This window comes from Lycium ferocissimum, chromosome 3 (genome assembly GCF_029784015.1).
Source record: "Lycium ferocissimum isolate CSIRO_LF1 chromosome 3, AGI_CSIRO_Lferr_CH_V1, whole genome shotgun sequence".
Classification (NCBI taxonomy): domain Eukaryota; kingdom Viridiplantae; phylum Streptophyta; class Magnoliopsida; order Solanales; family Solanaceae; genus Lycium; species Lycium ferocissimum.
This window is the reverse complement of record NC_081344.1, coordinates 756,151-896,454: the sequence shown is the minus strand read 5'-3', so window position 1 is coordinate 896,454 and position 140,304 is coordinate 756,151. Positions and strand designations below refer to the sequence as shown.

Below are 140,304 nucleotides of genomic sequence, written 5' to 3'. Positions count from 1 at the left end.
TAACGGTATGCAGAAAACCCTATATTAGCTATCTCATATTCTCTATCCCTAATTAGCGTAAAATTGAAGGGCTAAACCAAGGAATGGTAACTTTCCTCCAAACAACTTATGGTCAGACATATCAGTGTCACAAACGCATGCAAATGCAAGTGATGCCACAACAGAACCAACAATGTACTTCAATGCCATATTGTCAAACTCCAACAACTGCAAGATAACAGAAAACACAATGAGACTCCAAATAGAATCCTTCAGGACTGGTTCACCGGACCCTACAAAAATATTGCTGCACCGTGTAGGATCCTCCAAAAATGCATAGCTTTTAGTGGATCTGACATTCACCTAACAGTATTTTTGAAGAGTCTGAGCAACATAGATGATATCTAGTTGATTGCAGCACTAACACAAGAAGCTAAAGATAGCAGACATATTAGACTTAATGTAAAGGCATCAATGGTAATGTCACTATTTTCGCAATAAAAGCTACTCCAGTGCTTAGGAAACAATGGAAACAGGGAACCAAAAAAAAAAAAAAAGGAACCAACTCTGTTTACAATATGAATCAATCAAAACTACCTACTTTTTTTCTGACAAAAGAAACAAGAAGCAGACTATACAAAGTGAATAAACAACAGATTGCTATCAACTGCTTCCTAGTCTTGCAAATATTGCCAACTGAAGTCTGCTGCAATAACATCATTATCAGAACCCAATAGTTCCTCAATTGAGAAGCACACGTCACTGTTCATAGCTAAGGCTGTTATTTGATCAGCAAAATAATGTGATGATTGTATCATATGAGTAAAAGTAATAGGTGCTGTCTCTTCAAGATTCTGCACTTGGTTCACTTGCTCTTCACAAAATGTTGACCACTGATCAGGCATAAAAATTGCTGCATTATTTCCTTAATTAAGTACCATAGCAGCACTTCCTCGAGCCATTAGATACGTGACAATCTGCTCATGAAGGTGATGGTCATATGCAGATTCATCAATGCAGATGGGCAACTGGGATTGTGTTGCAGTATTGTTCATAATCTGATCAGCCAATGTTGATGGAATAGTAGCCCCTATACCACACTCAACATTATAGTCGTGTAATTGCAACTGAAAATCATTATCAGATGATGTGAACAGACTTAAAGGACACGAATCGTGAAAATTTGTTGTCCTTTCCTCTGAAGAACTTATAACATAGTCAATATGATATTGAGTTGAAGGTGCCATTTCTTCAATATTCTGCACTTGACTTATCACTTGTTCACTGTTTTGGTCTTGTTGCAACTCGTGAAACGCGTTACATTCAGATGATATGAATTGATCTGAATTCAGACCCAAATTATGAAAATCTGTCCCTTGATCCTCTGAAGAACTTGTAACATCATGTTTTTGAGCTGTCGAAAGCATGACATTCATAACAGCATGAACGTTGTTTCCACTGGAAAATTCCCTAGGCATATAATTTCCTGATTCCTTATGATCATGAGCATGCACAATTTTACGCTTAATGCAACATAAAACATAGTCCTCGTGCTTAATCAGACGTCGTTGCCTTAACATCTTCAATATTTTCTCATCAAGACTATACTCTTTCATATTCCAAACAATATTATTAACTTGATCACCATCTTCTTCATATCGATAACTTTTCTTGATCCCAACTAACTATGATTCTTTGTAAACTAATTTACCTCTATCAAGCCCTTTCCACCAACTGCCTCCTCCGATCAGCCTTCGATTAAACCTTAAACTGTCTGATTTTTTTCTCTTCAACTTAGTAAAGAAATATTTTACCTTTTTAGTATCCTCATCCCCTCGCGATGAACTATTACTATCTTTGAATATCTCCCATGGCTTCTTATTCCCGTAAAGATCCTCAATTTGAATATGATCACACGTGAAATTCTTGCAAGAAACGAATTTGAGTAGATAGTGTATAAGGTCTTCATCAACGGGTCGAAACGTAATTCCTAGTCCCAGTACTGGATATTGTGATGAATTTTGGATTGTTTAGTTGATATTCATGTTTTGTTTTCAGTAGATGAAATTAGCTGAAAACAAAATATTCTTGCTGGATCTTAAGAACACTCTTTGAAGAAGGAAAACTAACAAACTGTTTATTCTAATACGTAAAATATTTGGCCTAGTTGATACTACTTATATATACGTAGGGTTGGGCTATAGCCTACAACGCGGGAAGTAAATGGAAACCGAGTTTAACAAGAATTAGGAAACTTTTGTTAATTGCTAAAAAAATAAATTAGGAAACTTTCGTTAATTGCCAAAAAATAAAATTAGGAAACTCTTGTTAATTGCCAAAAAATAAAATTAGGAAACTCTTGTTAATTGTCAAAAAAAGAATTAGGAAATTTCAAATGCAGTTTTATTCCTCTAATGTCACTTATTTTTAAATGCAATTTTATGCTACTAAAACCACCCTTATAAAGAAAACTTACGATTACTACCCCTATATTTTAAAACTAAACACGTAAGCCGCTATATAGTGGAAATTCTACACAAAAATACTTTGCATAATTTCCACTATAATAGATCATATAAGTTTTTGTTATTTAAATATCGAATCTATATGTAACAAATAAACTTAAAATAATTTGAAGCGAGACCATCGAATAAGAAATTTGAAATGGGAAACGAGAAATTCCTACATATTAAATCTTATCGTAATTTTTTTCTAAAAAAATTATCATGTACAATATGAAAATATATTACTACTACAATCGACATATTTTATCAAATTTTCTATATAAGAATTTTAAAAGGTGCGCATTCTAGAAAATGTTTATGCCCCAACTCAAAAGTGTAACTAAAAAAATATTTAAATTGGTCAATATGTAATTCTTTTAGTGTTTATTGTATAATTTTTATACAACTCAAAAGTGTAACTAAAAAATATTTAAATTGGTCAGTATGAATTTTCAATTAATTTTTTTTAATTTTAAATATTTCACTTCAATTTATACAATCTACTTAGTTACATATATACCCCTTACATTTCAAAACTTAATACTTAAGCCCCAAGTATGAAAATATTACGTAAGTTAATATTTGTGCATGATTTTTTTTATATAAGGTTTAAGTGTTTGATTTTAGCTACCCATATTCTAAACAATAGACAATTAAGAAACATTTGAAAGTTCAGTTCTATAAATCTCCAAATCCATTTTTACAGGGTGAGTTTGTTTTATCTTTTGGCGTGGAATTCACAAAGTGCTTTGCCCCCCAATATGGGACTTCCTGGCACGAATCCAAATTTAGTGGGTTCCCAATGCGTGTACCGAATATCAGGTGGGAAAAAAAAAAGAAGGAATTCACAAGGTGCTAGAGCACTAACGCGGTGATGAGTTTTCATAACCTAACGAGGGAAGTTTGACTTTTTGGTCATTTGTATTTTTCGAGCAATTCACACATAATTCAGTTACTTTAACGTGACAAAAATAATTTTGTGATCTTACTATTACAGTGGGAAAAATTCAGGGGCCATACCTGATATTAAATCGATTTTGGATAACTATAATTTAGGAATTTAAATGAAAAACAGGACAAATAATGTAGCTCATTTACACTGTCACAAACAGAACTATGTACTTCATATTGTAGTTTTAACATAAGTTATGGACATGTTTCTTTAGCACATTTACATAATCAAGTGAAATATAACACACCACTTAGCAAGTCTTTAGAAATAATAAACATTAAGCCTTTGATTTGGCTATACATAATTCTGTTTGCTTAAGCAGTTGGATAAGAAGCATCCATGGCAATCCCACATAGTCCTTCTTTAGCATCAATGTCCCGTTCCATCCTTATGTATCCATTTTCACCCCAACTAGTACCCCAAGAATTCTTGATCAACCAATATTTAGTCCCATCTTCAGCTTTTCCATATCCAATCGCTGTAACACCGTGATCTAACTCAGTTCCACACGTGCCCGTAAAAACTCCACTCGTGTAGAATTGGAACGAGAAGTCACTAGCATCTATGGACACTGAAACAGGCTGATTTGCCACAGCGTTGAGAAGCGCTTTTTCACTATTTTTAGGTACTTTTTCGTAGCCTTTGATATCGGCTACATGAGAAGATTCTTTTTTAGTGTTGCAACTTCCATCAGCAGCTTTGTATGGATATGTTTTTTCAGTTGTTATGCCTTTGTTTTTCACTATGAATTCGAACGCGTCTTCCATGTAACCACCTTCACATCCTTGATCTTCACTCGTTCTGTCACAGTCCATCAGTTCTTGTTCTGATAGAGAGATTAAGTTTCCTGTTGATAGTTTAGTAATCCCCTCTGTTGCAGCTATTGCAGAAAATGCCCAACAACTACCTGTTTGTAATAGAAGTATTAGAAAAGAACAAGAAAAAACCGCTCAAGAAGAGTTGAAGTTATATGCACTAAATGTCACCCATAAGGTAATTACCGGTAAGTTTCTATGACAAGCACACATTAATTGGTAACTTTATAAAAATAAAAATGGTATGTAACTGACTAACACGTGTCAGATACATTAATAACGTGAAAATATTTGCACTGGCAGTGTATATAACTTAAATCGAGAGTTTTAAGGCAATCATTATATATAGTAAGGCTAGATCACTTACCACATTGTCCTTGATCCTTAATAGGTGTGACTGCACCCTTTGTTCTCCAATCCATAGTTGTTGGAACTGCTGTCAAATTTTCATATTTGAATGAAGTAATTTTTGGTTCACAGAATGGAATCTTCAAACCATTTCGTTTAGCTCTAAATTCCTCATTGCTTAAGTCTGCAAATGCATTGATTCCCAACTTGTAAGGCTGATTTCCTGCATTATTGAAAGCTTCGATACGCTCTGCGTTCTCCTTGAATATCTTGAAACGACTCTCTTTTTCAGCGTTGGTTCTGTATACACGTCCATACTGAATCATCCATTGCTCATATTTTTGCATCATGGATTCTTCAGGAAGCGTACGCGCTGTAATTTGAGACGTCCATAATCCAAGAATAGCCAAAAGAAGAACTAGGAACTTCATACCTAATGAAAGGATTAAAGAGATATACTTCACAATAAGAGAATTGTAAGATGTGGAGAATGGTGTATATATTTCTTTGGAGATACTGGTATATATATATTCTTGAATATGCATTAGTGTTTCTCACTTTGCCGTGCCAAATATTGTGATTTAAACTAGCTAGTTCTTTGCCGTGGATGCTGGTCTGTTTAGTAATTATACTGCAGGATTAAAAGGTTCACAATTTATTCTGCTTAATAGCAAGAAAAATTAATTTAATCTTGTTTTATGCGTTTATCTCTTGGGTAGATGAAAATTTAACAATCAATAGTTTCAGCTTGGATTTCATAATCTCTCTTGAGCAATGTCTAATTCTTTTTTTTTTTTTTTTTTTTTTTTGGGTTAGTTACACATAGGTTAAAAAGATGTGTTGTCTAGAAGACTAGGACAACCACTAAACTTCTTGTCTTTATACTGGTTTTATTTATGTGTGTGTTGAATTGGACCTTAAGGTAATTAACTAGAAGAAAAGAATATTTATATTTGAGGAAGCCTGCCAAAAATAAAAACATTTTGTCGATAAGTATTTGATAAATATTTACCTGCACCCGGTGTTTACACCATACCATATACTGAAGCAGAGTTTAGCAGAGAGCCAAGAACTTTAAATCATTAAAGAAAAGCCAAAACATAAGCAACTAGTATGAGCCCAGTAGATCATATAATCTTCACAATTCATCAATCATATATTTAGAGCAGAAACTGAAGAAACATTTATTAGAATCTAACTATGAAATTCTTTATCTTAGAAGGAAACTGATGGCTTGAAAATCTTGTGAACCCAGCAGCAGATCATATCCTGGCTCAAACTGAAAAAAAAAAAAAAAAAAAAAAAAAAAAAGGTTCTATTCCAAACAAATCTATCAGAACAAAGATGGCGTAGATGTAAATTTTCAATCAAGACTTGACAATATAATTTTGGCGTCTGATTGGGTTCATGACCACTGGACGACCGGCAGTGCGAGGCCATGCCTGGAATTTTTTGTCTGTCTCTTTCCATCATTCATCTGTAGCAACTGTTTTTGGAGTAGTACCAGTTTTAAATACCACAAGTGAATATAAACAGAAAAGAACAACATTCACTATACCAATTTTACTGTTCATGCATGACATGTCGCTCCATTTAAGACCGTCTTGAGTAATTATTATAAGAAATTAGTTTTTCTAGCACTAGAAGTTCTTCACATTTTCTATTGGTATATGAATTTGAAGTTCTCGTAACTCAATCTTAGATGATAATATCATCAAGGATTTAACCTTTTCGAAAATTGCCAGTAACTCACTAGAGGCTCGGGAAATAAAGAGAAAATGTGCATGAACGAGATATATATCCAGCAACAAGAAGAAGTAAAACGATTGAATAGACGAACTACTGATCATTAAACAATTTTTTTTTTCCTTCAAAAGCTTAATTGAGATGCAAAAAACGTATATTCGCTATCTCGTACACTCCATCCCCTAAATTAGCCTAAAATTGAAGGGCTAAACAAAGGAATGGAAACTTGCCTCCAAACAACTTATGGTCAGACAAAGCAGTGTCACAAACGTATGCAAATGCAAATGATGCCCCAACAGAACCAACAATGTACTTCAATGCCATATTGTCAAATTCCAACAACTGCAACATAACAAAAGCACAATAAGAGTCCAATATAATCCTTCAGGACTGGTTCGCGGGACCCTACAAAATTACTGCTGCACCGTGTAGGATCCTCCAAAAATGCATAGCTTTCTAGAGGATCCGACATTGACCTGATAGTATGTTTGAAGAGTCCGAGCAACATAGATGACATCTAGTTGATTACAGTACTAACACAAGAAGCTAAAGACGGCAAACACATTAGACTTAATGTAAAGGCATAAATGGTAATATCACTATTTTCGCAATGAAAACTAGTTCAGTATTTGGAAAGAGGGAAAAAAACATATAAACAGACAAAAGTGCCTTAACAAAAATCATTGTTCAAGTTTAGTTCTACTAATTAGTGTGTTTCTCTGCATTCCCAAAAACCAGCGATACACGTCTTCTAACGTAATCTTGTATATTTAGTAAATGATGGAAATCTCCGTCCAGATCAATATTTCTATATTAAATTTCTGTAAATGGCTCCAAATGGAAATTTCTTTTCCAAAAATGTAATTAAAAAAAATGGCGAACTCAAGGAAATATAAAGTCATTAAAAAATGGCGAATTCAACAAGGTAACATAAGGTTTCTTTTCAATCAATCAATCAATTGCTCTCAATTCCTAGGTACAGTGGAGGAGCCACATACACTGATCCCCTACTTCGGAAAGTTATCTTTGCGTAAATAAATTATAAATAGTTTTTTTTTTATACATGTGTAAAGTTTTGAATCCTCTTAGTATTTTTGGATCTTTTTTGAATCCTCTTATCAAAATCCTGGCTCCGCCATTGGCTAGGTATAATTGAGATAATAGTATACATCCTTTATGTATCTACTTTGCTCTGTTTATTTATGACCAAAGAATGAATTTTCTTTCGATTTTAAGCAACATTAGCAAATTAAACACAGTACTAATAAGATCTAGAAGATCAGGTACAAACAGGCTATGACTAACGTGGTGAAACGAGTTCAACCAAACCCAGTAGTTTATACAAGGAGCCCGTCTGGATGAGCTTCTAGCTTTTGAAGCTATAAGTTAGGAAATCTAGCTTAAAAATATTTTTTTTATTTTAGTCAAACACTACAAAAGTGGTAAAAAGTTATTTTGACTTAAAAACACCTAAAATAAGCTAATCCAAACAGGCTCAAGGAGTGTAGATATATTATGTGAAAAACCAATAAAATTTCAATAACTATTAAATTTGAACACATAACTTCAAAAGTACAACGCGTGTAGTGCTAAGAATCTTAAAAGTCGAGCAATCAAGTTTGAATCTTGAATTCACCCTGGCATAAAGAAGCAAATAACTTCCATGTCCATATTCATATCACTACTAAAAAATCACTATTTTCGCACTGAAAATTTTTTAGTGGCTATTTCCCATTGAATGTCGGTGGGAAAAACCTAAATAGTAGAGTTTTCACACAGAAAATTAAAAAGTTTCCCAGCTTTTCAATGAAACCTGTTTCCCACCATCCATTTTTACAGTAAGATTGTTCGGTGGGAATGGAGTGGGACATGTTTTATAGTACAAATTTCCCACTGAATGTCAGTGGGAAAAATCTCTTTTCCTGGTAGTGTATTTCTCCAAATGTGACACGCACAGACATAGAGCAAATCATCATGTTCTCCCGTTTCCATGCATGTTTATATATATATATATAGTACAACAACTTACTGAGATTAAGTGACGAATGAAGAGCAGAATAGAGGAAAAGTCCCAGCAGTTATTGATCTTCTTCTTTGTCGAAAATTAAAGCTATTGATACCTTTTGAAAAGTAGTTACATTGGTGGAAATTAAACTGGAAAGTTGAAGGTCGTTAAGCTATTTTCTGCACTATTTTCGCCATTGAACGAACAGACCATATGGACTTGAAATTGGGAAGTGGGACTTGGGCCTGGACCCAAAATACATGCAGGCAGCAGCAAGTGCACTGTACATTTTTTTGCACGGATTGCCCTTCGTTTGGGGTGGTCTTTAAATTTTGCCCCTCAAATTTGTGGTCTTTAAATTTTGCCCTTCATATTTGTGGTCTTTAAATTTTACCCTTTGCTTGGAAAGATGAGCGAATACATGAAGTTCTGGGTTCGAACCCCCGCTCAGGCATAAAATAAAAAAATAATTTCGCAAGGAAGGGGGAGTGTATGCGGATCAGATACAATCTTTAAGAAAAAGTTAAAGTTATGCCGGATCGGCATAACTAAATGTTTGCCCTTCAAGGCAAAAGTCGCCCCCTCCGTGACTTTTAGTTAAACATAACTAAAAGTCGCCGGAGGCATATCAAAATTTAAACTTTGCCTTATAAGGCAAGGTAGTTTACTCATGCGTGGTTTTGGACAAAAAAAAAGTTCTGTAGTTTATAAAGATGCTTTAAGGATTAATTGGCTCTGAAATATGGACTTGAAGTGATCTGCTTTGTTTAGATTCTAAAGAGTGTACATATTTGAAGGTATCAGGAAGATATTACGTGGGAATTGAAAAAGAAATTAAGTACATCACTGATTCAATATTTACATAGGTTTGTCTGGATGTTTGTAACTCTGTTCTAACACAGTTGAAGTGGTTACAAAAAAAATGCATATATATGCTTCAAGACAAAGTTTGCCCATAAAAAGGCGTAAGTATGCCCCCGTCGGCGTAAGTTTGGTAATTCTAAACAAGTTTATGCGGGAGTGGGGGCATACTTTTTAATGGACAAACTTTTATGCTTGGGATCGGCATAAACTTGTGAAGGAATTATCAAAGTTATCGGACCGGCATACTTATCTTAAGTACGCCCATAAGGCATAAGTATGCGGGTCCGCATAACTTTGCTAATTCTTCACAAGTGTATCTGCGATGGGGGCATAGCGAAATTTAAACTACTGCCTTGCAATTTTTTTTTTAAAATTTTGGCATGTGTGGGGTTCGAACACGAAACTCATGGGATTTAGCGAAGGGTAAAATTTAAAGATTTCAAATATGAGGGGCAAAATTTAAAGACCACCCCAAAAGAAGGGCAATTCTGCGAATTGCCCTGCACTGTATAACCGTTTTTGGGGCCATTATTTAAGCTATAGCCCTAGTGTATAGAAATTTATAAGGTTAGCCAGATCAAAACCAATTTCAGGTATACGCAATCGAAGTTACAAATATTTGTGTTTGAAGTTTGGTAGGATTCTTCCGACATTTTTTGCTGAAATTTTGCTTGCCAAGGCCTAGCTTTCGACATTTTTGCATGAAGGTTGGCCTTGACAAGACAAACTTAATTCCCACATATTTGCCTGAAGTTTAGGTTGCCAAGGCCAATTTTTAAATATGTATGTCTGAATTTAAGGTGTGTGTATATATATTTGAAATTGAAAGTAGCTTTCTGAAGTTTGAACTATCAATCTTCATCCCTTCCAATGATTTCAAACTTTTTCAGTAACAACCACTTGATTTCAACTTTATTTTCATATTCGAAATTCGATTTTCAAGCCTGTAACAATGACGACTTTAATGTTGAAAACCCCTTAACTGACCACGAATGCAAAGTTGTTAAAAAGTGGCTTCCCATTAAATGGCTCTATGCAATAGGCTATCTCCGCAAATTTCCCCTTTATGTATAATCTTTTTCTTTTTAAATGGTAAGTTAAATTAAATCAATCATAGTTCACGCATTCCATAACAGCTCTCGAATCTCTCTCAACTTTTATCACAATCAAAACTTTTTGAATTCAAAAACCACTTTTTTATCACAATATAAAGCTGTAGTATGCGTATATACAATGGAATACGATCAAATATATTAGAAACTATTTAATAAATTAGAAATACAAAATGCAGAAATACATTGAAATACAGCGAAATACAAAAATCGTGAAAACAAAGTAGAGTAAAAATAGGCTCTACACCAAAAAAAAAGATAAATATATTTAAATATAGCGAAATAATACACTGAAATATACTGAAAAATTAGATATACTGTTTGTTGATACAGAGAAATATACTGAAACATTTTATCAAACACTTGGTGGGTATGAAGCTCCACAACTCTCATCAATGGTGTTTGTACAACACGACCTATTCTCTTGCTCCTAGATGATGCTACAATATCATATGGCTATAATCAATACTATTCCTCATAACTCATAAGATAAACAACACCACATGATTAGCAAACATAAGAAGGATTTTCCTCTTATTTCGGCCTATCCATGGAGATTTAGCAAACGAATTGTTATGGCTGAGCTTCAGCTATTGGCTGGAGATCCTCCACTGCTTTTCTTGTTGCCACTGGTGTATTTTTGCTTAGAGTATCAATATCCGCCATTAAAATGGAGAGTTAGAGCTTGTTGAAGATACTCTAACAATGGCTGAAAATATATAAAAAAAATTAAATGAAAAGTGAAGGTAAAGACGATGAAATTTATGAACAATTGAAGATAAATACAACAAATAACATAATAAAAATTAGTTACCTATAGAGATTGGGTAACTGATAAGAAAGAAGAAGAAATCGTGCTAATTATGGTGAAGAATAATGGGAGTAAAATATGGTTGTGAATTGAATATGTGAGAGAAAAATATTTGAAAAAAAAAAAAGAGATTGTGAGTAAGTGGGAGAGAGGTACCTTATTTTTAGGGAAATACACTGCAGTTACAAAAACAAGTTATAGATGATAATTTGATAAATAATTAAGCTACCAAAAATAATTAAAAAAAAAGTAGCTATTACTAATAAATAAGTCTTAGAGGTAGTTATGGCCTGTAAATTTTCCATCATTTTTTTTGTGCGGATTGCCTTCAAAGACCTTTGGTCTTTAATTTTACCCCTCAAATTGATGGTCTTTAATTTTTGTCCTTCGCCTAATACCATGAGGTTTGGGGTTAGAACACCGACTCAGTCAAAAAAAAATCGCAAGGCATAGTTTGGTAGCAAAATTAGGCCTTAAGGAAAAGTTGTGCAAAATTCCAACTGAGTAATTTTTTTTTTTTTTTTTGCCTTAATGCAAACCTCTATCTTAAGGTAGAGTTTTGTCTTATGCCTGAAGGCAACACTTTGCTTTAAGGTATCAAAACTCTATCTTGCGAATCCAAAATCTACCTTGCAATTTTTTTTTTTTTAATTTTTAACTGAGCGGGAGTTCAAACCCGGAACCAAGAGGGTTTAGCGAAGAGCAAAAATTAAAGCCCACCAATTTGAGGGCCAAAAATTAAAGACCACCCCCGAACAAGGACAAATCGTGCAAATTGTCAAGTTCAGCCCATGAAACAAAAAGTCCAGCCCAGGGTTCATTTGCTCTCGTAGGCTTCTACCCTTCCTCAGTTTTTGCCACTATGCTTTCTATCCCCTACCGCAAAATTCCGTTGACCGGTAGTTCTTGAGTTTCTTCTTCTTTTAATTTTTGTGTGTGTTTCTTTATTTAAGATTTTCATAAAAAAAAGAACCCAACAGCAGATACTGAAACTACCACTTTCTAGCACTAAATTAAGTATAAACAAAGTTGCTAATTCTTGTTTTTACAAAGTTAGTGTCTTTGAGCTCCTATTGATGTTTTTTGTGAAGTGGGTTTCTGCTACTTAGTAGAATAAGCACTTAAACATTAAGGAATTGTTTGATATTGCACAATTTTTTTTTTTTTTTTAAGAATATGGACTACACCTTAGGCTATGCAATGGTAAATTTTGTTTCATAAAGTTTGTGCCTTTAAATTGTTTTTTGAGCTACCATTGATGGTTTTTGGATTTTTCTGTTACTTAGTAAAATAAGCGCTTAAACATTGAGGAATTGTGTGATGTTGTACTGGAAAATTCTTAGGATATGGACTACAGCTTATGCTATGCAACTGTAAATCTTGTTTCATAAAGTTTGTGTCTTTTAATTGGTTTTTGAGCTTCTATTGATGGTTTTGGATTTTTTATGTATTTTTTTTAACTGGGGTTCTGTTTCTTAGTAGTTGGCATTTGAACATTGATGAATTGTGTTATATTATACTAATAATTCTTTGAATATGGACTACAACTTATGCTATGTAACCTTAAATCTTGTTTCATAAATTTTGTGTCTTTTAATTGGTTTTGAGCTTCAATTGATGGTGTTGGATTCGTTCTTGGATTTTTATACGCTGGGTTTCTGTTTCTCAGTAGTTGGCATTTGAAATTGAAAGTGTGAGATTATAGTTGAAGTTTCTTTGTAAATCAATGAACAAACACTATTTCTGATCTATTGGTATCTTAACATGTTTGAAGTGCCAATATATTGGCACTTCAAACATGTTAAGATACCAATAACTCCTATATCGTTAGTATCTGTTCCTCCAAACACTCATGTTGTGGTAATTTTCAGGTTCGTTGCCTACCGGTGAATATACATACGTGTTTTTCAGCCATTGCCATAGGTTCAAGCTCATCAACAAGAAGGATAGGTGCGAAAAGGCGAGGCAGCCAGTATAATATAGTGGCGTCCAAAAGTCCAGGTGACATGTAAAGTGCATTAACCAGCTATCCGTTGAGAGTGTTAGTTTGCCACAAACAGCAAAGACAATTGCTGCTCTCCAGCTTCTTTAAACTGCATATTCTTCTTAGTTTTGGGCTCAGAGCCCGGTCCAACACATAAAGAAGGTGATGGCAATGATCGCCAGGAGAAGCAAGAACTCTGTTTGTCTCTTGCACGAAGTCCTCTTTTCCAACCACTCACTCCCCTACTCATACACACAGACGCAGACCTATGTAGATGTGTACATGAAATGGAAGAAAGACTCTTTTTTTGACTCCATTGATGCCATTCATAGATCAGTTCAACTCAAGCCTTTAATTGCTCTCAAAAACTGCATAATCTCTTCTTCGCCCGACGATTATTCCGTCCCCATTTCTGTTATTTCAAAGAAAGGCTTAGAGTTAGGAATACCCATTAAGGTTGCTCGGTTCTTAAGGTTGTACCCATCTGTTTTCGAGGAATTTACCGGCCCTAAATACAATTTGCCTTGGTTTAAGCTGACCCAGAGGGCTATTGAGCTTGATGGAGAAGAGAGAGAGGTGTATGTAAAATCTAAGGATGATATTCTTTTGAGGCTGAAGAAGTTTATACTAATGAGTGGCAGGGAAAAGATGCTTCCTTTAAAGATAATTCAGGGTATGCAGTGGTATTTGGGGTTACCCGAGGAATTCTTAAGGAATCCCGAATACAATCTTGATAAAAGTTTCAGACTTGTGGAAATGGAAGATGGGTTAAAAGGGCTGGCTGTTAATGTTGATGGAAGTGAAAGGTTTTTATCAGTGTTGCAGAGGAATGCGATGAGGAGGGGAGTTTATAATGGTGTGGAAGGTGAGGCAATAGAATTTCCATTGTTTCCATCAAAGGGATTGAGGCTTAAAAGAAAGATTACGGACTGGTTGGATGAGTTTCAGAGGTTTCCCTATGTTTCACCCTATGAGGATTATTCAGGTTTGGATCCAAATAGTGATATAGCGGAAAAACGAGTGGTGGGTGTGCTTCATGAGTTGCTTAGTTTGTTTGTCGAGCATGCTGCAGAAAGGAAGAAGCTATTGTGTCTTAGGAAATACTTGGGGTTACCGCAAAAAGTTCACAAGGCATTCGAGAGGCATCCTCATATCTTCAATTTGTCATTGATGAACAAGACTTGCACCGCAATCCTAAAAGAAGCTTACTGTGATAAAGGAGCTATAGAGGGACATCCATTAGCAAAAGTTAGAAGAAAGTACATCAACTTGATGAAGGAGTCGGAGAGTATACTGAAACGTAGAAGGTTAAACAACAGGCCAATTGATCAGGCTATTGTAAATGTAAAGGATTTGGACTGTACAGATGATGAGGAAATGAAACTACAACAGGTCAACTCTACTCTTTGAGGTTTGCAACTAAAAGAAGCTTGGGATTCAAAAGAGATGATAGGTGGAAAGAAGAGGGGTAATGAAAGAAAAAAAGAAAGGAGAATGGTTTGGAGACTCGGTCAGACAAAAAATTGTTTAATCTGGAATAGCTTCCCAGGCGGGACAAAGTTTTTCTGGGTGGAAAGGTGGACATAGCTCGTCAATTCTGCATTTCTCTCATCTGTTAATGGTGATTCCAGTATGGATGGCACTGACCACGGAACATGCAAAGGGATCGCGTAGCTTACATATTATCAATGGAGCCTCAAGTCTTAAGCAAGAGTATATGATTTGCTCGCCTGGTACACTGTTGGATGGATGACGCCCTCTATTCCTTCTGTATTTCACAAGCACGATGCTACATGTATGAAATGATGTCGGATTGTTACTGACCTGACTGTATCTTATTGTTTTCCCAGACATCTAATTGCTGTACCATGTGCCACATTTTAAAATTTTCTGTTTCCTTTGTTGAATTCTTTCTTTTATTGTTTTTACTATGGCCTGCTTCCTCCAAGGTTAAGAAAATATTGTGAGAGTAATTTAGTTTTAACTATGTCATCAAGTCTGAGCTACGCATTTGGAACTAATAATAATTTGTTTATGTTATTGTTACCTTTCTCAAAAAAAAAAAAAAAAAAAAAAGTTGTATTTGTTCATGTTTTTTCTTGTTTAATTCAAAGATCCAATGCTTTTTTTTTTGGGGTATATTGAACTGTGGCATGTAAAATCTCAACATTATATGATTTTCGTGATATTCTTTGATACGCCTACTCAAGGAATAAGCTTCAGTGAGGAAGCATAACACACTTGTATAGGGTCACTTCTTATACTGGGTAACGCCTCAATCCCAAGCAAGTGGGGTCGACTATGTGAATCTTCAATGTCCATGTCCTTCCATTTAAGCCAATGAAACAAAATAGTAATCATAGGTTTATAGAGTAAATTAAAGCAGAAATGATCTTTTCTCGACAACTCATCAGCTGGTGAAGCATCAGCTTCATCATAAGAAATCTCATTCAACTGGAGATAGGAGTATATGCTATAGTATGACATCAAAAGAGGCCAAAAGAAGAACTATTGTAGCATGTATGTCTATCTTGTCCTTAAAGAACCAGGAAAACGAAAAGATCTCAAGCTATTTGCAAACATACCACTCCAGTAAGAAACATTGATATGCCAAACCTCCATTTACACATATTGAAGAAAAAGAACTCTATATGATTAAAGGCCTAGTACAAAATAGTACATATCACAACCATATCAAGAACTGCTTCTGGCTTTTACCCTTCCCATCTAACCTCCTGATTCTCTCTAATGTCAAAATCGAAATTACAACCTCGGAGCTGATCATCAGAGAAGAACAGCAACCCCAGCCAATATACATAATTTAACTATTTTGCCCTCTAGTCTAGGCTAAGAACAGTGAACTTCATACAATTTTGCATTTTCACAGTGATTAAGCAGACCTTTGGATGATACGAGTTTGATTCAACTTTGTGTAACCTCTTGAAGCATTTCTACCACCTTCCTCATTCTTGGTCGTTTTGCTGGAGTGATATCGGTGCACATCAATGCGACCTTTAGAGCTGCAAGCATTTCTTTCCTCCAAGCAAAAGAAATGGTGCTAAGTCTCGCATCGAGTATCTGCTCTGGTGTTTCTCCTCTCGCAGATGCACCGTGAACCCACCTGACCAAATCAACTCCTTCACCAAAAGCTTCATCAACGGGTAGTCGGGTGGTAAGTATCTCGAGTAAAACAACCCCATAGCTATAAACATTTCCGGGGGCTGTTACTTGCATTGTATATGCATATTCTGTTAAAGAAACGGAATTAGTCAGACACCAGATGAATAAATAATTTCTACAAAGAAAATAAAATGATTAGCCAAAGTCTTTCAAGCCATAGAATACCTGGGGGAATATATCCAAATGAGCCAGCAACAGCACTAATACTTGCAGTCCCTCTAGATGGATCTAGAAGTCGGGATATTTCAACTTCAGCAACCAAAGGCGTGAATTTAGAATCAAGAAACACATTCCCTGAAGAAACATCGAGATGGATTATGGCCACGTGATGAAGAAATGCTAACCCTTCTGCAACTCCAATGGCAATGGAAAGTCTTGTAGGCCAGTCAGGTTCATATTCAGGTTTCTTGCTAGACTCATGAACAAACTGAGCCAATGTCCCATTGGGATAGTATTGATGTAAGAGTAGAACGACATCCTCATAGATTGCAAAACCGATAGGCCTAGTCAGATTATCATGAAAGAGTTTACTTAGCTTTTCAAGTTCTCTGATCATCTTGCTCTGGTGATGAATTATAGTTTTGTCCATCGACTTTAGACTCTTAACTGACAAAATCATCCCAGAAGGCATGTCGGCTCTATACACATTGCTGAAAGTACCAGTGGTAATCTTATTCGTATCTTTCCTGACTGCATTTACAACTGCATCAAAATCTATTGCTTGTTTGAGATTTTCATCGAAAACATTCCCTGCTATGATCACTGGTTTGCTACAAATTTCATCAGTGGTATAACCAGCTTCCTTGGTGGTTTTCTCTTGTTTCTCTCTCATCATGAATAGTAAAACAACCACCATCACGGATACAAAAACCGCCAAACCAGAACCAACAACAGCCAAAATGAGCCGGTAGGATTCTCGGTGATGGTAACCATTGTGCTCATAACGAAATCCACAATCCCTACTCAAAGGCTCACCACAGAGACCTTTGTTTCCAAGAAAGCTTGAATTGAGGCTCTTCTCGAACGGTGCAAAATCAGGTATTGGTCCCGTGAATCGATTGTTTGAAAAGTTAACCTCTATTAAACTCAGCATGCCCTTTAATTCTGATGGAATATTCCCCGAGAGCTGATTATTAGATACGTCTAAAGAAACCAACTTGTCAAGTTTTCCAAGATCCTTAGGCAACTGGCCATGGAGATGATTATGACTCAAATTCAATGAAATTTGTAAGTTCTTCATATGACTAATCTCAGGAGGAATACTTCCAGTCAGATAATTACTCCCCATTTGCAACTCAAGCAATTTTACGCAGTTCCCAATCTCACGAGGTATTTCACCTTTCAAGGAGTTTTGTCCCAACAACAAGAATTGTAATTTGGTTGTGTTGCATATATCTCCCGGTATGGTTCCATTGAACTTGTTGTTACTTAAATCAAGCTTGTTGAGATTCTTGCACCTTAGAACTGAAGTTGGAATCTCTCCATAGAGATTATTCCCGGGAACCATTAACTCCTGCAGATTATTGAGCTCGCCGAACTCAGGAGGGATAGTTCCGGAAAATCCATTCGAAGCTAAATTAAGAAGAGTGAGATTAGGGCATTTTGCAAATCCTGATACAATTTCCCCAGAAAGAGTGTTGTTATCTGCTTCAAAATAAGTAAGACTACTGATATTTCCAACTGTTCTGGGGATGCCACCTATCAGCTTGTTATTCCCAATTCTAATGTTTGAAAGGCCTTTGCAATTCCCAATTGAATCAGGAATAATGCCAGTCAATTCATTATTAGTCAGAATCAGAAATTCAAGCTTCTCCATAGCAAAAATACTCTCAGGAATTGTTCCTTCAAGCTGGTTTGAATGAAGATTCAACAACAAAAGCTCTGAGTTTAAGCCTAAATTAACCGGAATATCGCCACTAAACTCATTCTCATAGGCTGCAAACACCTTAAGATTGGTCAAATTCCCAACCCACATTGGAATAAAACCATTCAATTTGTTGGTAAATATTTGAAAATATTGCAAATACTTCAACCCTTCAAGCTCATCAGGTATTGAACCAGTGAGCATGTTGTTTGAAAGGTTCAATGCTCTAAGGTTTTTCAGCCTACCTAATTCACCAGGAATAGAGTTTCTAAACATGTTAAAAGACAAATCAAGAAACTGAAGCTCAGACAAATTTCCAAATGCTGGTGGGATTGAACCTTGGAAGTTGTTATTTGAAAGGTCCAAAAACTTCAATGATTTGAGCTCAGATATTAGTGTCACATTACCTTGTAATCGAAAACCAGATAGATTTAGCCTTTCCACCATTGAACTGTTTGTGCTGCAACTAATGCTATGCCAAGAACAGAAATCAGAACTATTCAGATCCCAACCAGGTATTGCTAACTCTTTGCCAATTGCTTCCAAAATGGCTTGTTCATGAAGAGCCTGTAAAGTCCCAAGTTGAGAACTTAACAACAACCCAACAAGCAAAACAGTGAATATCCTTAAAGTTACCATTTTTAGATTGTTTTTTCAAGAAAATCTTTAATTTCTCCCTCTTCTTTCCCTTTTTTCCCAAAAAAGAAAAAACCCCAAATGGAACAATCAAGAAACCATTAAGGAAGAAAATGTTAGGACCCAATCATAAAACCACAAAGGAAAAAAAGGTTTAGAAAAAGATGCAAACTTCAAACACTCAAGAAATTTGACAGCTTGAAGGAAGTGACCCCTTTCAAGAATCTTGAAAATGGAACAGAATAACAAAGATGCAAGCTTTAATATACAAGAAAATGCTAGAACCCAATCATAAAACTTCAAAGTTAAAAAAAACCCAAAAAACAAGAAGTGTTTTAGAGACAATTAGAGGAGAAACAAAAGGGTTTATAAAGAAAAAGATGCAAACTTGAAACACTCAAAAAAAAAAAAATCACAGCTTGAAGGAAGGCGCAATCTTTAACACAAAATGTAGTAACAAAGAAGTCCTAATTAAAACTCAAGAATGAACCACATGTCAAAAGAAGAAGCAAACAGACACAATAAATTTGGTGGATGGGGATAAATCTTAGTACCAAAATAAGAATAAGTTACAGAAACAAACTTAAGTTTAAGGAGTTTAAGGTTGTATAGAAGTGCAAAGGAGAAAAAAATGCAGTTTTATAAGGACAAATAAAGAAAGATGATGAAAAAGGGGAAAATAGGTACAAACTTATTTTGATTTTAGGAAACTGCTTACATGGACCAGGTGTTTTTCCTATGTTCCTAGTTATTACTCCTATAGAAAGAAAAGAGGGAAAGTATGTTTGGGAGTTTCTGAAAAGAGAGAAAGAATCTATGCTACTAATGACTACTTATTTGAGTACTCAACTCAACCTGACAGTGTCACGAGAAATGAGCAGTGTGAGTGAATGAAAACTGTATCAATCTCACACTGCTACTGCTACTTCATAATACTTCCAATGGAATGAATAAATATCACGTGGTGCAGTGAATGGGGTTACTCCTTCCTCAATCAAAGGTTTCGGGTCTGAGTTTTGGGTATGAAATCTCCTTTTTAGGAAGCGCTTCTCTCAAAATGAAACCCTATATGGCGCGAATCAGGACATAATCAGGCTTCAATGCATACGACTGAATACCGGGTGGAAAATCAAAAAAGATAGAATGAATAAATCTAAGTAGGCATTTGGCCATGAAAACCAAATTATTGTCACTTTATTTGGTATTTTGGAATTGAAGTTGAAGATGGAATTGTGTTTGGTAATAGTTTTTTACAAAGAATATTTGGTTGTTTGAATGTATGGAAAGTGAAAACAAATTTTTTGGTATTTTTCAAATTCCAAGTAGTATTTGGAATTTCCATGGCCAAACATTGATTTCCAAATAAAATGAAACGTTTTTCGAAAAAAAGTGAAAAATTTTCGTGGCCAAACGGGCCCTTAAGTATATTTTTTTCTTCAAGATACTTTGAATAAGTGAATCTTGTCTTGTAAAGATAATTATCATAAGATTATTTTCTAAATATTAATCCATCCATCCCGATTTATACTCCTTTCGTATATTGTGAATTATTAATTATGCAGACTTATAATATTCTTTATGTAGTTTTCAAATATGCAAGTTTTATTATAAAATATTTGAAGAATCTATGTTTGAAATTTAGTCAAAAAAAAAAACTATTTGACTTCCCAAATAGGTCAACCCTCATATAAATTGAGACCGAGAGAGTAATATTCCACCAGTTTTATTTTCATCTGGCCCTGATACCTTCTTCCTTAAAATTGATTTACTGAGAATATAACTAAACTGTGCTCTCTCTCTTAAAAAATTGGAGAACTTCTTCCTTAAACTGTGCTCTCTCTAATGTTTTAAGTGTAGATGTATTAAAACAGGAAGAGGTCCTCAGATGATCTCACCGCCTCCCCTTATTAAAAAAAATTAGATACTTGGCCTATGAAAAAAGGAATCAAGTCCGTATGTGGGGCATGTCGAGTGTATAATTAAGTAAATAAACGTGTGTTCACTTTAACAGCTTAAGCTCTTAGATGATATGATCATACACTTCAATAGATCTTATGCAGTGCAAATCTTGATTAGTTCGACCAATAAATTACGAATTTCAGATGTTAATGATCTGGTTTGATCTTATAGTTCAAATAATCCTGTACTATGACGTATTTGAGATAGTAGTAATAAGTAAAATAAAAAGACTTAAACAAATGATCCAAGTAATTCTATCTCGTGCCTACCAAAAGTGAAAGCCTTTGTAAAGAAAGTGAAGGACCTATGATAATGACAAAACGTCCTGAATGATCCATGCGTTTGCCGAGCGGAGTTTCACGAAGTCTTCCATCTTTGCTTTTAATTACGTCCAAAAAATGACTTGCAAAAATTATGACCGTCCTTTATAAGTTGCCCACTGATTTCATTATCAAGAGGTATTGTATTCACGCTTCTTGTACTGTTGGGGGTTCGAATCCCCTGCATCCGTGAAGTCATAAATTCTTTCTTGCCTTATATATAGATAAGTTAGTTTGTGTTATATTTATTTCTCCCAATACACTATTAATTCTCCTGGCGTAGATCCATTTATTGTTAATAGATCATCAATAATATTATTATGATAAATAACTCTTCTATAGAATTCTTCAATATTTGGTCCGATCGTGATTAAGTTTTTTAACTTTTAAGCTTTCGGTTTCTTCTCTTAATGATATGCTCTTTATCATCATAGAAATATTATGATATACTTGAGATCATAAATCTTACCACTCTTAATATGTGTCTAAAATTTGCTACTTCAAATTCATGTTACACATTAATAATAATTGTAAAAGTCCAAGAAGATGACTGTTTGGATTGGAGGACAATTACAGGAAGAACAAAGTAAGCAAGCAAAAGTAGAATATATCATAGAAATGCCTAGGATTCCGTCCCATGTGTGAGATGTCATGTTGGTCTTCTGCCTTGTCATTCTCGATATGACATAACCAGCAGGGGAAATGGGAAGATGTTTTTGTATAAAATATTTTTTATAATTAATATTTCGTAAGTTATGAGTATAATAAACTCTATTATATATTATTTTATTAAAAATTCAACTACTAATATTTTATCATAAAGTTTCTTATAACCATCTTATAATGGACTGGATTATACAAGTTCTTACATATTCTGATGTATGGAAGTTAAACAAAATAAATTAGTAGGAAAAAGAAGCAAAAAATACTTACTTACAATAAGTGAAGGTTAATTTAAGCAAATGTTCTCTTTTTAGGTTACTATTATTAAGATTTTGTCCTACTTTAAATAATTGTGCAAATATGTTAGACTCAGGTCTAATATTTGGTTATATATTGCTCAGCCTTGTAAACAAAATATTAGACTCCATGTGTTTTATGTTACAACAACTTAAAGAATTTTAGATTGTGATCTAATATTTTCCCGAAAAAGATTTCTCGATCATGGTCTAAAATGTTCATAAACTGCAATAGTTGTAACAAAAAGGAACAACAATCTAAAATTTCACTTATTTTTTGGTATGGTCATCTGGTATCTGATATCCATTGACCCGAAATCTAGATTCCCGCCGCATAAGACACATTAAAGAAGAAAACATCCCCTACTATAAATTTCTTTATTTTCGGAGCTCGAACTCCAAATCTCTAATATTAAGAATTAAAAAATTACATTTAGCTTACCACATCTCTGGGTCATCTCGTTATTGTTAAGATAGGAGTTTTGTTTTTTGTCTTAGCTTGATCAAAATGTCATCACCATGGTCGTAACAATTTGCATATTATGCTTTTTTAGGGTTCGATATACCTTAGAGATATCGATCTTTTGGAAGATTCAGCTTGTGTCGGGACATGATTAGACCGACGTATTATCAACTTGACACTGAATTAATTCTTCTGGGATTAAAAAAGATTTGACCTTGGATTAGAATGTTGATTAGATTATGTTGAGAAAACAGATTTCTTAATTAACTTCCAAAGCAGCACTATCAAAGTATTGTTTTTATAAACACTGAAAAATAATTACAAGAAAACTGCTTTACATTCTTCATTTAATTAGTCATTTTCAAGAGTGCATAAATATGTCGCGGGAAATTAACTATTAATCGAAAATAACAAAGAGAAAAAAGAAAAAGAAGCAAACAATAGAAAACGTTTAACCATATTGTGTCTTTCTTTTATTTTTTATTTTTTCTCTTATTATTGTAGGAGCGGGATAGTTTTCTTAATTACAAATGCCATGTGATCATATATTTGTCCTTAATTATTAAGATCCTTAACGATTAGATTTAGCTAAATATTCATGCCAAACATACTATATATAGCTGTTTTAATTATTATAAATTCCAACAGAAATGAAAAGGGAGTAGAGTAAAATATTCAAAAACTAATTCGCAAGAATGTAATTTTTGTTTTGGTTTAGACATTTAGCACAAAAATATCTACTTAATAAAGTTTGAACGGGGGAAATTTTGAAGGCGAATTAATTGAATTATTTCACAACGTGCAGAGACCCACAAGTTATGGGCAAAAGGTTACAAAGTAGGGCCTTTGCATGTCTCTATGATTGTAAGGTAAAATAAATAAATAAATAAATAAATAAAAAGATCACCGCCTATTGAAAGATAAAACATGTATAGATATATGAAAAATATAAACTATTGTTAGAAAAATATTTTTAAGTGTTTGATTGGTGAGTAAAAAATATTTTTTTAAGAATATATAGATGTATAAAGATTAAAAACAATATTAACTAGTAGGATCATAACTTGATGAAAAATTTTTAGTGTTATGATTGATTACGACAAAATAATGGTTAGAGTACGCAATGTGAAATTAAATATTAAAATTATTAGAAGGAAAAACACTTTTGTTGATGAGTGTGAGAAGTGAATTTTTTTCCTTTTATTTTTCATGATAAATATTTTCTTGAAATAAATTCTAGTAATCGAACACTAGAAAATAAATCCCATAAAAATTATTTTCTTGAAAAACAATTTCGCATTTAAATTCCTCTTCTAAGATATCTTCATGTGTGCGTCGAAGAATTCCATAATGAATAAAGAATAAAAGAAGATTACTTTAACTTTGGGTGTAATTATCAATATATACTTGAATACTCTATATTCGAATTTGGGGGACTAAAATAATTAGGATTAGGAATAAAATCTTCACTTATTATGCATTTATCCATAATATCTTCATAGGAAAAATTGAACTACCGGCAACATAATTTCAAAAAAAAAAAAAAAAAGTATTTGGCTAGACAAGAATAAAATAAAAGTTGAGATTCTTTTGAATAAAGTTAAATTTAAATCTTCTCCTTTTCTGTACAAGTGCTACAGTAAATCCATGCAAATTTTGTAGTAATGATGAGCTTATACAAATAAAAAATATAAAACCGTTATTACTACATCCATTAAGGCGAATTTTTTCGCAGGATTTAATCATAAATGCAACTTTTGTACATTGGCAATTATGAGCTCGACACCACCTTTACCATAACCAAAATACTTAATCATTTAATTAAGCTTTTTGCTGCTTACTTTTGGAATTTATTAATTAATTGCCATATAATTGCTTTTCATACATTGCATTAATTAAGAAAACTGACCACTACTGAACTGCATCATTCACCACGCCGTAGCTTTTGACTATTTTGTTCTGCTGTTAAGTTAAAGACGCACACTAATTAAGTTAAATTGGACATTTAATTTATGATTAAGTGCTTAAAATTATGATTATTATGTTTTAAATTGTGTGCAATAAGCTTGTCTTTCGTGCATTAAGTGAACTAAGAGTATATTTACAGTCATTACGTTACCTAGTTTTTCATTTTATTACTTTAAGGGTACCAAAATCATGTGTACTTTAGTATGATTCTTGTTTAGTTTTTTTTTTTCCAATTTTTTTTGACATTTTTTTGGGTAATTTCATCATTGCGAATAATTAAACACGTTAGATATGTACTAAACCATCAGTGGAATTTTGGCAGACGACATTAGCAGAAGGCTAAATTACCCTCCATTATCTATTTCTTCAAAGAAAGAAAATAGCAGAGGATCTTCTTAGATTATAAGAACCAATAATTTCTAGTGTAAACCTTCAGAAAATTTCAGCAATAAAGCCGAGAACTGTTAATAGAAACTGAAAATGTGTGATTCGCAGATTGGTGATTGGTTGAAAAACAAAATCCAAAAAAATGAGTTTGTTAAAAAAAAAAAAAAATCAGTTTCTTTTATTTCTTCCCCATTCAATATAGAATTTCTAAAGTTAAGGATTTCGATTCTTGTATTTGTGGCTCAGGAGACACCCCAACTTGACAGCCAAATGACTCATATTTTTATTTTTATAGCCGAATAATTCTCGAAGATTAGTGATGTAAGATTCAACGCTCAGTGAATAATGAGTTCATCCCTCTATTATTTGATTCAGAAAACACCTCCACATGACATCCAAATCACTCAGATTTTTTCTTCTATAGCCGAAAAATTCTCGAGGTTAAGTGGCATAAGATTCAAAGATCAATGGATAATAAGTCCATCCCTCTATCCTTCTCCACTTAAATATTAAGTTTCTATCACGACAGAGTCATGAATCACTCATAAATTGGTGAAAAGTTCGTTTAAAACATTGCTTTAAAGAATATTTTTTATATTGCTCTTTAAAAAGTTACTAATACAAGAAAGTCCTAACATGTACTTTGATTTGTCTATTCTTTAGGCAGAATTGATTTGTTTTCTGAGGGACAGGGGAGGCAAGAAAGTAATGTATAGGTGAAAACTTACAATTAAATGTTAAGATAAACAGCAACTAACAAAACATTGCCCTGTCTATGCATAAGAACAACTAAAAGAAAACAAATCCCACCTTCCAATTAGTCATTTTCACTACACTTTTACAAAGACAAAAAGGACTATAGACATGACTCCACTCTTAACCAATAACATGTGCATTAGTCATGGAGACGGTGGCCACTTTTCCTTATTCTCTATCTTTTTCTTTTCAGTTTAACTGTTCAATATTCGAAACTCATTGATACTACAAAATGTTTTCTAAATGTGAGATCTCTGATTAAAAGTGAAAGAATTTTGACTGTCCTATCACACCCTTCAGTGGTTCTTATTATGTGGGGGTATTACTCCCTATGTTTCAATTTATATGAACCTATTTCCTTATTAGTCCGTGTAAAAAGAATATTTTTTTTTTTATATATTTGGAAACAATTGACCTTTATGCAATGATTTATATGCACACAAAATATATGTGACTCATTTAACACAAGTTTAAAAGTCTTCTATTCTTTTTTAAACTCCGTGCCAGTCAAATAGGTTCACATAAATTGTAACGGAGGGAGTATTTTTTATTGATAACCAAGAAATCCTCGACGATTTGTAGTGGACGGTTTGTAACTCGACGGATAATGGACGGACCCCTCTATCTTTCTCCACATGATTAATTCGGATTTACCTCACATAGACCTATTAAAGGATTTTATGGAAAGGTAGGGTTCAAACTCAACCTCTATATTAAATGGGGAAAGGATCTCAAATGTCTCACCAAAACCTTCTACGGTTATTGTTATTATGTTTCTTCGGTGAGTTCTTGTTAGTAGTATTGTTGTTTGACCAACAACTGAGAAATTCTGGAGAGTCCGCATTGCACGACCCAAAACTCGATAATGGGCTCGCTCCTCTATATATCCTTCTCCATGCCAGACTTCTCTTTATTATGAGGTTTGAACCCATGAAGTGCGCCTAATCCCCACATCAAATGTTGCTCTCTCACCACTAGACCAAATCTCAGATGCCTACACTTATTCTTATTCTCATCTAAATATCACTTACATATGAATAGGGAAACGAAAAAACAAAAAAGCATTCAAGGAAGTCTTCTTACCAAGCAAACAGGATTTCTCCATGGAATCTAAATCTGATTGATATTGGGTTCTCACTTTACTAGACATGCATCATGACCCTTGTATTATGCATTGTCTCAATATCAAGGACACCAAACTACCAAAGGTCCCCACCCTGAAGATAAAATGCCATTGCAATATATAGAAATAAGTTACTCCACAAAAGTACCCCACTACTTTAGGTTCTATTGCAAAATGCTATCTTGCTTTATGTTACATCATAGAAGAAGTCTGCAACATATTGCGCTACATTTTTAATCGATTTGTAGCTTATGCGCTTTCTATTGATTGCTCATTACCATAGCTGGTTTTGACCAGCAAAATGAAACCTGAGTGCTTGGATTTTGGCTAAAGCCATCAAATTTAAATGAAACAGCGATCATTGGGAAATACTCTCTTGACCAAATTAATGGGAGATGAATGGTATAATAGTGTATCGGGTGGGCCCCAGCTACGCGGTTTCTATTGTGCCGCCCCTAAGTGGGGCCCACCCGGTCTGACTAGGGTATGAGACTTCCATCTCACAGAATGTTAAGGTCAAGCTACTAGGACAAGTAGACACAAGAGATTTCTTGTCTAAACTTGCAAATTGTAAGTAAATTCCAAGTCCACAGCTAGGATCAAACTTAATCAAATTCAAAGTCCTTCCATTTGCTCCCATAGTTGCTAATTGTTAGAAGTTACGATCATTAAACAGATCAAAAATAAAATAAAAAATTACAATCTTAAAGGGACATTATCAATTTCCAGGATCAGTAGAATTCCATGAGTTCTTTAACATAACAACATTCAGAGAATTGGCGACTTCCCAATAACTGATCATATGATTTCTACATAAAGTTCAACTCCTAATTAATAACTCCTACTGAAAGCTAGATGTCAGCTGAATCTTTTTAGTTGGACTGATGTTTCCCCTTTAAATAGTGTCGTTCCTTTTCTAGACTTATTAGCTCACTTACACTGGCTTGACTTCCTACTTTTGTTATTTTCAGTTAGCTCCCTGTGCTTAGTGTAGAACATGTTGTAAATTGTAACGGAGCTAACACCTCATCTGTTGTACTCGTAGCATCTTCTTGATGCAAGAAATACAACGTCATACTTCATAGTTTTCCACCATATTTGTCTCGTCTTTTTCCACGCCAAGGAAGTTCATGTCAAACTTTGTTGGAAATTTGATCTTTGTGGGATGTGTGATACTTGGCATCATAAGGTAGTTCATATTTGGGAAATTAAGAGAGTCTCTTTGTAAGTGTCCGTTTTCATAATTGGATTGATGCTATGCCTTTGGTTAGTAAGTTGCGAATGGAAAAGCCATCGATTTCGTGGCATAATGCAAATTTAGTCTACCGCCTTTCTTCAAATTTAGTTCACTGCATAATGTAAGGCAGTGAAGTATGTTGATGAGGTTAGAATGACAACACAGGATCTGTTAGCTCTAAACAAATTAAGTAAAGAAGATGCTATGTACATTAAGGCTGAAGCTACTAGGCCAGCACCCTAAACTTCCTTGGAGAAGATTAATATGCAACAACCCTGCCTGGAGCTCCCAAGTGACTGTTTATTGTCAATCTGGTAGCACATGTGAGAATCTACACCAGAAAGAGGTTGGCGAAATGGGGAATAATTGAAGACATGAATTGTCCATTGTGTAATGAGGATGTGGAGACCATTGATCACTTGTTCTCTTCATGTAGATGTACTGCTCCTGTGTGGGACAAGTTATAAACATGGCAGGTATCACAAGAAGAGCTATGAAGTGGTCAGAAGAAATGCAATGGTTTGAAAGATATGGAAAAGGCAAAGGGGCATCAGCTACTATGTTTAGACTGACACTAGCTGCTACAGTTTATCACATTTGGCAAGAGAGGAATACGGTAGTTTTCCAAAAGAGACAAAGGCAAACAGAGTACCTCACAAGATTGATCATTAAGGAGGTGTTTGTGAGAGGATGTATGGAGAAATTAGAAAGGAAGCTGCTAAACTTGAACTTCTACCCTGCGTAGATAGTAGTTTAATGTATTGATGTCTTGAACCACTAAAGCTGGGCCTGTCCAGTTTAGTGGTGTTTTTTTTCTGTGTTGTAAACGTTCACTTGGTAATAATAACGTACGTCAGTTAATTGCCAAACAAAAAAGAAATTATCACTCAAATATCAGCATCCTTTTTCCTCTTACAAAATTGATTAAATCTATCATTTGGAAGCTGTGCATTACGAGATCATTAAGACGCCTTTGCAGCTTGATGTTCTCGACCTCTTTTGTCTAAAGCTGAAGAAAGAAATTTATAGAAAAAAAACATAAGCAGCAAAACATTCACTCTGTCAATTACACATTCACAATAAAAGGGGAAAAAAACTAAAGAGAAACGCAAATTGCGCAAAGAGGATATATTTACTTTCTCAATAGACAGTCAACTAAATTCTAACATTAACAACAAATTCTGGAAAGAAAAGGCTCTGGGCTATTCTAAAACATTCCCAAGAGACAATGTGTGAAAAAGAATCAATCAATTACACCTCAATTCTGAACTAGAACGTGTGTGATTCATCCTATTGCGATCATCACACCAAATACAAATTCCTAATATCCCTAGCACAACAATGTAATCCCCTGAAAGGAGGACTACTAAGAAAACTGGCAGCGGGAGCACAAGCCTCCAACGTCGATAATCCACCATTGTATAGAAAGAACGGATCCTTCAGCAACTCTTCCGCAGACGGCCTATCAGACATGGGAAGCATACACTTTTCGATTATATCCTTCACTCTGGAATCCTTTACCTTTCCGAGTGATGCAGGCTTTATACCGGTGTACACTTTCTTAAATATGTGTATCGGAGTGCTGCATTCCATATACGGATATTCACCCGTAACCATCTCAAGAAGACACATCCCGAATGAATATATATCCACCAGCTCATTGTATTCCCCGTCATAACACTCTGGAGCCATGAATTCAGGACTACCCTTAGCCTCTTTCTCTTTCATGAAATCACCCTCCGTAAGACTAACCGCCAACCCAAAATCTCCAAGCTTGACTTGCTTCCCATCACTATCAACAAACACATTGTCACACTTGATGTCTCTATGAATAATCTTTGGGCTCTGGCTATGTAGAAAGCTCAAACCTTCAAGAATCTGCTTCCCCCAATTCTTGATACTCGCTAAATCAACGCCAACGCCATTATCATACATCGACAGGTACTTCTTCAAGCTGCCTGAGGGGAATAACTCAGTGATAATGTTTAGGGTTTTGGACTTTGAATCAAACCAATACTTAAAACACTTCATAACCCTTTCATGGTTTAAAGACTTCAACATAATAGCTTCAGAAAACAACTTTTCGGGGTTTTTTAACGTTTCATCATCTCCATAATAAACGATTTGGTTCCATGCAACTTCTATTTCCTCAACACGATCATACCCTATATACACTTCTTTGTAAGCACCACCACCTAACAGTTGATCATATCTAATAAACCTACCACATGGAGATTTCTCAACAACTCTGTATAACTCAAAACCCATTATGGAAACAAGTTAGAGTTTAAATTCAAAATTGAAGAAAACTGAAAAAAAGATTATAAGTGGGGTTCAGAGAAAGCTTCAATTGCAGCTGAGAAAGAATCCATCACTAATGAGAAGCTTGGTTGAAAACACGTGAATTGTTTCTTTGATAGCTTCATATTGGACATTGATAGGAAATTTATCTGATGAATTTTCTTTAAATTCTGTGATTTAATGTATTAAACTGAAAGAAGTAAAGAGTGGATGAGAAACCCTAGAAATTTGGTGAAATTATATAGAGATTGAAAATTCTCAAATCTGAGTCCAAGTTAATTAGGGTCAATGAAAATTAGGAATTTTTTTCCCTCTCAATTGTACAAAGATTCGGATTGTGAAATATTTATAAATTAAATAATATTTGTATAAACATATTAATTAGTGAAAATATATATATTTTTTTTTATGTGTGTGTGTTTGGTCAAACAAAGGCTCAAAGGGTAATATAAAATACAGAATTAGTTAACGAAGGTTTTTGTTTATTAAATAAGGTAAAAGACTAAATTTTTTGGTTAATTATATAATATTTGGATAAAATAGCTAAATGTATTCCGTTTCTTTCACAAAAATTAGAAACTTGTGCCTTCACGGTAAAGATTCCCTAGTCGAGTTCAATATGAATTCGGATTAATATACACTAGGATCTTATTCTTTTCCAATTTTGTCCTTATTAAATTCGGATTGAAAAAATGAAAAAGAGATTTGGACTTCCAAATGTTTCTAGATTCTTTATAGAAACAATAATTAGATTAAATTAATTTAAGACTTAGTAAATTTTAGGGATAAGGCACTATTACCCCCTGAACTATCTTTCAAGTTGTCACGACAAACCTTTCCAGTCCTATTACTCCCCTAAACTTATTTAAAACAGAATATTTACCCCCCTAAGCGCTGACGTGGCAAGGAGTGTGTTTCACTCTCTTTGAGAGGGTGAGAAACATACAAAACGGGAAAACTTAACTTTTTTTCTTAAAAATCTGTATTTTTTTAAAATATGAAAAACTGAATTGTTTTTTAAAAAATATGAAAAATTTGTTTTTTTAGAAAATAAATCTGGAAAACTGAGTTTTCTTATTAAAAAATTTGAGACATTTTTTAAATTTGAAAAACTGATTATTTTTTTCTATATATGAAAATAAATCTAGTTTTCCAAATTTAGTTTTAAAAAATGGGTTTTCCATATTTTTAAAAAAAATTAATTTTTCCAAAATTTTATAAAAATTCAGTTTTTTCACATTTTGACAAGAAAAATACTTTTTCCGGATTTTATTTGAAAAATAAAAGTGTCCTAAGAAAATGAAATCATGAAAATCAAGATTTTTTAAGGCATCTTAAGAAAATAATCAAGTTTTCCATATTTTTAACAAATCCATTTTTCCATATTTTAAAAAAAAATCGTGTTTTCAATTTTGTTTTACGGTTTTTAAAAATAATCAAATTTTCAATTTCTTTTTAAAAAGGGTTTTAAAAATCATTTTTTAAAAAAGAAATTCAGTTTTTTTTTTTAAAAAAAAATTGACACTTAAGCTGAAAATATATATATAAAAAAAAAACAACAACAATAAATACACATGTGGCAAGGAGAGTGTATGCCACTCTCCCAGAGAGTGGGCATCAACGTTTATGGGGGTAAATATTCTGTTTTAAATAAGTTTAAATTTCTAATGTCCTGGGAAAGGTAAGGTGTGTCGACAATTTCGGGTATAGTTCAGGGGTAATAGTGTCTTATCCCTAAATTTTAAAATAAAAATGTAGTTATTTCCACTCAAGAAAAAAGAGGGACTTTAATTACGAATTTACTTCAAAAACTAAGTTATTGTTAAATAAGGTAAAAGAATCCAAATTGAATGTGTTTCTCATAAGTAATATACGCATAAATTATTTTATTATGCGGGATAAATTGTGAATAAGAATACGATATTTGTAATGCATGAATAAATGTATCAAACTGATAAATCTAACCTTCATAGTAACAAGATTTTTTTTTTCTTAAAAGTATTTAAATATTTTTAAATTATGGGGTGGAGGAGATTGGGACAGTGCATTATAGAATTGCCAACTTGATGAAGTCTTTCTATCTCTCCTGGATGATACTATCCTTAATTACTCGAATTTACTGCAAGCAGACAATTCCAGTCTAAGCTCTGGATAACAAAAAAATAAAGTACAAATATTAAGATCTTATCTTTGCTCCAACTTGTACTTACTGAAAAATATGTCTCTTTAAAAATGCCTATCGTTACATGTTGGATCCTCCATAAATAATGCAATTTGGAGGTCCCGACATGGGTAAGGTAACATTTTTCATTCTTTGGCATTCTTTATAGGAAAGGGGCAGAAAGGAAGGTTATTTGATCTTGAAATTTTGTTGTACAATCGTTCATTTCAGACATTTAGTGACACGATTAGAGGGTCGGAAAAAATTGTGTGTTCGCTTTCTTCCGATTTCATTTCTATTTTTTTATGTATAAAAAATTTCTCGCAAACTCTATTGGAAGCATTATAGATTTAGCTAAAGATAAAGCACCATGTATGAGACGATATGTTACTGAAATCAATAGGCTATAAACGATTTTCTTTTTATGAACTAACTTATTGTACTTGATTTATTCTTGTAAACCATAGATGATCAGTTCTAATAAGGAGAATTCTGATCACATTATTCTATGGTTTCAGAGACACAAAATATATAAAGGATTTAACTTATACACTTTGATAGTATGGAGGAAATTTTCACTTTCACTGTACAAACGCTAAACTCGTGTTACTGAAAGGAGGCCAAGATTAAGGAATAATGTTGGTGGCATTAGTGTTGTGAAGGACACAGCAAGAGAAGCAATCAATACGAAGTCAAATCCACAATTTGGACAAATACATTCCTGCAGCTTTCTGATTGGTGATCTTGTCCTAATACTCCATGGTGAGTCATTTGATGAGTCACAAAGCTGAATGTAGCAAAATGAAATTAGAATAACAAAGGCAATAACAGATGCTACTTGGATTTTAGCCATGAATAAAATTATATATATGTTAAAGTAGTTAATTTTCTGAAGACTGAATATTAGTTATGAGGATATGTTAGGACATTATATAGGTCCTTTCACCACTTAGTGAGCATTGTGGAGTTTGGATACAATGTACTATGAAAAATGGATCTGTTTTTTTAATCATAATCCAAAGGAGTATAATGCGCATATGCCTTAGCAAGGCGCTATGTAATCTCAAAGTTTCGTTATAATAAACGGCAATGGACGTTAGGGAATCATTTTACTTTTGTAACCAAGATTAACAAAATATTTTGTAAGATAATTAACAGTCTTTACTTTTCCAAGTAAGATTAAAGTATTTTGTAACATGTTTATGCTCCATTAAATATACATTTTCCTACTAATTTCACCCAAATTGCCGCTAAATGCACCTGAATCTAAATGCGGCTAAACCGTCGTTAAATTATTTATTATCTGAATGGGTATTCCAAGCTCCCGCTAAATTTACCTTAACCGTCGCTAAACCTTGTCAGAGCCAACAGAAATGGTGCTCGATTAAAATAGAGAAATTGGCCAATTGAGCAAATGAAGGTTCAGTTACCTTCTTTCATGACAACCTCCTTTTCATATTCCACTCTTTCATGATTTAATTAACTATCATATTTCCTTAACCAACTCTACCAAATAAAATCAGAGTTTATTTATATTTTTCTTCAATCAAATTTTGACGTCTCTATAGTTTATCTATTATAACCGGAAGCCCGGTTATGTTATCAAATTGCTAGCTCAATTAGATCCAAAAAAGGGTGTTGGTTCATTAAGACAGTAAAACAGTGGTCATGGAAGTCAAAACTCGCGCTATTTTCAATTCTCGATTCTAGTATTAAGCTTGGTGGAAGAAGGGGGCTAGAGGCAGAGGAATAAACCAGTAAGGTTATGAAATTTTGCTTGATTTGATTGTTGCTACCCCTACAAGTTTTACCAGTTGTGAAAACTGACAATATATAAAAATGGCATTGCCACAAAATCAGCTGCCTTTTTTTTTTTTTTTTTGTGACAAAAATAACTGGAAGTACTCAATCTATATAGATGCAAGAAATAAGAGTGTTTATTTAGTTATGGATCATCATACACCAGATAGATGTTTTTCACCTTAAACTAAAGCTGGTAAGAACAACACCACAGAGAGATGATTTTCATAAGAAATCCTCCTTTATTCAACAGGAGTAGCATGAAAAAAGAAAGTAGAAACAGAGAACTGAATATATATAGAGCTTAATAGATAAGCTGAATATATAATTAAGTGTAAGTAGTGATTGATTAATTAGCAACTAGAGCAATCACAGAAGCAGGCAGCGCAACGGCAACGCATTAGCCTTCTAATTGTATAATTGCTCTTTTCCCAATTACTATACTTATTTGGGACTGCTTGATCTGCAGAACATTCACACAGCAATGAAAGAACAATAACAAAGGCAAGTATTACAACAACACTCCATTTTGCCATATTGCCTAAATTGAATTAAGGAGAACGCTAAATAATTGACCTAGATATATATCAAACACAAAGATTTGCATAGAGGTTTATATATAACTGCTTGGAAAAAGCACTCTTATTATCTTATGTTTTTGAGTGATCTTTGAGTTATATTATATTAGTATTAGTAGTTGTTTGTTACTATTAACGACCATGCTAATTGGCCGGCTGGTGGTGCTGGTCCCGTTTGACGCTTGAATACAAATACTAGCTGATGTGTATCATATTTCGAATGAACAATTTGATGTATGTGCTTATATATATGCTGTTTCGAATTTTCATTCGGCATGGGGAATGAAAATTATAAGGAGATGTTCATTTATTTAGTACAAGGGAAGTCAGTTTTCTGAGAAATATTATCTTTTTTTATAGTCGAAAGTTATCTTTGTTATAATTATATTAGTAACTTTTAATTTCATATCACTTGTTTCAACCATCAGTAATACATTATCTATCGTAATATTAAATAATTTCAAAAAAAAATAGGTAGTATATAATTGGTAATATCATTATTAATCTTTAACACTATATATATCTTTCGAATATTACTTTTTACTCACCAGCCAAACACTACAAAACATTTTAAAGCAAAGCAAAATAACTTCCAGCATCACACAGATCTATTTACTACTCAGTTGTTCACGACACATGTTATTGTGTGGACAAAAGATATAATGAGAAATTCGAACGTACAATTATTATTTGCAAACTCCAATCAATCACTAGATTACAGTTCGAATTCTTAATAAAGAATTAGTAATTCTGCAACTTAGACTAATTAAATCGCACATTGACTACATTTTGTTTTCTATACAAAATTTGCTATATCTAAACCAATGCTTCATAATCTCCACTTTTCTGCTCCATCGAAATTAAATTTTTTTGTCGAATGAATCAAAATAAGCAACAATAACAGTAATGTCATCAACCTTTCCTCCTTTATGTATTTGACTAAGCCATTCCCTCTTTGCTGCTCTTGCAAATGGTGTGTCAGCAAATCTATCAAATGAATTATACAATGCTATGTTTCCAATTTGACTAGCCAACTCATCTGCCTTCAACTTCTTATCCATCCCTCTTTGAACAATTTCCTCAATCTCACTTTCATTCATATTATCAAGCATCCCATCCGTTCCAACGATCAAAATATCATCTTTTTCGACGTTTAATTCCATCTCCTGAGCAACACTAGGATTATCCTTACTATTCCCCAATTGATACGGATAATTAAACTCATGTTGTTGTATAGGCGACTTGTATATAATTTTCCCCTTCCTAATTAGGAAAAATCCACTGTCGCCAACGTTAGCAGCACATATAGTACTTTTCTCGGAGTTTAAGGTTATAATACAAGCTGTAGACGATCCTTCAGAATTTGTGTTTTTGTAAGCTTCTTGAAGAACTCGTTTAGGGTTCACATGACCCTTTGGTTCCTTATTATCTATGGCAATAATTGAATTTGACATAAGCTCTCTTGCGTAAATTCCAGCATCAGTTCTCTTTTTTGCCCATCCACCAACGCCATCAGCGATACCAATAGTTTGGTATAATTCATGAATAAAGTGTGCATCTTCACCTAGTGGTTTGTTTGGATTTTCTTTGGGTAAGTATAAAGATCCAGCCACCATTTTTAGGCATGGTAATTTGTTACTAGTACTAAATTCCAGTCTCTCGTCACATTCATCTACTTTCTTGAATGAATATTGATCAATATGACCTAATGATGTGTTGATTGAAAAACTCAAGTCTTGATCAGCATCATGACTAAATTTGAGTCTCTTGTTGCTATGAATATTTGCCAGTAGATCATTAATTTCATAAGAAGAAAAGTCGAAGTACCTCTTGTGCTGCAACTTGAAAACTTCATGGAACTGCTTGGAAGAATATTGATCATGAACTAATGATGATATGCATGCAGCCATTGTGTGTTGATTGAAAAATTTTGGTAAGTAAAATATGGGGTGATGAATGTACTGATGGAAGGGTTACTAAAATATATAAAAGTTGTAATCCTAGTTCTAATAGGTTATGGAAGAACAGTTCTTGGAAACTAATTAAATGGAATTTAGAAGATACGCGTAGTAATCATTAATCCTAGTTGAATGGGTTTGGTTAAACAAAAGTATTTGGAAACTAATACGTAAATGGACTTGCAATTTTTGGAAACTATCAGAACGGTAATTCTACCCCTTCACTTATTAAAAAAAAAAAAAAAAAAAAAAAAAAAAAAAAAAAAAAAGAAAGAAAGAAAGAAATTTTTCTGATTGCTTGTAACTTATTTATATAGAATTTCCATTATTAATAGTATACGTGTGTGCATGATAACAGAAAATTATGAGTAATTATGATCAGTGGTATACCTATGGCTAATTGAATCACCTCATCGTAAAGTAGGGTGCATACAAATTCTCTTATTGATATATAAATAGTTGAATTTCCTTGATAACTTAATTATCGTATTTACTCACTATACAAGTCTACTTTTATTTTTTAATTCCTTGCTCTGCCACTATCTATAACTTTTAGTTGTTCAACTCATTTAAAAGAAATTTCTTTTCTTTTTTTTATATGTATATTTTACCTTCCATTCCCAAAATCTAAAGGCAAAATACATCAAAACCCCCCCCGAACTATACCCGAAAAGTCGATATCACACCTAAACTATACGAGCGACTTATTACACACCTTAACATCTAAAAGCGAATTTATTTGCACGTTATAAGCCGACGTGGCAAAAAAAATAATGATAATTAATAAATAGGCGAGTGAAGTAGTAAAAATAATTTTTAATTTAATAAAACCGATTTTCTTTCAACTCTTCTTCTCCATTTTCACCACTACCACCCCCACCACCCAAACCCGCCTCTCCTCCATTTCATCACCACCACCACCACCACATCCCCCTTTTCTTCTTCACCCCCAACCCCCACCCGTCCCTTTCTTCTTCATTTCCCCACCCCTCTCCTCCATTTCATCACCATCAAAAAGGGGTGGTTAATACGACCACGTAAAGCAAGACAAGAGAATCGTTAGGCTGCGAGAAATCAAGAATGTGCATCTTCGAAGCTAGAGCTACAAAAAGAAGCACTATTAAATTCTCCCACCAAGATTTCAATGCGGGAACCAACAAATGAATGAATAAATAAATAATTCCTATTTCGCATTGGTTTTTCCATCAAAGAATGTCAAGGACTACTTGCAATTTAAGGCTCGAGCAAGGTTAGTAATGGGACAAGAGAGGAGAGACCACACAATGGCGGCGAAAAGAACCGGTTGCTCGTGATAGAAAAAACCTCAAATCACATACCATCGAGGTTTACCAAGCCAAGATACGTATTCACTCGTCTCTAAACCCAAACAACCTTTTTTTAAGCTCACATAAGCAAATATCATCTATGCCTCTTTGAGAAAATGGTCGCATATATTTCGAAGAATTTAGGGTGCTTTGATCGAGTAACACACAAAACTAATGAATTCCCAATTCCGAAGAACGTCCTTCCATTGAAGACTAATCCATGATTGGTTGTAGTTCGCTCCTCCCAAAATCCGAATGTTATTGGTGCATTAGTTGCTAATGATGCTATTATCTCTTCTAATTTCTCCAAAACTCGCTTAGTGGAAATGAAGAAGGAGGATTTGGGGTCAGGGGGGGGGGGGCGGGCGGTGGTCTTGGTGGTGTGAAGGATTTGGGGGGGTGGGGGTAGCGTGAAGGTGGAAGGGAAGGGGGGTGGCGGGGGGGGGGGGGGATGGTGTGGTGAAATGAAAAAGAAGAGGGAAAATTAGTTTTTAAAATTTTTAATTTTGTTAATAAAGTAAATAAAGCAAAATTGTGAAAGAATAAATAAAATAAATAAAAATTAGAGGATTTTTTGACGTGGCACTGACATGGATTGACGTGGTACTGACGTGGCATTGACGTGGGGAGAGAGTGTGTACACTCTCCCCTAATGCAACTGGTCATATTATATCAGGGAGCAAAAAATATCACTTTTAAATATATTAGGTGTGTAATAAGTCGCTCGTATAGTTTAGGTGTGATATCGACTTTTCGGGTATAGTTCAGGGGGGTTTTGATGTATTTTGCCAAATCTAAATGACTAGAAGTAGTCCTGCATTAGGACCATGAAAAGAAAATGAAATTTTAACTCCATCTTAACTTCGCTTGAAAAATAGGATGCGTTCCATGCAAATTTATCTCTTATACTTGGTATACTCACAGCTATTGCAAAACAAGCACCACTCTTCCAATAGTTACTTTAATTTCTCAAGAGATTATACAACCCCACAACTACATGAGGTTTAAATACATTACCATTCTAGCAAATAAAAGTATTTCTTTCATGGGAATTTTCCTTATGGACGGAGAAATAAATTTCCTAGCTACAGATCTATAACAAAATGGTTAGCTAACTGCGTTCAGTTAGGATGGCGATGGTCCTAAACTTTCATTGATCATTGTGTACATGCTGTCCACCAAGAATGAAGACGCAGATAAGCTCACGTGTACAATGCTTAGCAAGGCGCGCTTATGCACAATGCACATGTATATATGCCTCGCACCAATGTAGAATTCATAAAACAGCGGGGAACTTTTTAAAAAAGGGAAAAAGAAGCAGAATGCAATTTGCTCAAATGCTGAAAGGTTTAAATGATGTCGTAGTGTAGCAAATTGAAACTTGAAAGGTTGGCAGAGACGAGAAACCTAACACCAAAAATTTTCATCTGGCACAACCGAATCGCCACTTGATTCGAAATGGCTGCACGTTTACATTGATTCTTCACCCCATTGCAGATCCCTGACAATACTGCCAAGATCAAGGCTGTTGTGTGGCTGCTGTTGCTGGCTGAGGTGTCTGCTGATGTGCGGCTTGCTGACCACCAGGTGGCGGGGGTGCTGTAGCTTGATAATGTGGAGGAGGATACTGTTGATAAGGTGGAGGAGGTGGTGGCATATACCCATAGGGTGGATAATAAGATGGGTATATTTGACCTTGAGGTGGTGGCCCTCCAGGTGGATATGCATAACGTTGTCCTTGTTGATTCTCAGAACCGCTCTTATTTTCACCAGGACCAGATCCTGTAGTTGAACTAGAAGCCCCGTCCTGGGATGCTACTACGGCACCCATCCTTTGTGGATCCATTGATGGATAATATGGTCTGTTTTGCTGAGGCATCGGGGGTATGTTGAAGTAAGGCGCGGATGGGGGTTGGTCGTGAGTGCCTGGTGGCTGAAGAGGTGGATTCTGCTGCTGTGATATTACTGCTCTAGGCAACAATCCACTGTGAGTCAAAGCAGCCTGCTGTCTTGCTTCATCAGAAACCTCGGACTCTGGCTTGGGAACTTGAGGTCTCCCCCAGAGTAGCTTCAGTCTCAGGCCTTTTATCACCAGCTTGTTTGAGAGTTCCTCAGCTGCCTTCTCTGCACCTTCTCTAGTCGTGTAAGTTACGAAAGCACAACCACGCTGGACCACCATTTTAATGGACTCAATTTCGCCATGTGCATAAAAATGGTCCCTAAGGTCCTGTTCGGTGATTCTTGCATCCACACCACCCACATAGAGGGTTCTAATGCTCTCATCATCCGGAGGCTCCAATGAAGGCATTTCACCTGCTTTATTAAGTAGCTTTAAAGCCACTGGATCATTGACTCTGCAAGCATTTCAGGTACAGTACAGTGAAAATTTAGTCAGTCGAGAACAGCAAGATAGTAATACAAATCATTTCTTCAACTTTAAGTTGGAGAACAATGTAGGATAAATAGCTCTCTGTAAAAGAGGACAAAATATATATAGCAAACAATTTATGGCCACCAGAGTCCACAAATCACAGTATTACTGGATTACAAATACATGGATTCCTTCTAACGAAGACAACGAGGGTAAGCAAAAGAAAAGTGACCAGCAAATAGATGCCATAATCAGCCTTGCAATCATTTAATCATGGAGATACATGATAAGGTGATATCAAAAGTGCATCAGGTATTTCATTGATAGGTCATGAGGAAAATGGTATCTTTCTAGAGTTATGTATCTAACTTATTTATGTCGATAACCATCGAGTTGACAGGGTTGTAACAAGGACCTTTGCTAGTTCCGGCAATCCTACAGCTTTTATTCGAACCTCAATACATGAAAAAGCATTCACCAAAAATTTTCTTTTTAAACTTCCATTGGGGATTTGAAAAAGCATAGCATCTAAAGATATCTAAATGAGGTAAATTCATATACAAGCGGAGGTGAATAAAAAACCAGAAAGGAATAAGCCACTGATAAAATATAGGAATGAAGATTGCAGTTTCAAAAAAAAAATATAGGAATGAAGATTGCCAGTAGTAGAGAAGTAATTACACCACATCAGCATTTTTTAGCTGTAAAAACTATGAAAAGTTATTATCATATATTGACAGGAGGACTTAAATTTCAGATCTGAGATAAATTTACATGTTCATATATGATTTTATTTATGATTTCAATGAGGGTAGAAGAGCAACTCAAGACAAGCTGTTCACATCCCGAGTCAGTTGACCAAGTCCAACTTACTGCCTTCCCACATTTATACATTTTACTTAAGTAGTTGTACTTCTCCTTTCTTACATGATAAACGAGGATATGTAAGCTCCAGGTCATTTCCCTTTTTTTTCTACCACTTGTTGTGCCAACGTACTATTTTATATAATATCTTTGTGGTCATGCATACTACTCTGGCCTTCATCCTCTATTAGCATAGCAACTAAGAAAAAGAAGATGGCATATTACAGAGACTAGTTAGCCTTCATGGACATATCAACAGAAAAGTGAACCACCCTTCTCTCACCCCAACCGCTAAACTTAAGATCAGAAATCCTATTACAAACATATAAATACAGACATATGAGCATCAATGGAAAGAGAAGAAATTTCACATCAGCAACAAAGAGTCAGAACGACATACCCATAGTAACGGTCTTTAATATTTTGCTGTGACAGCTCCCCTGTCTCAGGCATCTCATGCCTGTAAGGACATTCCAAACCTCTTGTACATTGACCACGTACATAGAAACTGCAAACATGTGCCCGATTTCTCTTGTAGTATGGAGTCGTTCTTTGAAGCTTCAAGATAGTATCATTTGCACGGACTTTCCCATATGAAGATTCATAATCAATACCAGCTCTTGCCTGGTAAAAAGAACTAACTGTTACTTTGGGGAAAACCAAGAAAAAAGAAAACATCATAAACATCAGCTTTTTTTGTTGAGGTGCTTCTTTTAAGTTTTAAATCCTTGGTTTCACCAGGTTTAATTTCTTCTCTTAATCTAAAACTGCAGCTCATCCCTTAGTAGTTCCCAGCAAGATTTGGACAGGGACCTAAAAACAGTCTCGACATTGCCAAAATTTCGGCTTAAAAGAGAGTTTCAGCTCATGATTTGACAACTCATCAATTAAGTTGTTGTAGTTTTGCAGTATGTCCTCTTTAAGAAAGTAATTCAGTTTAGAAAAAACAAAAAGAAGAGGGGCCAAAAGCTTCAGCGAAATATTTCATTGTCCTTATTTATGTATAAGTAAATTAAATAGTCCTGCAAGCAATTAGTTAAAAATCATTTCATTCATAACTAAAAATTGAGCTTCCAGTTAGTAAATCACATACCCTGCGGTCATGCTCCTCTGCAAAATATTCTCTATTTACGTCACTCTTCGGGATGGCATCATTTGAGTTGATACTGAGAGCAGTGTCTCGGACCTGAACTGGCAAACCATATTCAAGATCCAACAGGCAAACTTGACAAACATTCTTCAATTTGCTGCAGGTCTGACAGACTTCAGTCTTTTTGTATCTTGCATCCCGACCAGGCCTCCACCTGAACACTGTGAAGGGTCGCGTGCAGATCTTGCACTCCTTGTCATAATCTGCTTTCGTCTGTACGAAAGCCATAACAAGATCAAACATCAGATTGTGAAATTGGAAAAAGAATTAAAGTAAAGGACGTGCAGCTGAAACCAAAACAAAGTCAGACACCAGACTGATTCTACTGTCAACTGGAGATACTCTTTAAGCAAGAAATTAATTCCTAAAACTGTATGAAGCGAGTCAACATCGCAACAATGTGCCAAAAGTAGCAGTGAATCAGGAGAAGCAGTAGGTAGATAAAGGTCCAAACAAAGAGCTCTTTCAGACAGCCACAACGATTCTGATGAAAGTGGTCCCGCTTAGCTATGCATGAATGGAATTTAAAATACAGTTTCCTGAACTTGCACAAAGCCAAGCAATTAAATAAACGCTACCAGAATTAACAGTCCTTACAAAAAAGGCTAGCAGTCTTTCCTGTAGAACAAATCTAACGCGCATCTTACCTAGGAATTTGAAAGAAACTAAGCTGCTTCCTTCACTAAAGGATCCAACCACATCCTTCACACATTTCACATTCTTAAGGAAAGCTAACAAATATTACATATCACTTAGAACCATACAATTAGGAATCGGACTGTGATATTTCAAGATTGATAAAATGGCAGACTTTACCCTTTTAAACTTCAACAAAAGCACCCATGTTTATTTAATTTGTACAATGAAACACAAATATTTCTACAATTACTAATCATTATTTATTCCTATTGTATTAATAATATTGGGGTATTTGAAATAAATGATTCTCCAGAATTCTTAAAAATCCACCCAAAACTTCTGAGTTTTAGATATATTCAAAAAGTAACATTTCTATGTTCACCTAAAACCATATCAATCAACCAATCATTCAACTACGCCTCAATCACAAACTTTATTGTTGGCTATATCAATCCTCAATATTCATCTGCTCTAGCCTCTTTGCACCTATATTCACCTAAAAGGCTAAAGCTACTCATGTTCTTTGCCAAATACAATTTTCTACAGTTCCACCTAAATAGCAGATAGGATATATCAAACTTGACTGTGGGCCCAAGAATGATAACCAGAACACTGGGCCCACTTTAAAGCCAGCTGTACATCTCTCTCTTCACCTCCTTGGCTCGTCCTTTGCTTCTCTCTCTCAACATTTTCCATTTCATTTGCAGAGAGATAGAGAAAAAGGAGAGAAACTTGTTCCTCTTCTTTAAAAAGAAGCATAAAATAAACGAATCAATCCAACAAAATTCACGACACCTATATTCACCTAATTTTTAACTACAACCAGAAAATTTCTCAAGTTCTTCGTGAGTAAAGTTTTCTAAACTTCCACCTCAATGGCAGATAGGAGCAATGCAAATATGAAAACTTTACTCAAGTAAAATTTCAATTTGCAGCCAGCAACCAAAAGCGCTAGAAATTACAATAACTTCCAATTCTGCTTCAAAGTTACACGAGAAAATAGAAAGGGAAATTTTCAAAAAATATACAGCCCAACATAAAACATTACACCACATAGCCCAATATACAATGGTATTATACAACATTATACCGGGGGGGAAACCATTATACATAATGTATCAACCTTGTATAGAAGTGTATAATACTCAGATGTGGCTAAATAGGGTAACAAACTCAAAATATGGACTATGTGGCGTAAATATTTTCTCCCAGTAAACATAGAGCGTAATTTTCCCCCAATTAACAAACCCTAAGACCATTCAGGAGCTTTACAACAACAAAAATACTTTCCTTAGAAATTTGAGAGAAAACATTTTCTGAATCGATAAAAACACACCAACACATCCGCAAACACACCCCCACATACACCCCCCCCCCCCCTTTTCTCCTCCTCCACCTTACCCCTAGCTACCCCAAAGCCACGCCCCCCACCCCCTCACTCCTTCTACCCCCACCACCAGAAGTTGCACTCCGAATTCAAAAACCTCACCGTATTTCGCTTTGAACATCCAATGCTCTTAAAATGACATTTTCCAACTTACCCTACCAAACACAAAAAAAAAATGACTAGGAAAACCACTTAATTTCCGAGAAATATTTTCTTGAAAAACATCTTTTGTCATATACCAAACACACCCTCAATTCTGCTTCAAAAAATAACAAACCCTAAAAGACCATTCACAAGCTTTACAACAATAAAAAACACATCTTTAAGCTTATTACAAGCTTATTATCTCTTTTCAATTTGCAACCAAAACCACTAGAGATTATTATAACTTCCAATAACAAACCATTTACGAGGTTTACAACAACAAAAAATTGAACGAAAAAATTACCATTCGGACGTATGGACTGTCACCAAGACAGGACTCGCAAATAATAGGGAAATCAGATCTTTCCCATCCATCTGCTTCTGCATCTCTCAACAACCTATGTGCCATCTATTTCAATCTGCAAAATCAAAAGCTCTTTTAGTACATACTATTCTATTTGAAATCTGCAAAAGGTTTGAAATTAATGGTACCTGATTAAGCCAATTTAGGTATACTGAAAGTTAGTTTAATCTCTTTAGCAAAAACAATATATATATATAGAGAGAGAGGTTTAGAGACGGCCGGTGGTCGGCGGCCGAGAGAAGAACCTTCCGGCAAAGAGAGATAACAAGACCTTTTTCAAGTGGATTTCCGCTATCAATATTTATTCGTTGATGAAATTTTTTAGAATAAAATCATGTTGATAAAAACAGATATTTTATTTTAGGAAAACTCAAAAATATTCTTCCCGTCATTAAAATTTTTAAATATATCTTTATCTTAATAGAAATTCTCAAAATAAGTTGATTTTATTTTTAAATCTGCTCCATTTAAACTAGACCTAATTAAATAAAAAAAATCATATGAGTTGCCCGCTTCTATGCCTAATGGCTCCAAATGCAGGACTCAGGAACAAGTTGGTCGCATATGATTTTTTATGTAGTTGGGTAGGGTTTAAATGAAGCGGGTTTGAAAATAAAATTGGGTTATTTTGGGGGATTTGGGAATTTCCGTTAAAATAGGTGTATATTTGAAAAGGGTGGGGTATTTTTTGGCTCTAAATTTATAACGGAGAGGATATTTTTAGCCCTTTTTTCGAGAGAGGAGCATTTTTTACCCTTTTCCCTTTATTTTAATAGGATAAAAATTGAAAAAAATATTAATTGAATTAAGTAAATTTATTTTATTCTCTTTTGTCTCAATTTGTTTGTATTACTTCCTTTTTAGTGAATTAAGTAAATTTATTTTATTCTCTTTGCCTCAATTTGTTTGTATTACTTCCTTTTTAATCAGTTCAAAAAGAATGTTTCTTTTATTTTTGCAACTCTTTAATTCCGGTTTTGCACCTAGTAGATTTACGACTACAAGAGTAAAGTATATTTTTATAATTTTATTTATTTTTAATTTAATATCACAAAATTCAACTCCGTACAAAAATTAAAACGGAAGGAGTATATAGCACCCAAACTTGCTCTACTACAATTATTTAAACTTAAATTACTTCCAGCCATTTTTATCAGTCAGTTACCAAGGTTTTTTTTTTTTTTCCTTCCCCTTCATATCTTTGTGATATCAAGTCTATATTTTTCTTTGAAAATTCAAATGATGTTAATCACTATATTTTTTTCAGATTTTATGTATTTTGAACTATAGATTTGTGATTAGCAACTCCGATTCTGAGAATGTACAATATTTGTTACTGAGTTGGAAGTGCACAACTTGCGTTGACGAAAGTATAATACTCCTAACATATATTTTATGTGTTATATTAAAATTTGTTATTATCTTTCATTACAGATTATACATCCTAATGACAGTATATACGCAGTGGCGAAATTAGGATTTTTACTAAGGGGTGTCAAAATATAAAAAAGTAAATATACAACGAAATTAAGAGAGTTCAACACATAATATATATACATAAAAAAAATTCTTTTTATGTATTTACACAATGTAATTTTTGCAATGATGTTTGAAAAATAAATTACTAAAAATTAATCGAAGAGAAACCAAAATGATTAGAACGGTTTCGAAAAGTCCAACTATTTTATTTTGTACAACACAACAATAAAAATTATTACGATACAATAAAATCTATTTGGAATTCTACCAAAAAAACAAACTATTTGGAAGAGTTTATAGGTGTTGATATTGAAACAGTGTCTAGATTCCTGCTCCTTGCTGGTCAAGAAATCAAAATATGAGTTATTATGCTGATGAAAAAAAAAATAAAAAAAAATTGCTCAACGTGTACTAATGCTATATAAGAACATGCATGAGATCATGAGTTCATGAATAAGTACTGAGGTACATAGTGGGTTAGATTATGAGATAATGGAGCCAAAAATTGTATGAAGAAGAAGAACTTCTTTGAAGTCTAAAACTCCAAATAGATGGAAGTTATTTTTTCGTAATACAAAAATTGTGGGCCTGTATGATCCTCATGGCTCGTACTTGCATTTTAACTCATTTCTGGTAGGGAAGAATGATAAAAAAAAATCCTGATTATTATTACTTATAAGGCTACATATGATGCATTACAAACTTTATTCAAAATGAATTGATTTACCAAATATTTTATTTGAATTTTTAGACTATTTGGAAGGTGTGAATAGACAAAATAACACACATCAATAAGTTGTTGAAAATTTAGAAAGAGCCAGAGCAATGTCATGAGATGGAAACAACAATCCAAAAAGAACGAAGCAAACACTCACGCAAATGATGGTAAGCTTTCTATCAAGCATTTAATTGAGCAAAAAAAATAATAATAAAAAGATCATAAACTAACAAGTTCACATGAAAACTTTTACTTGGTTCTATAAACTCTATAATATTGGAAATCTTATTAGGAAAAAGGGTGTTGATACATATACATAATATTGGTAAATACTTATTCCAACATTTACACCAAACCAACTTAATTTACTATGGTTGAGTGATTTAAAGTAATAGAAGTATACATTAATTAATCATAGTTAAGTGATAAAAATGTATATACACATATATCATGTATCTATTCATTTTGTGTAAGTACCTAGTGCGCATAACTTTTTATTCATAATATATGCTACTCTTTTGGAAATTATGCCACACTAATTAGTTTGGTAACTCTAAATTGGGTCTCAACTATCAAGCTATATTATCTTTACTCAATATTATGTTTTAACGCTTCAAAGAAAGCAAAGGAGTTGTGGAGTTCCAATTGTCCCACACCGGGAGAAGTTAAGAGGTAGACAGCAGAGAGGTGCTATAAAAACAAAGGCCCGTTTCCCAACAAAATCATACCTTTCTCGGCCTTTTGGCTAAGATCAAGTGTAGTATCTGTTCTTATCAGTTTAATATCTGATATGTGGGCCATCGGCTCACACGATATTAACTTAATTTTTTAAGGGGGAAGACTCTTCAAGGTAGCTTGCTGCCTGGGTCTTCACGCGTCGCCTAGGCCTTACACTACAGCCCAGGCCCGGCGCACCCCACCAAATCAAGTCCAATATTTCGATGTTTGCTTAGACTTTCAAGATTGACTCTGTTTGTTCTCTAAAAAAAATTAAGCAGCAGCATAGAAGTTGAGGTATTAAAGCTCAAATGATTCATTAATAATACTGTAAATCTCAGTAGTAATATCACAGAGGATGAAGTACATAATTATTATGCCAGAAAAACAAGTTTCTTCATTTCCTAATAATTAATTATTAAGCTCTTACTAGTACTCTCTCCTTTCATGGCATAATTTCATTAAACTGGACGATACATAATTTGGTTTTGGAAGATAAGAGCAATTGGAGTAGCGCGCTGTGTGCTATAATCAACTATATTTTGATTGTGCTATAATCAACTATTTTCATTGTGCTATGAGCAGACAATTTGATTTTATAAGACAGTCATTTGAGCAGGGGGTCATGCTATAATCAACTATTTTCATTGTGCTATGAGCGGACAATTTGGTTTTGGAAGATAGAGCCATTGGAATAGTGCGTGCTATAATCAACTATTTTCATTGTGCTATTAGCCTAAACAAGTTTTAGAACCCTGCTTTACTTGTCCACAGTTTCCCAAAAGTGTGATCATAGATTTGAATAACTAGGCTACTGGACTGGAAAAGATTTTATTTCTTCTTTACCGTTGAACAAAATGGTTCAAAACTTTAAAGCACAGTTGCTCAGCTGGAAGTTAAACTAGACTTTTACAGAATTCAGCAGAAGAGGTTAGGTTCAAAGAATAACCAATAACAATGTCGAAATCCTTCTCCATCAACAATGAATTATCCCAAACTAGACCTAGTCATCTCATATGCCAAGAAACATGCAGCATTTGCGGGAATGCTACGCCCCATAGCAGGTCCAAAGCCCTTATAAAGGCCTTTGACTCCCTCCGATGCCAAGATCTTCTTGAAAGCATCGAAAAAGCCAGAGAATTTTGGGTTTTTATAGTCATCGATCTGGATTACACTCTTGATGACATCTGTTGGATACACGGAGATCCAGAAGGAACCGCCAGCTAAGCCACCGGCTACAATAAGAGAACCTCTTCCCAACCCTGAAGTGTCTGTGCCTCCTGCAAAGTACTGCTTTAGCAATTCATACATGCCAAACATAGCAGCATTTCCGGGTACTTCACGTGCCAGGGTGGGGCCCAAGCCCTTGAAGAGACCAGCCACACCTCCTTCGGATCGAAGAACATGTCTTGCTACATCCATTGGCCCTGCATATTTCACTGCCACAGAAGCTGAGCCTACACTTGCCAATGCACCCTGGGCTTGCAATCTGCATTCATATAATTCAACCACTAAATTGCCAAGTATAGAAGTTGTTCCCTCGTAGTTTTGATCATTGACCAACCAATGGTAACAGCAAGTAGAAAAGTAAATGTGCTTTCTTTCTATCTACGATGCACATCATAGAGACCCTTTTTCATACTTCTTTGAAATGCTTTACCTAATTCGAGGGTCTATCGGAAACAGTCTTTCTACTCTTCGAGGTAAGGGTAAGGTCTGCGTACACTACCCTCCCCAGACCCCCCCCCCCCCCAATGGTATTACATTGGGTATTATTATTGTATAATGCACATCATAAAAGCGGCAAACAGGCGGGTCATGTTAGAAACGGGTTAAACAAAAACCAGGTTACTTTAACATGGTAAAAAAAGTAAAATAACCGGCAGATAATATGGAGTGAGAACGCAAGGTAAAAGCCAAAATAAGTTTAGACTATTAGAAAGCAAGAACTCATGAACGATAACAAGTAGACAAATGAGTATTTGATAATATGTATATCCATATTACCCATCTGGATATCCATTTTGTAGTGAATAATATGGATAATATCCATATTTGATCTAATTTTAAGAAGTCAATAAATGGGTTGGATTGGATGCTTACTTTTTTGTTTAACCATTTCGCCAGCCCTATCAGCACATGTATTCACCAGTTCAATGGAAGGGAAGGATACAACATGGCAAACATCTAAAGTTCATTGATCATACAGTTTGGCCAAGTGAGCGAAACTTTGTGAAGGCAAGATTATATACTACATTTTAGTTTTAATGCATTAGAAGCAAACCTGCATTTTATCAGCTCAGTTGGGCAAGCAAGAAAAGACACAGCAGTTCCAGCAACAGCCCCGCAAACGACTTGCTGGTTCACAGTAAGACGGACTCCGGGTTCAGACCTCAAGAACGCCTCTGTTTGACCTCTCACTGTGAAGAGCACAGCATTAAAGGCTGCCACAGTGGCAAGCGGGGCCCCCATGCCTTTGAACAGCCCTCTGGTACCTTCCGCGGCTACTGTTTGCCGGACAGCATCTATAGCACCAGAATATCTTGGAAGCTGACCTGGAAGTGGAGTAGGCTGGCTTTGAAGCTTCACCTTTATGGTATCAAAAGGGTGACCAACGATCAGTTGTGCTGCTCCGCCTACAGTCCCAGCGGCTAAATCCTTCGCTATATCACCCATTGGAAAATCTGGAACACAAATACAAAAGGGAAAAAGAATAATCAGTCTAAATGTAATGCTATTGGCTATTGCAATGACAGTTTAAAATTCTAAATAGTAGAAAAAGAACGATTTGGTGGGAAGGAGAGGATTGCAAGAGTAGATTACACCCTCCGTCCCAATTTATGTGACTCTTTGACACCTTTATTTAGTAACAATTTAATTTCAAACTTCCTATTTTACCTTTAATGAGATGATTTATAGTCACAAATATCTATAGCTTATTTTAGACCACAAGTTTCAAAAGGCATCCTTTCTTTCTTAAACTATGTGCTCGCTCATGCACCTTCACATAAAATTCGGATGGAGGGAGTATTACTGTTTAGCTGAAGACTTCTGCTAAAATGTTGTAGTGGAAAAAAGAACATCATTAATCTCTGCAGTCAATAACCATGAACCTACATGGCAAAAACAACTAGATATCCTTGTTTTAATACAAAGTCTAGCTTGGGTATTTGTGGAGCTATCGCACTTTTGGGAGTACATAGCACCAAAAAGAATCCAGGCACAGTTCTTCTAAACGAAATCTTTCACCATTTTACACCTCCAGACGTGAGGCACGCTGATAATCAGAAACTCATATGTCAAATGACAGTAAAAGAACAGATCAAAAGTCTGTATGCCAATTTGACTTCTCACATAATTTTGACATTGGCGTCCTATGACAGTCGGCTACTTTAGAACCAAAGTGATCAAACTGCTTTTGCCTAGAAATTATCTACATACCATGCCTGACAAAACAAAAGGGTGAGACAGCAAGTTAGAACTCCAGTACTATCCCATTATTGTTTTGCTTATTCATAGTAAGGAACAAATTTCTCCCTGTAACACAAAAAAAAAAAAAAAAAACAAAGAATAGACATGACACGAATCTCTTCCTTTGGTTCTCAACTTTTCTTCCCCTTGATAAACATCTTAAAATGTAAGGACTCGAGACATGTACTAGAAGAGGAGAAAAATGGAAAACCAATAGTGGTGATCATACCCTTCTTCAGATAGCAGTAGAAAACTCTAAAATCAAATATAACAGAGCCAGACAGTGTCATAAATTAACTACTATTATGTTATTCACAATTCACAAATGCCTCAGATTTCAAAGCTACTGACAAGTAGCCATGGGGGAGGCAATACCCTCTAGTGAACTGTATATAGTCAAACCTGATAGATATTCAAAACATAAAAGCATTGCCATGAATAAGACCCAATACCACCAAAAGTAAATAGCTATATCAAGAAAACTAAAGCGTAATTATGGAATCTAAACGCAAAATTATACAATACATATTCGAAGAGTGGAAAAGCAATCCTTTTTCCTTTTGTTAACTATAAAGAAATCCACCACCGTACATTACAGCAAACACCTCAAAGTTCAAAAGTAGTCCTAAGCCACAAACGACCAATTTGCACAACCATAACATATTAAAAAAAGAATAATACAAACATTGGGATCGGGGTCTAGATAAAGACTAAAACAAGAACAACAATTCTGATCAAAGAATAAGCCTTAACCTGGCTGATTTCTCTTTATACAAGATAAATATCCAACCAAACAAATTCAAGACTTATATCAAGATCTTTGTGAAATCTGAAATCAACAGATGAGCAATGTAACAGTCAATTACTCAAACAGAAAAAATGTGCACATCAAGATATGACATCGAGAAACAAATCCCAGAAAGGAAAATCAGAAACACATAAGTAAAAGGGTCTGATTCTAATATAAATAAGAAAGTAAAAACACCAAATGTGTATCACTGAATGTCCATTTTCATCAGATCAACTTCTAAAGCTACATACTTTTTGATTTATACCAAAAGTTTTCACTCCAGGACCATTTTTCAGCACAACAATTAAATTCTAGTTTTCTAAAGGTAGAGACTTTCTCCACATTTCAACAAAGTTGTAAGCTTTATGCTAATAAAAGATTCTTCTGGTAAAGAATAACAAGCCTTACCCTTTGCTAGTTCCTCTTTATAGATGAATGAATATCCACCAAGTCAATCAAATGAACATCCAAACTAATATCAAGACCTAAGGGTTGCAATCTGAAATCTACATAAGAGCAATGTATCAGTCAATCACACAGACATAGCAAATATATAGTACATCAAGATTTGGTAATTGGAAAAGAATAAGCAAAAGGTGTTTGATATTACAAAAAAAAAAAAAAAAATACCAAAAGGATATCACTCAATGTCCATTTTCAGGCACATCAACTTTCTAAAGGTGGAGCCTTTCTCAAAGTTTTAACAAAGTTATAATAAGGTTTAAGGTAATAAAAAGATTCCTATGGTATCTAGGTGGACTAATATGTACCTGATAAATCTGATGAGTTAAAAATCTTGAAGTAAATTAGAACCACATAAAGGAAATTCAAGAAAATGACAATAATGGGATTTAGAAATTTGGTGGACAATAGATGTTACACTAGTTAAAAGATCATAGGAATAAATTGGATAGGGCAAATGAGGACACAAATTTTGAGCAAATTTCAGCCTCTTTTTTTCTCCTCTAACAAGAAGATCTTGAGAGAGAGAGAGAGAGATGGAGGCTCCTATAATTTTGGGTGACTCTTTCTCTATAAAGGGAATATACAATCACCAACCCCATTACCTATATGTGCACTGATTTTGACATATTCCCTTCTTTGTTGTTGAAAAAAAGAATTTATATAATACTACCACTTTTAATTTCTTTGATAAATTATAAGTTTAGTCTTTGTAATATTTACTAAGTATATTTAAATTCATAATTATTGAAAGTGTGCACTTTTGATTCATTTTTTTTAATTAATTTTATAAATTTACTGGAACTATTAATTGTTCTATCATTTAATTATTTAATGTGTTATGTAAACTTGTAATATTATTCTATATTTGAGGTGATATAGTGATAAGAATAATCAGAAATATCACATATTTATCCATATAGGAATAAAAAAAATAAACGTTTTAATTAGTTCAAGGTTAAATGTGTTGATTCTTATATTATAAGGATTAAAATCAAAATTTACAAATAATAAAAGAACCCCAAAATGCTATTATTCCTTTTTTTAGGTCATTGGTTGTTTGAATCCCACAAGCCGAATTAATTCGAATTAAATAAAGGTAAATTTAATACTTCTTGTTAAGGATGGAGAATTCAGCCACATTCCTTCCCTGAAGATTTGATATTTTTCATTGATGAAGTTTGTCCATATAGTAGAGGAAAGAAGGGAGGATAAAAAGAAAAGAAGATAAAATTCATCATTTGCTAGAAAATACTACGGATACAATACATAGTACTTAGTTTAGAGAAGTAATAACATTTTTACTTTAAATTGTAATGCTTTTATGTAGTTTCTTTAAATTAAGTAATGTTCCATATATCAAATGCAAACTTGGCACTATATCACCCGAATGCATCATCTCACCAAACTTGGCACCTACTTGGCTACTTCCACTGGTAGAAACAAACCTATAAATGCAAATATTGAATACTAGTATCTAATACACTCTATCTTTAGAGAATCTTTTCCAAGTTGCAAAAATTAAAAAATATATAATATGAGTATTTCTTTAAAGAATCTTTTCAACATTAGTTACGTACACTAGCTTCTTTTTTTAATGAAAAAATTGGCATGTATCTTAAAATTATAAAATCAAATCAAATATTAGGATGTGTAATTTTATGGTAGCTCACCTACCAATTTCATATAGTAGCATCAAGCATGGATTGTCAAAAGGATCTATCACTATTAGGGATAAAAATGGGACGAAGCAGGGCGAGTTTGATCTTATGCAGGGCGGGGCAGGTTTAATCTTATTCAGGACGGGTTGAAGTTTCGTGGGTTAAGGTCAAACTCGGCTCGCATCAATCATGCCTGCCCCAATGTCATCCTTAATTGGATTTAGGGTCCATGAGATGAGCATGTCAATCAATCAGCATTTACCAAAATAACAAAATATTAACAATATATTAATTCAATTCAACCCACCTAATAATGTTTGATTTGAAAGTCGTTATGAGTAATGCAATTCCTTCCTTACCATTGCTAGATTGTACCAAGCTTGTGTAGACTATCTATTGAAGATTAAGTTAAATTGTTGAGCTTATAGTGACCAAATTAAGCTCGTGAAAACCGGCTTAGACCATTAAAAAATGGACAAGTAAACATGCTAGCTAGATCGAATTCTATTTAAGTAGTAAAATCAAGTGGTCTCCATATAAATCTCGTCTGCAACCTCATTATAAATGAAAAAAAGCATATTTTGGAATCAAGTTAATAGGCTTACAAGCATTTTAGAATAACCTTAGATGGATCTCACAAATAGGATCTTTGCAATAGCACAAAGAGTATTAGTCAAAATAGGAATATATATATATATATATATATATATATATATATATATATATATATATATATATGGGGTCTATTTGGAGGTTTTAAACGTAAAGATTGATATACAAAAATGCATTTTTATTATTAATTGATTGTTTAGCTCTAATTGTAAAACCTTAAATCACTTTGCTACTTTTTTAAACTTCTTGTGGTTTTAATCATATTACTAGCAACAAATTAATGCATTATAAATCATTTATAAAGAAATCCACATTAGCCGGATAAAATCTCTTAGTTATAAATTTTAAATGGTTGAAAAAAAAATCTTATTTTGAATTGAAGGAATTCAAAAGTATTGACGGTGGTGCTCAACGTGTAACTTTTGGTTTATTTTGGCTTAAATCACTTAGTTATTAAGAACCAGTCTCATAAGCATCAATTCAATAATAATGTGATGCATGGATCCTTTTAAAAAGAACATACATCGAGTTGTGCTGATTCATTTAATTTTTCACAGAAGAGCCATTGCAAGGGTTTATGGATACGGCATACAAGAAAACCAAAAAGAAAAAAAAATGTTCTTTGACACAAATTCTTGATTGTTGAGAGAAGATTTTCAGACACTTGACTTTCAGGCACTTCACCAGCTGATATATTTTTCAAGAAATATCTTTCATGTTTAATACATCACCAACTATACTTTTGTTGGAAATCTTACGGAAAATACTTCATCACGAACATGTGTAGGGACTTTTCTTCATCACGAACACTTGTAGGAACTTCTTTTACACTTGGGGAAAATGCTTGATCACGAACCCTTGTAGAGAAACTCTTGATAGCTTGAGGTATGTCAATTAAGAACGTCCTTAAGGATATTTCACCCGGTATGGGTGTATCCCCCAGGATTCAACAAGCTCTTCTAGTACAAAACTAGGAGCCAGAATCTAACAAAGATTTATCTCAAAATAAAACCCAGCACACAAAAATATGGGAGTAAGAACTTTTCTTGATGTATCTCTTTTCTACAAGGAAAAATATGTTTATGTCTCTCATAGAAAACCCAAGACTACAAAATGAGGAGTATATTTTTCTCCGTTTTTCCTTCTCAGTCACTTCTGCAAAATGAATACATAGAATATATAGGTTGAGAAGGGGAACAAGATATTATTAACATAATAAAGACCATAGAAGGCCGTTCAAATGGTCAAATACGTTTTCCATCATGAAATCATTATTTTGAATAAATTATAGTAAAGACCAATAATGGCTATTAATGATAATAGAACCGTTAAGATGATTTCACGATTTTTCCTCATAGTCTCTTAGACACAATCGCCAACTTTTAAAACACCATTGAAGAAAATATTAATACCCATTAAATAATGAATCTAGACATTTCTTTTTGAGATATTAAAACAATTTTTATAACAATCCCCCACTTATCTCAAAAAGAATAATAAAATATAAAAAATAAAATAAGAAGTTTTCTTTGGTTTTTTTTTTTTTCATATGAGTACAATGCGTCGAATCCGGTGTCTCGTAGACTATGAATCCGCACCTAGATAAAATAAGATTAAACTCACGGAATAATTGGTGAAGCTTAGAACTTCTATGAACCAAGAATTCTTTTGTAAGCTTAGGTCTTATTCCATCACATTATACTCGCACAATCTTTGTCGTTATCGCGGTTTTGCGCTATGAGGCCGTGCGCGTGTCCTGGTATTCATGAGTGCTCTAGAAATTTGTCACAATTTCATAGAAGCGGCACCACTCCACACTCATATAGGTCCAATCATCAAGTGTATTCTGCAGAGCAATACACCACCTATAAAGGATATGAATTGGATTAAGAGTTTATAACTCAGCCTCACTTTACCTTGCAGAATTGCACTATATTCACACACCATAGGAAGAGATATAATTTTATAGTGCACACTTGATCAACTAATGACTTGTTATTACCCATATGAACCTAATTCATGGGATCTCCAATCACATAGGTTGGGTTACCATCATTGTTGATCTTCTCAAATTGACTTAAAAATCCATTCCCCTCGATGTTTCTTATAGTCTATGAATTGATCAGATTCACCTCCGACTTCACATAATTTGCATAATTAATTTCATTTCATAGCAACTGCTTTAACACATTATGTCTCAAATACATATGTCTATTTTTGCCATCAAAAATTTATATTTCACTACAGTTATTGTCGCTTGACGACCACAATATATAGACACAAAAGATGTTGGCTTTATTCCAATTGGAATACTCACTAAGAGGTCTCTTCAACATTTAGCCTCATCACCAACCAACTTCAAAAATTCACTATATTTAGTACCATAATTATAGTACCTTTCAAAAATATATTTTTTCAAAACCGAGGAGCATAACATTATAAGACACCCCCACACTTTCAAATATTTCAATCTAAACATAAATATATATATGGATGAAAATTTGCGAACATCTTATCATCTCAAAACGTCTGGTAATATTTGAATATAATGAAGACCATAAAAACTCATCAAATGGTGATTTAATTTGTCAAACTAAAATTCAACGGTCACCTTTTTTCTCATGTTTAATAAGAGCCATTAACGCCAATAAAACTAATCATTCAACACAAAAGAGTCAGTATGATGAAAATCAAATTCTTATATTTAAATTCAAATGTAAAACTGTCACAACTATTACATTTACAAACCATTCAAATGATTGCAGACTAATATAATATCCAAATAACGTATACAATTAGGCATATAACAAATAATGATTTCATCATTAACACCACATAAAGATTATTCAAGGCGATTTAATATATTAAATATTCTGTTATAACTTTGCACAATTTGAATAGAGAGACCATTCAACTGGTTTGATAAGCTTTTAAAGCTACGTTTGAATTGTAAAATAATGCTCCATTAATATAATATTAAAGTAATAAATCTAGACAAAAACTCTGCAATATCAACTTTATCTATTTCAACAAGAGAAACTTGAACTTGTATTTTCTTATATAAGAAAAACTAATATATCCAAGTCTAACTTACCATAAACTAAATGAAATAATCATGTAAACACAAGTACTAGCATTTTCACCTTGGAAGATATTAGGCACAAACAAATCATGATTACAAAATTCTATGCCAATAAAAATATTGTTTTTGGTTAACACAATTATCAGGCTCAAAATAAACTTTCACCCCCACTTTTCCTAATAATCTCATAGAAACTAAATTGGTTTAAAAATCTTAGGAACATGCATGTACCACCTCGGTTAATGTCAATGTTTTTCCAAATATGTGTTCAAGAAGAGAATTTTCCATTCCAAGAACTTGAGTAGTTCTAGAATCACCAACATAAATCAATCATTCTTTTTCTTCAACTTGGGTGTAGAACACAAAATTATTTTAGCACAAATATGTTTAGTAGCACCAAAGTCTAACACCCAATCTCTCACACTAGCCACAAGATTCGCTTGAGAAATGACCACAACAATTATATCATCCGCTTAGCCACACTTATTTTACTTAGCGGGATTATCATTTCTCCGAATTTTCTTTTACATTGAGAGATATAATGGCTTAGTTTGCCACACATGCAATTATAGTTATTTTCACAGAAGATTTGCTTATTGACTTTGTGTCAACTAACCACGCTTTCTTTTCTCCAAATATAAACATAAAATATTGTCATACCTTATTAGCCTTTCCAAGACATGCACATATAAAGTTCTCAGCCTCATCTCGGTACTTCCCAAACACGGGTGCATGGTTACTGACATTTCCCTTGCCTTAGGAACTTAGCGCAAAGAAGAGGCCGGAAGCTAACATACTTGACGTCCCCAAACTTGTCGTGGACCAACCGATTCCACCAAGTGCATCCCTATTGTCCCCAAGTAGTTCAAGTAATATTTATCGCTAGATGCATTGTTGGAAATATTATAAACCGTATTCTCCGTAAGAATAGAGTATAAAAATATCCTTAAGATTGTTGGAAATCTTACGGAAAATACTTCATCACGAACATGTGTAGGGACTTTTCTTCATCACGAACATGTGTAGGGACTTTTCTTCATCACGAACACTTGTAGGAACTTCTTTTACACTTGGGGAAAATGCTTGATCACGAACCCTTGTAGAGAAACTCTTGATAGCTTGAAGCATGTCAATTAAGACACTGTCCTTAAGGATATTTCACCCGGTATGGGTGTATCCCCCAGGATTCAACAAGCTCTTCTAGTACAAAACTAGGAGCGTAATCTAACAAAGATTTATCTCAAAATAAAACCCAGCACACAAAAATATGGGAGTAAGAACTTTTCTTGATGTATCTCTTTTCTACAAGGAAAAATATGTTTATGTCTCTCATAGAAAACCCAAGACTACAAAATGAGGAGTATATTTTTCTCCGTTTTTCCTTCTCATCACTTCGCAAAATGAATACATAGAATATATAGGTTGAGAAGGGGAACAAGATATTATTAACATAATAAAGACCATAGAAGGCCGTTCAAATGGTCAAATACGTTTTCCATCATGAAATCATTATTTTGAATAAATTATAGTAAAGACCAATAATGGCTATTAATGATAATAGAACCGTTAAGATGATTTCACGATTTTTCCTCATAGTCTCTTAGACACAATCTGCCAACTTTTAAAACACCATTGAAGAAAATATTAATACCCATTAAATAATGAATCTAGACATTTCTTTTTGAGATATTAAAACAATTTTTATAACAACTTTCTTATATCGATCGATAGGGATTTTGATTCTTGAAAATATTGTTCAATAGGGATTTCATCCACTCTAAGTTTTGCATCTAGCACATATTGTTTCTTGAAGAATGGAGGACTATCTGCCATCTTGAAAGAGGTGCAGTGAGTAAAGAGTAGAGTTGCAGTGTATAAAGAATATTTTTAAAAATAGAATTATAGTAAGTGGTGAAACACAGGAGTTCAATTTATAAGAATAGACGAATATGTATTTTCAGTATTGATGAAGAAAGTTTGAGGTATGACGGCTTGCCTAACCTTAGTATTAGTTTCTAACGCTCGATCTGAATAGGTCCATTACTTCTATTTTTGTTTTTCAAGGTCTAAAGTTAAAAGATACAGAAAGATTAGGACCATAGGTGAGATGATGAGAGAGTGACTCTCATATTCTCGGTTAAACTCAGAAAATACTGAGGTTAGACTCTACACCACATCATTAAAGGTGATATCTTTGAATTTTTTATTCGTAATCCTAAAATTAGGAGTTCCAAACTTGTCCAAGTTTATATGTGTAAAATGTATATACTTATATTATTAATATCTCAAATAAATAATAAGAAACATCTTTGAAATTTATATAATATCTACCATTAATTTTGGTCAAAATAAGAATTGATATATGAGTCTTAATAGTAGCCCTCATAATGGAGCAAAATGTTTTGAATTGTCTTTATGGCCTTCATTACAATTGTCTTTATGACCTTAATTATTCTTATAATTTCATGAAAAATATTTTCAAAAAAAGCAAAATACTTTGCTACATATATGATCTTATGGGATCATATTTGGACATAGCAAAAAAAAAAAAAAAAGATAAAGTAAAATCTTTTCTTCTTCTTCTTCTTCATCTTCTTCTTCTTCTTCTTCTTCCTCCTCCTCCTCCTTTTTATAAGCAATTGTGTTTGTGCAAATTCCAAACTTTCAGCCACTAGTGCAAGTGTTTGGAAGTGCCGTGGAACCTTGGAGGAGAGACCAAACTAAACGATTTGCACCACAGTCAGTCCGAAATCGCTTTCAAGGCAGTGGGCTTGTCACGACGTAGCGTTCATATGATAAATTGATTCTTCGTTTTACTGATTAATATTGTTAATATTTCCAACAATATGACCTTTGATTTGAGTAGGAAGATCTTCGAACTTGGAGAATATTCTGATGCCTCCATGGTTGTGGCTTAATGCAGCTAACAAGCCTGATACCTTATTAGCTTCACGATAGCGGTGTTGGATAAATCAAGTTGCACCCTCCAGAAATCTTGTTATTGATCAGATTTATGAAAGGCTCACAGATTGTGGAGCTCTATATTAATATTTATAGCAGTGCCTTTACATAGACTAATCAAACAAGGACTCTACAAAGGGTACAATTCTTTACAGAGAATACAATCCTAAGTAATCTAGACTTTAGAGTCCTAATACGCCCCCTCAATCTGGACGTGCAGAGATGATGGACAGATTGTCACGCAAATAACCAAATTGAGAAGATGGTAACCCCTTTGTAAAGATATCAGCAAGGTGCAAACGAGTGGGCACATATTGAACAACGAGATCTCCCTGAGTTACTTTGTCACGAACAAAGTGGAAGTCCACATCAATATGTTTGAAGCGGTCATGAAAAATAGGATTGTGAGTCATGTAAGTAGAGCCAACATTATCAAACAATACACGAACTGGATCACCAAGGAAAATTCCAATTTCACAGAGAATATGACGAATCCAAGACAACTCAGCAACAGTGTATGCAATGGCCCTATATTCAGCCTCTGTCGATGATTTAGAAACTGTCGGTTGCTTCTTTGCGCGCCAGGAAACAAGATTTGAACCTAGAAACACGGTAAATCCAGTGGTAGAGCGTCGACTATCAGGACATCCAGCCCAATCAGCGTCAGAATAAGCAACCATCGTGGAAGTAGAGGAGGAAGCACTGAGAAAAAGACCATGGGTGAGAGTTCCCTACAAATACCTAAAAATACCCTTTACAGAATGCAAGTGAGTAGTACGGGGTGTATGCATAAACTGAGAGACAACATTTATGACATATGCAATATCAGGACGTGTCATAGTCAGATATTTAAAGGCACCAACCATGCTTCAATACTCACTAGGATCTGAAAGTAACTCACCATCCATAAGAGAGAGAGAAGTACGAGAAATAATAGGAGTGCAATCAGGTTTACAGGTGTGCATGTGGAACTTGAGTAATAAATCAGAAATATACTTCTCCTGAGACAAGTGAAGACCATTAGAAGTACGAACAGCTTGGACACCAAGGAAATAATGGAGCTCACCTAAATCTTTCATTGCAAATTGACATGAAAGACATCTAATAAAGCGATCAAGAAGAGTTGTATCACTACCAGTGAGAATAATATCATCAACATAGAGTAACAGAATAAGAACACTCGAGTTGAGTCGTAGAATAAACATAGAGGGGTCAGATCTACTGCAAACAAAACCATGAGCAACAAGAAATGTACTAAACCGATGAAACCAAACGCGCGAAGCTTGTTTCAAGCCATAAATAGCTTTGGCGAGTTTGCAAACATGATGGGGATAATCTGGATGAATGAAACCAGGAGGCTGCTTCATAAAAACCTCTTCATTAAGCACACCATGTAAAAATGCATTTTTAACATCTAATTGACGAATAGACCATGAATGTGAAACAGCAAGAGAAAGCACAATGTGAATAGTGGTGGCACGAACAACAGGACTAAAAGTCTCATGATAGTCAATATCGAGTTGCTGATGGAAACCTTGTGCTACAAGACGTGCCTTGTACCGCTCAATAGACCCATCTGAAGTATACTTGATGCGATAAAACCATTTACAACCTACCAAGTTCATGTTTGGATTATATGGGACTAGCACCCAAGTTTTATTTTTCCAACAGTGCATTAAGTTCATCAACCATAGCTTGTTGCCACTTGGGATGTTTCACAGCTTGAGAGAAACAAGAAGATTCAGGGATATGTACATTAGCACTCAATGACATAATCTTTTTAGGCTTAGAAGTGCCAGACTTCAGACGAGTTTGCATAGGATGAGAGACAGTGGTTGATGTAAAGATAGAATTATGAGGTGTAGGCAATGAGGTAGGAGAGGGTAATGCCGGAGTAGTGGACTGAGATGATGAATCCTCAATGAAATTAGATACAGAAGTGCTAGCACTAGAACCAGAACCAGAACCATCAGAGAAATCTGGAGACCCTAAAGAAAGGGGACTAAGGGAAGTAGTTAAATTAGGGGAAGGGTTAGTAGTTGGCGACAAATCTGGAACTGATTGAGAGGAAGAATGTAAGGGCGATATGACGACAAGAGGATCAGTAGAAAGAGACCGAGAAGAGGTAGCATGGACAGGACATAACTCGAGATATGGAAAAACTGACTCATGAAAAATAACGTGACGAGCGGTGTAGACATGACCTGTTTTGGGATCTAAACATCGATAACCCTTGTAATTAGAAGCATAACCTAGGAAAACACAACGGATAGAACGAGGCATAAGCTTATTTGGTACTCCAGTGGATAAATGTGGAAAACATTCACAACCAAATGCTTTGAGAAAATAATAGTCCGAAGGTGTGTGAAAAAGTTTTTCAAAGGGAGAAATTCCTTGTAAGACAGGAGTAGGTAATCTATTGATAGTGTAAATAGCATACAAGGCTGCATCAACCCAAAATTTAGGTGGTATACAAGACTCTAAGAGTACAGTGCGCACTATCTCAAGAATATGACGATGTTTCCGTTCAGCCACCCCATTTTGTTGAGGAGTATTCGGACATGACTTACGAAAAAGAATTCCATAAGTAGAAAAATGCAAAAGCATGTCCTTATTATCAAATTCACCACCTCCGTCACTTTGAAAGGCTTTAATTTTGGTAGTAAAAATGTTTTCCACCAGCTTTTGAAACGCACAAAAATTCTTAAAAACCTCAGATTTATGTTTCATAGGATAGAGCCAAGTGAATCTAGAAAAATCATCAACAAAAATTACATAATATTGAAAACCCAAATTCGAAGGAACTGGAGAATGCCAAACATCGGAATGAATAATTTCTAATGGAGAAGTACTGTAATGTTCAACTAAATCAAAAGGTAAATGTTGCGATTTTCCTAGACGACAAGAGACACAATTATTAGAAAAAGAATTCAGTAAACTAATGACATTTTTGCTCCTAAGACTGGACAGAACTTGAGCTCCACTATGTCCCAAACGTCGATGCCAAACATCGCTCGATTGTCGAACTGCAACAGATGCTTGAGGGTAATATGACTTAGATTGAGGAGATAAGGGATAAACATCACCCTTACTGGAAGCTTGAAGGAGAGTTTGACCCGAGGCTTTGTCCTTAACAAAAACAGAAGCATCGTCAAAATTTACATTGCAATTATTATCTTTACACAACCTTTTGACAGAGATTAAATTATGACGAAGTTGAGGAACATAAAAAATGGTATTCAAGTGAAGGGGACGTTGAGGAAGATGGTAATTTAGAATATCCAATATTAGAAATGTCAAGCAAAGTTCCATCCCCCACCAATACACGATCAAAGCCATTGTAACGAGATTTATGCTATGAGTAGACGCAGCTTAATCAAAATACCAATTAGCATTATTTGTTTCACCGACCGACATTGTGGCAAAAGACTTGGGAAGATCATTTGCAACATAAGCATGGTTGAAGCGATTGTTACACTGTAAAGCAGAGTGACCAGGGGATCCACAAATTTGACATAAAGTAGAGGTAGGTTGCGGACCTAAGATTCCTATAGATGGTGTAGCACTTCCAGATTGTGAAGTATATAAAAGAGGGGAAGTACCACCAGTACCTGGAAGACACCGTCCATTGCCGATATGCATTAAATGGTTGTTTGAAGGTAATTGCTGCCCTTGACTACTCCGACCATAAGAACCACGTCCTTTTCCACCTCTTCCCTGACCTTTTGATGACGAAAATCGTCCTCTACCACGACCACCTTATTGAGCAAATTGAGAACCAGACATATTATGCGGAACAGTATGAGTAGCAAAAGCTTGAGGAGATACAGGTGAATCAAGCTCCTTGAAACGTTGCAAACGTTGTTCATGAAGTAAAAGCTTGGTACGTAACTCCTCGAGAGTCAGTTGTCCAGGAAAGTGGGTGATGATTCCAACTAATGTGTCATACTCTTTACCTAATCCAAGAAGAACATGATCAATAAAATCTTGATTAGAAACCAGACAATTTATTCTTTGTAAGTGAATCCACAATTTGTTTGGCATCTCGAAGATACTACTCAATGCTCATCGAATTTGACTTGCGCAGAGTGGTGAGTTGTCATTTCAGTTCTGTAGATTTGGCTTGACTAGCATCCATGTAGCGACGATTAAGAGAGAGCCATATATATCATGATGTGGGTAGGAGATGAACATCAATCAGAACTTCACGAGATAATGTTGCGAATAACCAGGAACGAACACTTTGGTCAACCCGAAGCCAAGTACGGTATAGAGGGTTAGGGCGCTGTGATCCAGATACATCACATATAATGGGGTTTGGAGGAGGAATGGAGCCATCAACAAACCCAATAAGTTCATGAGACAACAAGAGAGACATGAACTAGGTGCGCCACATGAGGTAGTCCTTGATAGAACTTAGTTTGATCGTCACCAAATTTGTAACATTGGGAACCGCAAGAGCGGCAGTTGAATACAAAGGAGATGAGGATGCCGAATCAAGGCTACTCTGAAAAGAGGATAGTAAAGATTGCCCAGTGGCAAAACCAGCACCTAAACTTGGAAAAGTGGGAGAGGAAAGAGATGGATTAGGAATATTCTTTGAGGGAGAAGGTAATGAAGGGATTGGGAATGGTGGAGGAAGAGATACTGTAGGGATTGTGGAAACAGTGGTGGTCGCAATCTGATGGTGCCACTGGGAGAGTTTCAGATCTTGAAGAATCCATTCTGGAAGAAAATAAGGCGCGAAGCAAAGAAGATGAGTGATTATTATTATTATTGTTGAGAAAAAAAGAAAAGCAGCGGAGAGGATTGCTTTGACTAATCTGATACCATGAACAGATTTATGAAAGTCTCACGGATTGTGAAGCTCTATATTAATATTTATAGCAGTGCCTTTACAGAGACTAATCAAACAAGGACTCTACAAAGGGTACAATTCTTTACAGAGAATACAATCCTAAGTAATCTAGACTTTAGAGTCCTAATAGTTATGTCCTTAATGGTTCCCTCACTCTGCCAAGGAATCTTAAATATCTTTAACCCACGATAGCAGATGTATGGAGTCTGTTTCCTTAACCCTTTCCTATTTGTTAAACTTTATTTTGACAAGGTGTATTATTGAACGTTTTGTTAATAGCGCCTTATAACCTTTCAAAAAGACCCAAGATGTAGGGAGTGTAATGCCATTGCATCGAATTTAGAAGTTTTGCTATATAGAGTAAAGCGTAACTCAAAGTATTTCTTAAAATGACTTATGGTATTTATACAAATATTTTATCTTAGTAATTTGACAATATTGCATATAGAATACATAAATTAGTTATACATTCTCAAGAAACAGAAATGGTGTATTTCAATTAGTTAAGGAGGCAAATATGCTCTTGGTGTCAGGACATAATTGAAGAGGATAATGACGTTGTGTTTTCGGTGCCCTGTTATCGACATGTCATTCACATGAGCTGCTATAAGATGTTGTTTGTAATTACACAAATAACCTGGCCGCAAAAAGCCCCCAAATCCTCTCCATTCAATCCTCATCCTAGGTGTCTGTTTTGTCGTACAGAGATTATTAAGTTGATAGGTTACACTTTCAAACCATTTCCTCAGCAGCCACTCGTCCCGGAAGAGAGGATAACGGTGGGGATGATTGGAATTAAGGGGACTTGTTTAACAGGTCATCGGTGGTCCTGTTGTGCTTATCCACTTGTTAACCTTGATGAAATGGACACCATTGCCATTCTACCATGCAATCATCCTTTTCATGCTATATGCTTATTAGACTGCACACGTCAATCCTTCGTAGAAGAACTTTTACAGTGTCCGCGTTGTCAGCAAACCAGCATTGGACTACCACGTCAATTGCATACTTTTATGGTGGCCTGAAATTCATAGCTTACTGCTGGAAAAAAGGGATTTTAGAATTTAGTAGGAATGGATAGCAATAGAACACTTTAGAATATGAAAAGGGCATTATAGAAATTGATAGGGAAGAGTAGGAACATGGGATTTTAGAATCTGGGAGGGGAAGTGATTTCAAATACAAAGAAATCAATCTTTGGACAAACTGTAAGAAAAGAAATGTTAAAAATGCAAATAACGATTTTACGATTGAGAAAAAAGAACACATAAATTAATATTTGCAGATTGGATTTTGCTCCAAGAATGTTATCATGCTTGAGCTAATCCTGAAATATTCATCATTTCATGTTGCAAAAATATTATTAAAAATATGAAAATTAACCTCGAAAATGAACATAAAGAAGAAGAGCAGAAAAAGATGATACAAGTTTAATTATCCTATTATTATTATTATTTTCAGAAGAAAACGAAAGACATTTTGTTTTAAGGGAAACAAGCACAACAAAATGGCGTTTGTCTCTAAGTTTGCATAAATAATTTTGCAAACTCAATTAGTATATGGAATACTTTTTAGTTTTGTATAAACACAAAAACATTTTTTGGTGGAGCTTGGTTAAAACGCAATTTTGTACGGATACTCTTTTTTTTTTTTTTTAAATAATCTTTTGATCAATTTTTAAACCACGCATCAAGTCTGCAAAACTAGACTCCATTTGACAAATAAAAATGGGAAAAGGATCAAATTTACCCTCCAAATATGATTTATAGTTCAGATTTATCCTCCGTCAAAATTTGGGATCAAATTCACCCTCACCCGTTAGGATACTTAATAAATTTGCTCTTATTACTACTGAAATGGACACATGGAGCAGTGTCGTAACAAGTGTTCAGTTAAATGAAAACACCACATGGCATATGACTCATTTGTTAATTAAAAAGAAACTTTTAGCAAAAAGAAAAATCCTAATTTCTAAACCCACTCAACCTGCCTATCTCCTACTTGTTCCTGCCCTGGTCATGTCAATGGAATACTTAACCCCTCTTCTTCCCCCCGCCCATCCTCCCTTTCTTCTTCAATTTTCAGAGGATTTAACCTCAGAAGAAAAATATAATCTTTTTTTAAAGGTTTCCTTTAGTGTTCAATCACAGGAATACATCTATGGCGAAAAGAAACCAATCCGGCAGCCATGGAAACTTTAGCTATAGTAAACAAATGCACTGACAAAGTGAAAGAAATCTGAAATTTTCTTAAAGATTAAATATTCTTAGCCAAAACTAAATGGAAACCGTATCTTTGACATACAAAATCAAGGGTCAAAATATAAAAGAATATTTAAGACTACGATTCCAATGGAAGATTATGTAATCGTTAATTACTAGGAGCTTCTTTTTTCCCCTTCATCACCGGCAAAAAGCTCTCACTTCGTGTGGACTTTGTTGCTGTGCTTCAATTAGTATCTTTTTAATTACCAAATGAGTTAAATGTCATGTGTTTTCATTTAAGTGGAAACTTGCCAGGTCATTGCTCCATGTGTCCATTCCGTTAGTGATAAGGGCAAATTTATCAAGTATATTAACGGCGAGGGAGAATTTGATTCCAAATTTTGATGGAGGGAAAATTTAAATTATAAACCATATTTGGAGGATAAATTTGACTCTTTTCCCAATAAAAATTGATACAATATAACTTCATCAACCTGAAACTACATGAAGATCTAGCATAATAAGATTACATTAACTAATCAAATTCTATAAATTAAATATAACTAATTTAAACTTTAGTTTTGATTTCATTAGGTAGATTTTAAGATTTTTGATAAAATAATTTGTATTCCTCATTGTTAGTACTATTCTTTCGTCTTTTAAAAAGAAACCCACCATAACCTTTCTACTGTAGTAATAAATTGATTTCTCACTCCTATAACTTCTCTCTCTTTCTTGTCAAAAAAAATACTCCCTCTGTTCACTTTTACTTATTCACTGTATTATAAATAAATTTTTACATTTACTTATCCATTTTAGCATATCAAGGAAATACATTTTTTTCTTCTTGTTTTACTCTTAACATTAATTACCCAATTCCATATCATTCTCCAAGTCCAATAAGACAATACACCAATTATGATAAATACATACTTCATTTATTAATTCTTACGCGGCATGAAAAGTTAAAAGTGAATAAGTAAAATGAATGGAGGGAGTATTAAGTTATGGAACTTACCATACTGATTAATTCAAACTGTAGTGAATTCGATTAAGGTTCTAACCAATTCATATTACTTCCAAGTTCCATTTTAAGCTAAATCACTCCCTATCAAAAATTGACTTTACTCAAATTCGAGATTTCTAGTTAATGATGGGGAGACACTTACCAGATTAATGTAACCTTGGTGGTTGATAGTTTGTTGGGCCAAGTTTATTTTTTGTTCCAAAATTACTTATTTTAAAAAAAGTGAGGTGTTTGGTTAAGTTTTTGTGAGAGAAAATATGTGTTTCTAGGAAGTAACATAAACAGTTTTTCGGAAGAAAAAAATAGCTTTTGTCCAGAAAGCACTATTTTGAAAAGTATTTTTGAGAAAAATACACTTAGAAATACTTTTTAAAAGCTTGACCAAACACTAATTGCTGCTCAAACGTGTTTTTTAAAATTAATTGGCCAAACACGAACTGCTTTTTGCCAAAATTAATTTTTGAAAAAAAAATACTTTTTAAAATAAACTAATTTTAGAAGTTTGGCTAAACATGCTATAAGTCATAAATTTTTGGGGTCATTTTGGTTCGTGAGATAAGATGGGATATTTGAGTTTAAATTTATAATACTTTATTTGATTGAAGAAATAAATTTATATATGTCAATTTATCCAATTAATTTTAGTACTCCCTCCGTTTCAATTTATACGAATCTATTTCCTTTTTAATCCGTACCAAAATGAATGATCTCTTTCCTAATTTGAAAACAAATTCACTTTATGAAATAATTTACAGCCACACAAATATTCAAAACTTATTTTGAATCACAAGTTTAAAAAAGTCCTCACTCTTTCTTAAATATCGTACCCAATTAAATAGGTTCACATAAATTAAAACGGAGAGAGTATTATTTTATCTCACCTCTCAAGTGTAATAAATTAGTCCTAGAATTATAATCCGACTATAATTCTAGAATAACTTAAGTCTGCGAATCAAATCCACTATATAATCCGGAGATAACTCAGAATAATCCTTATCGATTAGCCCAATAACCCATAAAATTACATTAATCCGGAGTTATCAAAGCAAAAAAATGACACCATCAACGGAAAAAACGGCTCCTACAAAGTTCCCAAATAGTACTACACAACTCATAAATCCTTCAGTTTCAACTCTCTCTGCATGAACATATATATCTCTGTATATATATAAAAACACACACAAAACGTATACAACCAAAACAGTTTCTTTTTCTTTTCTTCATCATCATATATACTACTATACTATATATGAATATAAAAATTCACCATTTTCTTTGAATTTTTCACAAATGGCGGGTCTTTTTACAACTCTTAAACCAACCACCACATATTCTTTAACATCTTCTTTGTTATATTTACTTACAATTCTTTCTATATCACTTGCTGCTTTTGCTTTTGTTCTTCAATGGCGTGGCGGGTTACCCGACCCAAATAGCCGATGGGTAGTACCCGAAGATGATCCGAATGATTTTCGGGTCATGGGTCGGTCAAAACCCGTACGTTTATCGTATGGTTGTGAAGATATTCTTGGACAGAGTCGTATGCCATCGTTTCCATACTTCAGGGATTGGAAGTTTAGTTTCGGGTCGTCTTCCGGGTCGGATCTTAGGCCTAAGGTTCGTTTCATGGTTTGTTTAAGTTTTATCCTTTGTGGGTTTTTAATTGAAAATATTTATGCTATGTAGTTTATAGTTTGTTACTCGATTTAGTCCGTATTTGTGTATGAACACCTTTTATACAGTATTATACACTTTGTACGAAGGTTGATACGTCATGCTTTCCCTTCATGTATAATGTTGTATAATACAATAACAACATAACCAGTATAATCTCACGAGTGGATTGCGTTAGAATATTGTATAGTGGGCTACGTGGCGTAATAGTTTATGTTGGGGCCTTGCATATTTTTTGAAAATTTCGCTTTTCTTAATCTTGTTTTTGGGTTGTGCCCTTTTTGCCTTTATTATTGATAACTTCATGTTGAAGTATTAGTATTTAAACTTTATTCATTGGAAAAAGATGGACACGTTTCTGTTTTTATTTGCCAATTGTCATTTTGCTACTGTGGATGAATTGTGAAAAATTTGGTTTGATGATGCTGGGGTCCACCTGTCTGATAAACCAAAGTCATTGCTCATTAGGTCTTGGCATTTTCTGATTGTATAGAATCAGGTTCAATTCATTTTTGTATATTTTACTCTGCTGATATATAACTAGAGACTACATTTTTTTAATGTGTGTCATTAATTTGTGGTCACCTTTTAAGTCTCATAGTCATATTCATTCAAACTACCCCACTTGTGGGACTACACTGCGTATGTTGTTGTTGTTGTATTCATATTCTGAGGTGCTGATATGTTTTAAGAACAAAAGTAATCACACTCTTGAAGTAATGGAAGCAGGGGTGGAGCTAGCTTATAGGTTTTGGTTCACGTGAAACCAGTAGCTTTTGCCTAGATCATGTATACATATTAAGAAATTTACTAAATATCTTTAAATATTTGACGATGAACCTAGTTACTATTATTGTATATTAGCTTGAGAAGTCGCATAGGGAACCCATAAACTTCAAATCCTAACTCTATCTCTGAATATAAGTATCCAAAGTAGACTGAATCTTGGTGAATGTTGAAGCAATATAATACGTGTATTTCTATTTGATTTTAAATGTCATGGAGCAGGATTAGGATGAGCTAATTTTATCATTGTACAAGGTTTCCTTATTTACTTTTGTCTATTTAGATTTTTCTCTCAAGCTTCAAGTTTGATGTTCATGCTTCTGTCTAGGCGTGATTGGGAGTTCTTGAAACATATTTCTCCAAAGAAGATAGAGTGTGGCATACTGGTATCTCAACAGAAGATTAATGAATATTCAAGCAAAGAACTGAAATTAACAGTAAATAGTTAATCTTGAAAAGAGTGTTGAATTGACAGTAACTAAAAAGAAAGTATCAAAGAAAAAAGAGAGCAAGTAAGTTGTAGTAAGTAGTATTCATGGTGAAGATTGATATATGACATGGTGAGGATGTCATACAAATGAGTCTATGACATCATTTGGACATTGTAAGATTTTCATTTTATATAGTTGCAGAACAAACAATTGGCATGATTAGGGAGCATAATTGTCCCTTTTTAATTTTAACTCACTTTTCTAAGATCATGCCCCTTGTTTGCTCATCTCTTTCGAATTTAGCAGTTGCAGAATTTTGTAGATTTGTATTCTAGGCACTGGGTTGTTGTTGTTGTTGTTGTTGTTGTAGTATTCTAGGCACTTGATAAATAAAATAAAGCATTTTGAAAGGATGTGCTAATTCCTTTTAATGCGGTACCTATACCATTCTAGGCTATGTTCATGCTTTCAATGAGTGCAATTGCACTGGAGAATTTTCCCTTCAATTTTTCCTATTTATTCCTCTGAAACCGGAATTGCAATTGTATATTTACTGTAACTGTCTCAGATATTTAAGTTAAGCGCTAGTATTCTCCCCCTCCCCCTCCCCCACCCCGCCTCCCCCAAAACCAACCCCCCGCCCCGACAACTCTCTTCTGTTGGACTTAAAATTATTCTATATCAGTACCCTGAGGGACATGTTACCTTTACGTGATCTTAGATATCAATCACTACAAGTACGTCCGCTGGCTTAGAGCAGATCCTACCCTGGATATTTTATCATAAGGTTATTGGTGTAACAAACTTTTTCCTGTTTGTGGAGGGAAAAGCTGCATCCCCCAATGTATCTAAAGTGCTTGAATCCATTCCAGTAAGTGTTCATATCTCCTTAATATTTCCATTATCGTTATTTTGTCTTGAACATTCTGTTTCATCATGTCTACTGTTTTGCGTATTTGGACTTAACATGTTTCATCTCTTGATTAATATACAAAATGTGTATACTTGACAGGGAGTAAGAGTTGTATATAGAACAAGAGACCTAGAGGATGCACAAGCCAAAAGGTAACTGATCTTTGAATATTTTATTCATATTTTGTGCCTAAACTATGAAGATGAGGTCTCCGTTCAGTAGAGTCTATATTATTTCCTATTGCTTTAGTAAATGTTTCTTATCCCTTCTGAGTCGATATCATTTCCTATTGCTTTGGTAAATGTTTGTTATCCCTTCTGTGGGTTTTATTTTCTGTATTTAGCCTCGTATCATTCAATTGCTTTATGTTGCTAATGGATGCAAGTAATAGTCACACTTCAAAACCCAAGGAGGAGAGACTATTTATCCAAAGCTAGATGAGGAAAATCAAAGCTTGACTATAAAAGTGGAACTTATTATAGCTTTTGTCTTCTTGTCTTCTTTTATTTATAAGTGAGATCAATTTATTCATCAGAGATTGCTAAAGAAGAGACTTTTCTTTTCTACAATCTTGACTTCTCAATTTCAAAAAAGCAACTTTTTCCTGGAAAAGTTGAGGGCATTTAATATCAGGTTGTAATATGCTTTGGTGAAGAAGTGATTATTCAAGTTAGTAACTTAAATCAAATTAAATTTAGAGAGTTAAATTTCCGTTTGGGCTAGTTGACATGTTCTGTTCCCTATATATTTCATTGCACCTCTCTATTAAGTGCACTTATTATTTGATATACTGATCTATAATGTCTTGTGTCCTAGTCGGATCTGGAATGAAACTTGGCTGGCTGGATTCTTCTATCAACCATGCAACTACGAGTTATTTGTTAAGCAGTCTCTTAACATGGAAATGGCCATTGTTATGGCAAGGGTATGATTGCAATAACTTCATCTCTTTCAAGTTATGGTTGCCTTTTGATACACTTCATTGCCTTGTAACTCTATAGGAAGCTGGTGTGGACTGGATCATTCATCTTGATACAGATGAACTATTGCATCCAGCTGGAACTAGTGAGTATTCTTTACGGCGACTTCTGGCAGATTTACCCGAAGATGTTGATATGGCGGTCTTCCCTAATTATGTAAGTAATTGAGCTTGCTTTAGGCTGTTCCCTAACTATGTGTAAGCATATAATTACTTGCGCAAATAGCCAAAAAGCATGCACTTGCTTCCTTTTCATTTTCTGCAGTCTTTTCTTCTTGTTGGTATCTTCTCTGATGATGGCAAATATTTCAGGAGAGCAGTGTTGAGACAGATGATGTAAAGGAACCTTTTAGTGAAGTAAGATTTACTATATCCTTTTTCTTATTTTTCAAGTTTTAGTGTTAAATTCAGTCGTGTTGCTGGAACATCCTCAGTCGCTATACATGAATATCTTTGATTTCTTTTAAAGATAAATATTTGGGGTGTCAAATGGACGGGTGGGCTAGATTTGAGCGGGTTAAAATGGCTGAGTTAACCCACCCAAAAGTTAGTTGGGCTGAAATGGGTTGGGCCAAAATGCTCTAAAAAGCGGGTCATAACCCTACCCGCCCAATTTTTACTAAGTTTTAATTTCTTTGTTTTGTTCTTTTGTAACTTTTTAAGTACCTAATACAACATTTTTTTTTCTTTATTAAGACTATATATAACATATCAAATTTTAAAAATGTCTTTTGAAAATAATTTGACAAGGTTTTTATGGTTCAATTTGGGCAACCTATCGGCCCAACTTTTAGATGGGCTGAGCTGATAAATGGGCGGGTCAGTGACCTGCCCAAACTTGAGCAGGTTGGGTTGGTCATGTTTTCATAGGCTAATGTTGCCATCCCTAATAAATATGTATAACTTGTTGGTCGATACTTCTGAAGCAAGTACTTGGAAATTAAGATTTTAATTATGCAACAAAGTTTTCTACATATCTCCTTTTGAGACTGTTTACCAGTAATGCATCTATATCTTGTGGTAGGTCTCGATGTTCAAGAAGAATTATGACCATCTCCCGAAAGAAACTTACTTTGGCAACTACAAGGAAGCAACTCGTGGTAATCCTAACTACTTTTTGACTTATGGAAATGGCAAATCAGCTGCACGAGTTCAAGATCATCTTCGTCCTAATGGTGCTCACAGATGGCATAACTACATGAAAAGCCCAAAGTATGCTTGTTCGGCATGTAATTTCTAACTTGTTTTCCTTATATCTATATTTCGTTTTTCATTTATTCCCAGTCCCCTAGAAGCAATGTATTATCGAAGTTGGCAACACACAAATAATGTATGTCATGCTTTTTCACTTCTGTGTGTTCTTTAGAATGGTCTATTTTCTTTATCATGTATTTTTAACTATGGAGTTTATTTCATAAATAAATGATACTGGAGCGCGTAATTGTGTTTCCGCACTTGTCTAATAAAATGTATTTTCTTATTATTGTAGAGAGATCAAACTGGATGAGGCTGCTGTTCTGCACTACACATACCCCAAGTTTTCGGATTTAACGTCAAGACGAGATCGCTGTGGATGTAAACCTACAAAAGAAGATGTGAAAAGATGCTTCATGCTAGAATTTGACAGAGCTGTGAGTAATAGGCAGGCTGTTGGGCTTAATCATGTCAATCTAGATTACAATCATAATGTTAATGCAATTAAGCAAGTATTGAATGCTTAGTAAACTATGAATACTCTAACAGTGATATGTTGACATGCTAAGTAAATTAAGAGTTAATAGGGTCTAGTTATCTTGAAAATTAAAAAAAAAAAAAAAAAAACTGATGAATTCAAAAATCTGGAAAGTAAAATATATGCAGAAAGCAGGGATTTTGTCCAAGGTGTGTTATAAACAAATGTTTTTGCGGTCAAAAGATGGATTGTATAGTTTCTTTGTTGATCAATTTTCATCTTTATGGTGTAGGCTTTTATAATAGCTTCAACTGTGACGGAGGAGGAGATGCTTCGCTGGTAATAATTCTTTTAACTTCCCTTCCTCTGAATTCATGCTGATCTGTAGAGTACTTATTTCGTCAAATTCTTCCCTTGTTAGATGGTGAAATCCAATTAATAATGATCTGTAGTTCAAATGGTGCTTGATTTTCTTCTTGGTTTGTATCTTGGAAATGCTGACAGATTCATTCTTGGATCAGGTACCGTCAACATGTTGTTTGGACGGATAAAGCACTCATCCGGAAGCTTATCAAGAAGGGCATATTGACACGAATATATACTCCCATGGTAAGATCAAATGTTACTTGATTGACAAAGTTCATTTGGGTCTTATCTTTGATGGCCGTCAATCCTCAAACCGACATAAGTACAAGAAGCTGAGCTCATAAAACCTTTGTTCTGCCTGCAGGTCATTATACAGGGTTTGAAGCAATCTGGTGTTTTTGCTTCTGTTATTGCCTCGGCACATAGAGATATCATAAAAGAAGAGTCTTTATCTTCTACTGGAAATAGAAATGCCTCCGGATATCCTCATATTACTGATACTTTTCCGAGAAAGATGGGTCGTATATTGGAACCTCAAGCAACAAGAAGGAAATTCCTGGAATTTAGTGATGAAACTGATCGTCTTGCAATTCCACCCGAATCACCTCCTGGCATGGATGCCATTCACCTATACAAAATACCTTCTGAACAATAATTCTTCTTGAAGAAAAGCACACACTGATATACCCTTGGGAGATAGCTGTACATGAGTTGTGTCCATACTGGAAATTGGTTGCCATAGAATTGTTTCGAGTATCTAGCCAAGAATTCAGATTCATATCTTAGAGTCTCTTGGAATCATAGATAACTATTCTTAAAGATTTGGCCAATTCTTTTTTCTCCATCTTTTTATACCCCAGTGAGAGCTCAGAATTTTTTCAATTTTCGATGTGTAGACATGACAGAATGCTTTGGAGAGTGACAATTTCATTCATGGGGTATATTTATCATTTTAGATGTACAAGAACAGATCCCTTCCATGCCTCAAATCTTTCAAAGATTTTCTTACTTTTATTCTTGTTTGTGTGTGTGTGTGTGTCTGTCCTCGATCGAGCTATTTTTTTATTCAGTTGGCAATGATTGAATATATTCTATTCTGACTTATATTTCTAGAACTGAATATGATTCTTAGATTGTTAAGTATTAATTTGTTGCTAAATCCAGTTGATGAATGATGATGACAAATAGGTCTGGTACAAAAATAAGATCAGTACCCTGTGCATAAAGAGACTCTTTAGTCTTTTTTGCTAAAGTTTTACTTGTTGGGGGCCTCCTAGAAAATTCACCATTGTTGACTGTTGCCTTGGCTATTGAGCTCAGACTGCCAAGACGCTTCTCTGTGCAACTCATATGGTTACAAGTTTACGATGTACAACCTACAAAAGGCAACAGAGGAACACTTTATCCTTCCAACATAGTTATGTTATTATTCAGTGTTTAGGATAATAAATTGAAAAGCTTTTGAACCTAGAATGCCAATTGGGTTGTTTAAATGCGATAATAAAAAATTGCATAAAGCGTAAATTTTTAACACTCTACTAGAATGCCAATTGGGTTGACATTTAAATACGATATGCGTGTCAACTCAATTCAAATTTTTAATTGCATTTGTAAACGTGGAGTTTTGACCGCTTTTGGTGCTGGTTGGATGTCAACCGTGCAAAAATCTAAGTGGAATTCATATTTACAATCTACATAAAAAAAAAGTTTTTTTTTTTTTTTTTTTTGCGGTGTCATTCTCCTTTGCTGTTTCTCGATTACTAAATAACTTTTTTGGACAGCTCAAAGTAATGGTTAGAACAATCAAGGCAACGATGAACGATATTTTTGTATTGCTGATTTTATCTATAAACTTATTAATTAACGATATGCTTATAGGTCAATTTATTCTTGCATGTTAGCAATCCAAACAAATGCTTAACACATATCTTACCCTTTCAGAAGGAGAAAATGAGATGCCCCGGGCTTAGAAAGAAAGTGTAAAAGGTTTTGGTCATGTAGTTTTTCTCATCCCCTTCGTTGACCGGGGCTTCTGTAAAATGTGTGCCATCAAAAACCAAACTTGAAGCTCAAGCTAAGAGTTGATGGTAATTAGAGTTTGTTTCGAGGCTAACAGAAGTTCATGCAAAGAAGATCTATAGGAAAGAATAGGCACAATTTAACTTTGCGAGCATCCTTTTGAATGCCTCATCTATCTCGAACTAATAGAGGAGGAGAGGTACAGTTTTATCACTAAACTAACTAAAATATAATACAAAGTTGAATATGATTGTAAACATGTGAATTGCAAAAATCAGTGCCCTTTTTTGAGAATATAAGCCATTGCTAATCATCAAAACCTGATTTATTCATCGATTCTAAATCATCACTTAACAAAATGCTTCGGTTTCAAGATGTATTCTTCTCATGATACCAAAAGAATAAAATCACAATTGTACTGTAACAATTTAAAAATAAAGGGGATATGGATGCTAATAAAATTGACATTTATCTTGTCCTTTCTTTTATTTTTTAAATATATAATAAAAAATTGTAGCCTGGTCTATGAAGCATCCTGGAGAAGGTCGGGGTTGTGATTATGTAGGCAATATATTTTGAGACAAACATCTATAACTGATTTCATCCGTGACCTATAGGTCAAATTGAGACAACTTTATCGAAGCTTCAAGACTCCGCTTTCTTTTCTTTTTATTATATCTCGATAAATTTTTGCCTCTAATTATTTTGCAGGACCACTTAATTATTGTGCGAAGCTAGTGCTTTGCCTGTAACACAGTTTTGTAATATAACTGGACTTCCTCTAAACTATATTGTTAAATGGAAAGGTTGTATGGGGCTTTCTGATTGGTCGAGGAATTTTTTATTAGTTTAAAAAATCAGACCTAGTAAACAAATAGGTAATGTCCTACATCATCCTCTCTTTTCCAAGTATGAAATCAGCCTAAGCTATTGAAAACTCAGGTTTGCTTCATGTGAACATTGTCCATCTTTTTAAATTATCAATACAACATTTCCATATCACAGTTATAAATAATAGAAAAGGACTGCAACTTCATGCTTATATTGCCAAATCAATTAGAAGAATTTGGTCTGAATCAGGTTATACTGTTATTAGAAAAAAAAAAAAAAATTGATGAAAGGAAATCATCTAACTTGGCAACTTTCATGCTTTAAATAATTAAATTACTTCTCATGATAAAGAACTGAGATAGAGACTCCTTATATAAACAAAATTGACTAGAGGAGTGATAAAGGAACATGAGACAGTGACCGACAAGGTCTGTGACGGAGTGGTAAGAACTCTTTCATCCTTAATTAGAAGTTTCGGGTTCGAGCCCTAGGTATGGAGTCACAATGTAGGACTTCCCCGCACAAATCTGAATTTAGTTGGCCCCAATGAGGATACCGGGCACCTGACAGAAGAAAAAAAAAAAAAAAAGAATATTGAGACGGGGACTCCTCATATAAACAATTGATTATAGAAAGTTATAGAGGAACATGAGAGTTGACAAGTGAGCAAACAAAACAAACCCAGATAGATGAAGTGCTGACTTTGACAGCTACTAAATCTTCTTCAATCTTCTTGTGAATTAAAAAACAACTTCATGGCAGGCAACTTTGTAGTTTGACATTCTTTGAGTCCTTAAGACTTTTTCAAGTAAATAGATTATATTGTTATTCAAAACCTTACTCCTAAGTCCATATATATAAAGTTCCATACTCACTTGCAAAACCCCACAAAAGAGAGAGCCAAAGTCTTTTATTACCTCAAAAACCAACAAAAAATGGAAGGACATACAGAACAACAAGGGGAGTTATTTGCAGAAATTGGTCAAAAAATAGATGATCAAACATATAGTGATGGTGAAGCAGCATCATGTACAACAGATGGGAATGAAATAGTGAATATTATTGTCACAACTGATGATCCAATTCTGCAAGCAGAATCTATGCCAAGAGGTCATACATACTCGTGGAGAAGGCGAATACAGAAAGTTGTACCTCTATTGAAGATGGATGAATACAACAGGCACGAGTATGATCCGAAAGTAGTTTCATTAGGACCTTACCATCAAGGTAAACCTGAGCTGCAGCTAGCAGAGGATTTCAAGCATATAGCCCTTGAAATGTTTGTTTCGGGTAGCAGCAAAGATGTAACTTATTTCTATAATAAGATACTAGAAGTTGTTGACAATGCAAGAAGTTGTTATGTTGATGGCTCCACAGACAAGTACAATGATCATGAATTTGCCTTAATGATGCTTCTTGATGCCTGCTTTATTATCAACCACATCGAGCTCAGCACGTCGGATAGGTATAACAAACTCAGAACCACCAGGCATCATCTTGGAATGTTGGCGTTATCAACAACAGTTCGAGACATGTTCTTGCTTGAGAATCAAATTCCACTTTGGATCCTGAAGCTCTTGATTAGCTTACGATATGACAAAGATGAAGGAGAAGAATTGCTCGAGATGTTCTTGAATTTCACGCTCTTTGGTGAATATGATCAAAAAGGAGAAATGAGTTACAACCATGTAGAAGAGCCTCTCCATCTTCTTGAAGCATTTAGAACAAGACTTGTCTCACAACACAGTGAAGTCAGGAAGAATTTGCATCGTACTTGCACACCTCAATGGCTAAAAAGGAAGAAAAGCATCATCAATGATCGCGTTAATATGAAAAGTTACATTCACTCCTTTCGTTCAGTGACCGATCTCAAAGCAAAGGGCATTTACTTCAAGCCCAGCTGCACTCATTCATTGAAGGACATAAAATTCAAATCAAGATACTTCTATGGGCAGCTTGTACTTCCAACTTGGTATGTTTCTATCTATACAAAGGCATTCTTCTTGAACATGATAGCATATGAGATGTGCCCGAATACTGTTACTGATCGTGCTGTGACATCGTACGTGTACTTCATGAAATCACTAATCGAGAGCCCAAGGGACGTCAAAGAACTTCGAGAAAAACAAATACTATTCAACATGCTTGGTAGCGACGAGGAAGTGGCAAGAATGTACAAAGAGATCAATACATATGGAGTGAATAACGCACACATTTTCTACAATGTGAAAGAAAAAATTCAAGAGCACTACCATAACAGGGCAAAAACATGGATAGCTGAGCTGATACACACTTACTTTAGGAGTCCATGGACTGCTCTAGCATTACTTGCAGCTACGTTCTTGCTTTGCTTGACTTTTATTCAATCCTATTTTACAATAAATCCCAATCCCAGATCATGAGCTAATATAATTATTTTCCCTTGTTTGCTGTCACAAGGAAATAAAGATGCTTCTGTAATATAGATTTGGGCTCATGTAAATGTTATTCGGCGCTTTTATGATTTCGAGATTCAAACAAGTCTTTCTTTGACTATAATTTTTTTCCTTATATCTTTTAAATATTTTGACTTGTTAATTTTTGTGACTTATAATACTTCTTACGTAGTTTTCAAATATATAAATTTTATTTTAAAAAATTTAAAATTATATTCCCAAATTCACGGTAAAAAATTAAACTGGTTGACTCTCGAAATCTGAACTATCTTGCACGTAAATTGGGACAAAGGGAGTACTAGAGAAGAGCCAAGATGAGGCCCAATAGGAAATGAGAGTAGGTCCTTTTGGAATGTATTGGGCCCTCATCTCGGCCCTTACTCCGGTAACATTCCATTTTTTTTCACTTGGCTTTTTCATCATTTGTATGGTATGAAATGCGTTTACGAATGAAACAAAATATTAGTAGTACGAGATATTATTTTTTTAATAGAAACATATTTGAATTCAATGAACTTTTAGGGAACCTTTTCAAGTGTAATACCTTTTAAGACAAGTGAGGATGAAGTCAAACTACAAACACATGTTCATGTAAGCGTAAGTTTCATGTCATCTCTGACTCAAGCAAATGGATATTGGAGTTTTACATACTGCATAGAACTTAAAACTCTAAACTAATTTAATTGATAAGGAATGAGCCAAAGCAGGAATCAAGCATGTAAAACTGAACAGCAATTCATTCTTTTTTATTTACTCTTTGAAGGAAGAATTAACATACAAGTAATATTCTAAATTTAAATTATACATAAATAAAATTGCAAAAAGTTTTCAAGTTGAGACTAAGGCTGTCGAATGGGGCGGACGGTTTTAGTGGGATGGGACGGGCTGGGACGATTTCTTAATGGAATAGGAGGGATCGGGACATCAGTGGGATGGGACGGGGACGAACCGCTAGGCCTGTCCCATCCCACTAAGCTAACGGGACGGATTGGGGGCCTTAGGAGGATGTTTTAATTTTTTTAAATTAAATATTTAAGCAATAAAAAATAAAAATAAAAGATGATAGTGTGATAAAAGACTACATAAATTTAGTAAATGGACATAAATTTAAAATAAACTTCAAAGTTAAATTGATAACATTTCAAATTCAAAACACACAAACATGATTTTCTAAATTTAATTAGGGCGGGATGTGAGGGGATGGGACGGGGCACAAACTTAGTGGATGTCGGGGTGGGGGGGGGGGTCGGAACATTAGTGGGACCCCAAGGGGATGAAATACTAGGCCCGTCCCATCCCACTAAGCTTACAGGACGGGACGGGATATCTTGTCCCACTAGACAGCCTTAGAGCCTGATTGGCCAAGCGGTTTTAAGGCCAAAAGCTTTCTTTTTTTTTTTTTTTTGGTAAGAAAAACCACTTCTTTTTTTTTTTTTGGATATTTGAGGTATTTGGCCAATTAGTAAAACTGCTTTTAAGTAGAAGCAAAAGCAGTTTTTTTACGGTTGTTGAAGCTTCTTGAAAAAAGCAGAAGCAGAAAATTATTTTTTTCAAGACAAAAATTATCCCTACGATAAATACATATTTACCAAGTACATCCCTCATTAATCCATTAATTTCTAATTAATAATTCTTTGTGTAGAATTTCAATTTGTGGAATGATTTTGATTTTGATTTTAGTTGTAGTTTTTAGTATATTTGAATCATCGTGTTGATATTATATCAATATTTATTACTCATTTTATTTATCTATGTATTATATTAATTAAAAATTTTGATATGTACTTTTAAATTTTGTTAAATAAAAGTAAAAACTTAATTGAAGTCTTTTCATAAGAGATATTAAAATAATTTTTCTCTGTAAAATAATCTTGACAGTAAACGTTCATTGATAGTTATTCTTTTTTGTGATTTAACACTCAAAGACACTTTTTTTTAAGAAGATTAGCCAAACACAATTTGCTTATTAAAAGCAGTCAAAAGCATTTTTCAGATGAATTAGCCAAACATAAACTGCTTCTCACCAAAAACACTTTTCAAAATAAGCAGTTTTTAGCCTGTAGGCCAAATAGACTCTAGGTTGAGATTAGGTTTTCTCTATTATATTATAACCCTTGGTCGACCATTATATACTATAGCTCCCTCCGAAACTTGATAGAGAATAAAGTCATAACCCCAAACTCTACGACTTTACAATTAGAGAGAAAGAGAACCCGCAGCAACAATGATAGAGGAGATTGTGGTGTATCTCCGCGGTAATGGAGAGGAGGGGGTCTGTGTGGTATTGTGTCGTTTTTTTTGGACATGGGATTTCATCTTATGATTTCATTCATGAGATGGAATCAGCGTTTGGACATGCGATTTCATCTCATGATCTCATCTCATGAGATGAAGTTCCAAATCATCCAAAAAGGCATGATTTGGGATTCCAAATCATGATTTTAGATTTTTTAAATGTAAAAGTCCCAAATCATGATTTTAGATTTTTTAAATGTAAAAGTTGACCTATAAGTTTATATTTTGTGAAAAAAAAGATCCATAAGTTGGTAGATATATTTACCAATCATGTTTACCAACTATTTATATCAAATATCAAAAGATCTACAAGGTGGTAGCATATTTACAACAAATTTACTCTTACCAACCATGTGGTAGGATTATAGTAAAGAGTAGTTACACTATAATTCATGTTCAATTTTCCATTTTATTGAACTAAAGTTTGATCAATTGATGTTGTATTTTTTAAAAATTTCTTCTAGTATTGTATTAATTTTGTTACGAACTATGACTTGCTCATTTGGTAAGATTGTATAAGAATTGAGAAAGTTTTGATGGTTTTTACAACTTGTGTGGTTTTTATGTCTTATAAAAAATATAACTTAAGAAATCAATTAAGTATCCAAAACGTGATTTAAATATCTCGTGATTTCATCTCCTAATTTCAAATCATGTCCAAATGGCTCCTAAGTGTTTGCACATTTGAGAGAGATGTGCTTCATATATACATTTGTGATGTACAATATACTAACTTTTAATAATCTCAAGTTAAATTAATTGTTTTGGATATAAGATGGTCCATGATAGATAATTTAGGGTCCCTCTTTTATTTATAGTGTGTGATATTGTCTCATGGGCGTAAAAGTGGTCAGGCCAAACTTGTTGGGTATTGTGGTGAGTTGTCATAGGGTATGGTATCTAAGAAACAGAACTAAGGATTTTAGGGGAAAGAGATGAGGATAACTTCAAAAATAAATAAAAAATGAGAAAAGGTTATGAGATGAAAATATTTTTCTTTTACTTTTGATTAAATAAAGATACAAAAATAGATACACAAGGCGACTAATTTAAAACCAAAATAAAGATGGAACATTAAATATTTAGAATAAAATATAAAATAAAGAGAAAGTATTAAATACTAATCTGCTACTAAATGAAAAAATGAAACAACATTATAATTACAAATATTAGTTGTTCTTTTAGTATTAAATAGGATGTCAATGTTTTCATCAAAAAAAAAAAAGATCCCTAAGTGAAAAAAGTCGAGTCCGGAGCCAAAATGGCTTGTTTTTTTGAGCTAATAGCTCAAAATAGAATGTCTTTTTTTTTTTATATCAAAATGGGTATTTCGTTGGTTATCCAACGAAATACCCATGATTACTGTTCCGGCCCGGTAGGGAAAGTTACATTTCGCTACACTTGTAGCGAAATGTAACAAATAATATTTTTTTTTTTTTTTGTATTTCGTTGGACTACCAACGAAATAGGATAATTTTTTTTTTTTTTTTGTATTTCGTTGGTAAAAAACGAATTTAAATTTTTTTTTTTTTGATTTCGTTCATACAAAAACGAAATATGAAAATATAATTTATTTATTTATTTATTTTTTGTATTTCGTTGGTAAAAAAACGATTTTTTTTTTTATTTCGTTCATACAAAAACGAAATATGAAAATATAATTTTTTTTTAATTTTTTTTTTTGTATTTCGTTGGACTACCAACGAAATAGGATAAAAAATATATTTTTTTTTGTATTTCGTTGGTAGTTCAACGAAATGGGATAATTTTTTTTTTTTTTTTTTTTTTTTTGTAATTCGTTTATAAGAAAACGAAATAAATATTTTTTTTTATTTCGTTGGTATATGAACGAAATAGGTGAACGAAATAGGATAAAACATTTTTCTCCCCAACGTCTTACAAAATATTTTTCTCCCCAACGTTTTAAAGCATATATTTTGAAATAAATATTTTAACACATGCAATAATTAATAAATCAATAAATATTTTCATTGCAACCAACACTTAGTGTTTTTTTTCATACTTTGACTAACGATTAGTCGTGTGTCAATACTCCGAAACGTCAATATTTTATATAGAACCTGATATTTTTTCTGCGTACTATAATGTAGGCTCAATACATCAAGGATACGTAAACGTTCGGATCGTCGTTTTAGGGGTTGAAAAGGTACCCGAAGTAAGTTTTGTTTGGAAACTTTAGGGTGTTTTATTTTTTAAGATTTTGATTTAAGCGTGTTATTTTTTAATCAAGACATAACTTTATTTTGAATATAAATCTAATTCTAAAAAATATAAGGTGAAAAACTAGTTGTAAAGTGGTCAAACTTTAGCTGGTCATAACTTTGCGCTCGGACGTCCGTTTTAAGCGTTTTTTTTTTTAACTTGCGTATTTTTTCGAGATCTATGCGGGCAAACGGCCGCAAGGCGGTTTGGCCGAGCTGATTTTAAAAAAAATACCTTTTATCCCATTCAATTTCAATTTCCCCCCAAATTGGCCTGAAATTTTCAGTTTTATTTACTTATAAGATGATGATATGCAATAGATTTCAATGTAAAAAACCCGGGGTAATGTAGCTGTGAATGTCAATTTGAAAATGATAATTTTATTATAAATCTATTGGAGTATACATTATATAGGATCGTAATAGACTATTGCAAAGAAATTTGCAAAAATCTTCAAGATGCGTCCAATAAATTCTTGAATGGATTAGATTTAAAAGAAAAAAAAACTAAACAACACCATTCTGGTGAAATCTTTTATTTATAATCCTAATTAAAGCTCCATTCAAAATTCTGCAGTGCCAAAAACTCTTGATTCTTTTACATTTATGGTTTCCCAAATCCCTAAAACATGAAACATCTTGAACTAAGCTGAGAAACCATTATAAATTGAATGAACACTCTCTCTTTCATACATATCAAAGATCAGCGCCAAAAACTCTTGATTCCACTATCAATCTACAGACATTTATGGTTTCCCAACATTTCCCTAAAACATGAAACATCTTGAACTATAGTACTTATATTTTGAGAAACGAGAAGATGCAATGAATCTATAAATTGATTCTGGTAAAAAAAACTTACTCGCTTCTGACATTTACACTAATGCAAGATGCGTGTCTTTCATACATATCAAAGATAAAAGACGTGCTCTTTCTTCTGGAAGATAGAAATGGTTAATGCTCATAATTTTTATTCTTATCAAAATGCATGATACCAAACTTTTGCAAACGGTAAGTCTTTAAAATGTGTAATTCTTAACGTATTCCCAAATCTTAAATTGCAGCTGCGAAGGGCTTTGTCATAATTTCAATGAGGGCAAAATTTTATCTCCAAAAAAATGTTTATGTAATTAAATCTTTACATTCCGTATTCCCAAATCTTAAATTGCAGCTCTTTGTCATCAAAGTATAAAGGTCCTGTTTAGATTTGCTTTTCTTTACTTTATCATTTGGTCTATATTGATGGTTCAATTTCATTCAGCAAACTCAAGAAAATTTTAATCAGAATGTACCTAATTAAAACAGACCAGACTCATAGTACTCTGTATAAAGAGCAAAGAATATTTGCTGCTCTGATCTGGACAGACTCAGATAGGGGACCTATCATAAGTACAAGCATAACTTGTAAGTAATCATAGCTTCTTCTTTTTTCTTTTTTTTTTTAAATAATGTGCAAGCACAAGTCCATAATCCTATATTTTTTTGTTAAAAATAATTCTGTGTTTGTAACTTTCTGCGCTTCAAATCCATGCTTAGATTCTTTTTATCATTACACTTTCCCAAATTGTTTTTGCTTGTTGATCTCAAATGTTGATCGTCTCCAATCAGACATATGAATGGAGCATGTGACTGTGAGCTTGTTCATATTATCGTTCTTAAGTCGATTAAAGAACAAGAGTTGCGGTAGACTGGCTGCCAGTGTAAAACTATATATTTAATTTCATTACACGTAGAAAATATAGAGAATAGCTAATGCTTTTTATTTGTATTTGCATAATGTTGATATAAGCAATGAATTTAAATGAAATAATCTACGCAATTAGTGAAGATTTATATAGTTGATCTCGACTTATTTGAGATTGAGGTGTAATTCTTGTTAGTTTATCTTATAGCCCTTTTGTATATAAAGAAGCATTAAAAATCAATTTAAGGGCTATTGCAATTATGACCCCTCACATTTCTCAAAGATAATAACATGCATGAAGAAATGACTACTGCCACTTCAAGGAACAACAAAACTGATGAAGAAGAATGTTACCTTTTCTCAGTCTTTTCCTATATCTAATCGAAACTTTTTTTTAAAATAAATATAATAACAACATAATTCCCCCAAAAAAAAAAAAGAAAGAACCCAGAAAGTCTACTTTTCCACTTTCTCACAAAAAAAAATAAAAAGAAGCTTTATCTTCTTTAACCCCAAAGTGTCAAATTTGGTTCTCCGACCAAATAAATAATTCTCCAATTTGTTACATTTAAAATTTCCAAAACTTTGTACCTTAGAGGAACAAAGTTATTGATGGTACTTGGATCAAAATCTTGGCCTAATTTATATTGATATGATTTTCAAGAACCCTTGAAAACCAAAGACAGACTAATTATAAGCTTAAACTTAATTTCCACTTTCCAGTTAATTATTATCCTTCATTACCAGATTGAGGCCATTGAACAACTCAAAAAGATAAAATATTTTTGACAACTCAAGAAGATAAAACAATTCTGCTGGGGCTCAAAAGGAAAGAAGTATATAAAATACTTTGACAACTTTGAGAGTCAAAAGGTGGATAGATGTTCACATGGTTATCTATGACCCAAAAGTATATGGGACTCGTCACAGAAAGGTACGTGGCCAAACATGTAAACGTTTAAGGGTGTTTAAAATTTAATATATATGTAAAAGTAACACATTTTGACATATATATGCAGTATAATTTTTAGCGAAGGATATTTAGCTGAACATTTTTGTTGGCGATCTCTTCGCCCCTGACCAAGTGACGAGTAGTACCTGGAAGCTCAAACTATAGTGTTGAATTTGCTAGGTGAAAAGAGAGAATATAGCTTTTCATATAATAACCAAGCGAAGCTATCGGGCTATTTGACTATATTTTAGTTGAACAGTTCAACACATTATGAAAATATTCGAATTTTGGAATCTTTTTTTTTTTTTTTTTTTTTTGAGCTGGTTTATAAAAAGTTATACTCCAATGGCCTATTTTCAAGACTTGCAATGAACTTGATAAAGATGGTGCTAGGCATCTTCAGAACATAATTTGATAAGATGGACTACTAATTAAAACATTACAATAAACAATAACAACAATAATACGTATGTCCAAATTCCAAGTTAGTTAGAATCGACAGATGCGAACAAAATATGAAGGTTGAGCTTATTACCCAACATGTTGCACCAAAATCTGTTACTATTCTCTTCATGTCTTAATTCCTTAGAGGGGTAATTTCTGATATGGGTATCAAAAATATTAAGTTTTGTTGCCATATAAAGATGGATAATCAAATCTTGTGTACCTTTAAATTTATACAAGAGATTAAATAATGATCAGTAACTATTACATAATTAACTGAAATACTAAAATTAACTCTCAAACACATAAGAAGGTATTAACAAAACATGTACTATATAGTTATTCTTCTTTATCCCTAATAAGGCATTAAGAAGGGTTGTGGTGAAAGATTCTTTCGTGGTAAGTACTCCTTTATTCTTAATCAGAGGTGTCGGGTTTGAACTCTGGACATCGGGCCGAGCTTTACCCTCGATATAAATTTCTCGACACGAATCCAGTGAAAACCCAAAAAAAATCCCTACTAAGGCTTACTTCACAAACTCCTAGAGAAAGACCAGTAAAGAAGGAAAAAATACAAAACCACCAAATCCAATTCTCTCTTTGGCTATATATTGAATGCAAAAAGTAATTTCTCAGGTTAAATCAGTAAATTCAAAGCAGAAGGAGACATTTGAAAAGGTCAGTTCTCAGTTAGCTAGGAAAATGACAGTTAGAGAAGAGGGGGATAAGAAGCAGAAGAAGAGGGCCCTTTAGTAAATGATGTCCCACATGTGACTATCAAAAGTACTTAAACATAATTGAAATATCAATTCTTTTTTTCTGAAACTTTTGTCTAAAGGTAGCTTTTTTCACTCTTCCACAGCACATGGTGTGCTTCTCAAAGCATAAGTGAGGTCAGTGTTTCTCATTGGATATAAAGAGACATAACTTAGGGGGAAAAATGAAACCACATGCAAGAATACAACATAAGTATTTTTCAAGAATCACTTGCAAGACTTCTGGTTGGATTACCAATTTTTGCATGTTCTTCAAATTGATCTTTTTTAGTCATCCTTTCTTTCAACTACTCTAGGTATGTGCCTTAAATTTCTGCTTACACAATTATTAATATATGATTACAAGAATTCAAGCTCACCAACGATGTCACATTTAGCTGTCATCACAAGAATGTCCCTTTTCTGAAAATGAACAATTTTGCTGATGAGTTCTTGTTTTCGAAAGGGAGCCTTGGGAGCAACGGTAAAGTTGTCTCCGTGTAACCTATAGAGTCATGGGTTTGGGTTCGAGCCATAGAAGCAGCTACTTGCATTTCCGGACCCTGCATGAACTGCGTTTCCCGGACCCTGCGTGAAAGCGGGATGCTTTGTGCACCGGGCTGCCTTTTTGAGGCAGTTCTTTTTTTCGAAGGGGGGCCTTGGAGCAACCGTAAAGTTGTAGGTCACGAGTTCAAGTCGTGGAATCAGCCACTGATGCTTGCATCAGGGTAGGCTGCGTACATCACACCCCGTTGAGGTGCGGCCCTTCTCTGGACCCTGCGTGAATGGGGATGCTTTGTGCACCGGGCTGCCTTTTTGAGGCATTGCTGTTTTCATATTGTAGCTTTGCAGCATTTTGTTTATATGGAACGGAATATAAATGCCGCTGAAACTCTTCTCTCAATCTTTCAGAAAACAGAAGGTGGCAGGTGTTTGATAAATCTGTTTGTTTGCTGAAGGACTCATGGATTTCTAAAATGGGAAAGAGAAGAAACTGGTTCACCTTTGTCAAAAGATTTTTCATTCCTGAGACAGAACCAACAGCCGATCAAAAGGTTTGAATTTCAAAGATTTTGTTGCTTACTAGTGAGTAATCTTTGGATATCTAAACTGGAATTATGAAAAATCTTTCAGAAACCAAAGAGATGGAAATGTTGCTTTATGAGAAGGTTCAAGTTGAGGAAATGTCCTGCCATAACATCAGCACCTCAGCAAACATCAGCTGATGCGAAAGAAACACCTCAGCAAACTTTAACTGAGGCGAAAGAGCAGCAAATAAAACATGCTTTGGCCGTTGCTATAGCAACAGCAGCAGCTGCTGAGGCTGCTGTAGCTGCTGCCAATGCTGCTGCTGATGTTATCCGTCTAACGAATACTCCAAATGAATTCAGAAGGAAACGAAAACAAGCTGCCATTAGAATCCAAAGTGCTTATCGTGCCCACCTGGTAAGCATCCAGTTTCAAGATTATTTACATATTTTGTTGAGAATTTAAGTAGTATCTTGTAAGTTAAAGTACGAAGTCGCCTAAATAAGTTTAAAGGCCAAAGTGAAATCTTGTAAGGTTACGATGAATCCTAGTTAATAGCAGAGCGTAATGTAGGTTTGGACATAGCAGGACTTGAACTGTGACTGAAGCCCAGTGCTCTATCAACTGAGCTACACGCCCAGAAAAAGATAATGAAGTAAATAAGGATTACAGAAAAAAGGCTGGCCTCTTTCTTCTCATCTTATTAAAGGAGTGCGACTATTTATTATGAGGCTCGTACTATAGAGCAAGCAGAAGAAATCCTAAGGCCACACTTTGTCTTTTTGCCCTTTGGCAGTTAATTATATCGGCCATAAGGTGGTCTATCACCTCGGTTGGGGAAAAAAGCTTTTTTGTTGTCCAAATATCCCTTTCCGCTTTATTAAACTCTTCTCTAACAAGGTAGGCATATTTTTAAGAATTTATGCTGTGTTTATGGCTACTTATTCTTTTCCTTTTAACTTTTCAAAAAAAATTTCTGACCATTGCTGAAATGAACTGGTGCCTGATCTTTGACCTTGCGAAATGTTGTGCAGGCCAAGAAAGCATTAAGTGCTTTAAAGGGTCTTGTGAAGCTCCAAGCAGTGATTAGAGGTGAAATTGTGAGAAAAAGACTCACTGCCAAATTGAAGTGCATGTTGCCACTTCAAAAGTCAAAAACAAGAGTTTATCAAATTAGACTCCCTTACTTTGAAGATTATCATGACAATAATGACAAGAAACTCATCAATAGCCCCAGGGAAAGTATGAAATCTAAAGACCTAGAGGTCAGAAATTCAGCTTTTCTCTAATTTAAGGTTCCAAACATGGTTCAACTATTAAATCTAGAAAGAGACCTATCCAAAATTAATAAGATATATCTATCTAGTCCTTACAAGTTTGAAACTTATTATTTATATGGTTTTGTTAATTGGCAGCTTAAATGCAAGAGCCTAAGGACTTGGAATTTCAACTTGGCTTCAGAACAAGACAGTGAAGCCTTGTGGTCAAGAAGGGAAGAAGCCATTGAGAAAAGAGAGCATTTGATGAAATACTCGTTTTCACATCGGGTAACTTCATTCATGCTTGCATTCTCTCGCACATTTGTTATTAAAAGTAGGAGTTATCACACTATCAATGTATTTTAACATGTTGTACCAGATAACCTGCCTTATTTTCCTAGATTACTAATCTTATGTTTTATGAACGGGTACCTAAAATATCTTTTTAAATGACTTGAAAGTATATTGCTTCTTTTCAGGAGAGAAGAAACGATCAAACTTTACAAGAAGTATTAACCAGACAGCAAAACAGAAGAACCTGCAGGTTTGATCAGTTGGCAGAAATTGAGGCACCAAGAAAAGCAGGCTTATTTGACAAATTGAGATCATTTACACACTCAAATATTCCTCTAGGTGACATGAATGGGATGACGCAACTTCAAGTGAGAAAAACGCATAGAGCAGATTGCATCGAGGACCTACATTCTCCTTCTTCACTCCCAAGAAGATCATTTTCTAATGTAAAACAAAAGTCAAATATTGATGTTAACTCTTTACCAAATTCTCCTATATTTCCTACTTACATGGCTGCCACAGAATCTACAAAGGCAAAAACAAGGTCGATGAGCACACCAAAGCAACACCTAAGGTTTGACGAGACATATTCGGGTCAATGTTCTCCTTATAACCTCAAAATTTCTTCTTGGAGATCTTTTAACGGTGAAACGAGTGACAGTACCAGAAAGAGCAGAACTTCTAGCAGATAGCTCTGAATGTACAAGGTGTTTACCAAGATTGAAGAATTTCTGTTCTTAGATCCCATATATTTTCTATCAAGCTTATTCTAGATTCAGGACTGCTTTGTTACAGCTCAAAAAACCTGGCTCTTGGAAGAACATGAGCGTCGTGCATTATTATTACTACTATTCTTATAACGACAGCATCCACGCCGGCTTGCTCTTATCTCAACTATTTCACCGAGTATTGTTAACTTCAACCAGTACTAGTACCGAGTAACTCTGTCCACAAAAGATGAGTGTTGACTTGTTTATGCAGTACATCCAGCAAGGGAAATCAGAAACTCCTAGATTTACACCATTACTTCTAGACATGAAAACAATCAGAAACTGGAGCTATAATTAGAGAAAGCTCCTTGCTGATAACCAGTGGACATCTTTTGTTACTGGTTTTAACACTTCCAGTAACTTCCCACAGTGAGTATATAGTTCAAAATTTTCTCCCTTTCCCTGCTTGTTTTCCCTTGTTTTATTTATTTGTTGATATATTTGTTTTGGGCGCTTCTGAGTTGAGTATATTGGTGGAAGAATTGTTGTTTGATGTCCTTCAAACCAGCCACTCTATTATTTCATGTAAATTTCTTTGAAGAATAAACTTAGAATTTAAGTCTTACCTTTCTGATTAAACCATTAATTTTGAAACTACGGAAAATGGATTGGACCTATCAAATGTAGAAGGAACAGCATTTTGACAAACAATCAAAATGGAAAAAGAGGGTTCTTCATAATTGACAATTGGTCTCTACATGAGCGTGGTTGTTGCTTTCTATTGATAATATAGAATTCTGAAGGTATTGATCTGGTATTCTGGTTGCCTGTTTGATGAAATAATCTAAAAGTCCTCGGTAAAATGTGATTAGCAACTAGCCATTAGAAAGAAACAAGAAGTAAGCTCCTCATTTCTATTGGCTTAAAAAGTCTATGGTACATTCAATGTAACAAAATAACACTCAGCTAAGCTTGACAGATATCGCATACTACAAATTTGTAAACTTTTGGAACAGAAGGCCATCAGCAAGATAACGACAATTGACAAGAAATACTAATTGTGATGCTCGAGCTGCCACATAAGAGAATGAGATAGTCGGAAATGTCTGATCCTTGATGATGACATCTATACAGAGTAGAAGCAGCCCTCCTGTATGTTTTGCATTAATGATAAAAATTTCCAGGAGCAGCTCTGCTGATCTAACATCTCGAAACCAGATAAAATTTACTTGACCGTTTGCTCGAACCATTCCTTGCAATGGCCCAAGCCGGAAGATTTGTATGTCCACCATCAAGAGGAGTCTGTGTCTTAAGTATAAGCATGCTTTTCCGATAGTCTTGGAGTTGATTTGAACCAGAAAATGATTATCTAATCAGTTTTTTTACCTCCAGTATTTTTCACAAATAGCTGATTTCTTAAAGTTTCGACTATCTTATCTAAAATGTCACCATTGGAAGCTAGATAATCTTCAGCATCCTGTCTACTATTTAAAACCTGTCCATCTATGAAGTAGCTCCCTCCTCCTTTCAGAATGACTTCATGTTCACAAGCCAATTCCAAAACCTCAGACTCGATGCAAAAGCCTCTGCCGTACTGTATCCTCAGTTCAGCTTCTGTTGCTGCAGGAGCTAGCTTATTTTTAACCACTTTTACACAGATCCCAAGACCAGTAATCTGGGGGAAAAAATCCAAGCAAGCACTAATTTAGGGAATAAAATAATTAATAAAGCCAGTGAAAAAACAACAAAATGAACTCATCTCAGACTAGTCCATCTGAAAAAAGGGGAATAAGCAAAACAAAAAAATGCAGGTAAAGAGTTCCCTTTTTAGTTTTTGATGCTGGGGTGAATATAAGGATTAATGATGCAGTTGCATATTTGGCCAATTATGTTGGTGACAAATTTAAAAAATCAGTTGGGAAATATCACATTCTCCTTCCCATGCTCCAAGGAAAGAGAACGGAATGACGGATACAGAATAACTCATACAACCTTCTAAAAGAATCGTGACATCAAGAATCTAGGTTGTCACATCTAAGAAAAAAAATAAACAAATTTTAATATTTGGAAGGCCATATAGGATAATTATCATAACCGGTTAATAAACATATTTCTGAAGGTACGAATGAATGAGTCAGAAACATGCAATATCTACCTTATCCCTGGTCGTAAGCAATTGTTTTCTAATCATTTTAAGCCGTACGGCAGCATAAAAAGGTAAAGCATTTCCACCACAAGTTACTTCGTCCATATGCCCGGAGCCTCGAACTAATCCTTTGTCAGATCTTCTTACCTAAATAGAAGTCAGATCAGTATGCCAACTGTTGCAGAAAGCAGATAGCAACGTATAATGTGTTCTAATAACCAGATCAGACCTGATTAATGAAAATAATTAGTGTGCTAGAGTTGCATAACGAATAATGAATTTTACGTAGTGCTTGTGTCATAATCTTTGATTGCAAGCCTTTAGGAGAGTCACATAAAGTAGCATCAAGCTCAAGTTGGGGAACAAGAGCTGCCACCTGTTAAAAGAAAGAAAAATTAAAAAACCTTCAGAAGCAAAGATGGCTGATAATTTATAAAAGGGAAAGATGATCCGCCTGGAATTATAAAGGGAATCACTTACACTATCGACCACGATTACATCCATGGATCCACTTTTTGTCAGGGTATTGACAATACTCAGTAAATTCTCAGCAGAATCTGGCTGTGAAATAAGGAGATTTTCTACATTAACCCCTATTGCTTCGGCAATAGAGGGGTTCATTCCGTTTTCGACATCCAGATATGCACAATAACCTATCAGTACAAAAGAAATAGGATGAGAGAAAACAAAATTTGAAAATTGTAGAGGAAGGAAATACTAAAATGGCTATAAGATTTCACACTGACAATTCTGGATATCATTATCTCATGCTAAACCTTGAGATGTTTCCTTCCAAAAGGTAAATCATCCTTACCTCCGAGAGCTAGAACCACTTCGTTGTTTACTTTTCATTAATTCTTTAGAGTAGTCTGATTGGAAAGAACAATGGACTGTATAATGTCCATGAGTACATGTACGTCTGCAGATCAACATGTTTAGTATCATGACTATCTAAAGTCTTTTTCTGTTCAAGGCTTAAGTGTGCCTTTGCCAACACTAAGATTAAAAGCAAACTAGATCAAGGAAGAACTCATTGTTTCTAATCAAAATTAAGAACATGATTAGAATAAACTGTTTTGAGAGACACCTAAGGGTGTGACCTAGTGGTCAATGAAGTGGGAGGAAAACCATGAGGTCTCAGGTTCAAATCTCAGCGGAGACAAGAAAACACCAGGTGATTCCTGAGATATAAAACAATCTAGAAGCACTTGATCCATTTCTAAGCCCATCTATATAAACACACAAAATTTACAGCCGTGACATCTATGCAAAAGAAAAAAACTTAGGAGAGTAACCAACTGGGAAGGATAAATTTTCTGTTCATTCTATCATTAAGTGCTATTTAAAATAAAACAAACGCATACAATATGTAAATAAGCTAGAAAAGCAAAGATCAGTATATTTTTCACCTCCAAGCTTTTGAGCCTCTCTAATTACATGAAGGGCAAGTGTTGTCTTCCCAGATGCTTCTTGTCCATAAATTTCAACAATTCTTCCCTTTAGAAGGAAATTCAAATGAACTGCAACTGTTAATACCAGCAATATCCTTAAGACGAGTATAGTATCAGTAATTTGATTCAGAGAAGCAGCGGGCACTAAAATCATTATACAGATTAGTACGAAGTCAAAACACATAAAGAATTACTCTGATTCAGAAAAGTAACAGGCACTAAAATCATAATTTTACAACTAATAATATATCCATTTAGTGAAGCCTCACAGCTGAAAAGAAGGAGAATAGGCATGTAACTATATTCGGCAATTATGCCATTTTAAACCTTTAAAAGAACACTTTTAATTGGATGCAGACCTTAAACAAGTCGGGTGAGAACGGCAGCTGATTTATAAATCAAATACGGGTATAAGCTAAGACAATTATAGACTATACTTTCCTAATCCTCCTCCTTCCCTTCCCCCTCAAAGAAAAAAAAAAGAACCCAACTTCTAACGAAGAAAAATTGCAAACCCTATCAACAACATATTTCAAGAGATATACATCATGGCCCAATGAAACATACACAAAATCAGCCATTACTTGTTTGGGATTACAAATATCTAGACAACACATCAGCACCACATGAAGACCCCACTTTTACAACTGGTGTCGATGACAAATCTATGTTTGGAATAAAAACACTTAACGTAATCACTTTATATAAAATCACCTTGGGTAGTCCTCCAACCCCAAGTGCTAGATCAAGCCTCAATGAGCCAGTAGGTATTGCAGAAGCACGTCTAGCACCAAAGAATCGCTGCAACGACAACATTGATTCTTTGCAAAAATCGCCTTCAAGCTGTGAGAGCGCCGAATGCAGTGCAGTTGCTTTCTCTGCCGTTTTGGTGTCATCTTGGATTTCATCAAATTCACCTTCTGAACGTTTCAATAGATAACAAGATTGGAGTTATCTAGCTAAAGACATTTGAATCCTCCAGGAGTATATTGATATGTTTACCTCAATAAGTATTATGTTTGATACTACGTTGAAAGATAAAGAATAATACCACAAAATTAACAAATGCAAAACATATTTCACCAAGCAAAGTTGTGGATACGTGAGCAAGCAACCTCACTGAGAATGAGTTACCATGCTAAAAAAAGCTATCAACTACTCATCAACATGTTCACAATTCTTGGCAAAACTGAATAATTTCTTCTCCCTAATCCTAATATATCAAGGGTTGATGTCCACGAGTGACCCTCTTTTAATCTTTGACTAATCAGGAAACAAGATACTTAAAAAAACTTAATCCGAGATGCAGGTAGAATGGAGCCTTTCTTCTATGTAAAACTCACTAACCCACATTATTCACTCTCTTTTTTCCCGTTTCTTAGTCAGTGTTATTCGGATCACATCGAATAATAGAAGAAAGCTTCACATAGAGATTAAGCATACAATCCCAAGAAGGGTACTCAAAGAAAAAACCTTCTATTCTCTCTGTCCCAATTTAGGTGACACTCTTTCCTTTTTAATCAGTGTCAAAAAGAATGACACCTTTCTACATTTAATAACAATTTAACTTTAAACTTCCTATTTTACCCTTAATGAGATGATTTATACCCACACAAATATCTATTGCTTATTTTGGACACAAGTTTCAGAAGCCTTCCTTTCATTCTTAAACTCCGTGCCAGTCAAACACCTTCACATAAATTGAGACAGAGGGAGTATAAAATTCTAGCCTGGAATCATGGTACAGCAAAATTCAACCCTCACAGAGTTTGGAAAACTAGATAAAGATGGTACTCCCTCCATCTCAAATTATATGTCGCTTTTTTCCTTTACACGCCCCTTAGAAATATTATTAATGAGGGAGTATTTGACTACTTAACCCTTATTTATGTCTAAGTTACAGTTTCTCTCTATTAAATATTTACTCTATTTATGTGTCTATTTCCATTAATGACAAAATTCTACTAAGGGTTTTATAAGAATAAATAATTAAACAAGAAAAGATAGTTTTTAACCACCTGCTGAAGATGCATAAGCACTCAACATCCTTCTCCAAGCAATTCCATTCTGATAACAAGAAAACATAATAAGCAGAAAACTTTTGACAAAAACAGAAATAAGACTTATGACTGAATTTTAAGTTCAAAATAACAAAAACCCATAACTCCAAAAAAAATCCTTTTTTTTTTTCTTGTGTATATGTAAAGAGAAAAAAGAATTACCTGGGGTTTGCACAAAGGGGAAAAAGAAAGGCTACGAGAGAAAGAGGGAATGAAACGAAGAAATTGAGGCACCATTATTTGTTCTTTAGAACATTTGTGCCACTCTTGGAGCTTTTAGTAGTAGCTGTATTGTCCTGCCATTAATCTACAAGCAGAGCTTGGTTTTTTTTTTTTTTTCTTTTATAGTACAAGAAAGGAGAGGGTGCATTTTTTTTCTTAAAAAAAAAAAATTATATACTCAGATATGCATAGTTGACTGACTAAACATTAAAGAAAGTTAATAGGGAAAATACATAAAAAAAAAAAAAAAAAAAAAAAAAAATCAATGTATAGTCGGATTAATTATGACGCACTCAATCTTTGCGGGCGACTTATAATCCCCCAGTCTTAATTTTTCAATATTTTAGTGACCTTTTAGCGCTGATTTTTAGTGACCCCTAATTTTTTAACTTACGTGTTGTACACGCGCCTTTTAAATTTTCAAAGCAGCATTATTTTTTAACTCCCTTTTCATTTTACCTCCTTAGACATAAACAAAATTCATTTCCACTCCCCTCTCTCTCTCATCAATTTTCACCGCATTTGCACTGTTTACCTTGATAATTTTCAACCGATCTTCCACCACATACATTAATTCGCGTAATACTTAGTGATTTGTAGGGTCATTTTTGCATTCTCAAGTTTGGTGAAGTTTGTTTTGCTGAAGAAGGCTATCATTCGTGATTTTGCAGGTTTAGATTTTTTCGTTTTGTGTATTTTGTAGTGTATTTCTCTACTGATATAGTTTGCTTGTTAGGGTTTTGACACATTTAATTATTTGCTTGCATTCTAGGGTTTTGAATCGGGTGTTTGTTAATGTAGGGTTTTTTTAGTAGAATGAGGTAAATGAACGAGTAACTTTTGCTGCTGATTTTGTTAAAAATCATATGTTTCCCTTTGATGTTGCTTGTTGGTGAGAAGTTTTGTTGCTTTGTAATTTAAGGGTTTTGTTAAGTATTGTTGCTTTGTAACTTTCAGGTATGGCTGATTTTATTTATGTTACGTTGAGATGGTTTTATGGTGGGGTATTTGATTTAAGTAGTGGTGTGCCAATATATGAGGGTCGTAATTGTACAGAATTCTTAGATGTTGATGTTGATAGATTATCATATTTTGAGCTTAAGGACTACATAAAGGAATTAGGATATAGAGCCCGTTTGGATTGGCTTATAGCTTAAGATATAGTTTATAAATTTGAAAAAAATAAGTTGGGGTAGTCCAACTTATTTTTTTTTGATAAATAAGTTAAATGGGTCCAATTATTTTTTTGAGCCACCAAACACTCAAAAAAGCTGAAAACAGCTTATAAGCCAACTTATAAGCCAATCCAAACGGGCTCATAGTCCAAGTTGTGGTTTTAAGGTGAAGTCCCCTAATAATGACATTCTTGTAGATATACTTACTGACAAGGATATTTTTGACCTTTCCCTAAGTTTGAAAGATGGGGACATTGTAGAGATTTATCTGCCACATGGTAGATGAACCAGATGTGCCCCATTGCCTTTGGAATATATTGTTCCCAACAACTAAACAAAAAGTGATGCTTTTAATAAAGTTGGTAAGGGTATCCAATGTGAACCAAATGTTTCTCAAAGCAACCCTAATGAGAACCCAGCCACTGAAAATACACCACTTGAAACTGTAGCAACTATTACTTCACCTCTCAATTTCCCACTAATTCTTCAACCCCACAAACAGAAGCTGCTGAAAACTCACCCAAACAAACCGAACACGAAGATGGTGAAAATGCAAAGCAAGTAAGTAGTGACCCGTTGACTCTCAATCAACAGATTCTGATGTTGAATCAGATGTTGAATCTGATGTTGAATCAGTCTATGTGGCAGTATTTGATGGTCCAGATGGTGATGATGTACATGAGGAAGATAGAACATTTAGGGCTGAAAGGAGGGCTTATAAGAGAAGGACTAGAAGAGAGAAAAAGGGGCAACCTAACATTGATGATGTACCTTTAGGTGAAGTTGAACAAGACATAGGATTTGATGAAATAGAACCTAATAAAAGAGATTTGGAAGGAAGGGTAGGTGGTGATGAACCTTTTTACTTTAGTTCTGATGCATATAGTTGTACATCTGATGAGGATGATGCTGAGGAGGGGGTAACCTTGAAACCTAGAAGGGAAAGTAAATACATAAGGTTTGACCCTACATGTAAGAAGGTAGTATGGCAACTTGGTATGATTTTTCAGAGTGTTAATGAGTTTAGAGATGTTGTGACTAGATATTCACTTCAGAAGCATATTCAGTTAGATAAGTTTGTCAATGAGCCTTCAAGGGTGAGGGTCACATGTAGGGATGATTGTCCTTGGTTAATTTATGTTAAACTGGACAATTCAACCAAGAATTTTCAAATCAAAACATACTATCCTAAACATAGATGTGTTCAGACCACAAGGAACTATATGTGCAATTCTAAGTACCTAGCCAGCCACTACAAAGATAGAATTACTGAACAACCAAACATCATATTTTGCAAACTCAAGAGGCAATTAGGAAGGAAATTGGTGTACATGTTAGCAAGTCCACTGTTAGGAGAGCTAGATCTAAGGTTTTACTAGAGATCATGGGTGATCAAGAAAAAGAGTTTGGAAGAATACTTAATTACAAAGATGAAGTGTTGAAAATAAATCTAGGAAGTACTTGTGTGGTGAAAGTGTCTACTACAGAATTTCTTTGAAAATGATAGGTCTTGCTTCTTAGGTTTCTACATCTATTTTGATGCCTTGAAAAGGTCATTTTTGAGTGGTTGTAGAAGATGCATTGGGTTAGATGGCTGTTTCTTAAAGGGTTGTAGCAAGGGTCAACTGCTAGTTGCTGTGGCTAAGGATGGCAACAACCAGATGTTGCCAATTGCTTGGGCTGTTGTGGAGTATGAGAACAAAACCACATGGACTTGGTTTATGAAAATATTGATTGAAGACTTGAACTTAGGCGATGGGACTGGTTACACAGTCATTTCAGATATGCAGAAGGTACTAAACTGTTGATTTTATATTGTTTATATTGTTACATTTTGCTGATTTTATATGCAGAAGGTACTAAACTGTTCCTTTTTCAGGGGCTTCTTGTCACTATAAAAGAGCTCCTACCAGAAGTGGAGCAAAGGCAATGTGCTAGACAGATCCTTGCAAACTGGTCAAAAAAGTGGGGAGGCCTTGAAAGAGAGGTGATTTTTGGAAATGTGCTAGAAGCACATTTAAGGCAGATTTGAGGAGAAATTTGGACAAATTAGAGCTGCTTGGTGGTGAAAAGATTGTTGAGGACTTACTCTACTACAAGGAACACATTTTTTGTAAGGTATACTTTAATACTGAAACTAAGTGTGACATCATTGACAATAATATGGCTGAGAGCTTTAATGCTTGGATCTTGCCTGCAAGACACAAGACCATCATAACCATGCTAGAAGAGATTAGGATGAAGGTAATGACTAGGATAAGCGTGATGAGGTCTTTTGCAAACACTTGGGTCACAAGAATATCTCCAATGGCATTAAGGACATTAGAAGAAAACATGGGGAAGTCAATGAACGTAATATTGTGTTTAATGGTGAGCATGGGTTTGAGATTCTTGATGGTCCATATCAAAGACACTGTTGATATTGTCAATGAGAAATGTAGTTGTAGGTCATGGCAGCTCAAAGGAATACCATGTCCACATGCCATTTGTGCCATGTTGTACAAGAAGTATGAACCTATTGACTATGTCCATGAATACTATAGCAAGAAGAACTGGTTCAAAACCTATTGTCACTACATTCAACTAATGACAAATATGGCAATGTGGCCTAGGTCTGCTAATCCTGCTATTGCACCACCAATCATCAGAAAAATGCCAGGCAGGCCCTCAAAAGCAAGAAGGAAAGAGGCCAGTGAAACAAAGAAATCTGGAAAAATGCCAAGAACAGGCATGCTGATGACTTGCAGCCAATGTGGAGGTAAAAACCACAATAAAAGAGGCTGTCAGAGGGTATGTCCTTCCTACAATTTTCTTAACTTTGCACTGCACTATTGAATTTTTATGACTTTGCATTTTACTTGTAGAGTGGAACATGGGTCGCTTTCTTTCGCTTCTCAAACATTTGATGCTTCTCAAACCAATGATGCCTCTCAAACTAATGATGCCTCTCAAACCTTTGTTGCTTCTCAAACCAATGCCGCTTCTCAAATAACTGCTGCTTCAAACAATGTCCCAAGGCCAACGGGGAGACCAAGAAAAGCACCTGTGGTACCTGAAACTCCTCCAAGACCAAAGGGTAGGCCAAGAAAAGATCCTAATGTGCCTAGTGCTCCTCCAAGACCAAGGGGAAGGCCAAGAAAAGAACCTGCAGTTGCTACTCCAAAGCCTAGAGGAAGGCCAAGAAAAGAACCTGCAGTTGCTACTCTAAAGCCTAGAGGAAGGCCAAGAAAGGTAACAGAGGTTGTTGCTAGTCCTGCCCCTGCTGTTCTCAAAAGAGTTGATTCTGAGGGTCCCCCTTCTTACCCAAATAAAAGATCTAAAACAGTTGGTATGGGAGTCTTTGTTGCTGAAAGTGGTTATACATCCCTGAATGTAAGTTTAATATTTTCTTTACAATGGCATTGGTATGTGAAGTTGTGAAGTGACTAATTTTCAAATTTGTTTATTGCAGCATGGCATGCCTACTAGTAGAGTGCTGAATTTTGGTGGTAAACATCAAGCAAGTCAGCCTATAAGATCTGCTGAAGTCACAGGAGACCTTGGTCACAAGGCACGGCAAGGGATGAGGTACAAAGGCAAACCATGCTACTCAAGAAGCATGCTTGATGAGATTAGAAGGGACAAACTCAACAAGGCCACTAGCAGCAAAGGAAAGAGGCCATGGAAGTGATGACCATTATTTAGATGACTAGAATTAAGTTGTTTTTGGATATTAAACACTTTGTATGAATTCGGCAGTTTGGAAGACTTGAATTAGCAGTTACAATGACTTAATGTTTTCTGCTTAATTAAGTGTTAGAATGACTTATTAATCATACTTGTTTGTGTCCATTATTTGTGCTTTGTTAGCTGTGGTGCTGTGATTTGGGCAGTGTGTACATTGAGCACTAAAGTTAAATGTGTAGTGTATGTACTGTGCAGTGTGTGTACATATAAATGTGGGCAGATTTCTGTGGCGGCTTGAATTTAGGTACATTGACATTGATCGAAATGAATTGATCGATTGACGATTCAATTCAATCTAATTGAATTCATGTACATTATTGGTAGTTGGGAAGGCTAATGAGAATTGTAACCATTCAATATCATCACCTATAAATAGCCTATTAAGTTTGTCCATTTCAACTCATCCCTACACCATTCCTTCTCATTCAAACAACGAATTTCATAGCAAAATGCCTCTAGGTGAAGATGAACTGATTTACTTCGAGAAGAAACTAACCAAATCATACGTTGACAACGATGACTTTGTAAGTGTTATTTTGCAAAATTATTTCAATTGATGTGTTTAATTATTCATAATGCCTCATGTATTTTGTGCAGATCCTACCTTCTAACATACAAGATTTTCTTCCAAACACAACTACACAAGCTGTTATTTTCTACGAGCAGCGTGAATACAATATGATGTATAAGGTTGGCGCGCATACCCTCTGCCAAGGGTGGAAGGATTTCATTGATGCAAACCTTCTAAGGGAGGGACACGTCTTATGCTTTAATGGTTGTGAACATAATGAGAAAGTAACCTTCTTTGTTAATATCAAGAGGGAAGTTATCGAAATAGATTAGGTTTCTCCCTATTATGTAAAGTTTATGAATTATCAATGAAATCTATATCTATAAACTTTATCTTTATCTATGGTTTTTCTTCTCAAGTTGAATGAAGACAACTTTTAAATTGAATATCCATGACAAGAAACTTCTTCAACTTACATACATAAAGTGAATAACAATCACTTAAACATCCTTCAACATACAAAGATGTAATCCTACTATGGCAATCGACATTGGTAATGGTTGTTCAAAAACACCCAATAAACCAAATAACAACACCAAAGAAACACAAAATCAAAAACTTGTTAATAGTAAAGCATCTACACCTCTTCTCTTGTTCAAGCTTCATCACTTTCATCTCTTCTTCAAGCTTTGACACTTTCATCTCTTCTTCAACCTGTAACACTCTCATCTCTTCATTTGTAGTGATATTCTCATTACCGATGGCCATTTCAATATTGTCATTACCAATATCTCTATCAATGCAAGAAGACTCTCCTTCTTCCATTTCATTTGTCAAACCAACTTCTTCCGCCATTTTCTTCTTCAATTCCACTGCTTGCTCTTCCATTTTCTTCTTCAATTCCACTGCTTGCTCTTCCATTTTCTTAATCAATTTGTGAATAACAAACTTAGACCTTTCATCAATAGGATCATCCCTCCATTCAAAGAACTTACATTTCTTAGCCTATAAAATAAATTCAACTCATGTTAGGCACACTGTAATGTGTGGCAGAAATAAGGCACGCAACATAAAAAAATAAAAAAATAATCGTACCCCATAGAATGGGCATGTCCAAAATCTTCTTCCGGGATTATGAGGAGACCAAGAAATCTGCATTTTTAATAATACTTCGTCTTTGGCATCGCACTTGACGCTTCATCTTTGGATCGTCATTTTGAGTACAAAGATTATTCAACTCCGATTTGAACTCTTTCATTAAGAACCCTAGAAAAAAAATTAAGTGAAAGATATAACATATAAATAAAAGATGAGAATAACAATGAGATTGGAGAAAATAATACTTACCACTAGAATGCATGGCACAGATTTCAAATTTTGTTTTTCTTCAAGCTTTGGCAACAATGGAGTCAAAATTAGAAAATGAAGAGAGAAGGAAGAGAAAATAAAGGGGGAGGGGGGTGGGCCAAGTTTTTTCCCGTTATTTTTTATCCACGTGGCAAAAAAAAATAAGTCAAATGCCCCCTCACGCGCTGCTTGGTCGTGTAGTCACGCATAGTGCCAGCACAATGCTAAAAGGTCACTAAATTACTGAAAAATTAAGACCGGGGGGGGTAATAGGTCGCCTGCAAAGGTTGGGTGCGTCATAATTAATCCGACTATATGTTTGGGGGGGGGGTATGTATTTTCCCAAGTTAATACTACTTCAATAAATTTATAATTGAATGTATAAAGTTTAAAACTGTAAGGCACACATTTTAAATCTACTTAAAACTTAAATTTTTTTAAATTAAATTCTTTCAAGATTGATGGAAGAAATTTATAATTCTAGCTTGTTTCGTAGATCTCTTAGTGATGATGTAACGCTTGAATTGACGAAGATTTACGTCCAAACTTTCAGCAAATGGGTATCTAATTCTATTTTTATAAAAATGGTTAATTATTATATTATAAAAAAAATGGTTATATGAGGGTAATTGTACTGTTCTAAAGTTGGTTGCTGATGTTATAGGTAAAATGTTCTTTATAGAGAAATAAAATATAACATAAAAGATTGCTTCTGAAAAAACTTAGCTGTTATAGAGATATATGTTGTTATACGTGAATCTTTGTATGAATATTGTTATAGAGAGGTCTGACTGTATTAGATTACACATTTGTAATTAGTTTTAGTAAATAATTATTTGGATAACCAGGTTAAACTATCCTATTGGATTTTGCAATTTTATGTGTGTTTATGCATGGTTCAACTTAAATACCACAATATATACAACTTTTATGCTAAAATGTATTTATATGATAATTACAAATTACTATTGTTTAGGATACACATATTTGTGTGAAAAATAAAGTAATTAACCCACTTAAACTCTAAAATGATGTAATTTACTCAGCTTGGTGCTTATACCAAAGATTATATTTTTATTGTGATTAAATGATAAATTAATGTGAAAATAATTATGAAATAATTATTATAATTAAATGATAAAATTATAACTATTATAGAAGAGTGGGTTTGGTCATCAACCCACTCTTCGATAATTAGTAATAAAAAAAATATTAAGGTGGGGTCCACATGAAGATGTAGGAGATAATTGCAAAAAAAAATTAAAAAATAGGACTTTTAAATAATAATAATAAGTTCAGAAAATGGTAAATGTACGCTTAGAGAAAATTTAAAGAAGAGAAATTCAAGAAAAAAGAAATAACGATTTAAATTGAACACAAAAACCGCTAAAGAAGTCATAAAACAAAAAGATTTAAAACTTATACCTTTGGGTAAGGATAAAAATGCACTAATTTTAGACACATACATCTCATACAAATAATAAGGAATAACATCAAAAAAACAAAATATAAACAATCAAGAAATATATACACATATTTTCTTAAAATGATGAAGTTGATCTATACTTAAAAATTTAAGACTGCAACAGATGCTAACACATAAAAGCGCTTATCAGTGTTGTTGAGTAGAAGAAGATGATGCCATGAAACTCGGTAGGAGAAGGTGTATTTCAAATCTTTCAATTGGAGAGCCAAACCAGGAAAGTCATATATGGGAGAAGCGGATTAAGTAAAATAATTTATTGATATTTTTAATTAATTGAATTATAATACTTTCTATAATAAAAATTTCATAATTATTATATTACTAAAAGGTACTCTCTCTATCCTAATTTATGTGATATAGTTAAACTAGACACGAAGTTTAAAAAAAAAAGGAAAGATTTTTTTAAACTTGTGGTATAAAATAAGTCATAGATATTTGTGTAGATTTAAATCATTTCATTAAAGTTAAAAGGTAAAGTTTCAAGTTAAATAATTTCTAAACATAATTTTTTTTTTTTTAAGATAGATTAAAAAAAAATATGGTACTATTTTTTGTGTTGGTCATCATCTAGTTGTATAAAATGTGTCACGATTTCTTGTCTGTAATTTTGTTTTTTTCCTTGCCCTTATTTGTTTACCCTGAACTAATTGAGTAAAATTCAATTTTAGGGGCAAACAGATCTGAAGAATCTGTTTGATTTTACATTAGAATCTACACAGTACAAATCAAAGTTTATTAATTGTATGCACCTAACATCATTGACTTTCTCAAAACTCAAACACAATTGTATTGTTTGTCTAGGCTGAGAAATTTTGGGAAGCAAATCAAGATTCGATATCCAAAAATAAGCAGCTATGTCTTTGGCAATCTCTCAGCTTTCTTGTTTCTCTTCAATAAATCGCAGATTAGTACAGTTTCATAATCGACCATTACACCCATGTTCTACTTTTCCCCTAAAGGTACAATCTTTCCTTTTTTTTCATATCAAGAAATGATTTTTATGAAACCCCATAATTTTATTTATCTATTATACTTACCAAGACATGTAGGTCTGCATACGTTCTACCCTTCCCAGGCTCCACTTGTGGGATTATACTGGGCTAAGTTGCTCGGACTCTCCAAAATGGCTGTGGTACCCGTGTCGGATCCTCAAAAAATGCACTACTTTTGGAGGATCCGACACGTAACCGTCCACATTTTTGAAGAGTCCGAGTAACATAGATGCTGGATATGTTGTTGTTGTTGTTTGTAGTTACCAAGACATGTTTTAGCTCATAATTTCATTTGGGTAATTGAGAAACTAGTGTTTTGTTGTTGAATTTTCCTTTAGTTGAATTTTCTTTGAAGTTTATGTTTATGTTAGTTGGCACCCATAATAGACCATTGCACCTATGTTCTACTTTTCCCCTAAAGGTACAATCTTTTTCCCATCAAGAAATGATTTTTATGAAACCTCAGAATTTTATTTATCCATTATCAGTTACCAAGACCTGATTTTTCCTCATAATTTCATTTGAGGAATTGAGAAACTAGTGTTTTCTGTTGAATTTTCCTTTAGTTGAAATTTCTTTGAGGTATATGTTTATGTTAGTTAGCACCCATAGTCGACCATTGCACCTATGTTCTACTTTTCCCCTAAAGATACAATCTTTTTCCTTTTTTTCCCATCAAGAAATGATTTTTATGAAGCACCAGAATTTTATTTGTCCATTTTCAGTTACCAAGACTTGTTTTTGCCTATCATTACTTTTGGGGAATACATAGTATTTTCTGCTGAGTTTTCCTTTAGTTACTGTTTGCAGGGTCGACTATATATAGTTGAAATTTCTTTGAATTATATGTTTATGTTAATTAGCACCAATCGTATCAAAAGTCTGTTTGCAGGGCCGACTATATATAATTGAAATTTCTCTGAAGTATATGTTTATGTTAATTGATGCCAATCGTATCAAAAGTCTGTTTGCAGGGCCGACTATATATAATTGAAATTTCTCTGAAGTATATGTTTATGTTAATTGATGCCAATCGTATCAAAAGTCTGTTTGCAGGGCCCACTATATATAGTTGAAATTTCTTTGAAGTATATGTTTATGTTAATTGGCACCAATAGTATCAAAAGTGGACTGCGATTATGTTTAAATAAGAACTAGTTTTAAACCTTGAATCTGCCCCTCTTAACTGTTTAGGAGCTAATGCTGGGAAAAAGAAAGAACTTTAAGAAATTTTGTGCTTCTCTGTTTATTGAGTGCTCGTGTACCTTTTTACTCAGCTGAGACTCCAGTGATATATGTTGTAAGGTTTATTATGATTGGCATGTGATCATTTAGTGCTTCTTCATCTTTTTTTGTTTTATCGATAGGAATTTACCTCGAGAGACTATCTCTTAAGTTGTGTCTCTTGATGACCTTATAGGGTATATTCAGCAATTATATGTTTTGACAATAAATCTTGGGCCTGAATAAAGTGGAATTGTCATAAAGGATTCATGTAGTTGACCCCAACTAGTTTGTGATTGAGGCATATGTGATTGATTGGTTTATATGTTTTGACCAATAAAATTACTTACTTTTAAAGTGATTATAATTATTAGGCTGAAAATTGCCGCATACTTGCCATTCTGAATATGATTTTGCTCATAGAACAGATGAAAGATGGAACCTGAAAGGCTGAAACTATTTCTATTTTTCTTAACTTTATAAAAAAGCATATAACATCTAATCTAAGGCCAAAATTTGACTTCTCGGAACTGAGATGTTCAATTATACTCAATCGTTATCTGATTATTCTTCTGATTTTAGTAGTTGCACCTTCTGTATGCTGGTTTCTTTACTTTCCTTCTTGCTTTTTTAATTTCTATGTTTCCTCGAAGCGAACTCAGAGTTGATATTGCTGATAGTAGGTATTTGACTTCAAAATACATAACTCTTTTTTTCCCTATGTGATATATTTGCTTCCTATGGTGGCTGACATTTTGGTCTGTAGAGTAAGTAACTCGCCATGTGGAATATGTATTATCTTCACTTAGACAAACTTCGCTTATCATGGATTTCAGGTAATTGCTATGAATAATGATGGGCGTGGCACGGATGAATCCAGTTTAGAGAGCAGGACCACTTTAAGTTATGCAACAGATTCATCGAAATCACTTAATGGGACTTCATCAAACTCATATTCTGCACCAGAAGAAAATGTTACTGGGAAAGAAATAAATGAGCCAGTGCAAGAGGACTCCAGCAGCCAGCCAACAAAGGCAGCAAAAATTCATGATTTTTGTTTAGGAATTCCCTTCGGTGAGTATCAACTCATACTCTGAGGAGGCTGAGGAACATATAACACTTCTCTATTCAAGGAGTTCCATATTTCATACTTTTCTTCATAATGTGTGTTGTGGTAAAAACACGTGGCATTTTTTCTCTTTGCCACAACATCTCCCAATTCTTGTTAAGTTGATCCCCTATCCACTGCTGCAGTTTAGAGGTTTTGAAAGCTCTTCAAATTTAGCCCATCACATGTCAGTTGCTTTTGTTTCTTTTTTTTTTTTTTTAAAAAAAAAAAAAAAAAAAAAAGACTCACCCCCTTAATCTCACTGATTACTGAATAAGTAGAAGAAGGTGACACAATAAGCTCCCCACCATTCTTTCAAATCCAAGAGTCAGTTGAAAGTAAAACTTTTCAAGATTGATTTACAATCAGAAAAATGGGGAAAACTTGCCTATAGACTAGGATCAAGACTTGTCATGTAGAGTTTTTTTCTTTATTGGAAAATTTAATCCTATTCGTTCACTTCTCATCTGTCAATTTCTGTTATGAACATCAGGATATATGCTTAATACATTTCCTTTAACCTGCAAAACCCCCCAATTCTATGAGGAACTAACCATGCTTAGTGGAGTCTCCTTGCATCCAGTACTAAGCTCATTATTGAGCCCCGTGTCCAGCATAATTGATGCTGTTTAAATATTCCTTCCATTTCTTCTAGTAATAGGGCCTTTTTTGTTTTGAGACGGAAGGAGGAATATTTCACTGATCTATACGAACCTTATGCATAGGACAAAATATGCATTTTTCCCTTTTGTTCTATTATTTCTCGCACTTGTAAGAAGAAAAGCCTCAGTGTACAGTCATAACGACTTCAGAAAGAAAACGCCAATTTGTTCGTTTTGGTGATTGTCCAATTTGTAACCTGTTTTCATGAGTCCTGTGCATAACTAGACCAACAAAAGGTTGGGCAAGTCCTGAAATTCACAACCTACAAAGTCACTTTTTATACCGAAAGTCCCATGCACTATTCATGTGACACCCAAGTTCTTGGATTTCTGGAACATGTACATGTTAGGTTCACATGTAGTAAACTTGGTACATATGATTTTTATGCATTTCCTTGAGTGGATGCTCTAATAAATAGGCACATCTATATATAAGTGTTTCAATGTTCTATTGAACTGTCACTAGACTAATACTAAACTACTGTCTTGTACATAGTATCTATTAAAGCACTAGTCATAAGACACAATGCTTTGACATTTTCGCAATCTCTTATGTTACTTAGAGAAATCGTTAAAGCCGAATATCCTTCGGATCTGACTTATTCTTTGCCGTTACAGAAAGAGAGGTGTGTTTTAATCTCTTGCACTACTCAATTGATTGTAAACAACTCATTGATTATTATCACAGGTGGTCTTGTTTTCACGGGGGGACTCATTGGTTTTATTTTCTCAAGAAATCCTGCCACATTAAGCAGTGGTGTTCTTTTCGGAGGTGCAATATTGTCCCTCAGCGCCATTAGCATGAAGGTGTGGCGGCAAGGGAAAACTAGCTTTCCGTTCATATTGGGTCAAGCAGGTATTTGCCGGTTTCCTGTTAGTTAATTGCTAATTGTTTTTTCTGTCTCATCTCATTGTATTTGCTGGTTTCCTGTCAGTTAATTGCTAATCTCTTCTGTATCTAATCATGGGTTTAACATTGTATGTGATCATAGATATGTTTATTACTCCATGATACAATAACGATGGCAACCATAATATGACGGGCCTATGAACCGATGTAACATCGATCTCATTTGCCAAGGCTAAATTTTTATTTTTAGCTCACTTCGAATTTTAACAACTTCCATCCACAGCTCCCTCCAGATATAAGTAGATTGTGGTCCATAAGGACATTTTTTCATGCTAAAATGAAAAAGGAGAAGCGGGAAAGGAGGAAAGTAAATTTGCCAAACAAACCTGAGATATGTCTCTTTTTTCTCTAGCCCCATTTTGAAGCAAATGGATAATCATTTATTTATCTTTTGGAGTTGGAGAGAGAGAGAGAGAGAGAGAGATAAGGAAGCTGACACTCGGTGTCTGCTTCTCTTGATGAAAGAACTTAAAACTGAAAAATTAACTGATTTAGTGTTACTGTGAACCTTTTAACCTAACGAATGTTAAAATGTTTATTTGCATGTTCCAACCTGGCTTGATTAAAACAAATAGTTTTTTCGATCTAACTCAACTTTAACTGCACATTTTAGTGGCATTTCGCACTGCTGCTAATGAAATTTGGCCCTATGAACGTGGAATGCCTAATTGGGTGACATTACACTTCATAAATATTTAGTCACCATATCACCTGAACAACATAAAAACAAATGAAGTCTTTATCAAGTAACATTTTCAATATGTCAACAGAATATAACATTTTCAATATCTATTACAATTGTGGAATCACAAGCAAAGCTAATTTTCTAACCTTATTAAGTACCCAGTTTCTCATATTTTCTGAAGAGCTCAATATAACACGTAATTCAAGGCACTGCATACAAAGTTCTCTCATTAGTGCTACATGATTCTCTGTGAGCTACCAATCTGCTTTGTGAGGCACTGAAACGACAAGGGCATAAAGTTAAATTTCAACCTCTAGGACTGCAAGGGACATATTCTCCTCAATGAAAAGTTTTAACTGCATTTATCTGTGATTTAGCCTTTCATAAATATGCTGCTACTAGTTGAAAGAAATACAGGGTCTGGTTTCACTTTTATGTATTGTGTCTATACAATCGTATACGTCTCCTAGTTAGAGTTGAAGTTTTTAATGAACTCCATCTTTTCACTAATTCTTCATTTTTCCCCATTTATTTGCCTGCAGCACTTGCTGCGGCCCTTCTGTGGAAAAATATGCAGACCTTCTCAATGGTAGTTCTTCGTGTTGCCAAAATCTTCTGTTAGCTTATTACCGGGCTTGCATTATTAAAGAAGTTCTTTTTTTTGGTCTGTGCAGACAGGAAAACTGTTCCCTACTGGCTTCTTTGCTGCCGTTAGGTATTGCGACGTCTTCTTTTCTTGCTTCTCTTCTCGAGTATTCATTACCAGGTGCAACCAATATTATCTTTAATTTCTTGTTATATTTTTGCAGTGCTGCAATGTTCTGCTTTTACTGTTATGTGATGCTGTCTGGGGGTAATCCACCACCCAAGAAGTTGAAGGCATCTGCTTCAGGGGCATATTAGTGTAAAATCGCGAAAGGTCAGCGATAATTCTTAGAAATTCGCTTAATATTACAATCAATGTTGACAGTTTTACAGTGAGCAAATCCGTTAATTTGCGCAAGTTACATGTTCTCAATGAGGGGAATGAGCAAAGTTTCGATAATATTGGTCTTGGAATGTACAATGATTTAGCTAAAATGTCATACGAGTTTGTTCATTAGCAACTTGCTGGTGGCACATTGAATGTTATGATAGCTTGGATAATATACAAATTATTATGTATGGATCATTTTAAGTCCTTAAGCATAGAATATACAATGTTTTTCTTCATATTTTCTCTTCCTATTGTTGTTCTAGTTTCTTCAAAAAATTTATTCTGGTTTTTCTTTCTTTTCTCGGCAGTTAACGTTTGGATTCTGATATACAACATCAGCAACTACGCCTCAATTCCAACCTAGTTTAACACGGACGTGGCTTTACAAAATTTCCACTTGACCTCGTCTTTACCCAAATGTATCATATACGCATTCTAAACTATACAATTTTGATAATTTTGAGAACATAGTCGAAACTCGATGGACAATGGACCCGTCCCGTTCCTCTGCCTGCCGCTACCTAAATATCGAGCGATTGTTTGCAGCAGAGTTCGACCAATCTTGAGACTATGCCTAACCCACACATCAAACATTGCATTCTTATCGACCAAACTATAAACTAACTGTGAACGCTCTATATGATAAAACAAGTATTTATAATAAAAAGTAAACATGTTGATAAACATATCTGACAAAAAAGGTACATAACTTACTATCACATGTTAAAATTCATTGATAGTGTAAAAAATTACTGTCAGTGTACATAACTTAAATTCATACTTAAAATATATTTAATGTGATTCGATAATTAATTATTATCTACTTATGAATAAATAGTCTTATCCTGATCATATTCCTCAGAAATTGTCTAATCTTGCGACAGCAAGACAAGATTTTCTCTTGATAAAAAAGATACATTTCCACATGCATTTACTAGGAAAACTATAATTCTATAACCTAAATATATATCTTGTCAAAATTTAGAGGTCATCTAATTTCTAACCAAATTCTCCATCACTCCACCCAGCGTTTAACTCGCTGTTTTAATACCTTAACATCCCACATATCCTAAAATAGCGCATCAATCTTCTATATAAAGTTCACTTTTTTTCTTCCATTTTTTTAGTTGCTGGCACCTTTTTGTAAATAAACTCTCAAATTAATAAATAAAAAGGTCCTCCAGCACCACCGTGAACCACCACCATATAACGGTTGAGAAGCTTAGTGCAACCACCTATGATGGCCAAAACAAGTTTCATCACCGTTGTGTTTACATTTCTATTTCTTTCATCATACACCTTTTGCAATGCTCATGATGATAATGAAGTTGGTATATATTTTTTTTTCCATTAATTCCTTTCTCATACAGTATAAATACATTTAAATTTTTACCATTACATAGGGTATCAAGAAAGAAAAAGGGAAATGGGATAAATAGGATGAGTTGATTGACACCCCGTTGTTGAAAAATTACATTACATATATAGGTTAAATAAATTTTTTATGTTTATATATTATATGTTGAATCCTTTTTTTAGGTTTTATACCTTGTTTAATTCTCATATTTTATTTTGGAAAATTCCAACTCGCTGTGTATATTATTAGATAAGTTTTGATGATTCCTTTCTCATATTTTACTTTGGAAAAGGGTCAGTATTATCCTTAAATTATTTGAAATAGAGCACTTTTAAGGACCTATTTGATACCAAAAAAAAAAAAAAAACAAAGGAGGGTAAAAGTGTTCTATTTTTGAAAATTTAAGGGTAATTCGGGCCCTTTTCCGATTTTACCTTTCTTAATCATGTGGTTTTGTCTTTTCATGCTAAGCTTTATTGGTATTATATTTAGTTGCAATTTTTTTTTCTTTCTGAAATTAAATTTGAATATAGCCAATAAGTTTTTCTTTTTGCATGAATTATATACTTTATGGATGTTGAATCATGTTTTTCTAATATTTAAACTTTGTATTAGTATGGAGATGAAAGGCTCCAACATTCACTACAAGAAAGTATAGAAATCGCAACAAATTTTTTTATATTTGGCAACAACTTAGTTTTATTGTTAGCAAATGATTTTTTTATTGCCAAAGACTTTAATTTTGTTGCCATAAAGAATTTAATTTTGTTGCCATAGTATTGATTATTGTTGTAAAAAGTACTTTGGCAACAAAAAAAAAAAGTTGTTGCACGTTGTTGTAATAATGTAATTTTGTTGGGAAAAGTTCATGTAACAAAATATTTTTTTTGTTGCCAAAAGTACTTTTTGCAACAATAATCAATCTATAGCAACAACAGAAAATTTGTTGCCAGATATATTTTTTGTTGTAGTGATTTTTCCTTCTTGTTGATATTCCATTTACTAGTTGACATAGTTTTTCTTTCCCAATACAAAAGCCACAAAAGAGGAGATAGTTAATTAACAATCATTCTCTTTACATAAAAATATGTTTATTTGGATTAACCCTTCTCTCTTATATACTATAGTACTGAAATTAGAAAAAAATTGAAGTAAAATCATATAGTAATGATTTTTTTTGTACGTATTTCTTTTAAATAATGCATCTCATAGAAGACACCAAAACATTGATTAAAACTAATCCAAATTCAATTTTTTGGGTGGATTTCATCAATCATTTTTTTATTATATTTTCATATCAAATAATCTTGTATTATTGTATATAATTTATTTTTGTGTGTGTGTGTGACACACAATATTAACAGATGACGAGTCAAAATTCACTTACTTGCTGGGAACAACACAAGGACCAGAAAATTGGGGTACACTTAAACCAGAATGGAAATTATGTGAAACTGGAATATTTCAGTCTCCCGTTAATTTCCGCAACAAAACTGTGAAGATTACTACTCGTATCCAACATTTGAAACCAAATTACAAAACTGCACCTGCTGTTATCATGAACAGAGGTCATGATATCAAGGTATGTAACTCTATAACAATCATGCTAGATGCCTAGATATAATATTGGCTTAATGCATATGCAGCCCCCTAAATTTGTCATTTTTTTTCATTTTGGCACGTTAACTAAGTGTTGTTCCTATCGAACCCCTGAACTCGTCCTCAAGTGTGTCTATCAAATCCTCTAAATCTGATTTTTATTAGAAATAAAAATTAAATTGTGGTAATGAAGGTGAAGTAATATTTTAGACGTGTGGTAAGCTATTCTTTAGGTCATGGATGTGTCGGTTTCTGCTGGTTCTGCTCTTCCACTGCCAGCTTAATTAAGAGCTTACTCTTTTTTTCCCTCTCAATTGCTGCTAATCTTAGCTAAAAGATGGCATAATTAAATTAGAATATATATTAGCATGTTGCTACATTGAAGATAGAATACTATGTAAGTCAGATTGTATTTGATAGACACACTTGAGGACGAGTTCAGAGGTTTAATAGGAACAACACTTAGTTGAGGTGCCAAAATGAAAAGAAAAAAAAAATGAACAAGTTTAGAGGGCTCCATATGCATTAAGCCTATAATATTTGTAGATTTGAATTATATGCAGCTACATGAGCCTCTAATAGTTCATCGGATAAATTGATACCTAAGGCATTTCTGGCCCACCAAGTAAAATATATCCTGTGAAACTTTCTCCTTTATTAGTGCCCGATAGATAGGTTAATAGATTGAGTTGATTGAAAAAATGAGCATATCTATGTGGAGGAGCATGGGTTCATGTGCTCCTATGCTCCTTTTCCTGTACTATATATAGTGATGCTATATTTCTTAAATACCAAAATGTATATGTATGTGTCCAAGCTCAAAGAGTCTTATAGAGTAATCAATAATGATTATTGGTTGTACCTGTACTAATGAAATTGAAGGTTCAAATCTCATGTATATCTTATTGTTTTTCCCTCTTTCTTTTTCTCTAGAATTGAGCTCGAGGCTTCCTACATGTAAGGTGACACGTTAAAATTTCTATTCTCCTTTTGTTACCGCAAGATTTTATACAATTAAGATCAATATATACATATTAAAACTATTTGCCTTGAAGGATGTAGCATATAGTCAACGATTCAACTGAAATCAATATTTTTAGTTATATATGTTAAGAGATCATGTTGCAAAAAAAAATAAAAAAAATTGAACTTATGATTTCAAAAGTGTAATGGATTCATGGTAAGAACATAAAGGCAGAGAAGAATCCAAGATTTGAAGTTTATGGGGTTCTGAATTCAAAATTTATAGGTTCTAAAGTTTATTACATGTACATATTCAATATACAGAGTTTAGATCAAGGTTATTGGATTCTGTTGAACTCGTACTTTCGTTCTAGTTCTAGCTCCGCTCTGCTTAAAGACTGAACATGTCAAATAGTATAAATTTTGTATTCACAAAATAAAATCCAGCTAATGGTGAGTATTTTGGCAGTTGCAATGGGAAGGAGATGCAGGAGGTATCAACATTGATGGTACTGAATTCAAATTACAACAATGTCACTGGCATACTCCTTCTGAGCATAAAGTTGATGGGAAATGGTTAGTTTGGATTTATGCATATGGTTTTCCCTTTCTCTCATAATAAATGCATAGAGTCTTAACTTATTTAGTAATTACTAGTTTACTAGAGTATAGTAAGTGATTATTTGGTGCTCTTAATTAGTTAATTGGAAAGTAGAGATTTACATTAGAGTATATTAATTGATGTTGTTTGCAGCTATGCTATGGAGGGTCACATGGTTCACCAGAGTGCTGATGGCAGACTAGCTGTCGTTGCTATACCCTTCAAAATTGGAACACCTAACCCTTTCCTTGATATGGTACATAATCCTTTTCTTTAAACTCTTCAGTATTTGAAATGCATTGTAAGAAGATAATTGGTATCACTAAACTGTAACCTTTTGTCGACAAATTTTGTACTTTATTTTAATTTTGAACATTCTTAACGAAATTTCTGATTTTAACACTACTTGTTCCAGTTAATACGTCACGTCGAGACAGTTGATGACAAGGGTTTGAAATTGGGAATGGTTGATCCTCAACAACTTGGGGTCAAAGATGAACCATTCTACAGATATATTGGTTCACTCACAGTTCCTCCATGCACAGAGGGTATCGTTTGGAACGTACTATATCAGGTATCCATCTTTAAATTTTTCATATTCTTCTCAAAACAAGTATATATAGAAACTTTTTTCAAAAAAGAAAAGAAAAAAAGAAAGGGAAGAATAACTTCTAATTTGCAGTTACTGACTATTTATTGGCTAATTTAGGCAAGGACTGTTTCAATGGAACAAATGATGGCACTGAGAAATGCTGTTCATGATGTAAGTATTACAATTCCTCATTTGATTTTAACATCCAACTTCGTAAGTAGTAGTGGTATTTTATTTGAAAAGGTCTCTATATATATATTGAAGCTTTACTTCCTCCTCAAACAAAAAAAAAAAAAAAAAAAAAAAATACATTGAAGCTTTACATATGTTACGGCATTCGGATTATTATAGGGATGAGCTTTTCTCAAATATGAGCCAGTTTGAGTTGGCTGATTAAAAGTAGCTGATATCAAGTGTTGAAAAATACTTATAAGTGTTGAAATTAATTATATAAATATTGTGTTTGTATAGAAGTGTTAAAATAGATGCTAATAAACAGTTATCTTTGTTTAGTAAAAGGTACTGGTAAATATTTTTCTATTACAACGACAAATATCCGTAAAGCTATTTATAGAAATATAAATATAAAAGTATTTTTACATAAGAAATGATTATGAAAATAAAAAGATAATTAAAAGTTATGTTTTAGGTGGGGTATTTTGAAGACTACAAAAGACATTAGGCCATTAGGGAACAGTAGAAGTTTGGTTAAAACCAAAAGTGCTTATAAGATGCAAAACTATAAGTTAAGGTTGACCAACTTATGATTTTTGGCTGATTTTGGCTTATAAGCACTTTTGGTGTTTGTCAAACACATATATAAGTCGAAAAGTGTTTATAAGGTAGTTTGACCAGCTTAATAAGCTTAGCCAAAGCACCCTCTATGTGTTCCGATTGATAACGTATTTCCTATGAGCCTAAGCTCTGACGGTAAAAAGCATATTTTTTATCAAATCAAATCACTGGTAAAGTAATTACAAGTAGTAACTCTATGATAAATGGTATTCTAGTAAGAATGCTAATTAACTTGCTATCATATGTTAAACTACGTGATGCGAAGCACTCATGAGTAGATTTTATTTATATAGCTTTTGATGTTTATGTTTGCCTTTAATTTCTTGTTTTGTTTAACAGGGATTTGAAGCTAATGCAAGACCAGTTCAGGGCTTACATAAAAGACCAGTGTATCTAGCTATGTAAGGCAGACCAAGAATTGATGAAGCTTCAAAGTAGATGGCATGTGAATATGAAAAGAAGCAGTGTTTCTTCATTGCAATATTTTGTACCTTAAAAAACTCTATGGTGGTGAAGTGTTGGAAATTACCTGTTGGATAGATATATTTGGAAACCAAAAAGTCATAGTTGAGGTCCACATGTATCTCTCAAAGGAAATATACAGTAGTCTTGTTTTTTCTTTTCCTCAGAACATGCATATCTTATACTATGCACATCATCTATAAATTAATTACAAGTGAATTTTTATAGTAAAACATTACTCCATTAGTAATCAGATTATAAAAGTACAAAAATGGCAATTATTACGTAAACATATTGAAGTAATTAGTCAGGTGTTGCAAATGTGGAAGTTTCTTCCTTTCATAATTTTCCATTTCTTTTTTCTTTTTTCTTTCCTTACCTTTCTAGGTAAAGATAGTTACATGGTTAGTTTGTGTTACAAAGAAAGAGTCCAACTCAAACTTAAAAGAAAAGATACAGAAAAAACAATCATCTCTTCAGCTTAACGTTTTGTATAACACAATCCAAAAGATAATTGGTCTAATTCTTTATCTTTATAACCGAGAAATCGGAAAGGATCAACGTCACATGGTTTGAAACTCATGGATAATGAATCCGTTTGTTTGTAGCAACGTCTGTAACTATAACGTATGTTTAACTCGCACATTACATGTTACGCTCTTACCATTAGACCAAAGGCCCATGGCGCTAATTGGTCTACATCTTGGACTTGCATTTATATATCTGGGATTAAATGTTTTCAACTTTCAAATACGAAGACAGGCAAGCCAGATAATACCCTTCAGCAGTAAATATTGTACAGATTACAAACTGCAATTAAATCGTGTAAAATCTAAATGTAACATTCATAGCATAAATAATAGACCAATTCTTCCCTTTTCTTTCGTCAGTAGTCAAAGTTGAAATCTATACCCATACAACACGCTGCAATTAGGTAATATCACATTACATTTACATATGCACACGCCAGTGTGACACATGTGCTTATTGGAGGCTATAAATCAAAATATGGAAGAATTTTCTTTTTTGCATGTTTGACGTCTTTCCCCAAAGTCCAAATCAAGCCGAGTCTTAGTTATAAATTAACAATATGAATAATGAATACATGTTACTCGTTCTGTGTCAATGTATGTAACACAGTTATAAATTAATATATATATATATATATATATATATATATATATATATATTATGAGGTGTTTGCACTGAATATAAGTTTATAAAAAATAGAGTTTTTGAAAATTATAATCTTAAATCTAGCATGATATTCTATGGTTATAAAAGTATGTTAAATGTAGTTAAAAAAAATTAAAGTAAATTATTTTCAAATAAAATAAAAAAATTCTTTATATTTGTACTATGCTCTGGTCGTTATCTTTAAAATCATAGATCAGCATCGAAGCGGTCCAAAGATGCACAAAAACTATAATTTTTCTCTTTATTTTTTTCCCTTTATATGGTATTCAATGGCTAAATACTTTCCCTGAGTGTTTGTATTAAATACTACTATAACTTCATTAAATTTAAGTAACTTAATGAGATAATAACGTATGTTAATTAACTATTAATTTGCGACGTTTTTTTGCATTTATTGGCTTGATATAAATACCAAATGCGGGTAAGTTAGGTTTTTTTTTTTTTTTGTCCATATTCCCTTTAATTCGAATCTATCAATAAAAACTCGAAATTCATAAATTAGTTTTCTGTCCGGTGTTCGATACTCGTATTTCTATTTTTTTTTTTTTCCTTTTCTTAATATGGTGTTCGATAAGTAAATCCTTTTCCTAGTGTTTATATTAAATAATTATACTCCTATAACTTTATTATATTTAAGTAAGAAAGCATGTTAGGAGTAACTATTTAACTTGTCAAAGTTACATGTAAATGCATGTTATACATTTATTGACTTGACATAAATATCAAATTGCGGTTAACTTACGTGTTTTTATGTGTTCATATTCCCTTTAATTTAATTTCATGAATAAAACTAGAAATTTAATTATTTGTTCTCTTTCTTCCACCTACACACATCCTTACAAAATTTCCCATAAAAAACACACACACACACATAATACTAAACCAAATCAAGAAACAGAGAAACATTTCCTCAATCTGAGGAAAAACAAAAACACACATTACCTTATTTTCAATGAAAGCTTCACAAATCTAAGATCAAAAACCAAACATGTCATCAGCACAATCAGAAAAACAAACCCTTTTCATTGCTTCACTTATCATTTTTTGGTACTCTTCAAACATTGGAGTACTTCTCCTTAACAAATTATTACTTTCCAATTATGGATTTTCTTTCCCTATTTTCCTAACAATGTGTCACATGTCAGCTTGTGCTATTCTTAGCTATGTGTCAATTGTATTCTTAAAGATTGTGCCTTTTCAAAGAATCAAATCAAGATCTCAGTTTTTAAGAATTGCTACACTTAGTGTTGTGTTTTGTGGGTCTGTTGTTGGTGGGAATATATCTTTAAGGTATCTTCCTGTTTCATTTAATCAAGCTGTTGGTGCAACAACACCTTTTTTCACAGCTTTGTTTGCTTATCTCATCACACAAAAGAGAGAAGCTTGGGTTACTTATGGATGCCTTGTTCCTGTTGTTGCTGGTGTTGTCATTGCTAGTGGGGTATGTTGAAAATTGTTTAAAGATTTTCTTTTTTTATTTTTTGGTCAATTTTAGATTTTGTTATTTACTTTTATTGATCTTGTTGTGATTTGGGTAAGTGAAAAAGATCAATCCTTTTCTTGTTTACTGACCCTTTTTTGGGATCTTTTGCTGGTGTTGTGATTGCTAGTGGGATATGTTGAAAAATGTTCATATTTTGTTATTTACTTTTATTGATCTTGCTGTGATTTGGGTTTGTGAAAAAGATGATTTTTTTCTTGTTTACTGACCTTTTTTGGGATCTTCTGCTGATGTTGTGATTGCTAGTGGGATATGTTTAAAGATTTCTTTCTTGGGTCAATTTCAAATTTTGTTAATTACTTGTGATTTGGGTTTGTGAAAAAAGATTCGTTTACTGACCAATTTTGGGATCTTTTGGTGGTGTTGTGATTGCTAGTGGGATATGTTGAAAAATGTTCAAATTTTGTTATTTACTTTTATTGATCTTGCTGTGATTTGGGTTTGTGAAAAAGATGATTTTTTTTTTCTTTTTTACTGACCTTTTTGTGGGATCTTTTGGTGGTGTTGTGGTTGCTAGTGGGATATGTTGAGAAATGTTTAAAGGTTTATTTTTTTGGTCAATTTTAGATTTTGTTGTTAGTTTTATGTGATCTTGCTGTGATTTGGGTTTGTGAAAAAGATGAATCTTTTTATTGTTTTCTGACCCCTTTGGGATCTTTTATCTTCTCCCCTACTGTAGTTGATCAGTATGTTGCTCGGACTCTTCACTTTCGGTGCCGCACCCGTGTCGATACGACATTGGTGTGGGTGTGGGATCCATACCCGATCTGGTCAACCAATATTGGGTACTTTGACCAAAATCGAGGGAGACATTCCGGACTGATTCAATGATAACAACAAAAGCTATGGTGAAATTGAAGAAATTGGAATACCTTGTATATAGAAATTTCAATGTCACTCCTTTTCCTTTTTATCTCCTCCCGAGATTCTCCCGAGATTCTCCTCTTGATCAATATTTTCTCCTCAAGTTTTCCTCATAATATCTCATAATCTAGGTTTTATGACTCTACTTTTAGATATTTGAATTATTTTTAGCCGAATACCTGCACCTGTATCCACACCTAGATCCGTATCCCCGAATCTTAAAATTTAGATCATGAAGGACCTGACCTCTAGATCCGCACCCGTATCGGACACCCGCACCCGAGTTCGAGCAACTTAGGACTTGATCTATACTTGCTACCCTTTTGGAGATCAGATCTGAGAATTTTTGTGCTCATTCGATACATTATGCAAATTCTAAATTTTTTCTATATAATGCAATTATATTATTGAAATTGATTTCAAATGTAGTCACCATTTTATGATTAATTGACTTTTAGCAAACTGAGAGATCCAAGGTCCGCTTGTGAGGATTTAAGATTTAAAGTAAATTAGAAAGTGATAATTAACTATTTCTAAGTTTCTAAGTAGGTAAGGAGGTACGCAGGCTGGAATATTAGGTCTATCCTGTGATAAAACTAGGTAATCTACAGGTTTCTTACCTTATTTTGAAAATTAATGCAAAATATTTACCACCTTAATACTTTGTCATTCAATGTTCTGATAAACTCAAAATGTGGTCAAGTTTCAAGTTACATTTTCTTCTGATGCATTTGGCGTAAAGTACTATTTTAGAAGAGAGAAAATGGAAGAAACTAGAAAGGTTTATATACAAAAATACATGCATCCGGGAAATAACTTTCTAATTGTAAAGGTTTATCATAGATGCAAATTTTGTCTTCTTAAATCTTTAGTCTTTACATGTTGGTTCTTGAAATCAGTTACGCCATCATAGAACTTTTTTTTGAACATCTTGAATTTGAAAACTTTTCAACTTGTTGACATCCTCAATCCTCTTTCCAGTGACTCAATTACTTGATGTGACCTTTTAGTGGTCTGATAAGTATCTTAATTGTTGGCAGGGTGAACCAAGCTTCCACCTTTATGGATTTATCATGTGCATTGGTGCAACTGCTGCTAGAGCCTTTAAGTCTGTTCTTCAGGGCGTCCTTCTTTCCAACGAAGGGTTAGTATTTCCTGCTTCTAACCATCTGTTTAAGTTCTAAAGAGTGTTATAGTTGTTATTGTTTCTTTTTTTATCCTTATAACTGTTTCTGGAAATAGATGCAACCATTTTCTTTCGGGTTTATTTGAACTCTTTCACTCCAAAACCTGTGCTGGTGGGAGGTAGCAGGTACCCCAAGGAATTAGTCGAGGTGCGTGTAAGCTGGCGCGGTCACCGCGATTATCAAAATAAAAGGTTCACGCCAGAACTATATATTTCTGTGTATTTTTGGGGCTTGTAAAAGATGAAGTGGAATGAGGTAGCATATTTTCTGTGCACTTCTCGTGGCTTGCCTTGGGACATTCGCATTGTGAAAAATAGTTTGACAGTAATGGCAATGGAACTTCTTGACTTTGTTTGACTAGTCATTAACCTGGATCATATGGCGATGCGAAGGGTGTTTAAGGAACTTTTGTATGCAAAGCTAGTAAAAGCTCTAGCAATATGGCTGCCATTTAAAGTCCTGTAAGGAGGAAGCAGGTTGGCTGTCAATCTCCTTCAGAAGGGACTGTTTGTCCATTTTTGAAAACAAATAAAAGAAAAGGCTTCCTGAATACGTATTGTTGGGCCACTATGAATCTATGATCATCAAACAGATCCATGGAAGCTATAGCAAGTGGGCAGCTCAAGTATGGGAAGTTTTGCCAGGTATAAAGGTGTCAAATGTAGGACATACACTACTAGTGTAACACTATTATTATTCTACTTCCCTTCAAAGGTAGTTTGTGTCTTACTAGGGTGACAGTGGAATGGCGAGGCTTTCTTGCTACTCGACCAATGGTCGTCTACGAACAGGTTGCATGGGTTTGAAGAGGAAGAAGAGGATAATGGTTGTCAGCCTTATTGGGCTACCATCCCTTGGTTGTATGGTACTGTTCCATTTGATAGAATATCTATGCGGTGGCTACCTCGCAGTTGACTTCCGCCTAATCGACATGTCGAGAGTTAAAATTATCATCAAAGATAGGAGCAAAATACCAAAACTTGTGGCTGGTCGCAGACTGCAAAGTATGCTATAGAACTTGTGGTTGTCCCTGAAAAGGGGTATCAAGATGCTTCTGAACCTAGCCACTATGATTTCCAGCAAAACAGAGGAAACTTATATGTGGCATGAATGGAATAGATATAACTCGTCTATCCCATTTTATAATAATGTTATTACTATGAACAAATTATATGAAGATCATGTTGTTCATTGGGAATTGAAATGGGAGATGGGCAGATAGCTAATGATATAGGGTCAAACTATATTCTTTTTACTAGAATTCTAGTGAATATCTATTTTGAAGTTGTTTTATACTACTTTAGTTTTACCAACTTTTATTCCAAAAACTGAGCAACGTCTAAAATCAAGCAGATATAACTTTTTACCCTTTTCCAGACGCATGATTCATTTTGGGAGTATGGACGTAACCCAACAGCTTAACAATTTCTAGTATTCAAATGTCTTCAATGGTCATTGTATTTGCTGTTTAGCTTGCTTGAGTTTCCTAAGTTGTTTAATCATCAATGTGCAAGTTTTCCGAAGATTGGAATATGAGAGAATACAGCTTTTGGTATTTTCATGTGATCAAAGGTTGTGGTTAATTTTGATCTCCAACTCTTAAAAAGATCATCCCTTCAGTATGTTATTATCATACTTAGCCTTGTCTGTTTGTTAGATTATATCTTAGTATTCATTTGTTTAGCTGGTATATGTTGTAGTTTTATTTCGTGACCTCGTTTGTAACCTGCTGTTATTTTTTAATTTTTAGGGATAAATTAAAATCCACAGATCTGCTTCTTTACATGTCGTTGTGACCTCCCCTTTAACCTGCTGTCATTGTTTAGGGAAAAGTTGAACTCCATGAATCTGCTGCTTTATATGTCACCAATTGCTGTTCTAGTCTTATTGCCTGCAACACTCGTAATGGAGCCCAATGTGATAGATGCCACTATTACGCTTGCTGTAACACATAGATACCTGGTCCTACTTATTTTGATCAATTCTACAATGGCATATGGGGCCAACTTGTTAAACTTTTTGGTGACCAAGCATACTAGTGCATTGACACTCCAGGTTAGTGTTCTCCTTCGCTTGCCCCTTCCCCTTTGTTTCCAATATGTATCGTATTTTAGGTTACTTTAACCTATTCTGAACAACTTTATTCTATGTGACCATTTGTAGGTCCTAGGGAATGCCAAAGGTGCTGTGGCTGTTGTGATCTCAATACTTCTTTTCCGCAATCCTGTTACTTTTATTGGCATCGCGGGCTATGCAATGACCGTCATGGGAGTTGTTGCTTATGGGGAATCCAAGAGAAGAAGCAAATGAGTTCAGACACAGCCCTTCTTCTTTTTTTATGTCATGAGTCCCCAGTTTTGTTTCTTGAACATTAGATGCACGGTAGAGTTAGTGATACATAGATCATCATTGCCATGTAGTGGCCGATAGATCAAGAGACGGAATGGAAAAAGAGGCGGGGGATGGGAAATCATTTCCATTCGTCCCTTGTATTTTTATGTTCAACATGATAGGATGTATGCAGTTGTATCGGGTTCTCCATTGTTGCACTAAAGTTACAGGGGACGGGATATGGGAACTGTTAAATTCTTCTGTTGTATTCTTTTTACCGACGTGATAGGATGTATGTAGTTGTATCAGATTATATGTTGTTACAGTAGAGCAATATAATCTCTTGATGTTTTTGGGTATCCTCTGCTACATATTTGTTTCTTTTTGTATATAAACTTCTTGTTAGTGATAAGAATGTCAGGCCTTACTATTGTATTTGAAGCAAGAATGGAACTATAAAAAAGGGGATCATCTTGTTCCCTTTTTCTCAAAGAAGTCGACGGGTGTAACACGACTGGCATAGACTTAATTAACTGCATGATGTTAAAACCTTTATTTAACCTGCTATAGCCGGTTATTATTAATTTAAATCTGTCAGTGTTTATAATTTAAATCCCTTTCGAAATTAGTGTATATAATTTAAATCCCTTTCGAAATTATTGGGACGTTGTTCTCCTAGTGAGACTGAGTTAGTAAAATTACTTGTAACACAAACCAACTACTCTAGCTAGGATAAAACAATCAAAGCAAATGTATATAAAATCATCCACAAAAGGGAAACTCACTTTATGATTTGTATGACTTGCAAATTCATGCAACAATTCAACCCAAAAAAAAAATAAAAAAAATTATCCGTCTTATATCCTAAACTAACCATGAAAGTTGTGTTTTTTTCAACATTTGTTGGAATTGACACTTAACCAAGTAAATATATTGTATCTTGTGATTATTGTCAATCAGGGATTCCTTCTATCTTGGTTTGTTCCTCGATGCTTTGAACGAAAGACCAAGGAAAGAAGAAGAGTACACCAAAATGCAAGTACAACACCAAACGCTAGTGGTTGTTTCTTGTTGCATGTGAATGCAATGAAATGAAACAACTCATATATTGACATTTCAAGCTCATTTCCAAATTTCTGTTTGTTATTCCCCATCATCCATAACCACTGGAAAGGTGGCAAGATTCGAAACTACGGCTGTGTCAATGCCGAACCTTCTGGCACAGGAAAGGTTCTTTATCTGGTGACGAGTTGGAGATATTAGAGGTGAAAATGCAATCCCCAGTAACATAAATTTGAAGGTTCAAAATCTGCACTCGAGCAACTTGTCTTCACAAACAAAAAGAAGCTTTTCTTTTTCCTATTGAAAAACCCTGTATCGCGACAAATTTAGGTTCTAACAAGAAATGAATTTCCAACAACATCCCAAGCACCAACTAGGCAACTACAAAAAATGATTAAATATCAAACAAAAACGTTTGAACTAGTTCTTGGAGGTTGAATGGTGTATGAGCTTTTGTTAAAGTCTTCAGCTCGTATTTTCTTTCCATTGGTTGTTTGTTTTCCTTTTCTCACCATCAAAACCAGGTCTCACAGTACTCGAACCTGGACCAATTGAACCATATATAGGTGTAGAAGGATCTGTTTGGAAAGCAGAAGCCCCTTTGATATCTCTTCATATGCAAATAATTCTCGATGTAAAAACACAGTCAGGGGGCTGATCTTTGAATAGGAAAAAGAGCCATTCCATTCCATATCATGTGACGTCCTATTATCCATTGGCTCTCCTGTTCTCTTAGGCAAGGTCTGGGCCATTTGGCAGTAGATCATAACCATCATGGTGCTTGGTATTCCTCTGTTCAATAGGTATCAACTTCAAAATTATTGCAACAAGCAGGCTTGCAGCACCAATTAAGACACTGAGCAGCCATAGTTCCCAGCTGAGAGGCGTAGTGCTTGCAAATGTACCTATGAACTCAACGATGACAACTTGGAAAACAAATGTGGAAATTATGACACCTAGGAATATCCAGCTGCCAAAAATGCCACGGAAAACATTTATCTTCTCCATGTCACGGCAGTTTATTTCATTGAATACCTGACAGAACACAAATGTGTTGAAAATGAAAGTATTGAGAACGATGGTGGCGTCTGAACCTTCAAGACTCAGAATCTGCTTTCCAGCGAAGTTGAAAACTAAAAGTATAGCCAGTTGGAAGATACTTTGTCCGATTATATTTCTCCACATCGTCTTGGAAATCAAACTCACTTCCCTTCCAACAGGAGGCCTGCTCATTAGTCCTTCATGAGGCGATTCTGTGGCCAAGGCAATTGCACCTAAAGTGTCCATAATAAGGTTGACCCACAGAAGCTGAACCACAGTAAAAGGAGCGGATCCTGTCATTTTATAGCAACAGGTAAATATCAGTTATCAATTTAGGAACTAAAAATTTTCTCATTTTTTTCAAACTCTTACAGAACATTGAATACCTGAAATGCATGCGGAAATAAAATTGATCATCAGAGCCACAATACAGACTGTCAGTTGGAACTGCACAAACTTTTGAATATTTATATACACAGAACGACCCCATTTAGCCACGTTCACAATTGTGCTAAAGTTGTCATCAAGTATTATAACATCAGCACTTTCTTTGGCAACCTGATAATGTATTTAAGAAAAAAGAGATGTCACGAACAGCTTAAAGCTGTCTATATCACGGGAAGTTCTAAGGAAATAACTGTAAAAAACTAAAATGCATGGGGGCTGTTGAATAGTGCATGGTGGAGCTGCATATACATGCAAGTAAAAGTTGATCCACAAAAAGAAAAGATACATGCATGAAAGAGTTACTTGAACTTTGCTAGCCAAAGCCAACTATATGTTGGAAGTTAATATATTTGTTAATGTATTTTCTATAAGGTGATTTATTAAACACATATGCTTATAAGGATTTTGATATAGGAAAAACAAAGAAAAGAAAAAATCAAAGCATACAATAATTTTTTGTTTAGACTCCAGAACAGAACTGGAAAATCCTGGCCTCCACCATTGGAGCTATTGGTGCTACAACAATCACCGGTAAGTTGTAATACAAGAAAATGGAAAATTAACATATTCTTTACAGACCTCTGTTCCTGCTATACCCATAGCAAATCCAATATCTGCCTCGTGGAGGGCAGGAGCGTCATTTGTGCCATCACCAGTAACTGCCGCAATCTCTTTAAACATACCTCTTAGATTATTTACCAGCACAAGCTTGTCCATTGGTGATGATCGAGCGATTACCTGGATTCAAAATTGTAGCATTTCAGGAACAATTTATTTACACCACGTGGATCTGCAAGAGTTAGATAAAACAATCAAGAGCATACCTGAATTCTAGGAATCATATGCCTTATTTCATCAGGAGTTTTGTTGCGAAACTCTGGGCCTTCAATGGCCAAACCATCAGCAGTTAGTATCCCGCATTCTTTAGCAATGGCTTTGGCTGTCTTAATATTGTCACCAGTGACCATTCGCACAGTAATTCCAGCAGCTAAACAAGTTTTTACTGCATTTTTAACCCCAGGGCGAACTGGATCTTTAATCCCGACCACAGCAACCAGTGTGTAGCCACTATCAGGAATACTATTTGTTTCATAACCATCCTCAATGTCTTTGTAAGCCAAGCAAAGAGTACGCAAGGCTTCGCTGGTGAATTCATTAATGACATCCATGATATTTCTTGTCCGATTTTCTGTCAAATGAACAATTTCACCATTAAGATCAATAAACCTGTCACACATTTTAAAGATTATCTCAGCTGCACCCTTGCAGAAAGCTCGGATTTTGCCGTCCGGAAGAGCAATAAGCACAGACATCTTTTTCTTTTCTGAATTGAAAGGCTCAACTTTTAGCAATTTACAATCCTTCCTTTGCTCATAAATATTACTACCAAGAAGCAATCCATATTCTAATATTGCTGATTCTGTTGGTGTTCCCAGAATCGTCTTCTTTCCATCCTTATCCTTAACTATTTCTGCTCCCGTACTGTGAAATATTGCCTGCAAAAGAAAGCCTAATGCATTTTTTGATATATCCGAAGTTACTGCATTGCCACCTGCATCAGTTTCGACCTTTTTAGTTTTTTCACAAATCCATATCTTATTAACTACCATTTGGTTTGTTGTTAGTGTTCCTGTCTTATCTGTGCAGATGCAAGTAGCTGATCCCATTGTCTCACATGCAGAAAGATGTCTCACCAATGCCTTGTTATCCATTAGCTTTTTCATTGCAAATGCAAGACTCAATGTCACTGCCAGAGGCAGTCCTTCTGGAACCGCAACAACAATTATAGTTACTGCTGTCACAAAATAATTTAGTAGAGTCAGTGCATCGCTGGAAGACCATTTCGCGAGCTCATGGTGAAGTACTTTCTCTATCAGAAATCTGACAGTCAACACCATAAACGTCAGCAGAGCAAATGCCAATCCTATCTTTCCAATAACAGTAGCAACACCACTCAACTTAACTTGCAGAGGAGTCTCCTCTTCTACTCCATCTGCTAATCTCTCCATCAGTTTACCCCATTCAGTTTTCATTCCAACAGTTGTTACTAACATCTTAGCTGAGCCATCTTTCACTTTTGTTCCAGATAGAAGAAAAGGTCTTCCTTCATATATGCTTATTGGCGCGCTCTCACCAGACAGGCTTGACTGATCAATTAGCAAGCTGTATCCAGATATGAATATTCCATCTGCAGGGACCAGATCCCCGATAGATAAGTGAACTACATCACCAACCACCAAGTCATAAACAGAAACCTTCTGCCTGGATCCATCTCTAGTGACCTGGATAAATATCTTTTTCTTCTCCTTATCCAAATCCCTGAACTGCAACGACTGTCTGTAGTCGCTAATTGCCGTAACAATGACTACCAAGAATATGCTAAGTAAAATTCCTAGCCCGTCATACGTTCCTTTTGGCCACCCTTCTGTGGCAAGTCCAACACTAATAGAGACAACAGCACAAACCATGAGGATATTGAGAGTTATATCCTGCATAGCCTCCCAGAGAAAGGTCCAAAAACTCTTAAAAGGCTTCTCGGTGTATTTGTTCGATCCATATATATTTTGTCTGGCAGGTACATCACTGGTTTTGACTCCTATATTCAATGAGACTCTCAGCCAACTTGCGACACCTTCAACTCTCCCAAGTTTCTTTAAGGTTTCAATGTCATACGAACTAACAATCGACGCAAGTTTATCAGGGTGAATTCCGAAACCTGCTACTTGTGCTTCTACTGAAAAATATTTTTCCTGTTCAGCCTCCATGATAACATATCCCTCACCAGCTCCGGAGGCTTACTGTACTCACCAGCTGGAGAAAGATAGAAATGACATGAGTAAAGCAGAAATAAATAGTGTAAGCTTGAATGCCTGAATGAAGTTAGAAAATAAAACTCACAAATTATTCAATCCATGAACTTGAGCTCGGTTGTGTAAAAGGGTGTCTGGCTATGCTTATAAGCTGGTCAAACTAGCTTATTTTCACTTATCTACGCGTTTGGTAAACATAAAAGTGTTTATCAACACCTTCTTACCAAGCACATAATTGTTTATTATCGGATTCAGAACTTCTATCCAAACTTGTAACTGGTTATATATAAAATCAACTTCAGCACCTAAAAGTGTTACTCCCTCCATTTCAATTTATTTGTCTTACTTCTCCTTTTTAGTCTTTTTGAAAAAAAAAAAAATGTCTTTTTGCTAATTTGACAACTCTTTAATTTCAAAATCCCACATAACATGTTTAAGACCACAATATTGTAAAGAACATTCTGGTACATTATACATATCTTTAGTCTAAGACGGCAAGATTCAAAAGTCTTCTTTACTTTCTTGAACTTCGTGATCAGTCAAAGTAAGACAAACAAATTAAAACTTTGGGAGTACTATTTTTAATCAGCGAATCCAAACGAGCTCTATGCCACAACTCTTCCTGGAAATTGAATAATTATGATAAAAGAGAAGCATGACTCAATAAGAAAATGAGATTAGACAATCACAATTCACACAGTCCTTCATGATACTGACTAGCAAACTATGGCTTCCATTTACTTTCACTCGTTCTTTAACACCAAAAACAGAAAAGCAACAGACAATATATGAAACATAATGAAGACAAAAAAACTTAAAAACTTACACAGGCCACTATTACATCTTGAGAAGCATTAGGATATAGTTGAACTGAAACAGTTATTTGAAACTGTGGTATTTTTGTTCTTCTTGATTATCTCTATGTCTTCTCTCCAATTCAGTGGGGATTTGTCCAAAACCAATAGCTTTATATCATCATTAATATTAATTTAGAATTCAGTAACTCAAAAAGAATAAAATTTTGAATCCATAAACTTTAAATCATGCTTAGCCAAACACCCTTTATTGTGATCTCAATAAATTGAAAACTTGATTCCACTGTATTCTTTAAATTGTAGAAACAAACAGTTAACTGAATATAAATATAGATGTGGCCAACAGAAAAGTTAACCTCTTTTTTTTTTTGTCAGCAGAACTTATATATTATGCTGACTGGACAGTGTAGCGGTACAGACGGGCATAATCACATGAGCCCGTATTTAATAGAACATAAAACGAACACATTAATGACAAAATCGACAAGGGATCTGAGATGTGAAAACAAATCTATAAAAAAATAGTACAGTAAGTACAGATGAATTTATTCAGGTTAAAATAAAGCCAAATTTTTTTAATAAGAATTCAAAAACTTAACAAGTAAATAAATAAGTAGAATTTTTAAAAAAAATATGCCAATCTTTTATTTGAAAAACTATTCCCAATACCCACTGCTTAAGCATATCTCAAACAAGAAAAAAGATTGAAAAAGGGTATGCCGTCGGATGTTTATATCAAATCATTAAAAAACATGACGTGTGTTGAAATATTCACGGGGGTGGAGCCAGTAAGGGGCAAGGAGAAAAAATTACACTGTATTTATAAGATTAAAATTAATTTTTATATACATATAGTAGATGTTGAGTCCCCTTGTTTTCTTCATGTGTTTAAATTCAGTGGCGGAGCCAGGAACTTGGCGTGTGCAAATTTGCTTCTCACTTGTGTTAATAGTGTGTAAAATTAAATATATACCTATAATAGTTAACATTTAACCTATGTACGCCGCATAATTTTCCCGCGAAGGGTGTGCACCTGACCACCCTTCGCCTAAGATGGCTCCGCCCATGTGTTTAATTCTTTATTTTTTTGCATCTCTTACTAAAAAAATTGGCTCCGCCACTAACTATCACTTAATCATAATTAATTTATATATATTTTCTTAATCATAATTAATTTATATATATTTTCACTTCATTAAATTATTTAACTAGAATAAATTATATTGATTTAACGTAAACACCGAATAAATACAACAACAACAACAACATACCCAGTGAAATCCCACAATGTAGGTGCGAAGGGTAAAAGTGTACGTTAGACCTTACCCCTATCTCGGAAGATAGGGAGTGCTATTTCCGGAAGACCCTCGCTCAAGAGAAAACATAAGAAAAGGTCAAATAAGCACAAGCGATTCAAAGAAATGAAAATGAAAATAAAGAAAGCGAACAAGTCATGATAGAGCGGTATGAGAAAAGGAAGCAAGAAAAAATACAACAATATAAATCGTCACTTATCATTTCTTCCAACAACCGTGAGCCTGAAATTAAAAAACTGGTTTCCAATAGCCAGCATCGTTTTGTTAATCCGATTTTATGCTCACACAAAAAGCAAATGCACACCACGTAGGTAGAAATAGATGAGTAGGGGTCACATGAATCGGGGAAAAATGAGCTTGGTCATGTTTTCATACTTAACATAAACTCATGCTAGGAAGCTTGAAAGTATTCAATATTTGAAGTTCATAAATTTTCATAGTAATATCAAACTAATATACAATAATATATGGGTTCACAATCAAATATTTATAGATATTTAATAAATTTATATAAGGTAGCTAGAAAACAAAAGTTATTAGATTCCCCTTAACCGCATATTGAACTAGCTTTACTTCTACTTGGAAGTCATATCATATCATATATCATACGAATTTAGAAAACCGGATCAAAGAACAATAAAAAGGGACCAGAAAGACTTGAATGGATGGCTCCCAGGACCAGGCCTCAATCATACACAATTCAGACCAGCTAGTATCCATTTAATTTACTTAATTAAGGCACTCACAAGCATTAGCATCGCTGCCTTTCGCTTCATGTTAAGGGCACTGACATGCATAAATAGCTCTCCGCAGCGGGTTCAACCAAAGTTGTTGCTTTATATGTTGTGTGTATATATATAGACAACAAATCACTTTAAACCCATGATATTATGATCTTTTTATTTATGCCTTTATAAAGGAAATGGACTCAAAATCTTACTGCATGGAGTAAGATTTTTACTTTAATATTAGACCACAACTTTTGAATAAATGGGAACTTTTCCACAAGAAGTCATTGCGAATAGAAAGTGTAGCAGAAAATATAAACATTCATAAGGTTAAGAGTCATCATACAAGACATCTGTTATTGTCTTATTGAGTTGTGCAAATTAAAAGCTCTTACAACATGGCCCTCACGTCCAACTGTCGAGCTAGCTAATCGTGAAGTTGATCCAGCAAAGAGAAAGGGACCAAGAAATATGAAATAAGTATGAAATATCCTCAGATCTCAGACTGAAAAGTCAAACAAGAAAACGCCATCTAATTATTAAGACCAAAAAGTTAAATAACATGCACGAGGAAAGCAGTACTGAACACTAATAATAGTCATGTAATTATTAATGGCATCGTCATTATTATCGCCGTTTCTTTTCATTAGTCATATGCTCTTTATCTATTCACACTAGTAAACTATTTATTCAAACTTAATTTAAATTTACTAAATGAGCACGTTTTTTAACAATTACTATAAGTAGTGATTGATTGCTACGTACCAATATTTTTGTGGAATCTCTTGGAATTGTCACCTCTTTCTACCAATTCACACAATGGAAGTAACCCTCTATGAGAAATGGAGATTTTCATAATAATTACTCCCTTCATCCCAAATTATCTGTCACTATTTTATTTTATATGTCTCTTAAAAAATACTCCCTCTATCCCAGATTAGTTGTTCAATTTCGCTTTTCGAGAGTTAAGTTGACTAATCTTGCCTAAATTGGATTAGATCAATTCAATGTTCTAAAATTATAATTTAGATATTAAAAAACTACACACAAAGTACTACAAGTTGCAATTCTTCTCATATTAATATGGTGAAAAAAATATATCCCAAAATATTGGTCAAAGTTTATATAGTTTGACTTTTAAAAAAGAAAAATGGACAAGTAATATGAGACGGAGGGAGTATTAATTAGGAGGGATATTTGCCTAATTTTACTCTTATTTATGTCTAAGTTACAATCTCTCTCCATTAAATATTTACTTTATTTACATATAATCTCTATTAATGATAAAATTCTACTACGGGTAAAATGAGAAAAAAAAAATTAATTGTACCTTGAACTTCTAAAACGACATGTATTTTGAGATAACTATTTTTAATAATCACGATAAATAATTTGAGACGGAAAGAGTAAGTATCATCTTGTTTACATTTGGGGTGCGGATAGAGGAGTAGAATGGTTCATCAGAATTTGAAAAATCACACACTATATATATAAGAGAGTTGCTAAATTGCCACATCAATTTGATCCAAATTTGGCCACATTTATGTAAAAACCACTATAACCTCTATTGTACAATTTTAAATTAAGATAAACTTTGAGAAGAAAATATAGAAATGATATTAAGTAAGCATAAATTATTAAATTTGACTTAAATAATCATATGAATTTACTCAATTTAGATCATTATGACTAAAATAGTGTGGTAAAAAGACCTTATCTATATTATAAGGTTGGCTTTTGTATATTGTAGGCGATGAATCGCTTTAGTGAAAATTTTGCATTTACCACCGTCCTTATTGGTATACTAACATCTAGGCACACTGCACCACACTTATAAAGCATGTATTCTGTTGTAGCTGCATATCTACTCAGTAACTTGCTTCCTCTGGTAAAGTACACCGTAGATTTATATCATATTATATCATATTAATTTCACCATAATTACATGATAGATAAGGTTTAATTATAAGACTAAAATATACTCCCTCAGTTTCAAAATAAGTGTCATCTTAGCAAAAATCAATAAATACAATGTAGAATTTATTAAAAAAAAAAATATACTTCCGTCTATTATATGTGTTTTTTAGAATTGAGGGGTGTAGTGGGCAGGGCAATAGGGGTAGGGGTGTTACCCCCTTCGTCGAAAAAAAAAAATATATATGGTGTCAATTTTTTGATTCATGTATAAATATTAATGTTGCATTTTTAATGTATTGGAGAACTCAGGTGTAGGGTTATTATTGAGCCCATGGTTGTGGGTTCAATTCTTTATAACAACACTTTTTAATCCTTTTTTCTTCCCTTTTTTTGAATTTCAAATGTGACACTTATTTTGGGAAACACTTGCCAATTTTGTCTTGAATTTCTAATGTGACACTTATTTTGGGACAATTTTTTTTGCTAAGGTGACACTTATTTTGGGACGGAAGGAGTAATATGTAAGTACTCTCCGGTCCATTTTCTTTGTCGCCCTTTCAAAAAATAAATGGTCCAAAATAGTTGTCGTTTTAGAAAATTAAAATATAATTAAGTATGTTTCTCCATCTTTATCCTCACTCAATAAATATGGGAGAGATTAATGTGGTGAAAAAAAATAGTAGAATTAAATTAAGATCAAAGAATAAATATGGATACTTTAATCAAATTATCTTTTTAGCTAGTACTAATATTTTCACGTATAAAAGAAAACCATGACAAGTAAAATAAATGGAGGAAGTGTGTCTAATGAACATGTGTTACGTATTAATTTGAAGCAGTGTTTTAAAAGGGGGGGGCATGAGGCAAGGCGTTTTACCTTTGGACGTGGCGAGACGTAAGCCTCGAGACACGAGGCCTAAGTCCCATGGATCTACGGGGCATATGTCTCATGTATCTTCAATTTTATAATTTTATTACTAAAAAATAAGTAAATTTAAACTTTTTTATTAAAACTCTGCAAATAGATTCAAATAAATCACCAATAATATAAAAAGAATTATTATAATTATTATTTGAGAAAGGTAACAATACAAAAATGATAATACTTATATAATCTTTAAAATGAAATCTTCATGCACTTCATCATCAATCTCTAAATCTATTAGTCTTTTCTACCCTCAACTAATATTTGCACTGATTTTTGTTATATATATTTAAAGAAGAAGAAGGCCAAAAGTATAAGAGCAATGACAAAAAATGGATGAAGTTGCTTTAGAAACATAGTCTTTATGAAATCTCTATCATATTAATTTCAGACATAATCATCTAAAAAAACTATTTATGGCAGTGTTATTTTCTATGAGAGTTGCTTTATTTATTTATATATTTTAAGAAAAATCACTACAATATGAAAACATGATAACATAAAGTATAAATATCATTACACCAATAACAAAAAATCATGATCCATAGCAAAAATACTTTTAAAATAATAAAAATTAAATTTAATGCCCTAGGCATAAGCCTTTACCCCCCCTCCCCCGGGCCTTACGCTTTTGCGCCCGGGACTTACGCCCCAAATTCTTAGATTTACGCCCTACAGATCTACATCTTTCATTTGAGCCTCGGAGAGTTTTTGGTACGTCCCGCTCCAGGGCTCGCCCCGAAAACGTCACTGAAAACACGGATTTGAAGTAAACGCGATTCCCATCGGAGTGTGGAGCCTACTTTCCCATTTATTATGCACTGAGACCAACAAAACAAGAACTCAATAAGTAGGCAGGCTCCTGTGCTGGTACTGTTAAATCTATATAAGAAGAAGGCTATTGTTGTTAGTAGATTGATCAATGTTCCTTTAAATGCGGAAGAGCTAGCCTATAGATTCTGAAAATTCCAAATTAAAAAAAAAAAAAAGAAAGTGAAAAGTATATATATCAAAGTTATTCATATATTTAGTATATATATTGCCAGCGTATATATAGTATATATAGTATATATATGTATATCACGCGCATATATATATTAGTTATACCTATATATAAGTATATATATATATACGACATATATATACATATATATAGTATATATATTAAAAAAAATGTTATACATAAATTTAGTATATATATTAAGTTATACATATATATAAGTATATATAGTATATAAGTATATATAATTACTTTTTTATATATATTTGTTATACATATATATAAGTATATGTAAGTTATACATATATATGTATACGAAAAACACTATTATTATTCTTGACGTATGTAAGATAAAGAAAATATATTTGAAACTTTAATTATAAAGTTGTATAAAGATGTAAATATACCTACAATATACAAATAAATTATAATATATATATATAATTCTAAAAACAAAAACAAAAAAAATTTTAAAGAATAAATACCGGTTCCGGTTGTGAGATTTTCGCAAATGTTCTTAAAGGTAAAGTTAAGCATTCCGGTTTTTTAACGGAAGGAGGGGGGTGTCCCATATTCCATAACCGGTTCCGGTTGGAACCGGTTGACACCTTTAGGCAGGCTCCTGTACTGGTACTGTTAAATCTGTATAAGAAGAAGACTATTGTTGTTAGTAGATTGATCAATGTTCCTTTAAATGCGGAAGAGCTAGCCTATAGATTCTGAAAATTCCAAATTAAAGCAGAATAGGAGAAAGTGAAAAGTGGACTGCCATATTCAAACTTCTTTCTGTCGACTTGGCTTCCGTTTCCTTTTGCCAGCGCACAATGTGAGTGCATTTTCGTTGGAACGCAGCGGATCACGCGCATTAACGTCAATTTAGCCCCCAATGGACCCGGTCTGTTAATAACGTCAAAATATTAAGAAGATGAGTGTATCATTTAAAAAAAAAAAAATGAATTCAGGCGACATAAATTTCGAATGTCATCGGGCACGTTCCTCTCTTAAAAATCTCGTAAGTTGTAAATTTCATCGGTTTACGTTAATTACTTTTGTTATTTTACCTTAAACATGGTGACAAAAGAAAAATAGGTTTATCAAACTTAGACTTGAGAATTTAAAAGATTAAACCAAGCAAAAAAAGAAAAATTAAGGTATTTAACTAAAATGCAAGAAATGACGCCGATAAATATAAAATTTGAACTCCTAACCTGATTGAGAGAGTTGCACCCAATTATAACCACATTAACTAATACTTTTGAATTCGGTGCATAGTTTATATTTAAATATTTTTTTAATTAAAAAAGTTA

At 34.1% G+C, this 140,304-nt stretch overlaps 17 protein-coding genes and 1 non-coding gene across 27 annotated transcripts; 9 read left to right on the top strand and 9 right to left on the bottom strand.

Annotated features, from left to right (window-relative positions):
- Positions 1-3,654: 3,654 nt before the first annotated feature.
- On the bottom strand, positions 3,655-8,471 carry LOC132050805 (senescence-specific cysteine protease SAG39-like). Its single transcript, XM_059442162.1, has 3 exons — positions 8,374-8,471; positions 4,618-6,686; positions 3,655-4,342 (listed from the first exon to the last, which is right to left on the bottom strand). Exons 2-3 carry the CDS (start codon positions 5,141-5,143, stop codon positions 3,750-3,752), a joined length of 1,119 nt encoding a protein of 372 aa, XP_059298145.1. The 5' UTR covers positions 5,144-6,686; positions 8,374-8,471; the 3' UTR covers positions 3,655-3,749.
- A 3,480-nt stretch (positions 8,472-11,951) lies between these two features.
- Positions 11,952-15,160, top strand: LOC132049132 (protein WHAT'S THIS FACTOR 9, mitochondrial). Its single transcript, XM_059439813.1, has 2 exons — positions 11,952-12,035; positions 13,008-15,160. The coding sequence occupies exon 2, from the start codon at positions 13,286-13,288 to the stop codon at positions 14,528-14,530; it is 1,245 nt and encodes a 414-aa protein (XP_059295796.1). The 5' UTR covers positions 11,952-12,035; positions 13,008-13,285; the 3' UTR covers positions 14,531-15,160.
- A 524-nt stretch (positions 15,161-15,684) lies between these two features.
- LOC132049131 (leucine-rich repeat receptor-like tyrosine-protein kinase PXC3) lies at positions 15,685-19,742 on the bottom strand. Of its 3 annotated transcripts, none has more exons than XM_059439811.1 (3): positions 19,656-19,742; positions 16,466-18,731; positions 15,685-16,368 (listed from the first exon to the last, which is right to left on the bottom strand). In XM_059439811.1, exons 2-3 carry the CDS (start codon positions 18,609-18,611, stop codon positions 16,043-16,045), a joined length of 2,472 nt encoding a protein of 823 aa, XP_059295794.1. In that variant the 5' UTR covers positions 18,612-18,731; positions 19,656-19,742; the 3' UTR covers positions 15,685-16,042. The 3 variants fall into 3 exon arrangements, with proteins under 3 accessions (XP_059295794.1, XP_059295793.1, XP_059295792.1); XM_059439810.1 differs by having other exon boundaries at positions 19,519-19,737; XM_059439809.1 differs by lacking the exon at positions 19,656-19,742 and having other exon boundaries at positions 16,466-19,324.
- A 9,532-nt stretch (positions 19,743-29,274) lies between these two features.
- LOC132050724 (serine/threonine-protein kinase WNK8-like) lies at positions 29,275-30,240 on the bottom strand. Its single transcript, XM_059442095.1, has one exon. It carries the CDS (start codon positions 30,238-30,240, stop codon positions 29,275-29,277), a length of 966 nt encoding a protein of 321 aa, XP_059298078.1.
- A 5,432-nt stretch (positions 30,241-35,672) lies between these two features.
- Positions 35,673-36,722, bottom strand: LOC132050723 (probable protein phosphatase 2C 55). Its single transcript, XM_059442094.1, has one exon. It carries the CDS (start codon positions 36,720-36,722, stop codon positions 35,673-35,675), a length of 1,050 nt encoding a protein of 349 aa, XP_059298077.1.
- A 2,668-nt stretch (positions 36,723-39,390) lies between these two features.
- Positions 39,391-45,181, bottom strand: LOC132049130 (zinc finger CCCH domain-containing protein 49-like). The gene is made up of 5 exons (XM_059439808.1): positions 45,167-45,181; positions 44,955-45,084; positions 42,424-42,693; positions 41,731-41,954; positions 39,391-40,449 (listed from the first exon to the last, which is right to left on the bottom strand). The coding sequence occupies exons 2-5, from the start codon at positions 45,057-45,059 to the stop codon at positions 39,615-39,617; spliced, it is 1,434 nt and encodes a 477-aa protein (XP_059295791.1). The 5' UTR covers positions 45,060-45,084; positions 45,167-45,181; the 3' UTR covers positions 39,391-39,614.
- Positions 45,182-47,935: 2,754 nt separating this feature from the next.
- On the top strand, positions 47,936-48,131 carry LOC132051265 (U2 spliceosomal RNA). Its single transcript, XR_009413650.1, has one exon. It is a non-coding gene; the product is annotated as a U2 spliceosomal RNA (small nuclear RNA).
- Positions 48,132-48,743: 612 nt separating this feature from the next.
- On the bottom strand, positions 48,744-53,216 carry LOC132049129 (mitochondrial carnitine/acylcarnitine carrier-like protein). Of its 3 annotated transcripts, none has more exons than XM_059439805.1 (4): positions 52,960-53,214; positions 52,598-52,695; positions 50,213-50,612; positions 48,744-49,417 (listed from the first exon to the last, which is right to left on the bottom strand). In XM_059439805.1, exons 3-4 carry the CDS (start codon positions 50,602-50,604, stop codon positions 48,916-48,918), a joined length of 894 nt encoding a protein of 297 aa, XP_059295788.1. In that variant the 5' UTR covers positions 50,605-50,612; positions 52,598-52,695; positions 52,960-53,214; the 3' UTR covers positions 48,744-48,915. The 3 variants fall into 3 exon arrangements, with proteins under 3 accessions (XP_059295788.1, XP_059295789.1, XP_059295790.1); XM_059439806.1 differs by lacking the exon at positions 52,960-53,214 and adding an exon at positions 52,820-52,953; XM_059439807.1 differs by lacking the exon at positions 52,598-52,695 and having other exon boundaries at positions 52,960-53,216.
- A 16,802-nt stretch (positions 53,217-70,018) lies between these two features.
- LOC132049128 (glycosyltransferase-like At2g41451) lies at positions 70,019-76,895 on the top strand. Its single transcript, XM_059439804.1, has 11 exons — positions 70,019-70,673; positions 72,669-72,818; positions 72,960-73,012; positions 73,677-73,785; positions 73,862-73,996; positions 74,152-74,196; positions 74,864-75,051; positions 75,329-75,470; positions 75,804-75,850; positions 76,033-76,120; positions 76,242-76,895. Exons 1-11 carry the CDS (start codon positions 70,347-70,349, stop codon positions 76,530-76,532), a joined length of 1,575 nt encoding a protein of 524 aa, XP_059295787.1. The 5' UTR covers positions 70,019-70,346; the 3' UTR covers positions 76,533-76,895.
- A 2,740-nt stretch (positions 76,896-79,635) lies between these two features.
- On the top strand, positions 79,636-81,265 carry LOC132050804 (UPF0481 protein At3g47200-like). The gene has a single exon (XM_059442161.1). It carries the CDS (start codon positions 79,663-79,665, stop codon positions 81,127-81,129), a length of 1,467 nt encoding a protein of 488 aa, XP_059298144.1. The 5' UTR covers positions 79,636-79,662; the 3' UTR covers positions 81,130-81,265.
- Positions 81,266-89,613: 8,348 nt separating this feature from the next.
- On the top strand, positions 89,614-93,267 carry LOC132049126 (protein IQ-DOMAIN 12-like). 2 transcript variants are annotated; one of them, XM_059439799.1, is made up of 6 exons: positions 89,614-89,831; positions 90,427-90,569; positions 90,649-90,960; positions 91,578-91,808; positions 91,959-92,090; positions 92,282-93,267. In XM_059439799.1, the coding sequence occupies exons 2-6, from the start codon at positions 90,492-90,494 to the stop codon at positions 92,786-92,788; spliced, it is 1,260 nt and encodes a 419-aa protein (XP_059295782.1). In that variant the 5' UTR covers positions 89,614-89,831; positions 90,427-90,491; the 3' UTR covers positions 92,789-93,267. The 2 variants fall into 2 exon arrangements, with proteins under 2 accessions (XP_059295782.1, XP_059295781.1); XM_059439798.1 differs by lacking the exon at positions 89,614-89,831 and adding an exon at positions 89,838-90,184.
- An 880-nt stretch (positions 93,268-94,147) lies between these two features.
- Positions 94,148-98,798, bottom strand: LOC132049127 (DNA repair protein recA homolog 2, mitochondrial). Of its 2 annotated transcripts, none has more exons than XM_059439800.1 (8): positions 98,626-98,798; positions 98,422-98,470; positions 97,118-97,323; positions 96,362-96,449; positions 95,433-95,605; positions 95,182-95,328; positions 94,962-95,099; positions 94,148-94,481 (listed from the first exon to the last, which is right to left on the bottom strand). In XM_059439800.1, exons 1-8 carry the CDS (start codon positions 98,698-98,700, stop codon positions 94,176-94,178), a joined length of 1,182 nt encoding a protein of 393 aa, XP_059295783.1. In that variant the 5' UTR covers positions 98,701-98,798; the 3' UTR covers positions 94,148-94,175. The 2 variants fall into 2 exon arrangements, with proteins under 2 accessions (XP_059295783.1, XP_059295784.1); XM_059439801.1 differs by having other exon boundaries at positions 97,118-97,320.
- A 3,225-nt stretch (positions 98,799-102,023) lies between these two features.
- LOC132050722 (uncharacterized) lies at positions 102,024-103,633 on the top strand. Its single transcript, XM_059442093.1, has 3 exons — positions 102,024-102,618; positions 102,727-103,232; positions 103,312-103,633. The coding sequence occupies exons 1-3, from the start codon at positions 102,024-102,026 to the stop codon at positions 103,528-103,530; spliced, it is 1,320 nt and encodes a 439-aa protein (XP_059298076.1). The 3' UTR covers positions 103,531-103,633.
- A 1,028-nt stretch (positions 103,634-104,661) lies between these two features.
- Positions 104,662-105,260, bottom strand: LOC132050721 (uncharacterized). Its single transcript, XM_059442092.1, has 2 exons — positions 105,193-105,260; positions 104,662-105,102 (listed from the first exon to the last, which is right to left on the bottom strand). The coding sequence occupies exons 1-2, from the start codon at positions 105,253-105,255 to the stop codon at positions 104,662-104,664; spliced, it is 504 nt and encodes a 167-aa protein (XP_059298075.1). The 5' UTR covers positions 105,256-105,260.
- Positions 105,261-107,632: 2,372 nt separating this feature from the next.
- LOC132049125 (protein FATTY ACID EXPORT 1, chloroplastic-like) lies at positions 107,633-114,037 on the top strand. Of its 3 annotated transcripts, XM_059439796.1 has the most exons (7): positions 107,633-107,889; positions 109,983-110,220; positions 111,605-111,772; positions 113,054-113,100; positions 113,186-113,226; positions 113,321-113,430; positions 113,796-114,037. In XM_059439796.1, exons 1-6 carry the CDS (start codon positions 107,785-107,787, stop codon positions 113,412-113,414), a joined length of 693 nt encoding a protein of 230 aa, XP_059295779.1. In that variant the 5' UTR covers positions 107,633-107,784; the 3' UTR covers positions 113,415-113,430; positions 113,796-114,037. The 3 variants fall into 3 exon arrangements, with proteins under 3 accessions (XP_059295779.1, XP_059295778.1, XP_059295780.1); XM_059439795.1 differs by lacking the exon at positions 113,796-114,037 and having other exon boundaries at positions 107,634-107,889; positions 113,321-113,723; XM_059439797.1 differs by lacking the exons at positions 107,633-107,889; positions 113,796-114,037 and adding an exon at positions 108,272-108,343 and having other exon boundaries at positions 113,321-113,723.
- A 569-nt stretch (positions 114,038-114,606) lies between these two features.
- Positions 114,607-120,146, top strand: LOC132050803 (alpha carbonic anhydrase 4-like). The gene is made up of 7 exons (XM_059442160.1): positions 114,607-114,818; positions 116,209-116,426; positions 117,876-117,982; positions 118,161-118,263; positions 118,423-118,581; positions 118,717-118,770; positions 119,734-120,146. The coding sequence occupies exons 1-7, from the start codon at positions 114,725-114,727 to the stop codon at positions 119,797-119,799; spliced, it is 801 nt and encodes a 266-aa protein (XP_059298143.1). The 5' UTR covers positions 114,607-114,724; the 3' UTR covers positions 119,800-120,146.
- Positions 120,147-121,865: 1,719 nt separating this feature from the next.
- Positions 121,866-127,295, top strand: LOC132049124 (UDP-URONIC ACID TRANSPORTER 1-like). Its single transcript, XM_059439794.1, has 4 exons — positions 121,866-122,494; positions 124,459-124,562; positions 126,432-126,660; positions 126,769-127,295. Exons 1-4 carry the CDS (start codon positions 122,042-122,044, stop codon positions 126,913-126,915), a joined length of 933 nt encoding a protein of 310 aa, XP_059295777.1. The 5' UTR covers positions 121,866-122,041; the 3' UTR covers positions 126,916-127,295.
- Positions 127,296-127,701: 406 nt separating this feature from the next.
- On the bottom strand, positions 127,702-133,503 carry LOC132049123 (putative calcium-transporting ATPase 11, plasma membrane-type). Of its 2 annotated transcripts, none has more exons than XM_059439791.1 (5): positions 133,123-133,503; positions 130,311-132,297; positions 130,066-130,224; positions 129,426-129,597; positions 127,702-129,332 (listed from the first exon to the last, which is right to left on the bottom strand). In XM_059439791.1, exons 2-5 carry the CDS (start codon positions 132,249-132,251, stop codon positions 128,731-128,733), a joined length of 2,874 nt encoding a protein of 957 aa, XP_059295774.1. In that variant the 5' UTR covers positions 132,252-132,297; positions 133,123-133,503; the 3' UTR covers positions 127,702-128,730. The 2 variants fall into 2 exon arrangements, with proteins under 2 accessions (XP_059295774.1, XP_059295775.1); XM_059439792.1 differs by lacking the exon at positions 133,123-133,503 and adding an exon at positions 132,385-132,595.
- Positions 133,504-140,304: the final 6,801 nt, after the last annotated feature.

What these genes read in the sequence shown, in the direction of transcription:
- LOC132050803 (XM_059442160.1), top strand. Translation starts at nt 114,725, where the DNA reads ATGATGGCCAAAACAAGTTTCATCACCGTTGTGTTTACATTTCTATTT. An exon ending in ACAGAGGTCATGATATCAAG is followed by an intron (nt 116,427 to 117,875) that starts GTATGTAACTCT and finishes GTATTTTGGCAG; the next exon opens with TTGCAATGGGAAGGAGATGC. An exon ending in TTTGGAACGTACTATATCAG is followed by an intron (nt 118,582 to 118,716) that starts GTATCCATCTTT and finishes TGGCTAATTTAG; the next exon opens with GCAAGGACTGTTTCAATGGA.
- LOC132049132 (XM_059439813.1), top strand. Translation starts at nt 13,286, where the DNA reads ATGGCAATGATCGCCAGGAGAAGCAAGAACTCTGTTTGTCTCTTGCAC.
- LOC132049129 (XM_059439807.1), bottom strand. Translation starts at nt 50,604, where the DNA reads ATGGGTGATATAGCGAAGGATTTAGCCGCTGGGACTGTAGGCGGAGCA. An exon ending in ACTGAGCTGATAAAATGCAG is followed by an intron (nt 49,418 to 50,212) that starts GTTTGCTTCTAA and finishes ATATGAATGCAG; the next exon opens with ATTGCAAGCCCAGGGTGCAT.
- LOC132049130 (XM_059439808.1), bottom strand. Translation starts at nt 45,059, where the DNA reads ATGGCACATAGGTTGTTGAGAGATGCAGAAGCAGATGGATGGGAAAGA. An exon ending in ACAGTCCATACGTCCGAATG is followed by an intron (nt 42,694 to 44,954) that starts GTAATTTTTTCG and finishes GCTTTCGTACAG; the next exon opens with ACGAAAGCAGATTATGACAA. An exon ending in CAGAGGAGCATGACCGCAGG is followed by an intron (nt 41,955 to 42,423) that starts GTATGTGATTTA and finishes TCTTTTTACCAG; the next exon opens with GCAAGAGCTGGTATTGATTA.
- LOC132049128 (XM_059439804.1), top strand. Translation starts at nt 70,347, where the DNA reads ATGGCGGGTCTTTTTACAACTCTTAAACCAACCACCACATATTCTTTA. An exon ending in AAGTGCTTGAATCCATTCCA is followed by an intron (nt 72,819 to 72,959) that starts GTAAGTGTTCAT and finishes TATACTTGACAG; the next exon opens with GGAGTAAGAGTTGTATATAG. An exon ending in TGGCCATTGTTATGGCAAGG is followed by an intron (nt 73,786 to 73,861) that starts GTATGATTGCAA and finishes GTAACTCTATAG; the next exon opens with GAAGCTGGTGTGGACTGGAT.
- LOC132049123 (XM_059439791.1), bottom strand. Translation starts at nt 132,251, where the DNA reads ATGGAGGCTGAACAGGAAAAATATTTTTCAGTAGAAGCACAAGTAGCA. An exon ending in ATATGATTCCTAGAATTCAG is followed by an intron (nt 130,225 to 130,310) that starts GTATGCTCTTGA and finishes TTTTGAATCCAG; the next exon opens with GTAATCGCTCGATCATCACC. An exon ending in TGGGTATAGCAGGAACAGAG is followed by an intron (nt 129,598 to 130,065) that starts GTCTGTAAAGAA and finishes ATACATTATCAG; the next exon opens with GTTGCCAAAGAAAGTGCTGA.
- LOC132050724 (XM_059442095.1), bottom strand. Translation starts at nt 30,240, where the DNA reads ATGGGTTTTGAGTTATACAGAGTTGTTGAGAAATCTCCATGTGGTAGG.
- LOC132050804 (XM_059442161.1), top strand. Translation starts at nt 79,663, where the DNA reads ATGGAAGGACATACAGAACAACAAGGGGAGTTATTTGCAGAAATTGGT.
- LOC132049127 (XM_059439800.1), bottom strand. Translation starts at nt 98,700, where the DNA reads ATGGTGCCTCAATTTCTTCGTTTCATTCCCTCTTTCTCTCGTAGCCTT. An exon ending in GGGTTGGAGGACTACCCAAG is followed by an intron (nt 96,450 to 97,117) that starts GTGATTTTATAT and finishes TTCCTTCTAAAG; the next exon opens with GGAAGAATTGTTGAAATTTA. An exon ending in TAATTATTTTCATTAATCAG is followed by an intron (nt 95,100 to 95,181) that starts GTCTGATCTGGT and finishes ACTTCTATTTAG; the next exon opens with GTAAGAAGATCTGACAAAGG.
- LOC132050722 (XM_059442093.1), top strand. Translation starts at nt 102,024, where the DNA reads ATGGCTGAGAGCTTTAATGCTTGGATCTTGCCTGCAAGACACAAGACC. An exon ending in GACTTGCAGCCAATGTGGAG is followed by an intron (nt 102,619 to 102,726) that starts GTAAAAACCACA and finishes TTACTTGTAGAG; the next exon opens with TGGAACATGGGTCGCTTTCT. An exon ending in GTGGTTATACATCCCTGAAT is followed by an intron (nt 103,233 to 103,311) that starts GTAAGTTTAATA and finishes TGTTTATTGCAG; the next exon opens with CATGGCATGCCTACTAGTAG.
- LOC132050723 (XM_059442094.1), bottom strand. Translation starts at nt 36,722, where the DNA reads ATGGCTGCATGCATATCATCATTAGTTCATGATCAATATTCTTCCAAG.
- LOC132049124 (XM_059439794.1), top strand. Translation starts at nt 122,042, where the DNA reads ATGTCATCAGCACAATCAGAAAAACAAACCCTTTTCATTGCTTCACTT. An exon ending in GTGTTGTCATTGCTAGTGGG is followed by an intron (nt 122,495 to 124,458) that starts GTATGTTGAAAA and finishes AATTGTTGGCAG; the next exon opens with GGTGAACCAAGCTTCCACCT. An exon ending in CTAGTGCATTGACACTCCAG is followed by an intron (nt 126,661 to 126,768) that starts GTTAGTGTTCTC and finishes GACCATTTGTAG; the next exon opens with GTCCTAGGGAATGCCAAAGG.
- LOC132050721 (XM_059442092.1), bottom strand. Translation starts at nt 105,255, where the DNA reads ATGCAGATTTCTTGGTCTCCTCATAATCCCGGAAGAAGATTTTGGACA. An exon ending in GGACATGCCCATTCTATGGG is followed by an intron (nt 105,103 to 105,192) that starts GTACGATTATTT and finishes TTTATTTTATAG; the next exon opens with GCTAAGAAATGTAAGTTCTT.
- LOC132049131 (XM_059439809.1), bottom strand. Translation starts at nt 18,803, where the DNA reads ATGGTAACTTTAAGGATATTCACTGTTTTGCTTGTTGGGTTGTTGTTA. An exon ending in ATTTGGATATATTCCCCCAG is followed by an intron (nt 16,369 to 16,465) that starts GTATTCTATGGC and finishes TTTCTTTAACAG; the next exon opens with AATATGCATATACAATGCAA.
- LOC132049126 (XM_059439798.1), top strand. Translation starts at nt 90,082, where the DNA reads ATGAACTGCGTTTCCCGGACCCTGCGTGAAAGCGGGATGCTTTGTGCA. An exon ending in AACCAACAGCCGATCAAAAG is followed by an intron (nt 90,570 to 90,648) that starts GTTTGAATTTCA and finishes AAAATCTTTCAG; the next exon opens with AAACCAAAGAGATGGAAATG. An exon ending in AATACTCGTTTTCACATCGG is followed by an intron (nt 92,091 to 92,281) that starts GTAACTTCATTC and finishes GCTTCTTTTCAG; the next exon opens with GAGAGAAGAAACGATCAAAC.
- LOC132050805 (XM_059442162.1), bottom strand. Translation starts at nt 5,143, where the DNA reads ATGCATATTCAAGAATATATATATACCAGTATCTCCAAAGAAATATAT. An exon ending in TAAGGATCAAGGACAATGTG is followed by an intron (nt 4,343 to 4,617) that starts GTAAGTGATCTA and finishes TATTACAAACAG; the next exon opens with GTAGTTGTTGGGCATTTTCT.
- LOC132049125 (XM_059439796.1), top strand. Translation starts at nt 107,785, where the DNA reads ATGTCTTTGGCAATCTCTCAGCTTTCTTGTTTCTCTTCAATAAATCGC. An exon ending in GTTCATATTGGGTCAAGCAG is followed by an intron (nt 111,773 to 113,053) that starts GTATTTGCCGGT and finishes ATTTGCCTGCAG; the next exon opens with CACTTGCTGCGGCCCTTCTG. An exon ending in GGCTTCTTTGCTGCCGTTAG is followed by an intron (nt 113,227 to 113,320) that starts GTATTGCGACGT and finishes ATATTTTTGCAG; the next exon opens with TGCTGCAATGTTCTGCTTTT.